Source organism: Podarcis pityusensis (assembly GCF_964106645.2).
Source record: "Podarcis pityusensis genome assembly, chromosome: 8".
In the NCBI taxonomy this organism is placed as follows: domain Eukaryota; kingdom Metazoa; phylum Chordata; class Lepidosauria; order Squamata; family Lacertidae; genus Podarcis; species Podarcis pityusensis.
The window spans coordinates 77966065-78104073 of NC_138033.1; the positions used below are offsets into that span (position 1 = coordinate 77966065).

At 46.5% G+C, this 138009-nt stretch overlaps 3 protein-coding genes, 1 long non-coding RNA gene and 1 pseudogene across 6 annotated transcripts in view; 1 reads left to right on the plus strand and 4 right to left on the minus strand.

The window, feature by feature from the left end:
* Nucleotides 1–24989: 24989 nt before the first annotated feature.
* Nucleotides 24990–37668, minus strand: LOC308483753 (taste receptor type 1 member 2-like). Its single transcript, XM_081017936.1, has 5 exons — nucleotides 37398–37668; nucleotides 35213–35989; nucleotides 33203–33415; nucleotides 28907–29027; nucleotides 24990–26490 (listed from the first exon to the last, which is right to left on the minus strand). Exons 1-5 carry the CDS (start codon nucleotides 37656–37658, stop codon nucleotides 25562–25564), a joined length of 2301 nt encoding a protein of 766 aa, XP_080874062.1. The 5' UTR covers nucleotides 37659–37668; the 3' UTR covers nucleotides 24990–25561.
* A 9441-nt stretch (nucleotides 37669–47109) lies between these two features.
* Nucleotides 47110–78768, minus strand: ALDH4A1 (aldehyde dehydrogenase 4 family member A1). The gene is made up of 15 exons (XM_081017963.1): nucleotides 78610–78768; nucleotides 75166–75259; nucleotides 73433–73525; nucleotides 72414–72461; nucleotides 70983–71138; nucleotides 69315–69464; nucleotides 68024–68098; nucleotides 66258–66445; nucleotides 63649–63722; nucleotides 61937–62133; nucleotides 59855–59899; nucleotides 52006–52158; nucleotides 50325–50446; nucleotides 49759–49877; nucleotides 47110–48228 (listed from the first exon to the last, which is right to left on the minus strand). The coding sequence occupies exons 1-15, from the start codon at nucleotides 78648–78650 to the stop codon at nucleotides 48116–48118; spliced, it is 1668 nt and encodes a 555-aa protein (XP_080874089.1). The 5' UTR covers nucleotides 78651–78768; the 3' UTR covers nucleotides 47110–48115.
* Nucleotides 78769–85397: 6629 nt separating this feature from the next.
* LOC308483765 (intermediate filament family orphan 2) lies at nucleotides 85398–130400 on the minus strand. Of its 2 annotated transcripts, none has more exons than XM_081017970.1 (9): nucleotides 129627–130400; nucleotides 105500–105560; nucleotides 104304–104399; nucleotides 101895–102035; nucleotides 100423–100565; nucleotides 96696–96816; nucleotides 93826–93918; nucleotides 93008–93138; nucleotides 85398–92508 (listed from the first exon to the last, which is right to left on the minus strand). In XM_081017970.1, exons 1-9 carry the CDS (start codon nucleotides 130358–130360, stop codon nucleotides 92400–92402), a joined length of 1629 nt encoding a protein of 542 aa, XP_080874096.1. In that variant the 5' UTR covers nucleotides 130361–130400; the 3' UTR covers nucleotides 85398–92399. The 2 variants fall into 2 exon arrangements, with proteins under 2 accessions (XP_080874096.1, XP_080874097.1); XM_081017971.1 differs by having other exon boundaries at nucleotides 85398–92505; nucleotides 129627–130393.
* LOC308483815 overlaps nucleotides 85398–138009 on the minus strand; it is a 191322-nt gene continuing 138710 nt past the window's right edge. Inside the window, exon 2 of the long non-coding RNA XR_013989806.1 lies at nucleotides 85398–91038. This is a non-coding gene — a long non-coding RNA (uncharacterized lncRNA). The remainder of the gene's footprint in view (nucleotides 91039–138009) is intronic.
* Nucleotides 109261–113517, plus strand: LOC308482416 (ras-related protein Rab-34 pseudogene; annotated as a pseudogene). The gene has a single exon. The product of its transcript is annotated as a ras-related protein Rab-34 pseudogene (transcript).

A 138009-nucleotide genomic window follows, 5' to 3' on the forward strand; every position in this document is an offset into this window, starting at 1 on the left:
AGAGGGAAAGCGGGAGGGGGATTTCTTTGGGGCCAGGGTGGCATCGTCAAGGATCCCACCCATGTGGGATCTGTTCCTTTCCATCATGCCCCAGTTGAAGGAGATTCAGATGAAAGTGAGGGAACTGTATCAAATAAGGGTGAAAATCTGGACCTCTTGTGTTCTGGACGTTCTGCCTTTCTTCCAAAACACCCTTCCAACTTCAAAGTGAATTAATGTGGGATCTAACACACACCACCAACAGTAAGCATCTTTATTAACTTATCTGCCCAGGCTCCAGAATCTGGGAAGGCCTTTTTCTTGGTCCTGCAGTGGGGACGGAGGACAGGGCCTTCTTGGTGGTGGCTGCTCCCAGGTGACTTTGGAACTCCCTTCCTAGAGAGGCTAGACTGGCTCCCTCCTTGTTTTCCTTCTACTGGCAGGCAAAAACTGTCTCATTCCAATAGGGAACTGAATGTTTTTTTTAAGGAAAGAGTGCTATGCTGCTTTTATTATCTGTAGTTTAATCAATTTGGGGGGGTTAGTCCTAATTCTATTTGAGTTTGGTTATTTTTAACAGTTATCCTTCATATGTTTACAGCTGTTTGGATTTTATCTGTGTTGTTTAAATTTGAGTAGCCCTCCTTGAGCTGGGGGAAAGGCGGCATAGAAATAGAAATAATAATGAAAATAATAAATAATGATAAAATGCCAGAGAAGAATCCCCTTCAATACACGCCAAAGAAGTGCTTGACAGGATTGCCCGGTGTAAGTCCCTGGTCCCACAGAGCTTACAGTTTAGATCCTGGGGAAAGAGATCATAGCACCCTTGGAAGGAGAAGGAAACCCACTTATGTGTGTGACCCACATGTAGGTGGGACCACTGAGCTTCTTGGGCTTGCTAATCAGAAGGTCGGCGGTTCGAATCCCCATGACGGGGTGAGCTCCCGTTGCTCTGTCCCAGCTCCTGCCAACCTAGCAGTTCGAAAGCACGCCAGTGCAAGTAGATAAATAGGTACCACTATGGCAGAAAGGTAAACAGCATTTTCATGCACTCTGGTTTCCGTCACGGTGTCCCGTTGTGCCAGAAGCGGTTTAGTCCTGCTGGCCGCATGACCCAGAAAGCTGTTTGTGGGCAAACTCTGGCTCCCTCTGCCTGAAAGCGAGATGAGCGCCACAGCTGGACTTAACAGTCCAGGGTTCCTTTACCTTTATCTTTAGCTGATTGCAGGGTAGAAAGAGTCAACTGTAAGGGAGGCAAAGAAAACATTTCAGACCAACTCTGTGCACAGGGCCTTTGAAAGGCCCCCCTGCTAGGAAAAAGGGGAGGGCCATTTACAACAGTTGGAAAAGGTGAGAGAGAGAGAGAGAGAGAGAGAGAGAGGGAATGCATAAGAATGTGTGAGTGAGTGTGTATGTGAGAAACAACAGACTTTCCAAGTGTCCCTATTTTCCAAGGACAGTCCCAGATTTACAGAAGCCACCCTGGTTTCGGATTGGATCCTGGAATGTCCCTATTTCGATCAACCTTTAGAAGACACCTGAAGGCAGCCCTGTATATGGAAGTTTTTTTAAAAAATTATGTTTAATGTTTTATTATGCTTTTTATTCGTTGGAAGCCACCCAAAGTAGCTTGGGGCAGGGTATAAATAATTAGTAGATGATGATGATAATGGAATAGGACGCCCCTATTTTCATCAGAGAAATGTTGAAACGCATGAAAGAAGTGTGTGTTTGTGTAAGAGAGTGCATCAGAGATTGCATGCGTGAGGGAAATAAATGTGTGTTTGTATGAGAGAGTGTGTGTGGAAGAAAGGACTGCGTGAGAAAGAATTGTGTAAAGTTGTGTGTGAGAGAAAGACAGAGAGGTGCAAAAGTGTGTGTACATGTGTGTGTGTGTGAGAAGAGAGAGAGAGAGAGAGAGAGAGAGAGAGAGAGAGAGAGAGAGAGAGAGAAATGTGTGCTTGTGGGAGAAAGAGGGAGAAGATTGCTGGCCACTCAGATTTCAGGATCTCAGGGAAAAAATGCAAGCTGCCGAGTATTTTCCCAGGCCGGGCAAAGGCTTCCCAGCTGCCTGCCGCCCCCACCGGGGTGAAGGCGTAGAAGCCTGAAGTCTTGCCAAAGCTCCCCCCCTTCCCATGTTTTGCAATGAAAGTGAGGAGGTGGAGGTTACAGAGTTTGGGGAGGAGGGGAGTTGAGAGGTTAGCAAAGGATTCGCCCAGCCTGGGTGAGAAAGTTGGAGACCTCTCTCCTAACTCCCCCCCCCCCCCAGCGCTCTGCACAGCTGCTGAGCCATGCTGGCAACTGGAGGCAGGAAAGCAGAAGGGGGGGAAATCATAGCCCCCCAAAAACACAGAGAGAGAGAGAGCCAGAGCGCTGGGAATTTAGAGCAGCAGCAGCAGAGAGACAGAGAGACAGAAAGGGCTCCTGGGTGAGCTTTCTGCACAGGTGCCGCAAAGGAATTATCACCAGCCCCCAGGCATGAATCAAAGGAGGCAGGAATTCCCCATGGCCTGGAAAGAATGTTCTAGAAGGAAGGGAAGGTGTCTGCCCTAGGGCAAAAGTCACAACAAGTCAAGTGGCTGGGCTCAGCTTCGCACACATGTAAACACACGCAGGCCTTTGCAGAAGTTGTGCCTTGTGCATCAGGCAAAACATACCGTAGATATATATGTATGATTGCTTTTCCATACACCTATAGAAACAACAATGAGAGCAGAACTGGAGTGCGGTCTATCATCGCACAAAGTGAAGGCAGTATTTCACATCAGGGCTAACACATCAAGAAAACCATCTGTCTCCGTAAGGCATTTATTTGCTTATTCCCATTTACGAATCGCTTCCTTTCAGGAATCTCAGAGAGATTTTCATGGAGACACACACACACACAGGCATATATATATATAAAAACAAGTTAAAACAGGTGCATCATTTTTTAAAAAAATCAGTTTAAAACAAAACGTGCTTTTTTCTTTATTTCATAAAATGTATATAGCAGTTGATTCTACAAAAGAAAACCTCAAAGCAGTTTACAAAAAGATACAACGATAAAACCAAGGGGAGGAAACGTGATACTTTAAAACATACAGAAAGTTAAAATTCTAAAACAGATTAAAGGCGAAAGAAAGGATTGTCTTTAGCTCTTATGTTCCTAGTTTTTCCTTCGTATCTGAGCGATTTATTTTTTATTCTCCTCACGCTGCGTGCATGCTAATGGTTTGGGGGAACGGACTCAGACGAGAGATGGGAAATGTTTTTGTAGACTGAGGGCCGTCTTTGCCTTCTGAGTGACATTCGAGGGGCCACTTACAGATAGGTAGCCGTGTTGGTCTGCCATAGTCAAAATAAAAAAAATCCTACCAGTAGCACCTTTAAGACCAACTAAGTTAGTTCTTGGTATGAGCTTTCGTGTGCAAGCACACTTCTTCAGATACACTGGAAGGTGCTACTGGTAGGATTTTTTTTATTTCGAGGGGCCACGTGGCTGTGATGGGCAATGGCCAGAGGCAAATTGTGACAGGGATTCCCCCTCGGTCCTTCATCCACTGCAAGCAAGAGACATTATCGGAGTTTATGGATGCCTCCCAGCCAGGCAAAAAAACATTTGAGGCGTATGCAAAGCAGGGTCAGCAAGAGGAGCAGCTTGGGGAAAGTCCCAAGGGCCAAAATAAGATGTGTGGGGGCCACATCCCACCCCTAGACCCAGAGTTCCATTAAGGTTCCCACCTGGATTTTGCCCCTGGACAACCTACGGCAGAAGGAGCAACTTATCTGCCTTACTGTATTTTTTGCTCTATAAGACTCACTTTTTCTCTCCTAAAAAGTAAGGGGAAATGTGTGTGCGTCTTATGGAGCGAATGCAGGCTGCGCAGCTATCCCAGAAGCCAGAACAGCAAGAGGGATTGCTGCTTTCACTGCGCAGCGATCCCTCTTGATGTTCTGGCTTCTGAGATTCAGAATATCTTTTTTCTTGTTGTCCTCCTCCAAAAACTAGGTGCGTCTTGTGGTCTGGTGCGTCTTATAGAGCGAAAAATACGGTATTTTCAATGCCCATGACCTTCAAATAGACAGGTAGGAGGTTGTAGATGGCCCAGGGGAAACCCTACAGAGGTCGTGAGAAGGGAGCGCTTCCTTTCCCGTATACTGATTTCATCAGCCAGCTCCTATCTTCCGATAGCCCCGGCGACGTTCCCAACTCATTTCCGTGCTGCGCATTCAATTTATTCCCCTCGCGGATTTATTATTCATCCCTAATCCACCGATGGCTTGCAAATGCCACCGATCGAGGGGCCGGCAGAAGCAAGCGAAACGATGGAGAATGTAGATAGATATATCTAAAGTCAATGTTATCCAGCACACAAGTAGATCGGGAAGGGGGGACGACGACCAGCGATTCCTCTTATAGTGTCCTTATATTAGACCAGTCCATGCAAGAGGGGGCTATTGATGGCTTCTAGCCACAGTCAGAGGCAGCAATGCTTATGACTGACAGCTGCCGTGAGCCACAGGAGGGGAGAGGGCTCTTGAGTTCAAATCCTCCTTGTGGGTTTGTCAGCCACTGTGAGAACAGAATGGTGGTTTAGGTAGGCCCCCCTGGCCTGATCCAGCAGCGTCCTTATAATATTCTTATCTTCTCTTTGTTGCTAAGTCTAAGGGCAAACAGGATTGCCATTCTTCCGAAAGCCAGCCAGTTTGAGAGTCGGATGTGTTTTGGAAATGCAATCAATAGTAGTAGTAGTAGTACAGTGGTACCTCGGGTTACATATGCTTCAGGTTACATACGCTTCAGGTTCCAGACTCCGCTAACCCAGAAATAGTACCTTGGGTTAAGAACTTTGCTTCAGGATGAGAACAGAAATCGTGCTCTGGCGGTGCGGCGGCAGCAGGAGGCCCCATTAACTAAAGTGGTGCTTCAGGTTAAGAACAGTTTCAGGTTAAGAACGGACCTCCAGAACGAATTAAGTACTTAACCCGAGGTACCACTGTAGTAGTTATTGATTGCATGTCCAAAACACATCTAACTCTCAAGCTGGCTAGCTTTTGGAATAATGGCTATTATTATTATTATTATTATTAATTATTATTTACATCCCACATACATGCATCTCTCCTCCTGATTTAATCCTCACAATAACTTTGTGAGGTTGGATAGGCTGAGAGGCAGGGGTTGGCCCAAGGTCACCCCCTGAGCTTCATGGCTTGAGCAGGGATTCGAATTCGGGCCTCCTAGGCCCTAATCTGACACTCTGGGCAAATCCAAGCAAGGGGTATATGGTTTCAAAAACCTATGAAGCTGTTTGACTGGGGGGACGACACATGCACACGCACCCACAAATGTCAATAAACACACTAATAATAATAATAATAATATTTAAATAATAAAATTTTATTTATATCCCGCCCTCCACAGCCGAAGCCGGGCTCAGAGTGGCTAACAGCAGTAAAAGTAACTCAGTTTACATAAAACCGTAATCAATTAATTGATTCTAAAATCAATTCATTCAAAAATCAATTCAGAATCAAATTAATGGCAACCACTGGGCTAGAGTTCTGTGAGGATTACCGAAGGAGGGGGTCAGACTATGCCTTGGCTAAAGATCTGGTGGAACAGCTCTGTCTTGCAGGCCCTGTGGAAAGATGTCAAGTCCCGCAGGGCCCTAGTCTCTTGTGACAGAGCGTTCAACCAAGGCACAGGTTGCAGACTTGTAGTCCTGCAACTGTTGTTGGTCTCCTGTGGGGAGTATTGGGGTTGCAGTCTGCCATCTGGAGGGCCACATCATAGGGTTCGCCATCCTTACAATAGGGGCATGAACTCTTGTGAGCTGAGCTGTGTGGCAAGGTGCCCATCAGCCCACAAGTGGATCTGAGCTGTGTAGCCAAATGAGATCCAGCAAATCGCAGGATTGTGTGTGTGTCATCACCCCTTGGCTGATGAACTGCTTGGAATCAGAAGACCTCCACTCATCCCCTGGGGGCCTCTAGCTCCTAGGAAACAACACCTTTTAAAAACCCCAGTGGATGTCTGAGTGGAGGGAAGAAAAAACAGCCTTCTGACCACAAGAACATGGTGAGGGGATGTTGCAATGGGAAAGGAGGGCCTGAGCCAAGAAGGGATGAGAGGGATTTCTGACCCAGTTGCTCACCTCCTGAGCTGAAGGAGTTGGCCGAAAACAAACCCGGCATCCTTGAAGTACAAATGAAGCCTAGTTTCGCCCCTGCCCACTGCATACTGGCAAAATAAGTCACGCCAAGGTCTAAGATGGGAGACACATAAGCTGGTGGCAGTGAGAGCCCACAGGGAGGGGAAAGAAGGCAAGGGGTGTGCGGAAACAGAGTTCAGGGTGTGTTTGTAGAAACAGTCATGAAATAATAATAATAATAATAATAATAATAATAATAATAATAATAATTTATTTATACCCCACCCATCTGGCTGGGTTTCCCCAGCCACTCTGGGCAGCTTCCAACAGAACACCAAAATACCTGTTAAACATTAAAAGCTTCCCTAAACAGGGCTGCCTTCAGATGTCTTCTAAAAGTCTGGTAGTTGTTTTTCTCTTTGACACTTGGTGGGAGGGCATTCCACAGGGCGGGTGCCACTACCGAGAAGGCCCTCTGCCTGGTTCCCTGTAACTTGGCTTCTCGCAGGAAGGGAACCGCCAGAAGGCCCTCAGAGTTGGACCTCAGTGTCCGGGCAGAACGATGGGGGTGGAGACGCTCCTTCAGGTATACTGGACCGAGGTCGTTTAGGGCTTTAAAGGTCAGCACCAATACTTTGAATTGTGCTCAGAAACGTACTGGGCCTGTTGGACCTGGTCACTGCTTGAGGGTTTCCCATTGCGGCATAGATCACAGAACCAGGGACATCTACTTCCGGGTTAGTGGAGCTGATTACCCGAAGCATTCATAAGGAGGATGGTACGTAACCCGAGGTTCCACTGTATCTTATTTTTGCTGATATACGCATCTCCATGCATGCTTTACGATGCGATAATATTTATTGTCATTGTCTCATACAGAACAACAAAATTGAAAAAATCTACATCAGACATTCAAAAACCAACAAGCCTACTATCCCAACTATCCCGGCCTGGTTAGCCCCTAAAAACTCTGAAACCCCATAACTGAATACAATATACTCACATAGAGACTACCTTACACTGTGTTTAAAACCAAAATCGCGTTTGGGTAGAAACTGTTTCTCAGGCGGCTAGTCCTAGTCTTTATAACCCTGTACCTTCTTCCAGAAGGCAGAAGCTGAAAGAGATTATTTCTGGGGTGCGCACTATCCTGCACTATCTCTGCAGCTTTCTTATGGTACCTGGAAGCATAGATTTGATCCAAGGTGGAAAGAGTGTGCCCAATTACTCTTTCCGCAGTCTTTACAACCTTGCACAGCATTGTTTTTTCCCTGACCATGCAGCTCCCAAACCACACACAGAGACCATAAGTTAATACACTCTCCACAGTACAATGGTACCGGGTTTTTAATGTGTTTTTTATACACATTACTTGAAGAGAGACCTCCATTGCAAAATTCAGAGAGGAGTGCGAATTTCAAAGGACAGCAGTGCCACAGTTCGTCAATTGGATCTAATTTCTCCTGCATCACGTAAAAACATAAGGAGAGCCTGGCTGCTGGATCAGGCCGACGGACGATCTAGTCCAGCATCTTGTTCTCACAGTGGACGACCAAACCATGCCTCTTTTGGGAAACCTGAAAGCAGGACCTTAGTGTGAAACAGCATTCTCCCCTCCTGTAGTTTCCAGAAACTGGCCTTAGGAAGCACTGCTGCCTCCAAACTTTTCAAAAAGCCATTCAAGATGGTGATCACGGCTTCCTCCTGTGGCAGTGAGTTCCATAGTTTACAAGGGTTACCATATTTCAGAAAGTAATAACCTTTTGGAAATTCCCAATCCCACCTATGAAAACCCAGTAACATCCAGGGAAACCCGGACGTTGGCAGCCCTAATTGACTCTGTGTTGTGTAAAGGATGTCCCTTTCTTTATGCCAGCTTCATCTTATCTGTACTTACCCCTCCATCCAAACTGGGTAGGTTCTGGGGCTAACAATGGCATCTTCCATTTCCATTACTAATGCCCCATCTCCAGTGCTATTTTATATATATATATATATATATATATATATATATATATATATATAGAAAAGAGGTGCCAGAATTCATCATGAACGCCTCTGTTGTTCTCTGAGAATGGATGCCGCCAGAGAGGTGCCAGAACTGAGTTCTGGAGAGTGTCCAGCTAATAAAAGCCATAATAACAACAACAACAACAAAACCCACCCACTATAAAAGAGAGATAGGTATTAATAGATAGGAGAGAGAGAAAGAGAGCATAATAGGTAGGTAGGTATCGATGGATGATGCTTGCCATAGCTTGTTCCTGGAATTCATAGCTGGCCTGTGAAGTCAGGGGGTGATCGGAAGTCAAACAGCTGTCTCCAGACGGTTCATTACCGCCATGGGATTATGGCCCGCAAGCAGGGGGGGGGGGATGTCGAATACATTCTTTGGCAACATACGTCAGTTCGGCACCATCGCCTTCCCTCTTAGGAAATGCTCCACCACTTTTAGTCCATTGTTATTTTCCCTCTCGCTAAGACAGAGCTATTCCAGCCTAAACGATCCTTGCCCCATTCCTCACGAACTGGTTACCAAGTCTTTGAAACTTGGAAGCGAGCTAGGGTTCGACTTCATCCGTGGCTTTCTGTCAGATGGAATAAGACACCCCCCCCCAAAAAAAATGTCAGGGGGGTGGGAGTGGGCAATAAGAAAACAGCTGGCAAGAAAAAATGTTTATTAATTGAATGCTGGCTATTAACACCAAATGCACACATTTTGTTGCTGAAGGCAGTAGGCTGGGTCTTCTGTGAGGCAGTATGGTGTAGTGGTTAGAGTGTCGGTCTAGGATTAGGGAGACCAAGGTGCGAATCCCCACCTGGGCATGGAGTTCACTGGGCGACCAGGGTGGGGGGCAGTCACTGTTGTCACCCAGCCTAACCTACCTCACAGGGTGGTTGCGGAGATTAAATTGGGGAAACCATGAGCTTCTTGCAGGAGAGGTGAGATATGCATGCAAATATAATAATAATTCTGAATATCCAGTGCTCAGTCCAGTATATCTGAAGGAGCGTCTCCACCCCCATCGTTCTACCCGGACACTGAGGTCCAGCGCTGAGGGCCTTCTGGCAGTTCCCTCACTGCGAGAAGCCAAGTTACAGGGAACCAGGCAGAGGGCCTTCTCGGTAGTGGCACCCGCCCTGTGGAACGCCCTCCCACCAGATGTCAAAGAGAACAACTACTACCAGACTTTTAGAAGACATCAGCCCTGTTTGGGGAAGCTTTTAATGTTTGATGCATTAGTGTATTTTAATATTTTGTTGGAAGCCGCCCAGAATGGCTGGGGAAGCCCAGCCAGATGGCTGGGTATATTATTATTATTATTATTATCATCATCATCATCATCATCATCATCATCATCATGTTTTACCTGAAAGAGCACCTCTGCCTGGCTCATCAAAAGCCACACCTGCAGATTCCAGTGGCTCACCTGGATAAGATAGTTAGAGCTGGAGCTGAGAAAGTCCAGGAGCTGATAAAAATTCTTGCACTGCAGGGGGTTAGACTAGATGATCCTCACAGCACCTTCCAACTCCACAATTCTATGATTCCTTTACGATCTAGTCCAGTACCATCAACAATAGCAATAGTCTGGCCAACGACAGAGAACCTGCTCTGCATGCTGAATGCCCCAGTTTCAGTTCACAGTGAAATTTCCAGGTAGGGAAAAGACTCCTTGCCTGAATCCTGGAAAGCTGCTACCAGTCAGCGTAGACCAGGCTTCCTCAACCTCGGCCCTCCAGATGTTTTGAGACTACAATTCCCATCATCCCTGACCACTAGTCCTGCTAGCTAGGGATCCTGGGAGTTGTAGGCCAAAAAAACCTGGAGGGCCGAGGTTGAGGAAGCCTGGCGTAGACAATATTGTCGGATGGACCAATGGCCTGATTTAGTAGAACAGAAAAGGGACGCAGGTGGCGCTGTGGGTTAAACCACAGAGCCTAGGGCTTGCCGATCAGAAGGTCGGGTGTTCGAATCCCCGCAATGGGGTGAGCACCCGTTGCTTGGTCCCTGCTCCTGCCAACCTAGCAGTTCAAAAGCATGTCAAAGTGCAAGTAGATAAATAGGTCCGGCTCCAGCAGGAAGGTAAATGTCGTTTCCGTTTGCTGCTCTGGTTCGCCAGAAGCGGCTTAGTCATGCTGGCCACATGACTGTACGCCGGCTCCCTCGGCCAATAAAGCAAGATGAGCGCCACAACCCCAGAGTCGGCCACGACTGGACCTAATGGTCAGGGGTCCCTTTACCTTTATGTATCGTAAGCGAATGGCAGCAGCGCTGTGATAAAGGTTCAGAAGGTCCCAGACTCAGTCCCCAACCTGGAGGGACCTATTATCCGGCTTGGTCTCAAAATATTCCCTGTGCTTCTGTTGAAATCAGCCCTTCATTCAGAATCATGAGGACTAGGCTCTTAAACTGCAGGTGGGAAAGACCAAAGCTCAACAAAAGAGCACATGGGTTAGATGGACCTAATGGTCTGAACTCAGGATAAAGCAGCTTTCTCTGTTCCTAAATCTTTAATGCAAGGCAAATCATTCTTGCTATAATCTTAGCAAAACCTGGTGGGTGGGTGTGTGTGCGTGCGTGGGTGTGTATTTTCTCAACTCTTGCTCCCACCACCCACCCTTCCTCATCTCGCTGGTTGTTCTTCTCATTTTGTGCCAGATCATTCATGCTTTTGAAAAAAAAATCTCACACCGCTGTGTTTATCATGTTTTCCCCGTTTGCGTTTACACAGCCTCCTTTAATGGGCAATAATGAATGAACAAAACCAATTAAGATTTTATCGCGGCTGAAGTGGACCTGTTAAATTCTCTCCTTCCTCTCTGTCTCCCCACCGCGGTCCCTGAGAGCTCAGAAAACTCTCGCGGGTGGCACTGGTAAAACGCCACCAGGATATTAAGACAGCTTTCAGTAACTTATACCCCCATCTTCTTCACCACCACCACAATACCATAAAATGAACAGGATGAGTTTGGGCTGTGAGTGAGAGGAATGCTACTCTGGATATGCTCAGAGGTCAGGAATGCAGGGAGGGTTAGAAAAAAAAAATCCCTTGGCAGGCTGCTCCCTTCTAATTGCAGGCTCGAGCCAGTAGGTGGCGCTGCAGCAACTGTGTCGCTAATTTGCATGGCGCTTGTCTCCTAGGCAGGTGATTGGTCCTTGGTCACCAGCTAACCAGCTCAGATTGCTGATTGGCTGGGAAGCATTTATAACTCGCGGAAATAACTTAAGACCATTTGGTGAGTTTGGCTCAGGATAGACTCCTTAAAATTGCTGAGAATGGCCTATTTAACAGTGCGGGACCTCAGGCCAAGAGGTCTAAGGGGTTTAAAACAAGCAGTGTATAAAGTGTTACATACATACTTCCCAAAGACAGTTCTCCAAAATCAACAGTGAAGCAGTGGATCTCTTTGAAGATGAAAAAGCAGACATTTCTGATATTTTTGCATCACTGAATTGTATTAATTGTTTGACAGATTGGTTTTGAAATGGTTGCAGTAATGTTCGCGATGTGTTCTAATTCCTAACACTGTCATTATCATGAGCTCAGCATTGTCACTGCGAAAGCCGAATGTAGATATTAAATGAAATCAAAATAAGCTCACCGAAAGAGCTACCCGTCAAAATTCACACTTCACCAAATTTCACAATGAAGTTCTCCAGCCAAGTTATGCCTGTGGTGGGGGGGGAAACGCATATACTGGGGTGTGCATACATTTGCATGTAGTAGGAAAAATACAATGGTGCAAAAATGGCATTAAATGCATGCAGAATGCATTATGTTGGAGCAGCTGCTTTGCAAAAAGGTGTGTTTTAGAGAAAACCACATACAAAAAAAATAGAGAATCACAGCATCATGGAACTGCAGAGTTGGAAGGCACCCAAGGGCCATCTAGTCCAGCCCCCTGAAAAGCAGGGATCACAGCTGACGAATCCCTGACAGATGGCCACCCAACCTCTGCTTAAAAACCTCCAAAGATCTTCACCATCTTCCGAGGGAGTCAATTCCACTGTCAAATTGCTCTTACTGCCAGATATTTCTTTCTGATGTTCAGTCAGAATCTGCTTTCCTGTACAGTGGTACCTCGGGTTACAGACGCTTCAGGTTACAGACGCTTCAGGTTACAGATGCTTCAGGTTACAGACTCCGCTAACCCAGAAATAGTACCTCGGGTTAAGAACTTTGCTTCAGGATGAGAACAGAAATCGTGCAGTGGCAAAGAGGCAGTGGGAGGCCCCATTAGCTAAAGTGGTACTTCAGGTTAAGAACAGTTTCAGGTTAAGAACGGACTTCCAGAACGAATTAAGTTCTTAATCTGAGGTACCACTGTAATTTGAATGTTGATTAGGAGAAATTCACACTAAAATGCTGACAAATTTTTGTGGCGTTTTTTTCTCTCTTTTTAAACACAATTTGTTGTGGGAAGACGAAATTTAAGATTGAAAAAACAAGGAACTTGGTGAAACCAAATCGCCACGTATGCACATCCCCATAGGGATCTCTGGCTATTGCCCCCATTCTCTCAGCCCTCTGGAGTTGAGAAAAATGAAATCAACACACACACACACACACACACGTTGCCAAAACTTGTGGAGCAGAAATGATTCAGGTGGGGGGGAAACCATCTTAGAGTTTTGTTGGCCTGGATTTTGAAACAGGAATGGGGAGCTGATCTCGCATCAATCAAGTGGTTAGGTGGCCCTGAGGTAAAACTGAAAGCAAGTGGATTGTGGGGTTGATGTCGCCCAGTTGGCCCCAGAAGGCAGGCACCCAAATGTCATCTTTGTGATCTTAAACCACAACGCTGTGAAAAAATAACTAAGGGTGGTGGCGGGGGCGGGGGGAGAGAAAGAAGATTCGGCCACGCTGCGGATGCGTGGAAGCAGCTGGTTCAAAACTCTGATTATATTAATATCGGATATCAAAAAGAAGGGGGACAGAATGCGAATGTTTTGCAAAATAACTTTCCAGAAGCTTTCCACACACATACAGAGAGATGTCTTATCTCTCCGGGTAATGGAAGTAACAGAGATGAAACTTCAGATACATTTTAAATACTCATATATGAACAGGGTGAGGAGGGGAGGGGAATTGAAGCAATCTTGGGTAAAAGCTGCTCTCTTTTTTTCCCCCCTCCTCGATGTAAAACCGTGAGCTGCAAAACTGGGCAAGATTCTGCAGGCTATGGGCCAGGGATGGGCATGACCACAGGCCAAAGTGAGTGTGGGGTAAGATACGTGACTCATGCTTTTTGTGCAGGATGAACCTCCTGGCCACATAAGAGCCGAAGTTTTGTATTCCCCACACGCTCATTTCTCTATCTGCCGCCTGGGTAAGCAAGGTGTGTTTTCGCAGTTCAAGGACAGATCGCAGCCTGGAGGAGCAGGAGCAGTGAGTGGGGAGTGGGTGTAGACTGGGAAGAAGGGGCACGGCCCAAGGGCCAGATCAACATGTCTTGAGGGCCACATCTGGCCCACAGACCTGATGCATATAATGGTGTTAAGTATTAAACTGCTGGGGGGAGAGAGAGAAAGAGAGGGAGGGAGAGAGAGAGAGAGAATGAGATATTTTTCCATGGAAAGAGATGCTGGAACTCACCATATTCTCTTGTAATGACAATGGCATTAGAGGTGCAGGAAGTGAGTTTTGATGATTTCCAGCTGAAAACAAAGCCATAGATGATGATGATGATGATGATAGATAGATAGATAGATAGATGATAGATAGATAGATAGATAGATAGATAGATAGGCAGATAGATAGATAGATAGATAGATAGATAGATAGATGATAGGCAGGCAGACATCAAGACGAATCATGCCCAAATTGGCCAGGACTGCATCCTCAGAAGCCAGTGTTCTGGGATTTTTCACACAACGGCCCTTTAGTCCTGTTTCTTGGGATGGGGAAGGGGACATTGAGTGAACTAAACACAAATTGTGTGGTTAGAGCAGCGGTTTTTGTAGCGGTTAGACTGCAGGGGTCAGCAAACTTTTTCAGCAGGGGGCCGGTCCACTGTCCCTCAGTGGATGAACGAATTCCTATGCCCCACAAATAACCCAGAGATGCATTTTAAATAAAAGGACACATTCTACTCATGTAAAAACACACCGATTCCTGGACCATCCGTGGGCCGGATTGAGAATGCGATTGGGCCAGATCTGGCCCCCAGGCCTTAGTTTGCCTACCCACAGGTTAGAGTGCCAGACTATAGGACCTAGGAGAGAGCGGCGTTCAAATCTCCCGCTCAGCCCCAAAGCTCACCAGGAAACTTTGGGCCAGCCCCCAACTCTCAGCCAAATCTACCTCACACGGTTGTTGTGAAGATAACATGGAGGGGAGAGGGAGCTTCCCGTACACCAGCTTTAGCTCCTTTGAATAATACGGGATGTTAAAATAATAATAATAATAATAATAATAATAATAATAATAATCCCTCAAAAGACTCTCCTGTATTCTGCGCAGGGGTGCCAACTTGAATTACCATATTTTTCGCTCTATAAGACGCACCAGACCACAAGACGCACCTAGTTTTTGGAGGAGGAAAACAAGAAAAAAAAATATTCTGAATCTCAGAAGCCGGAACAGCAAGAGGGATCGCTGCGCAGTGAAAGCAGCAATCCCTCTTGCTGTTCTGGCTTCTGGGATAGCTGCACAGCCTGCATTCACTCCATAAGACGCACACACATTTCCCCTTACTTTTTAGGAAGGAAAAAGTGAGCCTTAAAGAGCAAAAAATACGGTAAATATCAGAGGGGCCCAGGTGAGTCCTGCCCCACAAACTCTATCACATGATGTCCTGCATGCACACCATTTGAATGGCAATGCGCATAAACTTCTTGGGGGGAGCTCACCCTTTCAAATGTTTTCCTGGGGGGCCAAAGCCCCCTCGGCCCCTAGGAGTTGGCTCCTATGATTCTAGGCCATCGTTTGGAGAGATGTGTCCCTGAGTTGAGGTCCCCCTCTTTCCATGGAAGGGGGTCGTCCCTTGGTCACCCCGAGAATGCAACGTCCTTGCTCAGAGGCAAAGGCCTGGGGGCACAGCTTCCTCCTTTAAGTAGCATTGGCACTGGCAGCGTTCGAGGAAGATGTATCATCCGAACCACACAAGGAGCCTCTAAAATCCAGTTCCCCACCGACGGGGGGGAGGGAGGAACCGTGCAGCTGGCATGGCAGAAAACATTCAGAGAGGGAACCACAGAGGCTTGCCCAACATGGCATTTCCTTCTTAAATCCCAAGCAACCCCGAGCCAACTTTCCTGCGGTTGGTTTGGCTGTCAAAACGCCTCCTCTCCTCCCTCCTCCCTCCTTTTTAAAAAGAAAAAAAAAGAAAAATTATATATATATATATATTCTGCCATGTGAACCAACCTTGCTGGCTTCAGACACTCGCAAATAATTTATCTCTTGGGGGCTTTCCCTAGAGACCAATAAGAGGCGCGATCTCAGCCATGGAATCCAGGGGCGAATGGCGCCAGTTCCCTTCACCTGTTGCGGTTCTCAAATTTTCCTGGCTCCAAATCACGAGCTTTCAGACAAGTCCTCCCTGGAGTACCCTGAGAAATGTGGGGGTAGGTGCATTCCCTCTTCTCCACCCCCCCTCCCCACCATCACCACAAAACACACACTCCTCACAGCCACCAACTGAGATTTCTCCACACACACACACACACACACACCCCCAAAAAACCCAACCTCCATGCTAGCAGATGAGAGAAGCTTCAGATCGCCCTTCTGGTGGGAGACACAGGGCTGGCATCATCGCCAGTCTCCTTTGCCCACCCGGCGGGCCGTTTCAGAGCCGCAAATCCCAAAAGGCCACAAATGGGCCACCCATGGGCCCGTTTTGTGTAGGCAAACGTATTTCAACGTGCACTGTTTCTCCTGCAAACAGGCATGCCCGGCCCACAAACTTCATTCCGCACGAAGGCGGACTTGTTTGTTTTCAGGAATTTGGGGGACCTATTCCTAGATTGGATGAATGGTGAGGGAGTGAGGGTGGAGACGGTTTCAATCCCATCAGCAATTGTGCTACATCTTCTGAGTTGACAGCAAGGGAAGCCCCACACAGAACACATTGCAGCAATCTAGTGCATGAATTGGGGGACGGGGGACGGGTATTGTTTTGCCCGTTTTGTTTTACTTCTTGTTTTTGCTTTACTTATTTACTTGTTTTCATCCTGCATTGCATTCTGCGAATCGGCATGAGATCCTACGATGAAGGGCAGTATATAAATCAAATGAATAATAAACAAAACAAAACAAAATAGTAAAATAAAAATAAAAATCAAATAAAATAAAAATAAAAAACTGTTGTGACCAGGCTTTCCTGATCCAAGAATGGTCATAGCTGTCAAACCAATTGCACTTTAAAAAAAATTAAAATAAGAATTGAGACTCTTTCCCCCTGCCCTTCCCAAAACAGTTGGAGAATTTAGTCTTTTTCTGAGAATATCGGGTGGAATTGCCCAATTAGTCAGCCTGCAAATGGAGGGGAGTTTTTTGTGTGTGTTTTTTACACTGAATTCAGCACATGAACTCATTTGTGGTGTCTAACCACGCGATTCTCTCTCTCTCGCCTGCAAAACAAGAATAACGGCAGTGTCCTACACTGCAGGACTGTTGTAATGGTTGCCAGAAGGATCCCTGTTATGAATAATCTAATAATACCTAAGTGTCACTAAGGGTGGTGCTTTTCAGCTGGAGTTCATCTGAGCTCAGCTCCAGCGCCTCTCAGGTGGGCGCCGTTGCCATTCTAGGAGAGCAAGGGGAAAATTCTCTAGCACCTCTTGCTCTAGGAAAATAGCACTGAGTGTTGCTCTATAGCCAGAGTCAGAGAGAGGGGAGAATTTTTTTTATCTGACCTCCTCTCCTCTGCTTTGAGCAATGTGGCACTCCTCATCATATGGCTGTTGGGGCTTTTCTTTGCAGAGGAGCCCCAAAACATCCTTTGTCCCTGTAGTCACCGCAACGGAGCCTCTCTAACACAAGTGAAGATTTAGAAACCAACCTGGAGGAGGAAGAGGAGGAGTGGAAAGAGCACCATCTACTGTCAGATGGCCGTAATTACACATTGCATCCAAAACAATATTCCATTCCAGGGTATTCCCCCCCCCCCCACCTGGAGCAAAGGGGAAAGATTGCGGCTGGGGGGGGGTGTTCAAAGCAAGCACATTCCAGGGTCTGCTTGAGGGGGCGGGGCATGTCTGATATTTCACAGAATATTAAAGTCCTCAGTGGAGGCAACTAATTTAAAAAAACCAAACCAGAAGTTAAAAACACAGTAAGACAAATCTAAAAGCCCATTGAACTACAGTGGTACCTCGGGTTACATACGCCTCAGGTTACATATGCTTCAGGTTACATATGCTTCAGGTTACAGACTCCGCTAACCCAGAAATATTGCTTCAGGTTCAGAACTTTGCTTCAGGATGAGAACAGAAATTGTGCTCCGGCGGCGCATCAGCAGCAGGAGGCCCCATTAGCTAAAGTGGTGCTTCAGGTTAAGAACAGTTTCAGGTTAAGTACGGACCTCCGGAACGAATTAAGTACTTAACCCGAGGTACCACTGTATGTACTGTATGAATAATTGCAGCAGACTATTTATTAGATGATTGAGGGGGGGGCTCCTGCCATTTGAGGATGGCGCATTGTCTCAATGCTGGTGGGGGGAGCAGGTTTTGAGAGAGCACTTTTTCACCTTATATACGCAGTAGGTCTCTGGGTTCTGCAGGAGAATAAGAACCTAAGAACAGCTTGCAGGATCAGATCATCAGCCCCAGCCATCCAGCCCAGCACCCCATTCTCATAGTGGCCACCAAGGCGGCTATGGGGATGTAGCGCTCATCTCGCTTTCAGGCCGAGGGAACCGGCGTTTGTCCACAGACAGCTTTCTGGGTCATGTGGCCAGCAGGACTAAACCGCTTCTGGCGCAAGGAGACACCGTGACGGAAACCAGTGCGCACAGAAACGCCGTTTACCTTCCCACCGCAGAGCTACCTATTTATCTACTTGCACTGGTGTGCTTTCGAACTGCTAGGTTGGCAGGGGCTGGGACAGAGCAACGGGAGCTCACCCCGTCACAGGGATTCGAACCGCCAACCTTCTGATCAGCAACCTCAACAGGTTCAGTGGTTTAGATGGCCTTGCCCTCCGTGAATTTCTCGAATCCTTTCTGAAGCTGTCCAAGTTGGTGGCCCATCTCAGCCTCTCTGCAGAAGTGAGTTCCATCGCTTAACTATGTGCTCTGTGAAGATGTCCTTTCTTTTTTCTGTTCTTTAAAAAAATATATAAAAAAGATTTCCTTGAATTACAAAAGAACGTGCAATCTCTCTCTCTCTTTTAGATCATAGAGTCTCTTAGTGATGTTCAATGTAAGACAATGTTGTATCTAGCATAGGGGTTGAAGGGGAAGAGAAGTTGGAGGAGAGAGAGCTGGGAGAGGGTGAGTGTTAAAGTTGCAAATTATTTTTCCTTTTCTCAGAATGGATATATGTGTGAGTTTTTTTGTGACAGCGTGACTTGGGCAGGTCCTCTTTTTATTCATTTCTTGGATAGCCACAGGTTCTCGTATTATTCATCTCTCCTTGATGCCCCCCAAAATATCTGAAGCCCCTGCTCCCCAGAAACTTGGATCAGGGCCTTCAGTGTGGTGGCCCCAGAAACAGCATCCCAGTTGAGATATGACAGGCACATGCTATCTGCACTTTGGGGGGGGGGGTATTGTTCTTCAAAACTATTTTTTAAAAAGTTTAACAGTGTTTGCGGCAAGTCTGCAGATTACCTTGAGATGTATATGTATATGGTGATTCATAATTTACTCGTTTTGTTGTTGTTGTTTAGTTGTTTAATCGTGTCCGATTCTTCGTGACCCCATGGACCAGAGCACGCCAGGCACTCCTGTCTTCCACTGCCTCCCGCAGTTTGGTCAAACTCATGTTGATAGCTTTGAGAACACTGTCCAACCATCTCGTCCTCTGTTGTCCCCTTCTCCTTGTGCCCTCCATCTTTCCCAACATCAGGGTCTTTTCCAGGGAGTCTTCTCTTCTCATGAGGTGGCCAAAGTATTAGAGCTTCAGCTTCACGATCTTTCCTTCCAGAGAGCACTCAGGGCTCATTTCCTTCAGAATGGAGAGGTTTGATCTTCTTGCAGTCCATGGGACTCTCAAGAGTCTCCTTCAGCACCGTAATTCAAAAGCATCAATTCTTCGGCAATCAGCCTTCTTTATGGTCCAGCTCTCACCTCCATACATCACTACTAGTTTTACTCATTTTAACTATATATAAATATAACTTTATTTATATCCCACTTGATTGTAAACAGAACTTCTGAGCAGTATACCAAAAATAGCAGCGAAATTGTCAATAAAGAGGTTTAAGCACCCTAGGTTGTAGCCAATGATAGCCATACTCAAAGCATACCCATTGAAATGACTAAATTAGGTCCATTCATCTCAATGGACATGCCCTGAGTAAGTTGGATAAAAAATCAAATACGTCAACAGTTCAGATAAAAAGCAGGTTAAAGCATCTGTCAGCGTCTACATGTCTGGATAGTTTTGCCTATTATTAGCAACATTGATATTAAGGAGGAGGAAAATGGCAAGGGGAGACAATGTTGTGCAATGCTTAGAGCGTCAGACCAAGACCTGGGAGTCCAGGGTTCAAATTCCCCACTTGGCCACAAAACTCAGTTGATGACCTTGGTCCAGTCACTGCCTCCCTAACCTACCTCGCAGGGTTGTTGTGGTGATTAAATGAGGAGGGGGGGAGAATAGTGTATGCTACCTCGAGCTTCGTGGAGAAAAGGTAGGTGGTGCTGTGGGTTAAACCACAGAGCCTAGGACTTGCTGATCAGAAGGTTGGCGGTTCGAATCCCCACGACGGGGTGAGCTCCCATTGCTCGGTCCCTGCTCCTGCCAACCTACCAGTTCGAAAGCACATCACAGTGCAAGTAGATAAATAGGTACCGCTCCGGCGGGAAGGTAAGTGGCATTTCCATGTGCTGCTCTGGTTCGCCAAAAGCGGCCACATGCTCAGCCAATGAAGCGAGATGAGCGCCGCAACCCCTGAGTCATTTGCGACTGGATGTAATGGTCAGGGGTCCCTTTACCTTTACTCAAGAGTAGACCCACCGAAGTTAATTATCCCGACTGAGGGCCGTTGATTTCAATGAGATTCCCCTGAGCAGGATTTGGGAAGGGGAGACAGGAAAGTGGAATGGGCAACTTTGTCCATCTCAGCTTCAGACCACCTGTAAAAAGCCTGCGTGGTGTCAAACGCATGACAGGAGCGCCGGCTGTGAACCCTGAGCGCTTCAAGGTGCTTTGACGCACACTGGCACCATGGACACCCACCCGCTGATCCATCCACTTTCTCCGGCAGGCATCCCATGTGGTTTGAGTTACCACCTTGAGCAACACAGACAGGAGAGCGGAAGGTTGGTGGGAGTGGAGGGGCGAGGAGAAGTAGAAACCCCAACTTTGGGTTCCGTCCAAGAAGTGTCACACATCATCATCCGGCCTGTAATAATAACTACTTATCTAACAAGGGGGGACGTCAGACAGTTTGATTTGCCAATTAGCCTCACACTGAGCTGCTAACCAAAAGCAGATGGACTGATACGTTATCTCAGTGTTTCCCCGACAAAAAGGGAGAGGGAGAGAGAGGCAAGAAGCTTTTGCCTGGGCTGAAACAGGAGGCACACTCTGTTCTTAACACCCAAAAATTAAAGGGGGACTGCTAGAGCTGGGCAAAGGGTCCTCCCTCGTTTGTCTGTGCGAGTCGCCGTTCTCAGCAACTCATCCAGAGATGTGACAGGCACCCTCCTTCACCTGTTACAGCTGGGGTGTTCTGGTGGGACCCAGAAGCAACGGGATGATGCTTCCAGGTAAGGCTGCCATCTGGAGCAAGGGTCAAACCTCTCAAAGATGATTAAAACAGATGAGCTTCCGCAACCAGCCCAAATGTCCTGTTCACCATGGCCGAGGTGGAAGTAGATTGGGGGAATAATAGGGCTGCCGTACATCCAGATTTCCCCAGACATTACAAAGGCAGAATTGATGTCCAGGGGGAGGGTTTCTGAAAGGCAGCGCTTTGTCCTGGATCTTAGGCAAGTCAATAAAAAAAAATCACATTTTTGTAAATTTTAAAGTTTTATATATGATTTATTTATGATGGCCAATACTTTAAAAAAAGCTCAAATTTTTGGGGGGTGTCCTGGTACCTTATGGGGGTATAGGAGATAAGAAGAGATTAGGTGAGAGGAATGATGTGTCTCTGTCTGAAATACGACTTGTCCCGGACCTCCCACTTTTATTTGCCACTTTTATTTTCCTTTGAACACCACCCAGTCCAAACGGGCAGCTTGCATCGATCAGAGGGAAGTGGGGTGCAAAACAGTTGTCTTCCAAAACAACCCCTCAAGGATGCTTAAACACAGATGTGGGGAACCAGTGGCCTGCCAGATGTGGCCTAACTACAGCTCCCATCATCCCAAGCCATTGCTTGCTGGGGTTCATGGGAGAGGTAATTCCCCACCCTCTGGGGGAGCCAAAGGTTCTCCTCACCTGCTCTAACCCATCCCATACAAATGAAAATATTTAGGAACCAATCTGGATCTGCCACAAATATTGGGGTGGGAGATGGGTTGCAATAGGAAAAACAGTATCCCGTCCCCCAGCCCCATTACATTATTCCAGAAAATCAGCTGAATGATGACGAACATGTGTGGAAGCATGCAAAAAAATAATCCAGCAACTATAGTACAGTGGTACCTTGGGTTACATACGCTTCAGGTTACAGACTCTGCTAACCCTGAAATAGTACCTCATGTTAAGAACTTTGCTTCAGGATGAGAACAGAAATCGTGCTCCGGCGCCGCGGCGGCAGTGGGAAGCCCCATTAACTAAAGTGGTGCTTCAGGTTAAGAACAGTTTCAGGTTAAGAATGGACCTGCGGAACGAATTAAGTACTTAACCCGAGGTACCACTGTACTATAAACAGCAACTATAGTACTATAAAAGCTTGGCACAGAAAGGACCCCAGAATAGGGTTACCAGACGTCCCCGGTTTCCGGGGACAGTCCCCGGATTTGCAAGTCTGTCCCCGGGAAATGTGGCAGTGGCAGCCTCAGCAGCCCGGAGCCAGCCTGGTAGCACAGATGGCTCTGGCTGGCTTCAGGAGCTGCTCACTGACCGCTGCCACGGTGCCCGCCATTTTTCCTGCGCCACGGCAGCAAGCAGCTCCTGAAGCCAGCCAGAGCCAACTGCACTACCAGGCCGGCCCCTCCTGGGCAACGGCCACCCGCCTGTGACGCCCGGGCCTCCCCTGATCTGTCAAAACAAAGGGTGAGGAGATCGGGGAAGGCTCAGGAGTCATGGGCAGGCAGCACGCCGTTGTCCAGTTTTTAAACAGGGTGCGAAAGAAGGGCTTTGCACCTTTATACAATATGCATGTGTGCTTGGGCCCAGGGTCTTTTGCCTCACCATCCCCACCACCGTGGTACCTCGGGTTACATACACTTCAGGTTACAGACGCTTCAGGTTACAGACTCCGCTAACCCAGAAATAGTACCTCGGGTTAAGAACTTTGCTTCAGGATGAGAACAGTAATTGTGCTCCGGCAGCGCGTTAGCAGCAGGAGGCTCCATCAGCTAAAGTGGTGCTTCAGGTTAAGAACGGTTTCAAGTTAAGAACAGACCTCCAGAACGAATTAAGTTCTTAACCCAAGGTACCACCGTGCAGAATCCGTTCCGGAGCCCCATTCGCAACATGAGCAGAACGCAACCCGTGTCTGCGCGTCTGCGGGTCGTGATTCACCGCTTCTGAGCATGCGCGTGACATCATTTTGAGCGTTTGCGCATGCACGAGTGGCAAAACCCAGAAGTAAACCTTTCCGGTACTTCCGGGTCACCGCAGGACGCAACCTGAAAAGATTTAACCTGAAGCAAACGTAACAAGAGGTATGACTGTACTGACTCCCTGTTGCTTGTTGTTTAGTCGTTTAGTCGTGTCCGACTCTTCGTGACCCCATGGACCAGAGCACGCCAGGCACTCCTGTCTTCCACTGCCTCCTGCAGTTTGAACAAACTCATGCTGGTAGCTTCGAGAACACTGTCCAACCATCTCGTCCTCTGTCGTCATCTCCTCCTTTTGTTTCCCAAAATCAGGGGAACATCCATGAAGGGGTCCCTGTTGCTACTCAGCTTAAAAAAAAATAAGTGTCCCCAGATTCATTGAAAAAAATCTGGTAACCATACCCCAGAAGGATCCCAAATTTTTTGTGTGAGTCGTTTTACTGAGTGGGGTCCTGGTCTTCTTGCCTGAAAGACCAGCTCTGGTGGTCCTACTGTCCTGAACAAGACAAATTGAAACAGGTGGACAAGAGAGTTGAAAGCTTGCCAGTGTGCTAGCAGGGAACACTCAAAATCCCTTTTCTCTCTTCTCTTCTCTCCCGCTAACTTCCCCCTCCAACTTTCACACACTCAGAGTTGCGTTTATCATCTTCAAAAAAAAAGAGAGGTGTTTCAATAGCATTAAAGAGCTGATTTGAAGGTACTGAAGCCATGAAAATTCAGAGTTCGGGCTGAGAGAGAGAGGGAGGGGGGAAATCCTCTTGAAGCTTTGCCCCAACTTACAGAAAGAGCATCTGAGAACGTTTGCTATGGGCCTCTCTGTCTCTGAGCTGGTTGGCTTAGACTGGTCTGGAGATAGAGGAGACCAGGAGAGGAAGGAGTTGGCAGAAAAAAGAGGGGAAAATCAGAGCTTTTCAAGAGAATCAAACAGTAAGTAGGCCGGCTTTATAAAAGACTCAGATTCCACATAGGGATTGGACTTTATTCGCCGTGAACATTGGTAATAAAGCAGTATGTGGGGGTGTTTTCACAATTCTAAAGCCTGGCAGAACGTGGTGCTGTGGTTAGGGAGAGGAGAAGAAACTGGATACTGGATCAGGCCAATGGCCCATCCGGTCCAGCATCCTGCTTTCACAGGAGCCAAACATACCCTCCAACTTTTCTATGATGAAAATAGGGACATCCTATTCCATATTAAGAATAAGAATATTTTTTTTATCTACATCCCATCCATCTGACTGTTTTGTCCCAGCCACCCTGAGAGTCTTCCAACGCATATAAAAACATAATGAAACATTTAAAGCAGCAGTTCTCAACCTGTGGGTTCCCAGATGTTGTTGGACTACAACTCCCATCATCCCTGAGCTCTGGCCTTGCTAGCTATGGGTGATGGGAGTTGTAGTTCAACAACATCTGGGGACCCATAGGTTGAGAAAGGCTGATTTAAAGGATTCCATCTACAGCAGGCATCCCCAAACTTGCCCTCCAGATGTTTTGGGACTACAACTCCCATCATCCCTAGCTAACAGGACCAGTGGTCAGGGATGATGGGAATTGTAGTCCCAAAACATCTGGAGGGCCAAGTTTGGGGACTAGACAACCCTTGGGGTCCCTACAATTCCATGGTTCTATTATTCTATAACCCCGAGTTGATGGCCGCATCTTACAGCAGTGAGTTCCGTGGGTTTAACTCTACTCTGTGTCAAGAAGTCCTTTCCATTTGCTCATCCGGAATCAGCTTCACCAAAGAACCCCAGTGACAAGGAAGGAAGAGGGAGGGAAAGCCACTTCCGCCCTGCAGATTGCAGGCGTCACAGCCCCAGCCCCCACGCGATTGGGAGAATCCCCAGCCGCATCACCCCCTGGCCAGCCAATCAGCCGGCTCTGGGGGCGTGGCCTGCCCTATTTAACGCAGGCGCAGCCAGGGATCTCCCTCCTTTCCCGCCTATCAGCTGTTCCTGTTTCCCACCCTCCCACCCTTTAAGGTTTTCGTTCCTTGACCATGCTATGGACCTTGGTTGGTCGCCGTTGAGGGGCCTGGTAGGAATTTTTCCACTTGTCAAATTGGCACCAGCCACTTGGTTTTCGCCTACCTCGTAGCAAATCATCACAACTTTCTGGGTATTTGCGGTTAGGCATTGGTATAGTTCTATAGATGGAAGAGGAGAGGTAACGCCATCACCTGCCCCGTATATTGAAGGATAGTCCGATAAAGGATTCCGGGGGGCGTGGTCCTGTCCGAAGCCTATGGAGGTGAGGGCCTAAGGCACGCCCCCGAACAGTGACCCCGGGGGAGTTCCTAGTTGATGTGCATCAGCAGGACTCCCCCTACTGGTGGTTAACCCTTCCCGGACTTCAAGCAGACAGGCTGAAGCCAGATAGTCGGTTAGGACCAATGCCTAAGCCAATACTGCTCATCACCTGTAACCAATAAAGTTGTGGCCTTATTTAGCCCATTAACCTTAATAATTGTGTCATGTGTCTTTATTTCCACTGGGGGGGGCGGGAACTCGCCACACAACCTTCTCTCCGAGCAGCAATGTACAAATCAACAGGTGTCCATTTCATCCCACAAGGCTCTGGAATTACTCCTGCCTCATGGTGTAGCTTTGAATGGCATCCTGGAAGAAGGCGGTCGTATTGCGCTCCGGGTGAAAGAAAAGGATGTAACATTTGGGGCCAAAGTAGCCCACGCAGATACTGAACAAGTTGGACAGGACGGTGGCCGCTTCAAAGACAATCACCACGAACCCTTCGAAAATGGACATGACAAGGAAGAGGGCCACCCAGGAGCCAAAATAGCCCGTCATGCACAAGGTGATGTATTTGGCTTCGTTGTAGCTCTTCGGCAAGGCCTTCCCCATGTAGGCAAAGCAAAAGCAAAGGAAACACAAACTCATGTCAAAGGCATTGTTGAAGACCGTGGTGGCGCGGTAGTCCTGGTTGCACATCAAGATGAGTACGGCCGGGTGGTTGCTCACCCGGGTTCGGAAGGGTACCGGCTTGTTGAAGTAGATATTGAGCGCTACGATGAAGACCTTGATGACCAAGACGACGGCGACAAAGACCCTCTGCCCGTTGTACTTCCGCCAGGCGTCGTAGGCCCGAGGCAACTGGGCGGCCATCTTGAAGACGCAGATGATCTGGAAGGAGCGGACAGTGATGCAGGCAATGCAGGTGGTGAAGCAGAGGCTGAAGACCGTTTGGCGGCAGAAGCAAACCAGCTCCGTCGGACGGCCCACGAAGAAGAGGGCACTGCAGAAACCAGCGGCCAGGGAGGCGATCATCAGGAAGCAGAGGCGGCCCCCGGCAGACTTCACCACTGGCGTGGCAGAGTGGCGGGTGAAGAGGGCCAAGGTCCACAAGGTCGCCAGGAGGCCAAGGGTCGAGAGAGAAAGGAGGACGATGGAGATGGCGCCGCCCCAGTGGATGTAGAGCAGCTGTTTCATGAAGCACTCTTCTTTGCCGGGTTCCGACCACATGTCCAGCGGACACTCCTGGCAGGTGAAACTGTCTGCCGACCAAAAAGGACACACACCACAGACACACATAATTAGTCAAAGTTAAGTTGTCACTATATCAGGGGCTGGAAATTTAATTGGTTTGCTTTGTCCAACAAAAAGGTTGGTTGATGGATGGGTGGTGACTGGGAAAAGTGAACTGACAATCTTTGGCCCAACTATAAACCATTTTAAAAGGTAGAATTTATCTAGCTGACCTTCCTTCGCAATATTTCACTCTGTGGCTTTGGGAGGATATTCTGTTTAGTTGTTTGCAATGAATTTTCCTCTCAGTCTTGAAGCAGATTTATGTTGTGTCATGTTTGTTTCAATACTAAAGAGGATGCTCTCTGAACGCAGAAATTCCCTGATTATTATTATTATTCTGCATTTGCATTTGTTTGTTAAGACAGGGGTAGGCAACCTAAGGCCCATGAGCCGGATGCGGCCCAATCACCTTCTCAATCTGGCCCGTGGACGGTCCGGGAATCAGCATGTTTTTACATGCATAGAATGTGTCCTTTTATTTAAAATCCATCTCTGGGTTATTTGTGGGGCCTGCCTGCTGTTTTTACATGAGTAGAATGTGTGCTTTTATTTAAAATGCAGCTCTCGGTTATTTGTGGGGCATAGGAATTTGTTCATTTCTCCCCCAAAAAATATAGTCCGGCCCACCACATGGTCTGAGGGACAGTGGACCGGCCCCCTGCTGAAAAAGTTTGCTGACCCCTGTTTAAGAAGCTTTAGCTTCCGTTGTAGACCCTCTGGCTGGGTCTGGTTTTTCCATTAGGCATGCTAAATGTTTAGAGCTCCACCAGCAGAGATCTTCTTACTTGCTCACAGAGCTGAAAAGCCATGGGTCTCCTTCTCTCACAACTGCAACTGGGCAGGTTGTAGCAGAATTCTCGTGTACTTGGATCTATGACTATGGTGCCTATAAAATGTACATATTTATCTGTAGATCTAATATTGGAAGGATGGGCAGGGGGCGTTACGATTATAAGAGTGCCAATGGTCTACAAAGACTTTAATGCAGCCCTAGACCCTATAATCCCTAAGAGAAAAGCTTCAGGGTTGCTGTTGTTTTGTATTATCATTTAAACATCTTTTTTATCTCACCATATATCATTTCCCAAAATGCCCTCGGTTTCTTATGAGTCACAGTTTTGAGTGTCATAGGCGCCAACCCCCTGGGGTCCTGGGTGCCTGAGCACCCACAATATTCCCCACAGTCGGGGGGCCAAGTTGGAACTCCTGTCTAGTGTTATGAGAGAGGGAGGAAAACTATTTTTTCCATTTGCTTTCCCCAGGCCATGCATCATTTTATAGACCGCTAACATCACTGACTTGCCTTTTCTCTAAGCTAAAAGCAGAGTGGGTGGCAGGCTTTTCCCCATACCCACCACCTACACAAACTCTGATGGTAGACATAAGATTATAAGAAGAGCCCTCCTGGATCAGACCAGATGAAGATGACCTGCACTACAACTAATCCAGAATGCGGCAGCTAGACTGGTAAGTGGAAGCAGCCACTGAGACCACATAACGCCAGTCCTGAAAGACCTACATTGGCTCCCAGTACGTTTCCAAGCACAATTCAAAGTGTTGGTGCTGACCTTTAAAGCCCTAAACAGCCGCGGCCCAGTATAGCTGAAGGAGCATCTCCACCCCCATCGTTCAGCCCAGACACTGAGGCCCAGCCAGGGGCGGGGCGAACCGCTTGGCGGCGCACGTGCAACGTCCATACGGACTGCGCACGTGCGGCAGCACATACGGTCGTCATGTGAGCAGCAGCCCGTACGGATACCCATATCGACAGCGCACGAGAGTGGCAGTCCATACGGACGCCGTGCGAGCAGCGCCCATACTAACTGCGTGCACGCCCTTGGCCGCTCTACAGCTGGGGGGGCAGCGGGCCATCTTGTCACACATACCCCTGAGTGGTGCCCAGGATGACCCCCCCTTCGTACACTCCTGGGTCGAGCGCCAAGGGCCTTCTAGCAGTCCCCTCACTGGGAGAAGCGAAGTTACAGGGAACCAGGCAGAGGGCCTTCTTGGTAGTGGCGCCTGCCCTGTGGAACGCCCTCCCACCAGATGTCAAGGAAATGAACAACAATCTGACTTTTAGAAGACATCTGAAGGCAGCCCTGTTTGGGGAAGCCTTTAATATTTGATAAATTATTGTATTTTAATATTTTTCTGGAAGCTGCCCAGAGTGGCTGAGGAAACCCAGCCAGATGGGCGGGGTACAAATAATAAATTATTATTATTGTTATTGTTATTATTAGATGGGGACTCGTACACTCTAGCATCCTGTTCTCACAGCAGCCACCCGGATGCGCCTCCAAAAGGAAACCTGCAAATAGGACCTGAGCACAACAGCAGCTCTTCCTTCCTGTGGTTTCCAGCAAGTGGTATTCAGAAACTTACTGCTGCTGTTGAGAAAGGTCCCGGCCTCACACTGCACACACTCAAAACAGCAGGTGAGCACCCCGATCAATTTCTTCTTATGTCCCGCCTCACATTGCTCTGAGCAGATGGACTGAGGCGCCTGCAAATGAGAGAGCATGAAAAGAATTATACTTGATGTGCTCACCACTTATATACCGGTACATACACACACTGTGTGTGTGTGTGTGTGTGTGTGCGTGCGCACGCGCGCGTGCAAATTTTTTTTGACGTTTTAACATTATGAGGAAAGTGAGGATTTACAGAAGGAAAGTAAGAAAGAAAGAAAGGAAGGAGAGAGAAAATAGAAGAAGGACGTTGTGCAACCTGCTTGCAAAAGGAAACACTGCAGTGTGTGTGGTGAAATAAACAAAAACGAAACAAACCAAAATGTTAATCTTAATTCCCTTGCTTTCTTATCATGTGCACACCATATGACTACGGATACAATTATAGCAATAAAATAAAATAAAATTCTTAAGTGTTATATATTAATTTGTATTTTGTATCTGTATTTTTGTTTCTTTGTCTTATAAGGCTGATTAATATTTTACAGCATTTTAAATGCGTTTTTGGAAGGGGGGGTTATTGTGTGTTTTTTGTTTTTGTTTTAACTATTGACTTGTGTTTTTTATCTTGTCTGTTTATCCTGTGAACAGCCCTGAGATCAGGTGACAAAAGGCGGTATATAAATCTGATAAATATATAAAATTCTTGGGTGTGTTGTATCTTAACTATTGTATGTTCTTCTAAACCATACTAGAGCATAAATAGGAGAAACTGTTTATATGCCACCTTATTCATAAACAAAGTGTACTGCCCAAAAAACCAAAAACCTGTCTTTTTTGCTAGACACTCCAAAGCCTTTCCGTTTTTGTGGCCAAGGGGGTGGGATTTCTAACAAGGCTAATGCCAAGACCTTTGAATGTCAATCGCCCAAATTAGCCAGCTCAAACTTTTGCTCCCCTTTTGTTGTTCATCCCCCCCCCCCCCCCCACACACACACACAATTTTTATTATTTATTTTATCATGGTGATAAATCGGAATCTTCCTTCCTACAGGAAGGCCCTCTAACATCTTCCAGAGCAGAGGGTCTTCTGTTTGTAAGCCCGTCCATGATGCCAAGGGTTGTCACCAGGAAAATTGTCAATTTCGGTCAGTTACATTTATTTGTTGAGTTCCTTGGAATTTCATTCCCAGTGATGTGTTTAAGACACGGCTCCAGAAGTGCAGGATCTTAACGGCATCTCCAGGTGAGACACAGATAGTTTAAAGGTAAAGGTAAAGGGACCCCTGACATTAGGTCCAGTCATGGCCGACTCTGGGGTTGCGGCGCTCATCTCGCTTTATTGGCCGAGGAAGCCGGCGTACAGCTTCCGGGTCATGTGGCCAGCATGACTAAGCCGCTTCTGGCGAAGCAGAGCAGCGCACGGAAACACCGTTTACCTTCCTGCCGGAGCGGTACCTATTTATCTATTTGCACTTTGACGTGCTTTCAAACTGCTAGGTTGGCAGGAGCAGAGACCGAGCAACGGGATAACTGCCTCTCTGGCAGTGATCCTGGAGTAGCTTAGCTGTGCACTTTCCTTTGTATAGTGTCAGATTGCTGCGGTTCAAAACCCCGTGATTGTAAAACAAAAAAACAAAACAAAACAACCACCCTTAAAACAGTTTAAAGGTAAAGGTAAAGGGATCCCTGATCATTAGGTCCAGTCGTGGCCGACTCTGGGGTTGCGGCGCTCATCTCGCTTTATTGGCCGAGGGAGCCGGCGTACAGCTTCCGGGTCATGTGGCCAGCATGACTAAGCCGCTTCTGGCAAACCAGTGCAGCGCACGGAAACGCTGTTTACCTTCCCGCCATACTTTGCACTGTGACGTGCTTTCGAACTGCTAGCTTGACAGAAGCAGGGACCAAGCAATGGGAGCTCACCCCGTCACGGGGATTCAAACCACCGACCTTCTGATCGGCAAGTTCTAGGCTCTGTGGTTTAACCCACAGCGCCACTCGCGTTCCATTAAAACAGTTTACAACGAGTTAAAAACAGCAAAAAAAACCCCACAACTCTTGGATATAATCAAAAGATAGAAATCAGCAACAAAACAAAAACAGATGCGGATGGCGCTGTGGTCTAAACCACCGAGCCTCTTGGGCTTACTGATCAGAAGGTTGGCGGTTCGAATCCCCGTGATGGGGTGAGCTCCCGTTGCTCTGTCCCAGCTCCTGCCAACCTAGCAGTTTGAAAGCAGACCAGTGCAAGTAGATAAATAGGTACCTCTGTGGCGGGAAGGTAAACGGCGTTTCCGTGCACTATGGCTTCCATCAAGGTGTTCTGTTGTGCCAGAAGCGGTTAAGTCATGCTCGCATCATGACCCGGAAAGCTGTCTTTGGACAAATTCCAGCTCCCTCAGCCTGAAAGCACTGCAACCCCATAGTCACCTTTAACTGGACAACCGTCCAGGGGTCCTTTACCTTTACCTAATGTTTGGAACATCACATTAGGCCTGGCAATCTTCCACTGGCTTCCAGTTCATCTCCAGGTCCAATCCAAGGTGTTTCTTCACTTACAACGCTCTGTGGGGATTCGGACATCAGTACCTAACAGAACATGTCCACCTGTTTGTAAGGACCCTTTTCCCAATAGCTCAGCAGGTAAAGCATAAGACTCTTAATCTCAGGGTTGTGAGTTCAAGTCCCACGTTGGGTAAAAGATTCCTGTATTGCAGGGAGTTGGACTAGATGGTCCTAGATGGCCCTTCCAAATCTACAATTCTATGTCTTGAAACAGCCTTCATCCACCTGGTACCCTCAAAATACCTGCGACTACAGCTCTCATCAGCCCTGGCATCCTTCATCAGCTCTGTGCCCAATTTCATCCCCTTTACATGCACTGTAGACATTTTCAAAATGACCAAAAAAAAAGCAGCGGTGATTATTATATCTGTCTTTCAAAGACAAAGCTCTATACAGGGACGCCTCAAGGAGTTAACCTCCAAACAGGCACAAGGTGGCAGTCTTGAGCCAATGTAAACAAGTTGTGGGACCCGCCTGGTGCAGATATCTATCAGAAGGGGGGAACTGAGATTTCTATGGACTTGTTTGCATTCACCCTAAAGCATATTGGTAAATTATAGGGAAGGACAGGAGCTGAGTTGCAGAGCTCCTGCCTTGCATGCAGAAAGCCTGCAGTTCAATCGCTGGCACTTCCAGGTAGGGCCGGGAAGGACTCCCTGCCTGGAACCCAGGTGAACTCTGCCGGTCAGTGCAGGAAGTATTGAGCTGAGTGGAGCAATGATCTTCAGGCAGCTTCCTCAGGGTTTTGGGTCGGAGACAATTCCGATGGCTCTGTTGGGGGTTGAGCCTCAGATCTCCAAGCAGGTATCGAGCTGTGGACCTTCCTCAGAAAGTGACGGTCAATATTGTCCACATCTCCAGAATTTCCCTGACATAGCCAGTCAGAAATACTATCCAGGCAGAAATTGCTGTAATGTCCGGGAAAACCCGGACGCACGTCAACCCATGTCGGAAGGGTAGATTTTTGCAAACGTCCTTTAAAAAAAGCTCAAAAAGCTCAATTTTTTTGAAAATTTGAAATATGGCAACCCTAGTCCATGGTAATTTGTGGCCTGGACCCTTCCAGATTAGACTGTTGCAATTTGGGGGGTCAGGGGTCGGTGGGTGCAGTCCTTGAAAACTGTCCACAAGCTTCAGTTAGAACAAAACCTCCGCTAGCTCACCTAAACTCCCTGAAATCCCCATTTTTGACATTTGTAGTTCTCAATCAGAGGTGGGTGGAACCTGTGGTCCTCCAAAGATTGTTCAACCACAGCTCCCAGCATCATCCCTGACTACTGGCCATCCACACTGGACTGATGGGAGTTGTAGTCCAAGGACGTCTGAAGGACCACAAGGTGCCCATCTCTTAATTAGGCAATCACTTGTCCTTATTGCCCTAGGCTACCTCCACCACAACTCTGCCTGTTGCTGCCTCCCTCCCATGGGTTGCTGGACTCTAGGTCCCATCATCTTCCCTGACCATAGGTCATGCTGGCTGGGACTGATGGGAGTTGGAGCCCAACAACACCTGGCCTTAGATGTCCCACCCCCCAACCTTGAGATACAACGCCAGGTCTCAATGGAAGTTCCCACCACCACTAAGAAGACCCTTGTATCTAGTAAGTACCCAATGGGTTCATTCCACAACAGGAGAAAGACCTCGGAGGTGGAATGGGCTGTCTGGCACAGGGCAGCCATGGGAGTCCCTTGAGACGCTACTCACTGTGTTGTTTGCGGTGTGCCAGGTGATGATGTTTTCATTGACGTCGAGCCTTCCCTGCAACGAATTATAGGAAGCAATCTTCTTGAAAGGCTCGCCGGGAACGTTCCATTGCCACTGTATGACCTCGAAACCGTTCGGTGGGTCTCCTTTCTGGTCAAAGTTGATCACGGTCCTCAGCAGGGTGAAGTTCACCTTGTGCATCTCCTTCAGCAGCTACGACACGAGGAGAGAGGTACTGTTTGTGCGGCAACGCCAAGCCATTTTGAGCTCAGGCCTCAAAACCACACTACAACCACCACCGCTCTCCCTGAATCTACTCTTGCAGGTGCAGCAAGTGAGTGACCCCCATAGAAACACCCTATGTCATTTTTTGCTTACCTCAAGGGCGCCCTCTGTGCTGCAGTACCAGGGGCCCACTTTAGCATTCTGTCAGCTGACCCCAAAGAGCCAATCCCTGCCCAGGCTCTATCTCTCCCTCTAGTTTCAATGTTCAGCATTCAGCTGTTGTTTAGGTACCCAAAACAGCACCACCCACATGGGGTCATTCCAGCAGTTGACCCAACAGATTGTGCCCAGTGGCCCTGGAATGATGGCAGACTGTTGGAAAGGGGTTTTTTTTTTTTTTGTAGCTGGAAGGCTGCATTTCCTCCTGGGTCTCCTTACTGGGGTCATTGGTAGGGCTGGGCGATATATCGTCCAAAACTAGTTTCAAGTCCATTATCATGATATCGGCTTTGTAATTTTTTACCTGGGAATATATTGTAAATCACAGTGTGTGTTAGGACTGGGCAAGGTATATCGTCCAAAATTGTTTCAACTCCATATCACGATACCAGTTTTGTAATCTTTAACCTGGGAATATATTGTGAATCATGATGCGTCTTTGTGTTTGTGTACAAAAAATCACAGCGTGGGGGGAAACCGTGAAGCCAGCCGATGCCTCTACAGTACATAGCTCCATCCTTATTTCAGACACCGTGATATATTGGTTATGTCGCAATGTTTACCTGGTGACATATTGCATTGTTGAAAACCAGATAATCGCCCAGCCCTAGTCACTTGCGGAACCAGAGGCAAAATTTGGTTCAAAATTTTCTTTGGTAGGCAAATTTCTACACTCGCGTTCATCATCCCTCTCTATCCTCCGTCCACTGGGTAAGTCAGGGCCAGTGAGGGGGTAGGGCCCTGGGGCGGGGGTGTGGTTTTGGGACGGGGCACAGCCTGTAAGGACCCCCAGAGGCCAGATAAAGAGGTCTGGATGGCCTCAGCTGGCTCCCTGGCCTCATTTTCTCCATCCAACCCTAAACAACCGTGTCTTGCAGCCTCCCGCCTTTGGTCAGGCCTCCATGAATACCGTATTTTTCGCTCTATAAGACGCACCAGACCATAAGACACACCTAGGTTTTGGAGGAGGAAAACAGGGGAAAAAATATTCTGAATCTCAGAAGCCAGAACAGCAAGAGGGGTCTCTGCGCAGTGAAAGCAGCAATCCCTCTTGCTGTTCTGGCTTCTGGGATAGCTACGCAGCCTGCATTCGCTCCATAAGACGCACACACATTTCCCCTTACTTTTTAAGGTACCCCTGCCCATACGGGCCAGTCGTGTCCGACTCTAGGGTTGTGCGCTCATCTCACTTAAGAGGCCGGGAGCCAGCACTGTTCGAAGACACTTCCAGGTCACGTGGCCAGCGTGACGAAGCTGCTCTGGCGAGCCAGCACCAGTGCAGCACACGGAAACGCCGTTTACCTTCCCGCTATAAAGCGGTACCTATTTATCTACTTGCACTTAGGGGTGCTTTCGAACTGCTAGGTGGGCAGGAGCTGGGACCAAAAGACGGGAGCTCACCCCGCCGCGGGGATTCGAACCGCCGACCATACGATTGGCAAGTCCTAGGCACTGAGGTTTTACCCACAGCGCCACCCGCGTCCCTTCCTTACTTTTTAGGAGGGAGCAAAAAATACGGTACATTCCCTCCCTCCCCAGCCATGTGGCAGTGATGCGGGAGTTCACCTCCCACGGATAAATCTCCCGCCGGTCGCATCTCGTGGCGCTGCATCTTAGCAGCTGGTGCAAGGCATGCGCGACCACGTAAACGGCCGAGTAGACGTTGAAGTTGATGCGGTCCCCTGTGCCCCGGAGGCTCTTGTCGTAGGAGCAAGCCTCCGCCAGACAGTCGTCGCATTCCTGGTTGCACGTTGCCGCGCCGGAGGCGTCCTGGCCTTCGCCACCTTCCCCCGGGTGGGACGGACCCCTGATGCGGAAGTCGTCCATCCCAGGGACGGGCACTTCCCTCACGGCCACACCAAAGATGGTGCCCACACTCGAGATGTTGGCGACGTCGTGGGTGGTCGGGTCGATGGACCAGGCCTCTGCGGCGATCCACACGACGTCCGTCATCTCCTGGCGGATGACTTCTCTGAAGAACGTGGGGAGAGGCAGTTCCAGGCTGAGGATGATCACCACTTTGGCCGTGCTCCTGCTGATCTTGGTCACAATACTGCTGATCCACTCCTCTGTGCTGTTGCCCGAATCGTGAGGATCCTTTCCCTGGACTGGGATGGTCTCCTGGAAGGCAATGCAGCCTCGGGTGGCCTGGGCTCGCAACAGCTGCAGGTTTTGTTGGCCATAGTCGTCGTCGCTGGAGAGGACAATGAACCAGTTCCACTTGAAGTGCTGCAGGAGCTGGAGCATAACAGCGATCTGCTGCTCGGCGCTTGGGATGGTGCGGAAAGCCACCGGGAAGACCTTAGGGTTGCCCAGGAACTCGGTGGTGGCGCTGTAGGTGATCTGGAGTGGAAGGAGAGCATAGCTGTCAACTTACGGATTTGAAGGGACCAGCAGCCTTGAAAATAAGAGATCAGCAGCCAAAATAAGGGATTTTAGTCAACCAGCAGCCAAACAAAGCCTCAAGCGGTGGTTCCCACAGCGCAGCAACCCGGGAAAGGGGATGCAACAAGGGAAACCACCGTAACCTCTCCGCTGGGAAGCGCTGAGCAAAGGCAAGTCCCCAGACAACGCGGCCGATTTGATTGACACAAGGCATGCAAGCTCCACCCCCCAGTCGTTCTTAGACTCCTTATTAGGTGAGCAACGCAGCCAAGCAACACAGTTGGAGCCTCCCTCCTCCCTGGCCGGCAAGGAGGGAGGGAGATGAGCTGCTTCCTTGGAAACCCAGGAAATTTAAGGGACATCATCAATAAGGGACAGCAATAAGGGACTTTCCCACCAAATAAGGGACGGTTGACAGCTATGAAGGAGAGCCGAGTCACCCTCAGGGCGACCAAAGAAGAGAACCTCATAGGAGGGCATAGCACCAGCAAGGCAGGACTAGCAGATGAAACTGATGGAATATGTAGAAACCGCTAGCTTAAACTAGCAGAATCAGAGATTAGGAAGAAAGAGTTTTTAAAGAAGAGTGGGGGGGGATTGCGGAATACTTGAAAAATTATTGTAAACAACTTAAAACGTTAGCAGGGTGGGAATAAATTGAGCAGTTGGACTACACGTGGAGGGGAAAACTGGAAAAGAAAGAATAAGAAATACCGTATTTTTCGCTCTATAAGACGCACCAGACCATAGGACGCACCTAGTTTTTGGAGGAGGAAAACAAGAAAAAAAATATTCTGAATCTCAGAAGCCAGAACAAGAGGGATCGCTGCGCAGCGAAAGCAGCAATCCCTCTTGCTGTTCTGGCTTCTGGGATAGCTGCACAGCCTGCATTCGCTCCATAAGACGCACACACATTTCCCCTTACTTTTTAGGAGGGAAAAAGTGAGTCTTATAGAGCAAAAAATACGGTAGCTAGAATATGCAGCGGTAAAGGAAAAATGAAATGAACCATAGAAGGGGGGGAGGGAAGTCAAAGCTAAGTAAGCTGGTAATATGTGCAAATTAGAGTGGCTGGGGAAACCCAGTCACATGGGTGGGTATTATTATTATTATTATTATTATTATTATTATTATTATTAAACAGGACATCCCTATTTTCATCAGTGAACTTTTGGAGGATATACATAATGCCAGCTAGGCGAAAATACTGAGAGAATGACTCCAGGCCGGCCAGAGGCATGGCTTGTGGAGAGGAGGTGTGGCCTTGGGAGGCTTCCAAGGGCCAGACGTTGAGGTGTGAGGGGCCGCATTCCACCCCTGGGGCCCGCAGTTCTCTGCTCCTGCCGAGGAGGGCCACCAACTTTACCTGTGGGACGAGGAACTGGCTCAAGAGGAAAGCGGCTGTCACCGCTGCCTGAGACGAGTCTGGCCCGATGACGGCTACCACCCTCGGGCGGTACTGCGTGTAGTTGGTCTCGATATCCAGCAGGGAGCGGTTGTTGGAGAGGAAGTATAAGATCGGATGGATGGTGTTGGTGAGGTAGCAGACGTCCACCATCTCGTAGCCCAGCCGCACCCCTGGCAGGAGGGCGCTGGCTTTGTTGATCTCTTCTACCGCGTAGCGCATGGCCTGGAGGTAGCTGTAGCTCACGACTTTCAGATTGTACCTGGGAGAGGGGTGAGAGGCGATGCACTGAGGGCCAGCTCTGGACCGGGAAGGCCGGGCAAAGCTCCGGTTGAGTCGCCTGCTCTTCTTTAAAAGGATTCCAGCAAGCATCGTTAAAAAATGTGAAACACAAGAACATCAGAAGCATAGCTGTCAAGTGTCCCTTATTTGGCGGGACAGTCCCTTATCCCAGGGCCATGTCCCACTGCTGTCCCTTATTGATGATGTCCCTTAAATAAGCTACTGAAGGTAATGGGGCCCTTTCTATGTCCAGCTGTGCTTTGTCAACAACAAATTTTTGCTGTTTTTTTGTGTTGAATATATGCTATATGGTAATTTATAGGACCTAATAGGTATCTAAAGCCATTTGCACGCAACAAAATATGTATTTTATCAAAGTAATTGTTGATCCCTTATTTTGGCTGCTGATCCCTTATTTCTGAGGCCGCTGGTCCCTTATTTTCAAATCTATAAGTTGACAGCTATGATCAGAAGCCATCAGACCCATGGTCTAGCTGCCTGCACTGACTGGCAGCAGCTCTCCTGGCCTTCAGGCAAGCCTGTCCAGATGCATATTCCACACCTGGAGTCCTGTGTCCAGTTCTGGGCACCACAATTTAAGAAGGAATTTGACGAGCTGGAACGTGTGCAGAGGAGAGTGGCCAGTATGATCAAGGGAAGCCAAGCCTGATGAGGAACGGTCAAAGGAGCTGGGTATGTTTAGCATGGGAAAGAGGAAGCTGAGAGGAGATATCTTCAAATATCTAAAGGATAAGCCGCATGGAAGATGGAGCAAGCCTGTTTCCTCCTGCTCTGGAGAGCAGGGCCCGAACCAACAGCTTCACAAGGAAGGAGATTCCAACAAAAGACCAGGAAGAAAAATATATGGTAGAAAGAGCTGTTCCATTAATTTGAATTTGAATTGATTTTAAATGAATTGATTTTAGAATGCTGTGTTACTTTTATTGTTGTTAGCCACTCTGAGCCCAGCTTTGGCTGGGGTGGGCAGGATATAAATAAAATTATTATTATTATTATTATTATTATTATTATTATTATTATTATTATTCCAACAGTGGAATGGACTCCCTTGGAAGGTGGTGGACTCTTTTTCACCAGTGGTTTTAAAGCAGAGATTGGATAGCCACCTGCCAGAGATTGTTTAGCTATGGATCCTGAACTGCAGGGGTTTGAACTATATAACTCTTGGGTGTACCCCAGACACTTCTATGAATCCACACCCGAAATCTCATTTCATTCCTAAAATGACCTGCCCTCCCCAGTGCCGGATTTACATATAAGCTAAACAAGCTATAGCTTAGGGCCCTACTCTCTTGATGGGGGGGGGGGGATTAAAGGGAAAAAACCTGGATGTACATTTCCAAAATATAAGATAAAAAATAAATAAAGCCTACATACAGCAAGTGTTTTCTGTTATGTAGGCTCCTATGATGTAAGTAATGGGCCCCGCCTGCTAGCCTGCTCCCTCAAATATCACGGGTTTGCTCATTTCTATATATAAGGTGCCTACATGGAGTGGTTGCATGACCACATGTGCAAATGGCTTGAGATACCTATTTGGTCCATTAATAATAATAATAATAATAATAATAATAATAATAATTTATTTATACTCCGCCCATCTGGCTGGGTTTCCCCAGCCACTCTGGGCAGCTTTCAACAAGACACTAAAATACAATAACCTATTAAACATTAAAAGCTTCCCTAAACGGGGCTGCCTTCAGATGTCTTCTAAAAGTTTGGTAGTTGTTTTTCTCTTTGACATCTGATGGGAGGGCGTTCCACAGGGCGGGTGCCACTACTGAGAAGGCCCTCTGCCTGGTTCCCTGTAACCTGGCTTCTCGCAGCGAGGGAACCGCCAGAAGGCCCTCAGCTCTGGACCTCATTGTCCCGGCAGAACGATGGAGGTGGAGACGCTTCTTCAGGTATACTGGACTGAGCACTGGATATTCAGAATTATTATTATATTTGCATGCATATCTCACCTCTTCTGCAAGAAGCTCATGGTTTCCCCAATTTAATCTCCACAACCACCCTGCGAGGTTGGTTAGGCTGGGTGATGACAGTGACTGCCCCCCGCCCTGGTCGCCCAGTGAACTCCATGCCCAGGTGGGGAGTCTCACCCTGGTCTCCCTGATCCTAGACCGACACTCTAACCACCACACCACACTTTCATATTCATAAATTCAACACAAAAAAACAGCAACCATTTGTTGTTGACAAAGGACAGCTGGACATATAAAGGACCCCATTACCTTCACTAGCTTTGGGCCTCATCAGACCTAAATCCGGCCCTGGCCCTCCCCCATTTCTGATACCCGGTACATACTTTTTGCAGATGGGGACCTCCTGCGCGGGGCTGAGCTGGGGCCTGCCCACAGCTTCTGCGTGCAAGGAGAAGAGGCCCCCTAGGATGTAATCTCCTGCCAGGTGGAAATGGGAAGCGGGTGTGGTTACTGAGGCCGCAGCAGCCACCAAGGCACCAACGCAGGCTGCCACCAGTCCGGTGAAGCGCATGGTGGGGCACTTTTTTTATGGCACCCTCATATCGGCAGCTGTCCAGCCAGAAGATGGATGAGATGTCTCTGACCTTCCCCTTGCCACCTGCCAGAGCCTTTCGCTAGCTCCTTTGCATAGGAGGCAGGTAAGGACCAGCTCATTTGCATGCATTTATCCATGGGGTGGGCCGGACGCGGGTGGTGCTGTGGTCTAAACCACAGAGCCTAGGGCTTGCCGATCAGAAGGTTGGCGGTTCGAATCCCCGCGACGGGGTGAGTTCCCGTTGCTCTGTCCCTGCTCCTGCCAACCTAGCAGTTCGAAAGCACGTCAAAGTGCAAGTAGATAAATAGGTACCACTCCGGCGGGAAGGTAAACGGCGTTTCCGTGTGCTGCTCTGGTTCGCCAGAAGCGGCTTAGTCATGCTGGCCACATGACCCTGAAGTTGTACGCCAGCTCCCTCGGCCAGTAAAGCAAGATGAGCGCCACAACCCTAGAGTCGTCCGCGACTGGACCTAACGGTCAGGAGTCCCTTTACCATTATACATGGTGTGGGGAACCATGACCTGGGCATTGGACTCAATGGCTCAAGTGAAAACATAGGCCTCAGTCGTTTTGCTGCAATGTGCTGACCGCTTTATATTTTTCAGGTTTGGCCAACGTGGCCCCCTGCAGATGTTAAAGGTAAAGGGACCCCTGACCATTAGGTCCAGTCGTGACCGACTCTGGGGTTGCGGCGCTCATCTCTCTTCATTGGCCGAGGGAGCCAGCGTACAGCTTCCAGGTCATGTGGCCAGCATGACTAAGCCGCTTCTGGTAAACCAGAGCAGCACACGGAAGCGCCGTTTACCTTCCCGCCGGAGCAGTACCTGTTTATCTACTTGCACTTTGATGTGTTTTCGAACTGCTAGGCTGGCAGGAGCAGGGACAGAGCAACGGGAGTTCACCCCGTCACGGGGATTCGAACCACGGACCTTCTGATCGGCAAGTCCTAGGTTCTGTGGTTTAACCCACAGTGCCACCTGCAGATGTTACTGGACTCCAATTCCCATCAGCCCCTGGCAGCTCAACCAATGGTCCAGGATGATGGGAGTCAGAGTCCTTTGACAGCAGGAGGGCTAGAGTTTCCCCAGCCCTGCCTTAAAAGCTAGGGACAGTGAAGGCAAGAGATGGTCCGGTTCAGGACTTAGCCGAGATGGCGAAATGACATGTTTAACCAGAGAAAAGTCAGTGTTCACATTTTTTGACGACTGGAAGTCTCCCGTAGACTTTGAATGGAAAAGAAAAATAATGACTTTGGATTTGAAGACTGAACATGTTTTTTGTAGAAAGTGGCTTTGTTAGGTATTGAGTGAATGAAGTGAATGTTGTTTGCATATGGCAAACGAAGAATTCAAAGTCTTACCTTCTGAATTTTATTTCTCTCTCTCCTTTAACCATTATATTTCCTTATTTCTCTCGCGCTCTTTCTTGATTCCTCCCCCCCTTTATGTTTTTATTGTATTTAGATCAAAGTCTTAGTTTGGACAAAAAAAGGAGGGGAAGATATTCAGTATTAAGTTTTGTATTTTTCTCTATAAGCACTAATATTTTTTTTAAGACTATAGAGAGCCTTTATTCTCAGTAATAAAGGAACACACAGGTGGAGAATACTTTTATTTCTTTATTATTTGTAAGCGGAATCTTTGTACGAGTTAATACTTCATGATCCCTTTGGAGCTTTGCTGTATCTTCGCATTTTTGCCCTTCCGGGATGTCCTTCTTTGTGGTTTAAATATCAGATTCTTTGTTTTCTTCCTCTTTGTCGTCTGTACTTTGGAGGGGATGGGGCTTAACAAATCAATAAAATTAAAAGAAAGAAAGAAATGGACTTCTGTTCACATTTAAAGACAAGGCTGCCTAAAAAATGGTTTATGTCAGGGGATCATAAACCAAAAAAAACCCCTCAGCCCTCTTACCTCCCAGATTTGCACCATGCTAGAAAACTCCTCTCCCCCTTTTCCATGCAAAGCTCAGGGTTCGCTCAGGCAAATAACCCTGTGCTTTGGATTTGCATAAGTAGCCTGTTTGCATTTAACCTTACAAGAACAGGCCAACTGCTCTGTCAAAGCTGTGGGGGGTTGCATTTTGAGAGCATGACACCAATCTTGATCCGGAGACCCCGGTGTTCTTTGGAGGACGAGGGCAAGGGCAACTTTCTGCTGTTGTGGTGGTGGTGGTGGTTGTTAATTTATTTATTTATTCATACCCCGCCCATCTGGCTGGGTTTCCTCAGCCACTCTGGGCGGCTTCCAATATTAAAAACATAATACAGCATCATAATTAAACATTAAAAACTTCCCTAAACAGGGCTGCCTTCAGATGTCTTCTAAAAGTATGATAGTTGCATATTTCCTTGACATCTGATGGGAGGGGGTGCCACTACCAAGAAGGCCCTCTGCCTGGTTCCCTGTAACTACACTTCTAGCTACAAGGGAACCACCAGAAGGCCCTTGGCGCTGGACCTCAGTGTCTGGGCTGGATGATGGGGGTGGAGATGCTCCTTCAGGTATACTGGGCCAAGGCCGTTTAGGGCTTTCAAGGTCAGCACCAACACTTTGAGTTGTGCTGGGAAACGTACTGGGAGCCAATGTAGGTCTTTCAGGATAATAATAATAATAATAATAGCCATTATTCCAAAAGCTAGCCAGCTTGAGAGTTGGATGTGTTTTGGACATGCAATCAATAACTACTACAGTGGTACCTTGGGTTAAGTACTTAATTCGTTCCGGAGGACCGTTCTTAACCTGAAACTGTTCTTAACCTGAAGCACCACTTTAGCTAATGGGGCCTCCTGCTGCTGCCGCGCCACCAGAGCATGATTTCTGTTCTCATCCTGAAGCAAAGTTCTTAACCTGAGGTATTATTTCTGGGTTAGCGGAGTCTGTAACCTGAAGCGTATGTAACCTGAGGTACCACTGTATATGGTCTCGGCGGTCGCTCCCAGTCACCAGTCTTGCTGCCGCATTCTGGATTAATTGCAGTTTCTGAGTCACCTGAGCGCATTGCAGTAGTCCAAGCGAGAGACTGTCCAGATCATCATAAGAACATAAGAAGAGTCTGCTGGATCAGGCCAATGGCCCATCTAGTCCAGCACTGTCCTTTCACAGTGGCTGCCCAGATGCCTCCCAATGGACAGTCTGCAAGCAGGATTCAAGCAGAAGACCACCCCGTCTCCTGAGGTTTCCAGCAACTGGTATTCAGAAGTATCGCTGCCTCCAACCCTGGACACTAGATTTCTGCCACATCACTGCTTCTTGGCGTAACCTACCTCGCAGGGTTGTCGTGGGATGAAATGAGGGGGGAGCAAAAGCCACCTCGAGTTCCTTGAGAGCCAGTGTGGTGTAGTGGTTAAGAGCGGTGGACTCGTAATCTGGTGAACCGGGTTTGATTCCCCGCTCCTCCACATGCAGCTGCTGGGTGACCTTGAGCTACTCACACTTCTCTGAAGTCTCTCAGCCCCACTCACCTCACAGAGTGTTTGTTGTGGGGGAGGAAGGGAAAGGAGATTGTTAGCCGCTTTGAGACTCCTTAGGGTAGTGATAAAGCAGGATATCAAATCCAAATTCAAACTCCTTGGAGGAAGAAAGGTGGGACAGAAATGCAAGTTCTACAGCAGGGATTAGGAGGCAGTGATTGGCTTTAAAAGAGAGGATTGGGACAAATTCATGAAGGAAAGAGCTATTTGTGGCTACAATCCTCAATTGCTATGTGTTATGGTGTATTGTCATAAAACTGTAGAGTGGGAATGGCCATCTAGCCCAGGGATTCCCCAACTGAGGTCTCCAGCTGTTGTGGACTACAACTCCCATCATCCCTAGCTAGCAAGACCAGTGGTCAGGGATGATGGGAATTGTAGTCCCAAAACAGCTGGAGGCCAAGGTTTGGGAAACCATGCTCTACAGAGACTCATCAACCTTTTTGTCCAAGACTGCAGGGAGTTTGGCCTTTCACCAGCCTGGCGAAATAGAAATACTGTATTTTTTGCTCTATAAGACTCACTTTTTCCCTCCTAAAAAGTAAGGGGAAATGTGTGTGCGTCCTATGGAGCGAATGCAGGCTGCACAGCTATCCCAGAAGCCAGAACAGCAAGAGGGATTGCTGCTTTCGCTGTGCAGCGATCCCTCTTGCTGTTCCGGCTTCTGAGATTCAGAATATTTTTGTTGTTGTTTTCCTCCTCCAAAAACTAGGTGTGTTTTATGGTCTGCTGCGTCTTATAGAGCGAAAAATACAGTAATCTAGATGACCACCCCCCCTCGCCCGGAATCTTGCTTACAGAACATGAACACCTGATTTTCCCAGCATCCCAATTACGATTCAGTCTACCGTCCTCTGGGGGCAGGAAGGACACTTGATGAAAAGTCATGCTGAATAAGATGGGTCAGTTGGTGGCTATTTCCATCTGATGTTACAGAGGGCTCAGCAATCTGGCTGGTTTGCATACATTTCCCTGCCCTGAAGTATCTGGCCTCAAACCTGGAACAGAGGAGTCCAAAAGCTGCAGCCGACAGACACACCTAAGGCAGAAACCCCTCCCAGGCATTGCCTGGTGAAAAGAATCTCGGGATGCAGGGTTTGGGGAGAGCTGCTGCCAGTCAGAGTAGGCAGTACAGAGTTACTGTACTGGGCTGTAGCTCAGTGGTAAATCAAACAGTTTGTTTCAGTCTGAACCCCTAAAAAGTTGTTACCAGTCAGTACAGGCTAATTTTTATCATTTACAGGGGTACCTCGGGTTACGAACTTAATTCGTTCCGGAGGTCCGTTCTTAACCTGAAACCGTTCTTAACCTGAGGTACCGCTTTAGCTAATGGGGCCTCCCGCTGCTGCTGCTGCTGCTGCTGCTGCTGCCGCCGCCGTCGCGCGATTTCTGTTCTCATCCTGAGGTAAAGTTCTTAACCCGAGGTACTACTTCCAGGTTAGCAGAGTTTGTAACCTGAAGCATCTGTAACCCGAGGTGTTTGTAACCCGAGGTACCACTGTATTATTATTATTATTATTATTATTATTATTATTTGCATTCTTCAGTCTTGTTTTGTCTCATGAAAAGTAAACTCAAAGCAGCTTGCTACACATCTTCGCAACTGAGTAGTTACCAGCTGGATTTCCAGGACACAAACTGGACTAGAACCTTAGGGTCCTGTGGCAGAGCGTGCCCAAGCAAGGTAATGCTGCTGTTGCAATTTATGGGAAATTAATTTTAAGCATAAGGGATGTGCGCCTTGTCTGAAGACGAAGAAGCCTATTTACACCATTAATCAACGGGATGCCTGTAGAATTCATTAAGTGGTTCCGGTTGCGTTTTCAAGGCTTTAGTGGAACAAAATGGTGTACCGGTGGCAGGATCACAGCCCGTGGCAAATGCACTTAGCTCACCTCTGCAGCTGCTGACATCACACAAGAGTCCACAAAGTCACACGGCATTTTGTATTGTTGCAGGAACCCCACCCATCATTCAGTTTGTACAAACATCACACACACACACACACACACACACACACACACACACGACATACGTGACGTTTCTGTTATAAATTTATAGTAAATCAACCATACATCGGATTTACACCGGTCCACTTTTATTTTGGAGGGACGCGGGTGGCGCTGTGGGTTAAACCACAGAGCCAGGACTTGCTGATCAGAAGGTAAGTGGTTTGAATCCCCTCGACAGGGTGAGCTCCCGTTGCTCAGTCCCAGCTCCTGCCAACCTAGCAGTTCGAAAGCACCTCAAAGTGTAAGTAGATAAATAGGTACTGCTCCGGTGGGAAGGTAAACAGCGTTTCTGTGTGCTGCTCTGGTTCGCCAGAAGTGGCTTAGTCATGCTGGCCACATGACCCGGAAGCTGTACGCCGGCTCCCTCGGCCAATAAAGCGAGATGAGCGCCGCGACCCCAGAGTCGACCACGACTGGACCTAACAGTCAGGGGTCCCTTTACCTTTACCTTACTTTTATTTTACTCCATGAAGGAAGAACTATCACAGGGGGATGGTTTGATACAGGATGGCCATAATCCCTTAACCATACCAGCACATACACAGGAGCCCTACCCAGTTGGCATGACAACCTTGATGGTCCCAGACAAGACCATCAAGGTCACAAAGGACTTGCAAATGGAAGTGGATTGAACATGGACTGGAACAAAGGACAATGGTCAGATCTTCCCTCTGGGGGCAGGAAACTGCCAACTCCCTTTTGTCCTCTGGAAATGACTCATGGGGAGGGGGAGAGGAGGAGCCAGCCAGGTGACAAGATACTCAGGTTACCTCCACAACTCCTCCCTCAACCCCTCCTTTTTGTGATGTAGTTGTGATGTAGTCTTAGGGGTGTAGTTTGGGGGATTAGTAACTAATAAAAGTTGGGGTCTTCTATTGTTCTGGACTTCCATTTTGCTTCATCTTGTTGCAGGTGGGAGTCCTGTCGCGACAGTATTCAATAAAGGCCAAGACTACAGGCTGCCGTTTTGCTCCAAGTTATCCTGGTTGGTGTCTTTGTTTTTGTCCAAAGGAGCCCTCGGATTTTTCCGCTAACAGTATGACACGTGGCCTCATTCAACCCAACGCTAAAAGGTTTTCACCCACAGATTCCCACTTGTGGGATCCCCAAGAGCTGGGTTCCTACACCGGAGGAAAGTTGCCTCTAACCCCCTGATCCAGCTAACCTGAGCAAACTCAAGCGTGTGCATGTCACATGAATTGAAATCCTCAAGCCCAATGGCAGGATGTGGCCCTCCAGACCTCTGTATCTGGCTCTCAGGATCTCAAACCACAAAACTTCCCATCAAGCAACTCAGCGGTGCCCTGACTTCCCCACCCCTTCCCTAAGTAAGCGTATTTTAATAAGCCAAGTCCAAAAACGCATAAAATCTTAATCAGATTTACTAAGCTCTCTTTGTTCCAAAGGCACATACAAATATACACCCTATTACATTATTATTAACACTGAATTTAACAGCCGTGTTGAGCTGTTAAACATATTGCATGTTAGCCGCCCACAAATCAATCATTCCATTTTAACTTTCCCCTCCAAAGAATCCTTCTTTTATTTTATTTGGAAAGTTGATGCCGGAATCTGGATAAAAATATCTGGGCTGCAAAAATAGGCATCCTTAAAAAAAAAGAAAATCACCTTTGCCTAGCCCCACTTGAGTGATCAAATCTACAGCAGGTGAGGTTTATAAAGAAAGAGGCATTGTTGTCCAAATAATATTGGCCAATGGGAACTTGGGTTTTGGAGATTCTATCCAAAAAACCCCACAAAACCCCACAGGGGTTGGAAGGAACAGGTCACACAGGTCAGAAAGATTGCAGTGCTCACTGCTGATACGATCCATGCTCAGTCTGAAACCAGAGGTCTTTTGGGGGATGCAACCCTCTTTTTCCAATCCACAACTCTGAGTGCAAAGGCTTCAGGGTCAGCTCAGACAAGCAAATGCCCCTATGAACCAACATTTTAACGAAGCTGCGCTTGGCAGAGAAACTGTATTCCTCTGCCCAGGCGGGAGCAGGGCACAGTTTAAGGTGGAAAAATAGAATGATGCAAACTTTTTAGAGACCTGGATCAAGAGGGCTTAGCTCAGCATATCTGGAATCCTGCCAAGGTTTAAAATGTGTTGAAATTAAGAGAGCTTTTTAAAGATTAAAATAATATTAATAATTAAAGGTTATTCCAAAGGCTAACATTGCACTGAGCCTCAATGTTTCCTCCAAAACAGGAAATAAGGTTCCCCAAGGGATTTGGGGCGGGGGCATCAGTTCCTAAATACACCTGTGCATTACGAGAGATTGCCTCTACTTTAGCAGATCCACAGTGCGGTGGGTCAGTAACCCAACTGCGGCTCCAAGATAAAGGCACCATCAAGAGCTGCATCACTGCATGTACGGATACTTCCAGTCCCCCAGGGGTGCGTGGGTTTCTTTGACGGCTTGGGGGGACGTCCAGCGCAGGATGTAGTGGGGGCTCCCGGGCTTGTCGTTTGTTCCTGTTTCCAAAGGAGAGAAATGCAAACGGCAATCTGAGAACAACGATTTCCATTTTTTCCCCTCCAAAACACAAAACAAGCAAAGCAAGCTGCTAGACCTCATTGCGCCTCCGGCTACTTATTTCACGTTAGGGATTTTCTATTGCTAACACCGTTTTCTTCTTCTTTCGCCTGCCTTTTCATTGGTCTTTACCTCTTTGCATTTTTAACTTTTTCTATGGTTTTCTTCCACGGTTCTGTTTTTATTGCTGTAAACTGCTTTGACGTACATTTTTGAAATGCTAATTTTTTTAAAAAAACAACAAGATATTCAATAAATAAATCTTGGGATTTGGAAGTATGCACTATTACAAGGAAATGTAATATTACATTTCCTCTCGGCACTCCCTGTTAATTCCTTTTGGGCAGCCAACATGGTGTAGAGCAGGGATGTCCAACAGGTCGATCGCGATCTACTGGTAGATCCCTGCGAGGTCTTGGTCGATCGCTGTTTGATCTCTGGCTACCTTTCCTCAGCGTTGTTGAAACTGACTCCTGCCCTGCCCTTCATTGTTGTCTGATAAGTGGAAGGGAAGACAGAGCTTTCCCTCTGTGGCTGTTATCATTCAAAGCGATATTATTGTGAGTGACTTTTTCCCTTTGACCCTTGCCTCTAACACCCCCCAAAAAACGGAAAAAGCTCCCTAAGAAAAGTTCAACAACTTTGACCTGAACCCCCCAAAAGTGGGGGATAGATCACTGCCAGATTTTAATTCTGAAAGTAGATTGCAGTCGCTCGGGAGTTGGCCACCCCTGGTGTAGAGTGTCAGACCTGGGAGGAGAGACCAGGGTTCAAATCACCCCATTTGGCCCCAAGAAGCGCCCCCCCCCGGGGAGACCTTGGGGACAGCCTCTGTCCCTCAGCCTAGCCTACCCCACAGGGTCGTTGTGAGGATAAAATGAGGGGGAGCACTAGGCATGCCACTTTGAGCTCCTTGTAGGAAAGAAGATGGTCGTAGAATTGCAAGGGATTCCAAAGGCTCACCTAGGCCAATTCCATGACAGATAGCCATCCAACCTCTGCTTAAATTCTATTATTATTATTATTATTATTATTATTATTTATACCCTGCCCATCTGGCTGGGTTTCCCCAGCCACTCTGGGCGGCTTCCAACAGAATATTAAAATACAATAACCTATTAAACAGTAAAAGCTTCCCTAAACAGGGCTGCCTTCAGATGTCTTCTAAAAGTCTGGTAGTTGTTCTTCTCTTTGACATCTGGTGGGAGGGCGTTCCACAGGGCAGGCGCCACTACCAAGAAGGCCCTCTGCCTGGTTCCCTGTAACTTGGCTTCTCGCAGCGAGGGAACCGCCAGAAGGCCCTCGGCGCTGAACCTCAGTGCCCAGGCAGAACGATGGGGGTGGAGACGCTCCTTCAGGTATACTGGGTCGAGGTCATTTAGGGCTTTAAAGGTGACTAAAACAGAGGAAGAAGGTTCTGCGCTGCCCCACCCAGTGCAAAACCCCACCCAACTTTCGCTCTCGCACACCTGAGGCCCGGGATCCTCCGAACGGCTGCTGCGCCACGACGGAGCCAGTTGACTTGTCGTTGATGTAGAAGTTGCCGGCTGCGTTCCTCAGGACCTTTGACGCTTCGTCAATGACGGCTCTGTAAGAGACATAGAAACGGGGGTGGGGGGAGGAAATCATGTTAAGACAGCACGAGGCCACACCTGCGCGACAGGTCACACAGACAACCCAGAAGACCAGGGATGGAATCACTGGATGTGCCGGGGGGGGCAGTCAGTGCCTCTCTCAGCCTAACCTACCTCGCAAGGTCATTGTGGGGATGAAATGAGCACGGACAGAACCATGCACACCGCACTGAGCTCTTCTCGGAGGGGAAAAAGTGGGGTACCAACCCAATGAAATAATAAGGAACAATAATAAAAGTGGGTCCTTGTCTTGGAAAGACGGCCCAGAATCAAAACCCATACCTATATAAAATTAGTTCCTCCTCTCTTGACTTGCTCGCAGCACCTGATTTGTACTATGCTGGCAAATGTGGTCAGGATGAGACCCTGTGGGGGGTGGGGGGGTGGACTCCAGTGCTTACTTATCTTGGGCAAACACTGCCCCCGTGAGGCCATACGGAGAAGTGTTGTCAATCAGCTGAAGGATGTCTTTGTACTGACTCTCCGGGTAAACATACACAGTCAGGATGGGCCCGAAAATTTCCTGAATATTGGGGGGGGGGGGAGGAGATAGGGGGCAAAAGATAAGAGATAAGAGATTCATCTCTGAGAACAGCATTGGTGTGAGTGTCTAAATCTGCAGATCTTCAGGATCTGTCCCAAACCTTCCAACATTCAGCTTAGATAACACCTAGAGTCGAACTTAGCTGGATGCCACATAATGGGTCTACTCTGAGTAGGATTCCAACTCCCAGCGTTGTCCCAGACCACTGGCCAAGCCTGGCTAAAGCTGATGGGAGCTGGAGCCTCAACAACTCTTTGTGTTGCAAGTTCCCAATCCCTGAACCAGGCTGTCACTTTTGCCTTTACTGTCCCTAGATGCCTCCATCGCTTGCCTTCACTGCCCCCCGGCTACCTCCATCACATCATATAGTGCAGAGATGGGCGATCTATTGATCTCTGGATGCTGCTGGACTACAGCTCCCATCATCCCTGACCATTGTCCCTACTGGATGAAGCTAATGGGACCTGGAGTCCAACAACCTCTGGGTTTTTTCCCGGAGTAGAACGTGAGATCCAACATAAAATGTTTCTGCCTCCAGTCTTAACAGATCAAAGGCTTTTTTCTTTCTAAGGTAAAGGGACTCCTGACTGTTAGGTCCAGTCGCAGACAACTCTGGGGTTGCAGCGCTCATCTCGCTTTACTGGCCGAGGGAGCCGGCATACAGCATCCGGGTCATGTGGCCAGCATGACTAAGCCGCTTCTGGCGAACCAGAGCAGCGCACGGAAACACCGTTTACCTTCCCCGCCAGAGTGGTACCTATTTATCTACTTGCACTTTGATGTGCTTTCGAACTGCTAGGTTGGCAGGAGCAGGGACCGAGCAACGGGTGCTCACCCTGTCGCAGGGATTCGAACCGCCAGCCTTCTGATCAGCAAGCCCTAGGCTCTGTGGTTTAACCCACAGTGCCATCCGCGTCCCTTTTCCTTTCTAGAGTAGGGTAAATGCCTTCATCCATGGTACCCACCTTGGAAGCTGTGTTTGTGGGGGGGGGGACACAAATACTGTTGGCAATTTTTGCTTTAGCAGCCAGCTGGATCAGGCCAATGCCTCATCTAGTCCAGCGTCCTGTTCTCTCAGTGGCCAGCCTGATTGTAACCCACAAGCGAGACCTGAACCCAATCCCCAATCCCTTCTTGCAATTTCCAGCAACCAGTATTCAGGAACATTGCTGCTTCTGACTGTGGAGGCAGAGCACAGCCATAAATAAATAATAAATAATAAAATTTTATTATTATTTGATTTGAACTGATTTTATAATGAAATGATTTTAGAATGTTGTATTATTTTATTGTTGTTAGCCACAGCTTCAGCTGGGGAGGGCGGGATATAAATAAAATTTTATTATTTATTATGCAAACACACACACACACAGACCCCGAATTTTTCCAATCCCCTTTCAAAGCCATCCAAGTTGGATCTTGTGACTTCCTAGCTACACCTGGCCTCGCTTTCCGGCTTCACACGAAATGTATATGTGAGCCACAGAGGACGGTCAACGTTCCCCTGGCAAGAAACGCTGCCCCCTTCGAAGACACACCTCTTGCATGATGGGGTCTTTCGGGTCCTTCGTCTCAATAATACACGGCTGGACAAAATACCCAACCTTATCGTCGCACCTGCCTCCGGCCAGGATGCTGAGGTTCGACGACGTCTCAGCGTGGCCAAGCCACTTCTTGATGCGCTCAAAAGACTGGAAGAGAAGGACATAAGAACATACAGAGAAGCTTCCGGATCAGGCCAACGACCCATCAAGTCCACCATCTCACGGTGGCAGAACAGGAAACCAGCAAGCAGGATCTGGTCACAAGAGCCCTCTTCCCCTTCAGAGAGCTAGTGTGGTGTAGTGGTTAAGAGCGGTAGTCTCGTAATCTGGGGAACCGGGTTCGCGTCTCCGCTCCTCCACATGCAGCTGCTGGGTGACCTTGGGCCAGTAACACTTCTCTGAAGTCTCTCAGCCCCACTCACCTCACAGAGTGTTTGTTGTGGGGGAGGAAGGGAAAGGAGAATGTTAGCCACTTTGAGACCCCTTCAGGTAGTGATAAAGCGGGATATCAAATCCAAACTCTTCAAACTCTTCCCACTGTTTCCAGAAACTAGCATTCAGAAGCATGGCTGCCTGTGGCTAGCAGCCATCAATAGTCTTCTCCTCCTCCATGAATCTGTCCAATCATCTTTTAAAGCCACACAAGCTGGTGGCCATCACTGCCTCCTGTGGCAGGGAGTTCCGTAGTTTAACAATGTGCTGCACATAAAGAAGTTCTTTTATCCGTCCTGAATTACCGTATCCCACGTTCAGCTTCATCGGATGCCTAACGAGTTCTAGTGTTATTTTGAGAGGGAGAAAAAAAACCTTTCTCTATCCACTTTCTCCGTGCCACCCATAAATTTATAAGCTTCTATCGGGTCGCCTCTTACTCACCATTTCTCTAAACCAGTTGGGCCTCCAGCTGTTTTGGACTACAACTCCCATCATCCCTAGTTAGCAGGACCAGCAGTCATGGATGATGGGAACTGTAGTTCAAAAACAGTCGGAGACCCAAGTTTGGGAAAACACCACTCTAAATCAAAAAGTCCCAAACATTGCAACCTTTCTTCATAGGGGTCACTCCACACACGCACCCCCCTTTGATTATTTTGCTGGTCCTTTTCTGAATCTTTTCCAACTCTATAATATCCCTTTTGAAGGGAGGCAACCAGAACGACACACAGTATTCCAGATGCAGTCGCACCACAGGTTTGTATAATGGCATTATGGCACGGGCAGTTTCCATCCCCGCCCTACAAAATTTGGGTGCAACCACCGGAATGGAGGGTTTGTGATGGAAGGCCCAAGTCCTGCACCCACCCAGATTGCATTCGCACAACCGCCGGCATTTGGGTGATTGGTACAAACACCCCGACAGCACTCTACTGTGTCGACTGAAAATCAAGCATCACCAAGGAGGTTAACATTACTTAGACTCCACAAGGCATTACTAGCATATACAGTGGTACCTCGGGTTACATACGCTTCAGGTTACATACGCTTCAGGTTACACACTCCGCTAACCCAGAAATAGTGCTTCAGGTTAAGAACTTTGCTTCAGGATAAGAACAGAAAACGGGCTCCGGCTGCGCAGAAGCAGCAGGAGACCCCATTAGCTAAAGTGGTGCTTCAGGTTAAGAACAGTTTCAGGTTAAGAACGGACCTCCAGAACGAATTAAGTACTTAACCTGAGGTACCACTGTAAAGCCCTTAATAGCCTGGGACCAGTTTGCTTGCAGGGTTGCCTTAATAGACACCCACACGACTGCTAAATTCTGCAAAACTGCCACTGTTACAGGTGCCTGTTGTACACTATGCAAAAGATCTTTTTCATGAAGGCGGCACCTACACTTTGGAACTCCTGGCCTTTTGAAGTCCAGAACGTGCCAAAACTCACGGCGCCCTTTTCGGCGCCCACCAGAAACTTTTTTTTTTGCCTATCCACGCATTCTTCGGCTGACCGCCGGTTTTAATTCTTTCGGAAGTTTTCGGATACTAGCCAATTTCATCATTTTGTTTGTTTCCGTAAAGCGCTCAGAGGTTACACAGTGGTACTTCTGGTTGAGAACTTAATTCGTTCTGGAGGTCCGTTCTTAACCTGAAACTGTTCTTAACCTGAGGTACCACTTTAGCTAATGGGGCCTCCCGCTGCTGTTGTGCCGCCGCCGTGTATTTTCTGTTCTCATCCTGAGGTAAAGTTCTTAACCCGAGGCACTACTTCCGGGTTAGCAGAGTCTGTAACCTGAAGCGTCTGTAACCTGAAGCATCTGTAACCCGAGGTACCACTGTACAGTAGTACCTTGGGCTACATACGCTTCAGGTTACAGACGCTTCAGATTACAGACTCCGCTAACCCAGAAATAGTACCTCGGGTTAAGAACTTTGCTTCAGGATGAGAACAGAAATCGTGCTCTGGCGGCGCGGCGGCAGCGGGAGGCCCCATTAGCTAAAGTGGTGCTTCAGGTTAAGAACAGTTTCAGGTTAAGAATGGACGTCCGGAACGAATTAAGTACTTAACCTGAGGTACCACTGTAATGCCCTCAAGCGGCGGCTCCACTCCCTTGGCCAAGGTGGGCTGGCTCATCTGGGGGGGGGGGGGGTTGAGCTAGATGGAAGGGACGGTGGCCGCCCCTGACCTTCTTAGGAGGGCCAAGCAAAGGAAAGAAGAGGAGGATTCTGGGAAACGAGAAACTTGCCCCAAAGATAGATCCCCGTGGTCAGTGGCGCCTCTTCCCAACCCCTTTGGGTGTGACGAGAGATTAGCCCGATTCAACAGGAGAAGCAAAGGACTTCAAAGGGAAAGTCTTCGGCTACGGGAAGGGGGAAATGTGCCTAGACGGAGCGAAGCAGGGGAACGTGAGGGCGGGGAGCGAAGAGGAGGAGGAGGAGGAGGCGATGGCAGCGGTGGGGTTATCATTATTGACAGATGCCTGCTCCTAAGCTGTGAAAATACGTCTTTAAAGAAAGCATTTGCCGGCTCAGCCATAATCTCAGCAGGGATTCGCTCAGCAGAAAAGGCAGGAATGGAGGAAGCTCAGCTCCTGGGAGGTGGAGATAGCAGAGCAAGGGGGGGGGCGAGGAAGGAACCGAGGTGGGGGTAATGCCACGCAGGACCCAGAGACTGGGGAAGGGGTGGGACAGGGAGCCATCGAAAGCGGGACAGGGAAGGGCAGGTGGCTGTGGGATCGTTGGCTGTGGGTCCGAGAAGGATGGGGAGGCCAGACCTATATCCCTAGGTGAAGGAGGAAACGGGTTTGCTAATTTGGGCCTTTTTTGGTTCCTTTTTATCCCACCTTTTTCTCCCAAGGAGCTCAAAGCACCCGACGTCATTCTCCTCCTCTAATCCCCACAACAAACCTGCGAGGTAGTTTAGGCTGCCCCAAGACCACCAAGCGAGTTTCATGGCCAAGTGGGGGGTGGGTGAATTCGAACCCTGGTCTCTCGGGTCCTAGCCCAACGCCATAACCGCTACACCACACTGCCTTCAATGCAACTGATGCACTCCGGAGTTTTGTTGAGGATTATCCTGGGAGACGTTCGGCTGAAGGGCAACTCACAGAGATATGATGCAGAACAAATAGTGTTGCGTCAGGAGGTGGCCAAAGAGAGGGAGGACCCCGATTTGGCTGCAGTTGGAGGGAGTCAAGAGGGTGGGGGCTTTGTGAGTTTCATTAAGGGCCCTGCTTCCTTCAGGAACATAAGAACCCCCCACTGGATCAGGCCAATGGCCCATCTAGTCCAGCGTCCTGTTCTCGCAGTGGCTGACCAGAGGCCTCAAAGGGAAACCCACAAGCAGTGTCTGAGCACAAGGACATTGTCCCCTCTGGTGGTTTCCAGCAACTGATGTCCACAGAAGCATCACTGCCTCCAACTGTGGAAGGCAGAGCAGAGTCGCTGTGGCTAGTAGCCATCAAGAACCCTCTCCTCTATGAATTTGTCCAGTCCTCAGTGATGGCCATCACTGTATGCAGTGGGAGGGAGTTCCACAGCCTAACCACACACTGCACAAAAGAAGACTTCCTTCCTTCCTCAATGTTCCAACATTCAGCTTCAGTGGAGGTTCACAAGTTTAGGAGGAAGAAAAACGTTTCTCTGTCCACTTTCGCCGTGCAGAAATTTATAAACTTCTGCCAGGTCTCCTCTAACTTGCCTTTTACCTAAACTAAAAAGTCCCAAGGACTGCAACATTTCTTCATAACAGAGTCATTCCATTTCCACTTTGATCATTTCGGTTTCCCCTTTCTACACGTTTCCCAACTCAACATATCCTTTTTGTGGGGAAGCGACCAGAATTGGACGCAGAACATTCATAGATTTCTAGAGTTGGAAGGAACCCTGACGGTCATCTAGACCAACCCCCTGCAATGCAGGAATATGCAGCTGTCCCATTAGGGGATCGAACCTGCAACCTTGCCATTATCAGCACCATGCTTTGCATTCCAAAAGTGCCCAGACCAAAGATTTCAATAATGGCATCCTGATACTGGCAATTTCGTTTTCAATTCCTTCCTTCGCCTTAAGATTGATCACTCTTTATGCCAGAGAAAACTGAGGCCAGGTTTTCCTCGCCTTCTCAGGGAAAGTGCACAGGTAAAGACTGGTGGGGAGGAAAAGAGAGCAATGTCTAGGGTTAAAATAACAGGCTGGAAGGAACACATCCCAAACTGGTCTGTCTATCTCAGTTTTGTGCGCACACATGGACACACATCGGGGGGAAAGCTGTTGGTCCATCAAGCTTGGTATTGTCTACACTGACTGGCAGCAATTGCTTTCAAGGGTTTCAGAGCAGGTGCCCTACTCATTGAGCCTGCTCACTCCTTCCAGCTGGGACCCTGCAATTTTTAGGGGCTGGTTTACGTGAACCGACACCACCCAAAGAACACTACAAAACGAAACAAAAAGGTTCTATATGTGGGACCGTAGAAATGCTGAAAGCCTGGCTAGTTGCTGTGGGAATTAAGCCATGAATCCATGCTCATGTGTGAACTAGTTTTCCGCCAAGTTTTCCAGGACTAAGCAGCAACCTGCATTGCAGAAGGGCAAAAATCTGCCATAGCCATGAACGTCTTTTGAACCCCTGTCTGGACAGGGATAGACTAACCTCTGTAGTCTATGCTCTGGTAACCTCTAGGTTGTTGTTGTTCAGTTGTTTAGTCGTGTCCGACTCTTCGTGACCCCATGGACCAGAGCACGCCAGGCACTCCTGTCTTCCACTGCCTCCCTCATTTTGGTCAAACTCATGCTGGTAGCTTCGAGAACACTGTCCAACCATCTCCTCCTCTGTCGTCCCCTTCTCCTTGTGCCCTCCATCTTTCCCTACATCAGGGTCTTTTCCAGGGAGTCTTCTCTTCTCATGAGGTGGCCAAAGTATTGGAGCCTCAGCTTCAGGATCTGTCCTTCCAGGGAGCACTCAGGGCTGATTTCCTTCAGAATGAATAGGTTTGATCTTCTTGCAGTCCATGGGACTCTCAAGAGTCTCCTCCAGCACCATAATTCAAAAGCATTAATTCTTCGGCGATCAGCCTTCTTTATGGTCCAGCTTTCACTTCCATACTTCACTACTGGGAAAACCATAGCTTTAACTATATGGACCTTTGTCGACAAGGTGATGTCTCTGCTTTTTAAGATGCTGTCTAGGTTTGTCATTGCTTTTCTCCCAAGAAGCAGGCGTCTTTTAATTTTGTCACTGCCCCTTCATGGATCACTGCCTTGCCGTGGCAAAGGAGCTTGAATAACTCAGAGAAGCTAAGAGCTATGCCATGCAGGGCCACCCAAGATGGACAGGTCATAGTGGAGAGTTTTGACCAAACGTGATCCACCTGGAGCAGGAACTGGCAAGCCATTCCAGTATCCCTGCCAAGAAAACTCCATGGACAAAATAAAAAAATTCCTTCCTGTAGCACCTTAAAGACCAACTAAGTTAGTTCTTGGTATAAGCTTTCGTGTGCATGCACACTTCTTCAGATACACATGTGTATCTGAAGAAGTGTGCATGCACACGAAAGCTTATACCAAGAACTAACTTAGTTGGTCTTTAAGGTGCTACAGGAAGGAATTTTTTTATTTCGACTATGGCAGACCAACACGGCTACCCATCTGTAACTGGATCCATGGACAAAGACCTCTAGGTTAGATTACTGCAATTGCATTATACATAGGGTGGCCCCTGAGGATGGTTTGGAGGCTTCAAGCTGGTCCAGAATTTGGCGGCCAGGTTGCTCACCAGAGCAAGACGGCGTGAGCATATTGCACCGATCCTGGCCTGGCTGCGCTGCTTGCCAATTTGTTTCTGGGCCCAATTCGAAGTGCTGCTTTTGATGTATAAAGCCTTAAACGGATCAGGACCGCAATACCTCAAGGAGAGACTCTCCCCATAAAAGCGACCTGGACCCTGGACCCTTCTTCACGTGCCTCTTCTGTGAGAAGTCCGGAGGGTGGCAACACAAGAACGGGGCCTTTTCTGCAGTGGCTCCTCGTAGAGGCTCGCCTGGCACCTTCATTATACACCTTTAGGCACCAGGCAAAAACACTACTCTTCAACCAGGCCTTCCACCTCTATCTGTGCCGTCTGAGAAGTGGGTGAGACGCATTTCCCCATCCCCACCTTGATTTTAATGCATCTATGTTGCAGGGGTGTAGTTGTAAGTTGCTCTGGGTTGCCTTGGGCAAGATAAAGCAACTAGCCAGGTTAATTAGTAAATAAATGGGGGTCTCAGGCCCAGGGGTTGATTTGAGGTCCTCTAAGCCTCTCTGTCTAGCCCCTAAGACTCTCGCCAGGCCACCCCCCTCCTCTGAGGCCACACCCCTCACTGGTCCTGCTTTGCACCCCACTAGAGTCTTTTAGCCTGGCTGGGAAGTGCTTCCCTTGAACTCTGAAAATGCCTCTTCCTTCCTTGGGTGGGGACATAAAGAAGGACATGCGACTGTTTTATTAAAGTACCCAGTGCCGGATTTACGTATAAGCTAAACAAGCTATAGCTTAGGGCCCCACTCTCTTGGGGGCCCCAAAAAAATTTAAAGGGGGGAAAAACTGGATGTACATTTCCAAAATATAAGATATAAAATAAAATAAAACCTACATACAGCAACAGTTGTGTAGGTCCATAAATTACCATATAGCATATATTCAACACAAAAAAGTGACAATTTGTTGTTGACAGCAGGACATATAAAAGGCCCCATTACCTTCAGTAGCTTAGGGCTTCATCAAACCTAAATCCGGCCCTGAAAGAACCCTATTGCACAAAGGCAAAATTTACCTTTGTTGCCCCTCCTACTTTTGCCTCTGCCCCCACCCACCATGACACGTGGCCCCCGAAAGCCTGCCTAGAAGGGAATGTGGCCCTCGGTCTGCAAAAGGCTGGGCAAGCAGTGGCCAAAGGATAAGGAGTGTGCACATGTGTTGTTGTTGCTGCTAAATTTGTTGCATCCCAATCTTTCTCAAAAAAAGCCCTGGGGTGGCGGCTACCAGCAGCTAAGACACAAAATGGATTTTACAGAAACCATAATCTAGAATCCGGTATGATGCTCAAAATAAGCAAGAATCCCAGCTTGGCCATACAATTCTCCATTAGTGATGGCGGTTGGCGCCCACTGGGCCCAGTAGGGCAGAAGGCAGGGAGCCAAACAGCAGGTGGCGCTAGAGCAAAAGACAGGCGGGAATCACTAGCTTAGGACAGAGTCTACTGAGCCAATGAGATCAACCCTACAGCACCCTAAAAGCCTGCAAGGATAAATGAACAAAACCAGCGTAGGGGGCAGTCAGAGGTGCACAGAGACGGAATTTCCATAGAGAAATCCCGATTTCACCGTACAGAAATACTGGAGTGACCGGAAAAGAGATACGAATGAAGCCCGTTACCTTGTGGTCGATGACAGCAGAGAAGAACGTCTCGAAATCTGTCGGCTGGGGAGAAAACCAAACGAGGGAGAAAAAATGTGAGATGCCTCTTGGTTTCTGTTCTGCCCATCTCCCACCAAAGTGAGGGCTGCATTCATGTCTTACGTTGAAGGTACTGTGATACCATTTCAACACCGCTTTGGCTTCCTCTGAAGGATTCTGGGAACTGTAGTTTGTTAAAGGTGCTGAGGGTGGTCTGAGATCCCTCTTCCCCTCCCAAGTTATTCCCTGGGAAGATGGATTGATTGCTAAACTGCTTTGGAAATTGTAACTCTGGGAGGGGAAGGGGGGAACCTCCTAACAACTCTCAGCAGCCTTAACAAACTACAGTTCCCAGAATCCTTTGGAGGAAGCCATGAATGTTTAAAGTGACATGATAATGCTTCAAATTTTCAGTGCAGATGGGTTTTTTTGTTGCGATCAGCGCTGTTTCCGTCGCACTACAGTTCCGAGTCCCACTAAAAACTATTAATCTCGCTATCTGCAATGGTCAAAACTAATGTAATTAATTGCCAAATGAAGTTCAGTGTCTTTAGGTACAGAAGCTACTATCATCAATGCTTTCCCCAAAGAATTCAGGGAGCTGTAGTCTGTTATGGGTGCTGAGAGTTGTTCTTTCCCACTCGGAGCTACAATTCCCCAGAGTTCCTCAGGAAAAAGGACGGATTGTTAAAGCACTCTGTGAATGTGCTCAATGAAGACACGAATCACAGAGCACGAGATTTGGATGGGGAAGGGAGCTAGGTTCAACCCTCGCCATCTAGGGCTGGAAGGGGAGCCACCACATGTTTTGGGGACCCCTCCTGTTTTTGTGACTGCGACTGCTTGCAATATTGTGCTCTGATGTTGCAATCCACCCTGCGGCTTTGACCCAGGCCAATGGCCCAAGTAGCCCAGAATCGCAGTGCCCAGTAAGTAGCACAGCTGCCCCAAAGGGGAAACCTGCAAGTGGGGTCTAGGAGCAAGCGCCCTCTCTCTCATCCTGTGGTTTCCAGAAACTGGGACTCGGAAGCATTTCTGCCTCTGACTGTGGAGCCAGAGAACTGCCACCATGGCTAGTAAGGTAAAGGGACCCCTGACCATTAGGTCCAGTCGTGGCCGACTCTGGGGTTGCGGCGTTCATCTCGCTTTATTGGCCGAGGGAGCTGGTGTACAACTACCTGGGTCATGTGGCCAGCATGACTAAGCTGCTTCTGGCGAAAACAGAGCAGCGCACGGAAACACTGTTTACCTTCCCCACCAGAGTGGTACCTATTTATCTACTTGCACTTTGATGTGCTTTCGAACTGCTAGGTGGGCAGGAGCAGGGACCGAGCAACGGGAGCTCACCCCGTCGCGGGGATTCGAACCGCTGACCTTCTGATCGGCAAGTGCTAGGCTCTGTGGTTTAACCCACAGCGCCACCTGCGTCCTGCCACCATGGCTAGTAGCCATCAATAGCTTTAAGAAGAAAAAGGGAGGGATGGCAAAAGGCAGCGGTTGTTGTTTTTTTAAATTAGTCTGTTCTGTGCAACCAATCCCTGCCTGTGTAGGCAACAAGTCAATTCCTAATTGCCAGAGAGAGAGAGAGAGAGAGAGAAAGAGTACAGTGGTACCTCGGCTTAAGTACTTAATTCGTTCCAGAGGTCCGTTCTTAACCTGAAACTGTTCTTAACCTGAAGCACCACTTTAGCTAATGGGGCCTCCCGCTGCCTCCGCGCTGCTGGAGCACAATTTCTGTTCTCATCCTGAAGCAAAGTACTTAACCCGAGGTACTATTTCTGGGTTAGCGGAGTCTGTAACCTGAAGTGTATGTAACCTGAAGCGTATGTAACCCGAGGTACCACTGTACTAAGGACGAAGGAGAGAGTTCTGTAGGGAAAGGGGGTGTCAGGCATTGCGGGGGGGGGGCAGGGATGGTCCCGAAAGCGGGGAGGGGGAAAGCAGGGGATAAAGAGGTGCCTTCAATGGGAATTAGCAGCCAGCCAAGTGCAGCCTCTAATCCCATCAGCCACCCGCTGAGCCGCAAAGCCCCTTCAGCGGGAGAGGAGTCTTCCCACTCACATCGCCCACTTTGATCTTCCGGTGCTCTTCCAGGAGCGCGGCTTTGATGCGGGGCCACAGAGAGTCGGGGGCGTAGAGGCGGGAGCAGGCCGAGCACTTCTGCCCGCCGTACTCGAAGGCCGAGCGCAGGGTCCCGCTCACCACGCTGGGCACGTCCGCCGAGGAGTGGACAAAGTGGAAGTTCTTGCCGCCGCACTCTGCGCAGAGGGGGAGAGAGAAGGGAGACTTTGGCACAGGAGTTGAGCGGCAGAATGGCGTTGACTTCCGTGCTTTGTGAGAACGTCGGAAGAGCCCTGTGGCTGGATCAGGACCCTGGCCCAGCGTCCTCTTCTCAGAGTGGCCAGCCTGGTACCCTGAGCACGACCCGAGTCTAGCGGTGACACTCCTGCAGTTTCTGGGAGTCGAAATCCTCACACAAACATCCCCCCCCCATCAAACATTGAATTGTTGCTTGTTTTTTATATAATTTATGTTGCGGTCGTGACGCTCTGCTATGTTATTACCGTATGCAAAACCGCTTTGCGGCTCAAGCGAGTGAAAAGCAGCACTGAAATACAGTCGTACCTTGGAAGTCGAATGGAATCCGTTCCGGAAGTCCATTCGACTTTCAAAACGTTCGAAAACCAAAGCACGGTTTCCGATTGGCTGCAGGAAGCCCCTGCAGCCAATCAGAAGCCCAGCCGGATGTTCGGCTTCCAAAAATAGTTCACAAACCGGAACAGTCACTTCTGGTTTTGCAGCATTCGGGAGCCAAAACGTTCAAGAACTAAGCTGTTCGAAAACCAAGGTACAGTCATACCTCGGGTTACAGACGCTTCAGGTTGCCTTTTTTTGGGTTACAGGCTGCCGAAACCCAGAAGTACCGGAACGGGTGACTTCCGGGTTTCGGCGGTCACGCATGCGTAGAAGTGCTAAATCGTGCTTTGCGCATGCGCAGAAGCGCCGAATCGCAACCCACGTGTGCACAGACGTGCCGCTGCGGGTTGCAAAACTGCATCCCGCACGGATCATGTTTGCAAGCCGAGCATCCACTGTACAGTTCTATAATGAATGAATGAAACATGGCAGAAGGCAACTCGGAGTCTCCGTGAAAACCATCACCTGAATTTCAGCCTTCCAATCCACATGCCTCCCGGAGGAATATAAGAAGCCCCCAGCTGGATCAAGCCATCTAGCTTAGCATCCTGTACTCACAGCGGCCAAACAGATGCCCATTACAGGAAGCCCACAAGCAAAGCTCAAGCACAAGGGTGCTCTCTCCTAAGAGCCTTGAGGGGTGGGGAGAGTTGCTGTTCTGCTCAGGTCCTGCAGCAGGGAGTTCCAAAGGTTCGCTGCACATCGCACAGCGCAGATCGGTTTATTTCCATCCTTCCTGAGCAGTTCATGCATTCACTGAGTGACTAACAACCACAATGGCTACAGCTGGAGGCAGCTATGCTTCTGAATATCAGTTGCTGAACGTGGCAGGATGGGGAGAGGGCTCTGGGGTTCAGATCCTGCTTGTGGGCTTCCCACTGAGGCATCAAGCTTGGCCACTGTGAGGACAGGATTCTGGGCTGGATGAGCCATGTGTCCTGATCTAGCAGGCTGTTGTTATGTTCTTAGTTCCTTGGAAGAAAGGAGTAAATAACAGCAACTCATGCAAGGAACAACTCAAGTCTTTCCAGCCTCCGTGGAGAATTGGGGCAGCATCACCCACATCAGACGCTTACCCCCAGCAAGCCGTGGGAAGGTGCGGTACCGATCCAGGTTCTCGGAGACCTGCTTCCAGAGGCGCTTGAAGGTTCTGGAAAGGAGGGGAGGAAAAAGAAGAAGAAGAAGAGTTTGGATTTGATATCCCACTTTATCACTACGCGAAGGAGTCTCAAAGCGGCTAACATTCTCCTTTCCCTTCCTCCCCCACAACAAACACTCTGTGAGGTGAGTGGGGCTGAGAGACTTCAGAGAAGTGTGACTAGCCCAAGGTCACCCAGCAGCTGCATGTGGAGGAGCGGAGACACGAACCCGGTTCCCCAGATTACGAATCTACCACTCTTAACCGCTACACCACACTGGCTCTCATGATGCAGAATTTCAGAACCCAGGCTCTTTCGATGTTCGTATGAACAGTGATGTTACACACACACATAATCTCTGTTTCGATCTGTCAAGCCTGCCCCTAAACATATTGTATGTGATCCTGGGTTCAATCTCTAGGGGGCTGGACTAGATGTCCCTGTGGAGTCCCTTCCATCTCTAACAATTCTACAATTCTCAGGGCACCAAATTCTTGGTTTGCCACCAGCCAGCCGCTTAATTTCTGGCAGAGGCTGCATCAGCAGATTCTCTCTCTCCCTCCCATTACAATTTGCTGTTTTCTGGGGCGAGCGGGAGTTGCCATTTCCACCCAGGCCTGACCCCCCTCTCCTGCAATCTCTGGCTCTCAGAAGACTGCGAGGCTATTAAAAGCGCCAGCCTCCTCTAAACCTCTGAACGAGCGCCACGCTCGGATGCGCCCCTGCTCCTTAAAAGGTGGGGAGCTCATAAATTAGCGCCGGAGTGTGGGACTCCTGGTGTGAGAGCATTAGCATTTTTATTGTTTTGAAAAGCAAGAGTTTGGTCACACTTGAAATCAAAAAGAAGAAAAAAAGAGGGGGGAGAGAGAGAGAACAAAATGAAGTACTTCTGGCTTTGCCTCTCCTGCACTCTGCCACGGACAGGAAGTGTCAACCTATAAACAGGAAGTTGAGCAACCCGTAAACACACTTTCCAGGAAGTATCAGCCAATAAACAGGAAGTTGAGAAACTTGCAAATACAACTTCCAGGAAGTGTCAGTGTGTAAGCAGGAAGCTGTTTACACGTAAACAACTCTTCCAGGAAGTGGTACCTATAAACAGGAAGTCAAGCATGCTGCAAATTCATCTTGCAGGAAGTATCAGTCTATAAACAGGAAGCTGAGAAGCTTGCAAATACAACTTCCAGGAAGTGTCAGTGTGTAAACAGGAAGCTGTTTACACGTAAACAACTCTTCCAGGAAGTGGTACCTATAAACAGGAAGTCAAGCATGCTGCAAATTCATCTTGCAGGAAGTATCAGTCTATAAACAGGAAGCTGAGAAGCTTGCAAATACAACTTCCAGGAAGTGTCAGTGTGTAAGCAGGAAGCTGTTTACACGTAAACAACTCTTCCAGGAAGTGGTACCTATAAACAGGAAGTCAAGCATGCTGCAAATTCATCTTGCAGGAAGTATCAGTCTATAAACAGGAAGCTGAGAAGCTTGCAAATACAACTTCCAGGAAGTGTCAGTGTGTAAACAGGAAGCTGTTTACACGTAAACAACTCTTCCAGGAAGTGGTACCTATAAACAGGAAGTCAAGCATGCTGCAAATTCATCTTGCAGGAAGTATCAGTCTATAAACAGGAAGCTGAGAAACTTGCAAATACAACTTCCAGGAAGTGTCAGTGTGTAAGCAGGAAGCTGTTTACACGTAAACAACTCTTCCAGGAAGTGGTACCTATAAACAGGAAGTCAAGCATGCTGCAAATTCATCTTGCAGGAAGTATCAGTCTATAAACAGGAAGCTGAGAAGCTTGCAAATACAACTTCCAGGAAGTGTCAGTGTGTAAACAGGAAGCTGTTTACACGTAAACAACTCTTCCAGGAAGTGGTACCTATAAACAGGAAGTCAAGCATGCTGCAAATTCATCTTGCAGGAAGTATCAGTCTATAAACAGGAAGCTGAGAAACTTGCAAATACAACTTCCAGGAAGTGTCAGTGTGTAAGCAGGAAGCTGTTTACACGTAAACAACTCTTCCAGGAAGTGGTACCTATAAACAGGAAGTCAAGCATGCTGCAAATTCATCTTGCAGGAAGTATCAGTCTATAAACAGGAAGCTGAGAAACTTGCAAATACAACTTCCAGGAAGTGTCAGTGTGTAAACAGGAAGCTGTTTACACGTAAACATCTCTTCCAGGAAGTGGTACCTATAAACAGGAAGTCAAGCATGCTGCAAATTCATCTTGCAGGAAGTATCAATCTATAAACAGGAAGCTGAGAAACTTGCAAATACAACTTCCAGGAAGTGTCAGTGTGTAAACAGGAAGTTGAGCATCCCGGTAAACAACTCTTCCAGGAAGTGGCAGCCTATAAATAGGAAGCTGAGCTGCCCACAAATATGACCTCCAGGAAGTGGAAGATTGTAAACAGGAAGCTGAGCATCCCGTAAACAGGACTTCCAGGAAGTGGCAGCCTATGAACAGGAAATAGAACAACCTGTAAATACAACTTCAAATCGGTGGCAGCCTACAAACAGGAGGTCTCCCACCCGTCCTAACTCACGGTACACTGCCGGTGAAGTTGAGTCCACAAAAGTGCTCCGAGGCTGTCACTGTATCGCCAAAAACGGGGCCGTCGGCCGGGACGAACTGGATGACGTTGGGCGGGAGCCCCGCTTCCAAAAGGATCTTGTAGACGGCATAGCTGGACAGCATGGCTGTGTCGCTAGGTTTCCAGAGGACCACGTTCCCCTGGGAGAAAGCAAAGGCCACAAAGCAAATCAGATTTGTCACAGAATCATAGAATTGTAGAGCTGGAAGGGATTCTAGTCCACCCGCCTGCAACGCAATTGGTATTTAGTTAGGACAGTTAAATGGAACCTCCAAGTTCAGGGGCCGTGTACCTCAGAATGCCAGCTGCTTTGCAGAAACAAGGGCAGAGGGCTGTTGCCTTCGTGCCCTGATTATGGGCTTCCCAGAGGCGTCTGATCAGCTGGTGTGGGAAGCAGGAGGCTGGCTTGACTTTGGGCCTTTGGGTGTTCTTAAATAGCCACTGTGGCATGGAATGGAGCCTTTGTGTACGGGGGCAGTCTACCTCCAAAATGCCAGTCGCTCGGGGACAAACAGCAGGAGAGACAAGAATAGGTGGGCTCGCTGTGGTCTCACTCAGCAGGCTGAACACTGAACAGGTAGCTGCCTTATCAGACCAATTGGTACATATAGCTCAGTATTGTCTACACTGACTGGCAGCGGCTCCCAGGGCTTCACAAAAAGGACATCTCAAGCCTACCTGGAGATGGCAGGGATGAGCCCTGCAGCTACAAAAGAGTTTCCAAGGTTGAGCCTCACCTCAAAAAGGACACTGTTGAGTTTCAAAAGGTTCAGAACAGGGCAACTAAAGCGATCGAGGGGGAGGAGAGACTCCCCTGCGATGAAAGGTTACATCATTTGGGACTTTTTAGTTTAGAGCAGGGTTTCCCAAACTTGGGTCTCCAGCTGTTTTTGGACTACAACTCCCATCATCCATGTCTAGCAGGACCAGTGGTCATGGATGATGGGAATTGTAGTCCAAAAACAGCTGGAGACCCAAGTTTGGGAAACCCTGCTCTAAAAAGTCCCAAATGATGTAACCTTTCATGGCTTTGAGAAAAAGCAAGGAAGAGGGGGCATGATAGAAGTTTACAAATTTGTGCGTGGCTTGGAGAAAGCGGAGAGAGAAAATATTTCTCCCTCTCTCATAACACTAGAACTCCTCCAACGCAGCCGAACATTGGAAGATAAAAGAAATAACTTCTTCATGCAGTGTATAAACTATGGAACTGCCTGCCACAGGAGGCAGTGATGGCTACCAACCTCTCTTTTGCGGAAAACTGCAGGAGGGGAGAAGGCCCTTGCGCTTGAGGGACTAGTTGGGACAGTGGCCTGACTATTCCTAAATTTTTACGTTCTTGAATTTGAGAGATTTGGATAGGTGCTTTTGTCCCTAACCCACTCTCCTCCCCGTCTCAGGATTGCCTAGCAAACTTTGAGGAAGTATCCTAGTGTTAAAAAAAAGACCTTTTTTTAAAATGTCCAGAGGATGGCGAGGGGAGGGAGGGTGATGTTTAAGAACCGGAACGCTTTCCCCGTGAGATGCTCAGCTCAGCGGGCAGCGGGAGGGACCCCCCCTGGTGTTCAAAAAGCACAGGGCTGGGTGTAGAAATACGTGATGCCCAGAGAGGGGAGGGGGGAGAAACACTTCTCCCCAAAACTCCCCCTGCCACTGGCTGGTGGGGGGAGGACGAAACACCAAAGAGCCACCCAGGGCGCCCCCCCCCCCCGATTACTCACCATCAAAGCGGGAGCTCCTGCCAGGTTCCCTCCGATGGCGGTGAAGTTGAAGGGGGAGACGGCAGCAACGAAACCCTGCAGGAGTAGGGGGGAAAGGATGAATTAGGACCGTGGAATAAGCAGCCACGGAAGAGTTTCTGGGGGGGAAGGGGAAGGCGCAAGCGATCGAGCGAGCGAATGAGCCCGCATAAGCATCTGTAGCATCTTTTTTAAAAAATATGCACAGGGCTGCAGCTCCCTGAGAAACTTCGTTTTCATTTTTAAAAAAACACACAACCCTGCAAAGCTTCTAGCCCTCATTGTGCACAGGCGAGCTTGAAACCATGCAGAAGTCAGAAAAGGTGGGTGGGCGGGACTAATAAGATGGTCAGAAGTTGGGGGGGTGAACGCCATTTAGCAAAGCACATAATAATAATAATAATAATAATAATAATAATAATAATAATAATTTATTATTTATACCCCGCCCATCTGGCTGGGTTTCCCCAGCCACTCTGGGAGGCTTCCAACAAAAGATTAAAATACAGTGGTCTGTTAAACATTAAACGCTTCCCTAAACATGGCTGCCTTCAGATGCCTTCTAAAAGTGAGATAGTTGTTTATTTCCTTGACATCTGATGGGAGGGCATTCCACAGGGCGGGCGCCACTACCGAGAAGGCCCTCTGCCTGGTTCCCTGTAACTTGGCTTCTCGCAGCGAGGGAACCGCCAAAAGGCCCTCGGCACTGGACCTCAGTGTCTGGGCAGAACAATGGAGGTGGAGATGCTTCTTCAGGTATACTGGGCTGAGGCCGTTTAGGGCTTTAAAGGTCAGCACCAACACTTTGAATTGTGCTCGGAAACGTACTAGGAGCCAGTGTAGATCTTTCAGGACCAGTGTTATGTGGTCTCAGCAGCCACTCCCAGTCACCAGTCTAGCTGCCGCATTCTGGATTAGTTGCAGTTTCCAGGTCACCTTCAAAGGTAGCCCCACGTAGAGCGCATAGCAGTAGTCCAAGCGGGAGATAACTAGATCATGCACCACTCTAGCGAGACAGTCTGCGGGCAGGTAGGGTCTCAGCCTGCGTACCAGATGGAGCTGGTAAACAGCTGCCCTGGGCACAGAATTGTCCAGGATTCTGCATGGATTGTTGTCTTTATGATCATAGAATTACAGAGTTGGAAGGAACCCTCAAGGATTTTCTGGTCCAACCCGCCCCCCGCCCCCCCACCCCCGCAGTCACAATGGTCTCTATCCTGACTGTCGCATACAGGGTACCCCACCCCAGGGGGGAACAACCTTTGTGCCCCACCTCCAGCCCCCGATAGATCATGCTGTTGGTACTGGGGGGAACGCTGAGCGGCTGTCGCTCCTCCAGCTCCACGGCGTATTTGGCATTGAAACGGAAGAAGTCGATGAGCTCCGCGGCCGCGTCAATCTCTGCCTGGATGACGGTCTTTGCCTGGTTTAAACAAACAAAACTTTCCAAAGTTGCCATTCTTCCAAGTTCATGTTCGGTCCCTTATCCACACGGGCCTCTGCTTCCCTCCCCTTAACGCAGAGCTACCACATAATACTTGTTCAGCGTTCATAAAAAAAAAAATGAGCAGAACAATGAAATTATTACTTTAAAAAGAAAAGTTAAAATCAAACATTTGAAACACTGGGAAAAAAATAACAAAAATCAACAAGGTGTTGAAAATCGGGTCAAAACCCTCGCAAGCATTCCACGTGCCTGGATCGGCTTTGCCTAATCAAAAACATTTTCAGAAGAAAGTGTATGGTGAAGATGCTTGCCCGGTGTCAAGAGGAAGGGAGTTCCAAAGTCTAGGCGCTAAAAGATTGGGTTTCTTTTCTTTTGCAATCATACAATCCAAGGACTGTAGAGTTGGAAGGGGCTGCCAAGGGTCAGCCCCCTGCAATCAAGCAGTACAGTGGTACCTCAGGTTAAGTACTTAATTCGTTCCGGAGGTCCGTTCTTAACCTGAAACTGTTCTTAACCTGAAGCACCACTTTAGCTAATGGGGCCTCCTGCTGCTGCTGCGCCGCCGGAACACGATTTCTGTTCTCATCCTGAAGCAAAGTTCTTAACTTGAAGTACTATTTCTGGATTAGCGGAGTCTGTACAGTGGTACCTCGGGTTACATACGCTTCAGGTTACAGAAGCTTCAGGTTACAAACTCCGCTAGCCCAGAAATAGTACCTCGGGTTAAGAACTTTGCTTCAGGATGAGAACAGAAATCACGCGGCGGTGGCAGCGGGAGGCCCCATTAGCTAAAGTGGTGCTTCAGGTTAAGAACAGTTTCAGGTTAAGAACGGACCTCCAGAACGAATTAAGTTCTTAATCCAAGGGACTACTGTATACAGGTTCCCCATCTCTGCCCTAAAAATAAACTGAAAATCATTTTTAAGATACAGAAAGGGGCAAATCATGCAGGAGGGGCCACAATCTTCCCTGCGAGGAAAAAAGAGAAAGCATTTGATTTTCGCCTTTAATTTTTTTTAGCAGGAAGGTGACTAAAGGAAAGGATAGATAGATATTACAGAGATTTTCTGCCATCGTGAATAAAGAGAGCTTTTGCCCTCTCTCATAATACAGTGGTACCTTGGGTTACATAGGCTTCAGGTTACAGACTCCGCTAACCCAGAAATAGTGCTTCAGGTTAAGAACTTTGCTTCAGGATGAGAACAGAAATCGTGCTCCGGTGGCGTGGCAGCAGCGGGAGGCCCCATTAGCTAAAGTGGTGCTTCAGGTTAAGAACAGACCTCCAGAACGAATTAAGTACGTAACCAGAGGTACCACTGTATATAATATTTTAGTAAAAATAAACAAACAAATGATATTGCTTCTTCTTTCAGATTTTTGTTTCTAACTCAACACAGCACGCGGGAATGCAGAGGAGGGTCCTAACCACAGAAACATCTCCCATAATCCCTTGCACAGCCTGCTGGGGTTTTAGACCCGCGACACACCACACACCTGTCCCACCATAGTCTTGGCCAGGATTTCCGCTCTCCTGGGACCGCTCAGCAGGTTGGCCGCTTTGAAAAATATCTCTGCACGGTCCTGGACAGGCCGTAGGTCCCATTCCCTTCGGGCAGCCACAGCGGCGTTGATGGCCTTGTTCAGCAAGTCCTGGTTGGCAGAGAAGACGACAGGGGAGGTTTATAAGAATTAATAAATTGAAGACAGAGGTCCTTTGGCTGGGAAGGGACGATATGGGATTGGGGGGGCAACTCCCATCTCTTGCGGGGGCGCAATTAGTGCCAGCACCGTCCGTTAAGAGTTTGGGTGCAATCTTCGACACCTCCCTTTCCATGGAGGAGCAGATTACAGTTATAACAAAGGCGGCATTTTTTCATCTCCGCCAAGCTAAGCAGTTGGCTCCTTACCTCTCTCGCCCTGACCTAGCCACTGTGATCCACGCGACCGTCACCTCCAGACTGGATTATTGTAACTCGCTCTACGTGGGGCTGCCCTTGAGACTGACCCAGAAACTCCAGCGGGTGCAGAATGCCGCGGCGAGACTCCTTACGGGTCCTCGCTGCGAGATCACATTCACCCGGTGCTATACCAACTGCACTGGCTCCCAGTGGAGTACAGGATCAGGTTTAAGGTGATGGTTTTAACCTTCAAAGCCCTATACGGCCTAGGACCCTTGTACCTACGGGACCCTTGTACCTACGGGACCGCCTCTCCTGGTATGTCCCACAGAGGAACTTATGGTCTTCAGACAAAAACATCCTGAGGGTCCCAGGCCACAGAGAAGTAAGGCTGGCCTCAACTAGAGCCAGGGCTTTTTTGGCTGTGGCTCCGATCTGGTGGAACGCTCTGTCACAAGAGACTAGGGCCCAGCGGGACTTGAGATCTTTCCGCAGGGCCTGCAAGACAGAGCTGTTCCACCAGGCCTTTGGTCAGGGCACAGCCTGACTCCCTCCTTTGGCAATCTTCACAGAACTTTAGCCTAATGGTTGCCATCAATTTGAGTTGAATTAATTTTATAATGAAATGATTTTAGAATGTTGTACTATTTTATTGTTGTTAGCAGCCCTGAGCCCGGCTTCGGCTGGGGAGGGCAGGATATAAATAAAATTTATTATTATTATTAAATCCAGTTTGAAGAGAATAGAAAGAGAGAATAACTTCCTCCGCCGTTCGATGCACACAGCACCGGCGACATTCCCTGCCACAGGACAGCAGCATTCATCTGAGTACTGGACGTTGGGGAGTTTTGCACCCTGCTGGTGGGCCAACCAGAGGCATCTGATTGGCCGCCGTGGGAGGTAAGAGAGGGACTGTAGCTCAACAGGTAGAGCATGCAGGAAATCCCATTTCTGCCACCAGGAAATTATCCGTGCCCAAGCAGCACATCTGCCTCTAGACACGGCTTCCGACGCAGGCGCTGCTCACCTTATCTGCGTAGCAGTATTTGGCCACTTTGTGGGAATGGTTGAAAGGCTGAAAAAGAAAAGAAAGGTATTTTTGGAGGTCCTTATAGTAACGTTCTGCCCATCTACTCAGAAACCAGCCCCGTCTCCCAAGGTTCAACAGGATTTACTCCCAGGTAAGTTTATACAGGGACGCGGGTGGCACTGTGGGTTAAACCACAGAGCCTAGGGCTTGCCTATCAGAAGGTTGGCGGTTCAAATCCCCGCAACGGGGTGAGCTCTCGTTGCTCAGTCCCTGCTCCTGCCAACCTAGCAGTTCAAAAGCACATCAAAGTGCAAGTAGATAAATAGGTACCGCTCCGGCGGGAAGGTAAACGGCGTTTCCGTGCGCTGCTCCGGTTTGCCCGAAGCGGCTTAGTCATGCTGGCCACATGACCCAGAAGCTGTGCGCCGGCTCCCTCGGCCAATAAAGCGAGATGAGCGCCGCTACCCCAGAGTCGGCCACGACTGGACCTAATGGTCAGGGGTCCCTTTACTTTTACCTAAATTTATATAGGATAGCAGTAGTCTTAGCTAGGAATAAAGCCCATTGGCATTCCAGAAGATATTTCAAGGAGTATTTCAAGCTCACATCAAGGGCTACCCAGGTAGCAACTAATCCCAACAAGATTTTCTTTCATTAGATTTATATCCCGCCTTTTTCTCCAGGGTGCTCAAGGGGTGTACATAGTTCCTCCCTGCCCTCACTTAAACCCAGCAACAACCCTGCGAGATAGGCAAAAGCAGCAACTGGCCCCCAGGGTCCCCGCAGAGAGCTTTACAGCTGAGTCAGGATTTGAACCCAGGTCTCCCAGGTCCTAGCCTGACACTCAAACAGCTACATCGCCACAGGCTCCAAAGACAGAGAGGTTATCCTTCCCAAACAAAATCTAAAAGCAAAATCTCGGCAGCTTAGTGGTTTTGGGAAGTGGAGGGAAAATTCATCACAGGGCTATGTCAGGCCACTAACAAAATAAGCGGAAGTTTGCCAACGGAACTCACCGAGACTTGATACCTCACATCGGCCGTCCACACCTCCTCTCCTCCGACGACACAAGGGATGGATTCGGTCTTGCCTTTCAAATCATTTAGAGCCTACAGAAAGAGTTAAGAGCCATTTGGTGCCCAGCTTATATATCTGAGATTCTAACAGCGGATGGGAACTGTAGTTAAGCAATATCTGTAAGCCATGGGTTCATTCCCCATCTCTGCATTAAAATTATTATTATTATTACAACTACAATTATTAATTAAATTTCTATACTGCCCTTTATCCAAGGATCACAGAGTAATTTACAACATAAAAACATAAAAATACGTAACGTAGTAACAAACAAAAACAATAACACAGTTTAAAAGGCCATAGATGGTTGAAGTAGCCAAAGGCCTGGAGGGGAAAGAATGTTTCTGGCTGGTGCCTAAAGATATGTAACAAAGACGTCTGTCACTCGGACCCATACATGTATAAGTAAGATTAAGGGTTATGTAACTTCTTCCAAAGGGACGCAGGTGGCACTGTGGTCTAAACCACAGAGCCTAGGGCTTGCCGATCGGAAGGTCGGCAGTTCGAATCCCCGCAACGGGGTGAGCTGCCGTTGCTCGGTCTCTGCTCCTGCCAACCTAGCAGTTCGAAAGCACAAGTGCAAGTAGATAAATAGATACCGCTCCGGCAGGAAGGTAAATGGCATTTCTGTGCGCTGCTCTGGTTCGCCAGAAGCGGCTTAGTCATGCTGGCCACTTGACCCGGAAGCTGTACACCGGCTCCCTCGGCCTATAGAGCGAGATGAGCGTGCAACCCCAGAGTCAGTCACGACTGGACCTAACAGTTACCTTTACCTTTAACTTCTTCCAAAACAGCATGACACTCTAGAAGTTGAATAGGATGCAAAATCTGAGGATGCTTCGAATTAGGGTACCTAAGTTGGCATAACAGTAAAAACGCTTTGGCATGAAAAGCCCCATAACCCAAGGAAGTAGGTATGAAGAAGTAAAAAATGCACAAGAAAAACAGTAGCTGATGGAAGTACCGTATTTTTCCATGTATAGGATGAGGGTTTTTTATTTGAAAATTATGCAAAAAAATGGGGCTCGTCTTATACAAGGATAGTGAAGAGTTGGGACAAGCAATTGTTGGCTGTCGCAAGTAGGAGATTGCCAGCGGCATTTTTGCGTGTTATTGGTGGGTGCGTCAAGGTCCGCTGGCTATTGGCTGCTGCGGCAATTGGGCGGGTGCTTGGCGCTTGCTTTCGGCGAGTGTGCAGATGATTGGTGGCTTTGTGGATGTGTGTGCGATTGGTTGTAGCAGTCCTGTGGGTGAGCAATTTTCAACAAGTCTAGGCAATTCTCCCCGAAAAAGTTCAGCAACTGTGGGCAATCCCCTCCCCAAAAAAGCTCAGCAACTCTGGGCAATCTCCCCCCATTTTCTCAATTTTTAGTCCCGTAAAAGAGAGGGTGTGTTATACACAGGGGCGTGTTATACATGGAAAAATACGGTAGCTGGGGGCAGTAAAGGCAAGTGATGGTCTCGTTTAGGGATGGGGGAACTGTGGGCCTTCCAGATGTTGCTAGACTCCCAATTCTCATCAGCCGTGGCAGCAACATCTGGAGGGCCAAGGCTTCCCCATTCTGGCATTAAAAGAAGGCAGAGTTGTGACGGAGGCAGTGAGGGGCAGTAAAGGCAAGTGATGGTCAAGTTCAAGGATGACCAAAGTGCGTATATCTCCTCTATGCAGTACCTTCTGCAGAGCTGCTCGTTCGGGGCTGCCGGACTTGAATGCCAAAATGGGTTCGTTGGCCACCTCTGCAGTGGCTCGGTGCTGCCATCGCAACCTGGCAGCGGCGCAGGTGGGAGAAGAAAGAAAGAAAAGGGAGAAATGTTAGCTCTCGGGTCCCTTTGCGAATTAGCCCCTATTAAGCTGACAAACCTAGACAACATCTTAAAAAGCAGAGACATCACCTTGCCAACAAAGGTCCATATAGTTAAAGCTATGGTTTTCCCAGTAGTGATGCATGGAAGTGAGAGCTGGACCATAAAGAAGGCTGATCGCCGAAGAATTAATGCTTTTGAATTATGGTGCTGGAGGAGACTCTTGAGAGTCCCATGGACTGCAAGAAGATCAAACCTTTCCATTCTGAAGGAAATCAGCCCTGAGTGCTCACTGGAAGGACAGATCCTGAAGCTGAGACTCCAATACTTTGGCCACCTCATGAGAAGAGAAGACTCCCTGGAAAAGACCCTGGTGTTGGGAAAGATGGAAGGCACAAGGAGAAGGGGACGGCAGAGGACGAGATGTTTGGACAGTGTTCTCGAAGCTACCAGCATGAGTTTGACCAAACTGTGGGAGGCAGTGGAAGACAGGAGTGCCTGGCGTGCTCTGGTCCATGGGGTCACGAAGAGTCGGACACGACTAAACGACTAAACAACAACAAAGCTGCTGGGTTCTTTTACAGAAAGGCCGTGGCGGATGACAGATACAGAATGACATCCACAACAGTACTAGCAAAAAATCTTGTTACAGGGACGCTGCCATTGCCAACGCAGCCTGCCCAATGCTTTGGCCTTCAGTCCAAAGTTCAACAGTTTGCTCAGCAGACTGTAGCTGGACCTGTGCGTCTTGGTGCAAAGTTTGACATTCTTCTCCGCACCGGGCCAGCGAGCCAGCTCGAATTTTCTTTAAGAACTTTAGGGCAAGTGCAGTTGGAGAGACATGGGGAAAGCAGACCGGCTGCCTATGTTTGCTTTCCTAAGATGGTGGCTTTGCCGGTCTGTTATCTCATGCACGCACTGATAAAATCCAAGCCCTCATTAGCTGCGATAAGGAAAGGAAAGGTGCGAGGCAGATAGAGATAACAGGACTGTGGGACTGTTGGAATTACCAGGAGTCTATGTCAACGGGAGGCAAGAGATAGACTTAAGAATTAAGGCCCTCTGGATGTTGCTGAACTACAACTCCCGGCAGACCCAGCAAGCATAGCCAGCAGCGGTGGGAGTTGTAGTTCAGCTGCATCTGAAAGGGGCATAGTAGAAGGTCCCAGATTCAATAACTAGCATCTCTAGCTAGGGCTGGGATTCCCCCTGCCTGAAACCCTGGAGAGCGGCTGCCAGTCAGAGTAGACAGCACTGAACTAAATGGACAAATGATTTGAGTTGGTAAGACCACACCAAAATTGTGATGTTTCCATTTGGCCAAGTCTGCCAAAGCTGAATGGGAACTATCGCCCTGTTGCTATCTTTTTAAATATTTTATTTCATTTTTATTTCAGTCTGAATTTTAAAAAACAACAACACAAGTGCGTCTTTTTAAAAATCACGTGTTGGTTTTACCACCTCAAGGACCTGATCGCCTTAGGGTGAAGGTTGGGTAATTAACAATAATAATGAATTTAGCAGTAAAGCCTGGGATCAGCATTTTAATTTAAAGCCTATAAATAATTCTTTTCCAAATAAAGTTAAGGCAAGCACTCTGAAGGGCAAAAATGCAGAAGTTCTCCTCCTGCAGTTTAATTTTTAAGAGCTAGAATCATCTTTTAACCTCCCACTGAAGTTCTTTTGCTGGTGGGGGGGAGAAAGAAAAAATTCCACTTGCTGACGACAGGCCAGAAAATGTCATCAGAGCAGCCACCCGACCTCTGTCAAAGTTCTTGCCTTGAAGCTCCTTGCAAAATCTTTGACTGCCTAGGGAGAGAGGGAAAGACACCTAAGAACCCCTCCCCCAGGTCTGTTTTTTTCCAGGTTATCTGAATTTGGGGAAATTGCTCTTTTCGGGCATGGTCAAAGTCTCAGAAAGCGAAAGGCTTCTGGAGATAAAAAGAGAGGAAAACGGGTGCCTGTCCCTGGAAAGAAATACTATGGGCTAGTTTTACCCAAATTAGACCTACTGAAATTAATGGTCTCAAGTTTGACAATGTCCATTAAGTTTCTGAGTTTACTCAAAGAAGGGCTAATGAGAGACACAGCTCAACAAATACAGATCTCAGTCCCCTGCTACCATCCACCAATAGAATGTTTACTGACAGTTTGAAACCGCAAATCCTTAAAACAGCACAAGAGAGTAAGATCCAGGAGACAGAAAGAGATCATGGCTGAAATCCTAACTATGTATACATAAATGTCCCATTGAATTGAATGGAGCTTAACTCACAGATTAAGTGAAGTTAGGCTTGCAGGAAGGGGCCCTTACGTTAGGAATCAGTAGAAGGGGGCTATTCATTGAGGAATGAATAGAAAAGTAATTCCTGGGGAAGCTACTAGGAGGTTCCCTAACCCCCCCCCCCAAAAAAAGTAGAAGGGACTGCCCAGGTTTGATCTTTGTTTACTGGAGGGGTACTTTTGCACGCAAGGAAGGAGGTTACTTCAGAGATACCCCTAGAACTAAGGGCTCCAGACTCCCCCCACCATCCCAAAGAGTGATCAGATAGTGGCAAGAAAACCTTCCTTTCAAAATGGGGGTGGGTCACTTTCAGACTTCTATAAGAGGGGCTTTGCAATATCCAATTTAAGCCAGCCAGGAAACTACAACTAATCCAGAATGCGACAGCTAGACTGGTGACTGGGAGCAGCCGCCGAGACCACATAACACCGGTCTTGAAAGACCTACACTGGCTCCCAGTACGTTTCCGAGCACAATTCAAAGTGTTGGTGCTGACCTTTAAAGCCCTAAACGGCCTCGGTCCAGTATACCGGAAGGAGCGTCTCCACCTCCATCGTTCTGCCCAGACACTGAAGTCCAGCGCCGAGGGCCTTCTGGCAGTTCCCTCGCTGCGAGAAGCCAAGTTACAGGGAACCAGGCAGAGGGCCTTCTCAGTAGTGGCACCTGCCCTGTGGAACGCCCTCCCACCAGATGTCAAAGAGAACAACAACTAACAAACTTTTAGAAGACATCTGAAGGCAGCCCTGTTTAGGGAAGCTTTTAATGTTTAATAGGTTATTGTATTTTAGTGTTTTGTTGGAAGCCGCCCAGAGTGACTGGGGAAACCCAGCCAGATTGGCGGGGTATAAATAAACTACTACTACTACTGCTGCTGCTATTATTATTATTATATACAGGAGCACAGTCTGAGATGGGGTGGTTTCAGCCTGACTGCCCCACACTTGGAAAATCGGGATTCAAGACAGGAAAGAGAAGATTTGCCCCCCTCCCCAAATAGTCTCCCCCTCGCCCCCAATTATCCAAACTCACCCCACTCTGGGTAGCGTTCTCTGTAACAGTGGAAGCAACATCCTACGGATACACACTGTATATATCTCTCTCTTTAGAGGCTTTGCAAAAAGGAATCCCAAACTGGGAGCAAAGCACGCATGGAAAGGGGTAACCCCTCCCTGTTCCTTAATTTGGAATGGACCATTCTCTTAGCAATGCGGGGGAGGATATCTGCATAACCCCCACCAGAGAAGAACAACCCATTACGCATTGCTACAGAACATAGCTCCGAAAAGCATTTATTGTTATGTATATTTTCTCAGCAGAGTTCAGCCTCAAATATCCCTAGCTGAAAGTATCTATATTTAGATTCTTCTTTTGCCCCCCCCCCCAAAGAAAGGCAAGTAGGCTAACCCAATGCTCTTCGGAAAACGGGGAGGGAGCCGCGGGAACCAACCAGAAGGCGGCACCGCAGAGTTCCGACCAATCAGACGCCGGCTTCAAGTTGCAACCTTTAAATGAGAGAGGTAAAGGGGAAACGCAGCAAAGGTCTCTTAAAGGGGGAATCAGCTGAGAAAGCGGGTGGGGAAATGTGGGGGGCAAACTAAGGAATCCTGCAGCATTTCCAATGCATTCACAAAGGGTTGGATATCGGCCCCAGACCCAGGCAAGCATTTTCCCTTAGTCTGCGGCAGCTGGACCACAGGCAGAAATGCAACTGGTGCAGCTGTCCGTGCTATGAAGATGCATCTAGAGCAGGGATCAGCAAACCTTTTCAGCAGGGGGCCGGTCCACTGTCCCTCAGATCTTGTGGAGGGCCGGACTATATTGGGGGGGGGCGGAATATGAACGAATTCCTATGCCCCACAAATAACCCAGAGATACATTTCTAATAAAAGCACACATTCTAGAGCCAGTGTGGTGTGGTGGTTAAGAGTGGTAGACTCATAATCTGGGGAACCGGGTTCACGTCTCCACTCCTCCACATGCAGCTGCTGGGTGACCTTGGGCCAGTCACACTTCTCTGAAGTCTCTCAGCCTCACTCACCTCACAGAGTGTTTCTTGTGGGGGAGGAAGGGAAAGGAGAATGTTAGCCGCTTTGAGACTCCTTCGGGTAGTGATAAAGCGGTATATCAAATCCAAACTCTTCTTCTTCTTCTTCTTCTTCTTCTTCTTCTCATGTAAAAACACGCTGATTCCCGGACTGTCCGCGGGCCAGATTTAGAAGGCGATTGGCCCGGATCCGGCCCCCGGGCCTTAGTTTGCCTACTGTAATTGTTAAGTTGTGGGTGAACATATCAGACGACACAGCAATTCTTCAAACAGCTCTTGTTTATTCACAGAACAGAACTGAACTGAAGGGTTCAGCCAGCCTGCTTATATAGAGCTCCACTAGAACACAACAGTAACCATTTTCTGTAACTATCCAATCACTGAACGTCACTTTCAATCCCTTATTTGCATATGTGGACCTGAGTGAAAACTATCTACAGTATCCCCCTGCTGGCCCAGGGTGAGAACTTTAGTACATAACAGTAATAAACGTAAATCTGCCCTTATTCCCTTATGGGGGACACAAGAGCCCTTACAGAGTCCTTTGCAGGTTCTTCATCGGTCGGAGAAAATAACAGAGGCCAACCTGAGAATATTGAGAAGCAAAGCCTGATCTTTATTGAACTGTTGCAACAGGGTGCCCCCTTCACATGCAGGAGAAGGAGGAGGACCCAGAACAAAGGTGTGTCCACCCTTATATAGACATTTTAAATTGCCCGCCTTGGAGTTCAAGACCACCCCCAGAAACATCATGCCTACATCACAGAAGGGGTGTAGCTCAAGACCACCACCCCCAGATACATCATACCTACATCACAGTGTTACGGAAATTACCGGGAGGGGCACATCTTTAAAGTTAAATATTACAAATATTATGCCTGAATGTATCCTTTCAACTTGACAGCTCAGGGAAGTTACCTAGCTTTAAAAATAATATAAAACCTTTCCCAGTTTCCTCCATTCCAAAGCTATTTTCCCCTTGAAAAAGGACTCCAGGAAGTTCCCAGAGGTGACAATTGCTGGGCTCATTGTTAGCCAAAGGAAGCCAAATCTTTTGGGTGGTGGGTACTTAAGACATATTTGTCTATGCTAATCTTATACCTGAGTCTTGCCCTGCCATGTCTGCTTATGCTAATCTTGTACCAAGGACTTGTCTGGACATGTTTGCCAAGGTTAACCCCTCACCTTTTGTGACATGTCAGTGATGTAGTATTGATGTAGCAATGATGCTGTACGAACTGTATTCTGGGATATGGTGGGAAAGTTTTAAAAGTCTTTGTCACTCCATCCTTGGGGTTCAAATTTGCTCTTTGAAACTATTGCGCAATAAACTTTGGTCTATAGCTATTTGCTCCGGTTGGCTGGACTCCTTCCTTTATTCTGCAGGGACCCGTGGGCTCTGCCCGACGAGCTGGGTGACTGAGCAGCCTCACACCTAGATTTTTCCGTAACAACAGAAAGGGTGGTCTACAGCAGAAATCTGAGTGTGTTGTTTACCTCCTGTTTGGCAGGTTACCTGTTAATGCTTACTTGATTGGATACCCTGGGGAGCCTGGCCAGACTTTTGTAATGACAAATACTTAGTTCCTGAGCCAGGTCACAGGCTCACCCTATTCATACACAAACATACCCTTAAGACAGGATTTGTGAACAAAAAGACAATGGGGAGGCTCCCCCACCTCCTCCCTCCTTGCAGAAAACACATTTGAAAATGGTTTCAGGGCGGTCCTCCTGTGCTGCTCCAGACATGTGGTTCACACATCCATGTATGAACTTGGTTGGTACATTTATGAACATTTATTATATATATAATACCTTAATTTTTTTTATTTCACTACCCATGCAGCCTTTCTCAACCTTGAGTCCCCAGATGTTTTTGGCCTACAACTCTCATCATCCCTGACCACTGGTCCTGTGAGCTAGGGATCATGGGAGTTGTAGGCCAAAAACATCTGGGGACCCAAGGTTGAGAACCACTGATAGAGAGAAGAGCTTTCTCTGTGGGATATCTGCCTGGTATTGCTGGAGAACATAAAAAGAGCCCTGCTGGATCAGGCCAAAGGTCCATCCAATCCAGCATCCTGTTCTCACTCTGGCCAACCAGATAGATGCCCAAAGGGAAGTCTGAGAGCAGGATCTGACCACAAGAGCCCTCTCTCCTCCTGTGATCTCCAGCAACTACAGTGCAGTTGGGTCAAGAGCTCTTGAGTCGTCAAGGCATAGCTGTCAACTTACAGATTTGAAAACAAGGGATCAGCAGCCAAAATAAGGGATTTTAGTCAACCAGCTGAAATACAAAGTGAAAAGGGACCAGATAATTTGGGAGAGCAGCGCTGGTTTTTAGCCCTTCGTTTCCAGAGGTTGCTGCTCAAGACACCAGCTGATGAAACACTGCAATTAAATAACTACAAGCAGCAACCACTTTTCGCGCAAAACAAAGTCCAAGCTACAAAGATGCTGCTGCAGTTCTGTATCTTTTCTCTCGTGCTCCATCTGCAGCTCTCAGTTCCATCAGGCGGGGTGGGAGGAAGGGGGGGGGAATAGCACCCGAAGTAAACCCGCAGGTCAGACCATCTATGCTAGTCTACCACTACAAATCTATGGGAGAAGCGCTTGCAGTGCTTCCTCCGCTTTCCCCCTCTATGGTTAGCCCTTGGAACACCTGCCTGCGCCTCCACCTCATCCTCCTCTCTCTGAACTGCTTTCTCTATGGTTGCCCTCGCTCTCCTCTCAAGGCTCCTCAGTAATTCATATGCCGCGCCAGGCTGCCCATCTCATCCGGGTCCTTCAGCAGCGCAGCCGCAGTAGGGTCTAGCGGGAGCGGCGGCAGCGGCAGGCAGAGGGGAGGTCCCAGGCAGAGAAGCTCAGTTCAGCGGCTGTGAGGAGGATGGCGGCGGAAGGGCCCAAGGCTCCCGACAGTCCCGGTGCAGAGGGGCTCCCAGAGGCCGAGGCTGGTGAGAGGAGGCCGGAGGGGGACGGGCCGGGCAGCCAAGCAACACAGTTGGAGCCTCCCCCCTCCCTGGCCGGCAGGGAAGCTGCTTCCTTTGAAATCCGGGAAATTTAAGGGACATCATCAATAAGGGACAGCAGCGGGACACGGCGCTGGGATAAGGGAGTTTCCCGCCAAATAAGGGACGGTTGACAGCTATGCGTCAAGGGCAGGTTCTACCTCCTGTTAAGAACGGTGCCAGGGGCCTTGAAATATTAGTTGCTGGGAATCACAAGCAGGGCTGCTAGTGGTGAGGCGAGGAGCCCAGAACAAAAGCATGTTAAAAATTCCAAACCCTCCAATAGTACCTTCTGGGTCTTTAAAGCCCTAGACCCAGGCTGCAAACACCTAAAAGGCCACCTCCTTCCCTACAGAGCCTTCTAGGTGCTGAAATCAGCAGAGGGGCCTCTCTTGGTAGTTCTCAGAAGCTCAGGGGGGTGGCCAGCCCAGGAGAGGGCATTCTTGGTGGCACCTTCTGAACTGTGGGACTCCCACCCCACAGAGGTCCATCAGGTATTTTCATTGTGCAGCTTTTGTTGTATTCTAAAGACACACTTCTTTGCTCTGGCCTTTTGACACATGAGATGTGTTTTCGGAACGCAGCCCGTTATTTGTTTTAACCATTGTTAATGTTGAATTAGGGACGCGGGTGGCGCTGTGGTCTAAACCACAGAGCCTAGGGCTTGCCAATCTGAAGGTCGGAGGTTCGAATCCCCGTGATGGGGTGAGCTCCCACTGCTCGGTCCCTACTCCTGCCAACCTAGCAGTTTGAAAGCACGTCAAAGTGCAAGTAGATAAATAGGTACCACTCCAGCGGGAAGGTAAACGGCGTTTCCGTGCACTGCTTTGGTTCGCCAGAAGCGGCTTAGTCATGCTGGCCACATGATCCGGAAGCTGTACACTGGCTCCCTCGGCCAATAAAGCGAGATGAGCGCCGCAACCCCAGAGTCGTCCGTGACTGGACCTAACGTTCAGGGGTCCCTTTACCTTTAATGCTGAATTTTAAGGTTGTTCTAGCCTATCCTGGGGACCTGTTGGCAAAGGGCAGGTAATAAATGAAATAATATTTTCAAGAAATGTGCTGTTTTTTTTAAAAAAAACTAATTCTGTTTTAAATGAGGTAGTGGAGGCTGAGCAACTAGGAAAGGTGCTCTCGGCACACAGATCTATCCAGACAGACCATTATCAGCATTACCTTGAAGTGAGCTATTATTAGCCTTCTAAGGCTATAAGTAGAAAACAGGTGTAACAGAACACTGCATGATCAATGGGCCTGCTGGAAGTACCAGGAGAAAGTTATATGCAAGTTTCACTTAAAGAAAAAACAAAGCCTGATGCCACAGTGAGGGACTGAATACAAGAGGCTTGATGCGGGTGGCACTGTGGCCTCTTGGGCTTGCTGATCGGAAGGTCGCAGTTCAAATCCGTGCAACAGGGTGAGCTCCCATTCCTCTGTCCCAGCTTCTGCCAATCTAGCAGTTTGAAAGCACACTAGTGCAAGTAGATAAATAGGTACCGCTGCAGCGGGAAGGTAAATGGCGTTTCCGTGCGCTCTGGCTTCCATCATGGTGTTTCGTGACCCGGAAAGCTGTCTGTGGACAAAAGCCAGCTCCCTTGGCCTGAAAGTGAGATGAGCGCCACAACCCCTTAGTCTCCTTTGGCTGGACTTAACCATCCAGGGGTCCTTTACCTTTTTACCTTACAAGAAGCTTGAGGGAGAATTTTTGCAGGATCCTGAGCTCATAAGGGGCAGGTCTTCACAGGCTTCACTTAAGGTGGAAAGAGTTGGTGCGGATCAGTCACTACCAACCTGGTGTCCTCCAGGTGCTCTGAACTGTAATTCCATCAGCACTGGCAGGGGCTGATGGGAGATTTAGTCCAAAACACTTACAAGGCACCAGGGTTGGTGGAGCCTGGTGTGCAACACAGAGGATTCACTACAGCCTTGTTCTGTAGCAGCAGCATGGGCTTGCTACTACTTGCAGTGTGGAACACTCCATTCCAGGTTCTTGCCAGCCTTACAGTCTTCCAGAACACTCCATTCCATCCCCCAACTTTCTGCTCCCTACTCCCCAAACAGGCACTCAGTGTTCTGTGACCACTGAGCATGCTCAGTCTTCACTGGACTAAATTAAGGGTGGGGAACCTCAGGTCCAGGAGCTGAATGAGATCCAAGCCTCAAGCCTAACCATCCCCCAACTCCAACCCTGCTCTATAGCCACTTCCTTGAGAGCTTTTGGACGCGGGTGGTGCTATGGGTTAAACCACAGAGACTAGGACTTGCCGATCAGAAGGTCGGCAGCTCGAATCCCCGCGACGGGGTGAGCTGCCGTTGCTCGGTCCCTGCTCCTGCCACCCTAGCAGTTCGGAAGCACATCAAAGTGCAAGTAGATAAATAGGTACCACTCCGGCGGGAAGGTAAATGGCGTTTCCGTGTGCTGCTCTGGTTCGCCAGAAGCAGCTTAGTCATGCTGGCCACATGACCCGGAAGCTGTACGCAGGCTCCCTCAGCTAATAAAGCGAGATGAGTGCCGCAACCCCAGAGTTGGCCACGACTGGACCAAATGGTCAGGGGTCCCTTTACCTTTTTACCTTTACCTGAGAGCTTTTGCCTGGAAAAAGGAGGGTGTGTGTATGAGAGGGACATGCAAACCTGATTTCTGCCTGGATGAAATGTAACAAAAGGGGGTAGTCACATCCACTGCCCCACCCATTCTGCTACTGGCTCCGCCCACCATTGCTGTGCTGCCCAGCCCCGCAGAAAAAGATAGACACACACGAAACTTTCAATAACCAGGAAGTTTGGCGTTTATTGTAAGGGTTTTTTTTCCTTTTAAACAAAGAATTACCAGAACCCGTTTTCCCCACCAACAAGCTTCAGGTACATCCCTGATTCACAGAGAAGCCCGTTTGGTATGTGAAAGAAAGGGAAGGGGAGGAGAGAGATTATTCAAAACCAAAACATTTGCTAGAAAGAACTTGAGAAATGAAGGATGAACCATGTTTCAGAGCTCCTCTCCTAGAAGCAGGACCAGCAGCACAGGGCAGTTCAAGCAGAGATGGACGGGATTCGTGGGTGTGCTTCCTTTTCCAAAAGAGGAAAAGTCCCCACAGTGCTTTGGGACATCAGATTGGATGTGTAAGGTGGGAGCTTTTTGGCACTCATGAATGCATGGCAACAATCCGCTTGGAGCATGGAAGTGCCAGGATGCTCACACAATTTTTGGGTGCCCTAACCAAAATGAAAGTTTCTGAACCATCAATAAACACAGGCTCATGTGAGACTGTGCTACAGATGAGGAACAGGGAAATCCCACTTTGATGGGGGCTGGGAGGCATGTGCTTCTGGAGTAAGCTTAAGAAATGGTTAACCCTTGGACCTTTCTCCCAATTAGAGCACAAATACATTACATCTGGTTATCCCCACTCCCTTAAAATGCTAATATACAGAATATAAAGCACAATATGTACAACAACACAGTAAACAGTTTCTTTCCCCATCCCACACTCGTTAAGTAGTCAGGGTTTTTTGCAGTTGGAAAGGAAATACTTCAGCAACTTCAGTCATAAAGAGAAAGGCGGCGGCAGCGGGGTTAATCCAGATTACCCTTTTTGGCCCCAAAATTGAGCCGCCTTAAAAAAATAAAATAAAAAACCACAGGATACCAGCATTTGGAGGACGTTATAAATTTCTTATAGCTTATACATTCCTTATAGCGGAAGTCATAAAACAATGTATGCCCACATTACTACTCACAAACTTCTCTGCTGCATTATTATTTTTTAGGCAACAGTGCAAATTCAGAATTTGCAAGGGGACAGAGGGGCCTTGTGGTCCCTTTGCTGGACGAACATCAGCCATCAGTTGCAAACAAAAAACCAACAAGCAAATCAACAGCAAACAGACAATACCCAAGCCCTTGTACCTAAGTTTCTGCAAGACAGCCAGCCGAGCAGCTATTTTGCACCATGCAATTCCTATGACACCACCTGCCAAGATCAACAGGGCCTCCATTTTAGAACTTACTTTGCCTAATAAAGTGCAGTTTGTGGATTTCTAAAAGCAGCTCTGCAAGATACATTCACAAAAAAGTTACCAGCTTACAGAAGTTTTTAGTAGTCCGCCTGCCTTCTCACAACACATCCCCTATGTCAGTCATTTAGGGGCCTAAGGTGGAAAAAAATAAGGCCTCTGCTTTGGTACAGCTTTTTATCTGCAACTAATTATACACATGACAGGTTACCTACAAGCCTGTTGGAGCTATGAAGGGTGTGAAATGCTAATAAGCTCTTTGAAAATAGCAAAAACACCAACCCAAACTTTTGTGTCTCCACTTCTTCAGAACAGGAGAGGCTATATAACAAAGGATGGCCGAAATCTCCAAACCAGACACAAATGCTGAGAATCGCCATCTTTAAAGCAGGCTGCTTAAAAAGTGGTCTTGCCTTGGCTCTCCTGCCAAGATGGATCAAGGCCCTTCCTTTTCTACATCTCTCACAAAGAGTCAGAGTCAGCAAAGGATGAACGCACAGAGCTTGGCAGACAGAAGCTTGAATTATCTATGAATTATCTGGAAAACTGGTCTGAAAACCTACCAGGAGGGAAAAGTTGAGTTTGTGCTATTGACCATCCGGAGCAGCAAGTTTTATAGAGGCAGGCAAACAGTCTGCAGCAGCATGACTGTGTTTTGAAACCTGCATCCTCTTCTAGTCTGCTTCTGAGAGAGACACAACAATCAAGTGATCTGTTGTGGAAACTCTGGCACCGACACATGACATGAATGTTGCAAAGGCTAGAATGGCTCTCTCAACAATTTATGCTCAATGTGTTTGAAGGGATGGAGGAGCCAATACAAGGCAGAGAGACTCCTGCATACACCAGGAGCATGCCTAGCGCTCTGGAGGGAAATCCATACAATCATTTTTGCAGGTGGAAGCACCTTCCAGAAACTATCTGCTTGTTGCTGCAGATATTGTTGGAAACAAAGGCAGACAACATCTTTGCTATTATTAATCTTCCATGCAGAGTACTGGCTGGGCAAATCAGCTAGTTATATTTTTGCTACTGTGAAAATTTGGGAAATTGAACTTTGCTGTTTTTGACCACCAAGCCAAGCTGCAATAGGTAGCAAAGTGCTAAGTCAGGTACAACCTTCCTAAAACTCTGAATCCTTTTTGTGAGCACCATCGACCTTGGCCAACTCAAAAATGAAGTGGTGAGAGGATAAAGCGCCCCCCCCCAGCCCCCAGGTTCCCATCATTCAGATTCAAATTTGCTCCAACCATCCTTCCCCTTCTGATACATTTTGAGTATGTGAGCTAGCCAGGAATGGTGCTGAGTACAGGAATCCTTTGGGTTGGAGCCAAATCAGTTTTACTCAGAGTAGAAGAAGAAGAAGAAGAAGAAGAAGAAGAGTTTGGATTTGATATCCCGCCTTTCACTCCCTTTAAGGAGTCTCAAAGCGGCTAACATTCTCCTTTCCCTTCCTCCCCCACAACAAACACTCTGTGAGGTGAGTGGGGCTGAGAGACTTCAGAGAAGTGTGACTGGCCCAAGGTCACCCAGCAGCTGCATGTGGAGGAGCGGAGACGCGAACCCGGTTCCCCAGATTACAAGACTACCGCTCTTAACCACTACACCACGCTGGCTCTCAGTAGACCCACTGAAATCAACAGTTCATGTCCATTATCTTCATGCAGAACTAGCATTAGATAAACCCTCTTGAGATTTGAGTGTTACTTCATGTTATGCAGAAAACTGATTTTGACCCATTTCTTTGTGTGTATGTGTGTGTTTGTGTACATTTGTGTACACACACAAATAATTCAGATTGAATAATAATAATAATAATGCCACATCCTTACCTCTATTTCAGTTCCCACATGGGGAAATCTAGAAGGGTTTGTTTCTTGAATAATGCATGTGGAGCGACTGACAGGACAGGAAGTTTGCTCTCTGTTTTCCCTCTAGTGAGAGGCAAAAACCTTGGAGAGTCCTGACTGAAGGATGGTGAGCATGTTTTTCAGCTATTGCAGTTTGTTACATGGCTTCCCCCAAATGCTGCCAAACAACGGTTATGATGTCTGAACTTAACACCTTTAAAAATACAGCATCCCCTTTGAAGAGTACACATTTAAGCTAATTGAATTTCATTAGGGGGTGGTTTTCCTTTTTGTCCTTGGCATTCATCTTCAAAGCAGCTTTGCATACTTGTTCACTGCCTGAGCCAAGATGTAGTAATAAAACACTGGGAATAATTCAACATTATTGTTCTTTGGACATTTTTTCTAAAACAACAACAACATGCATCCATAAAGCAGGCCCAAGGCCCGTCTATTGAATTCACCTTTTCTTTTCTTTTTACAAACCTAGTTTGCTTAGGAATCTTGACAGATCTTCATCCTCTCACTAACAAGTAAAGGAAATTAGCCGGCTTAAAAAATCCCTTAAAAACCCACAAGAAAATAAGATTCCCACCCCCACTCCCACCCAATTGTAATTAATTTTTTAAAAAGTGTCAATATGACACTGCCTCAAGAATAGAAAATAAAGTATTTACAGCTTTACAGAAGGGGGGGGGGCGAAGTCATTACAATTCACGTCCAGCATTTTCACATTTTTTTTCCTGACAAGCTTTAAATCTGGTTGCTACGGACGGACAAGACTAAATGCAAATCTAGAGGTGCCACTGTCTACTAAAGCCAGCAGCACTGGCTGAAAGAAATGCAATATGAAGGAAACTGTACTGTTAAGGGACTGATCCATTCGCGAACTCACCCTGATGCTCCCTCAGATATAATAAAACCTCATATTCAAAATGTGAAGAGAAATTCTTAAATTCAGGTTGCATATGATAAAAAAGATACCAACCACCACCTTAACCACTACTATTCTGTTCTATCGTTATTCTTACACAGGTAATCCCCACCTACCTCTAACACATACAAATAATAATAATTGCTTACTTGAGTACCCACCTAGTCATTACAAAATGAACCATTTTGTTGATGCCCTCCATGTTGACCAGTGAAACCTCATCCCCCTACCCACTTATACAACCATACAAGAACCAGTTCCCCCCGCCCATGCCTACCCACTACACTCTACCTTGAGCATGCCACCCATTAAAAGCAAACACATTGACACATGCTCTTAAAGTTTAAAACACACCCCTCCCCCCAAAGAAGATTAGCAGCAATGAAGTTGGATGGCCTTAAGTAAAAACCGCTCAAATTCTTAGTTTCAGAAATAGTAAATCCTACAATTTCTGGGCAACTGAAGTTTAGCAGGTACACATACAACCTGCACTCAGGAGCTGCCAGATTGGGTAGACGGGTCTCCCAGTGTCTGGAGAAACTGCAGAGCGAAAGAGCCAACATTCAGTGCTGGCTTCAGGACCCTGAGATGCTATTTATGAAAGTGCCAAGGCCCAACCCTTTGGAAAGGACAGGGCTGCTGGTCTCCCCTCCACCCCCCCCCCAAAAGCTGCAAAACTCACAGTCAGAAAAGGGTACAGCTTTGGATAGAAATGGGGTGAAAAGAATAAGGGCTTAGGAATGAGATTCCTTTTCCAAAGCAGAGAGAGAAAGCGATGAAGCGCTTGACCAAAAGTTGCAAAAACAAGCTTTTTAAGGGCCGCTAAGCAATGGGGCATAAAGCTACTAACCAGAAGCAGCAAACTTGAGTTTCAAGCAGCAAATCAGGACGAACACAAAGTGTCCCTTTTTATATTGCATCTCCCACTCCCCCCCTTTTTTTGCATGGATGGGAATATAGTAAAGCTCCCCTTCTGAAGCCAAATACTTCCCCACCCAGGAGTGTCTCTCTCACATGACAGACGTGTTCATCTGCCTAGGCACCAGCCATCACCTTCAGCAACCCAAAGCAGCAGCCAATTGGACAAGAAAGCACTCCGGAGACAGAGGGGGAAGGAGCCCATCAGCCACACAACAGCTTTTACTAGGGGTTGATCTGTAGGCATGAGGGGAGAGGTTTCTTCTTCTAGGCATTTCGTGTCATTAAGAAGCGTTTTGCAGGAGAGATAACTATCTGACACCCACCCACCCACAGCAGCTTTGCCAGAAGGGTGATTGTGCCTCCAAATCTGGGCAGCATAAAATGATACCATGTTGGCAAAGAGCTACTCTTTTGTTCTGGATAACAGCAAGTGATCTGGACCAAGAAGATGCTAATTCATGGCACCGACCCCAGCTGACTATCTGGCAAATAAACATCAGATGTTTGTGTTTAAGCCACCAAAGGATGGAGTGGGGGCTAGTCTCACTTGCTTTTCAGAAAAGCAAAGCATGTGACAGTTATACCTTAGTGCCAGACAATACAATACTGTACTCTTGATTTTTCTTAAAAAAAAAAACACCACATCTTGTAATACTTATTTTCAGTTTACCTGAAATACAGTGGTACCTCAGGATACATATGCTTCAGGTTACAGACTCCGCTAACCCAGAAATAGTACCTCGGGTTAAGAACTTTGCTTCAGGATGAGAACAGAAATCGTGCTGCGGCGGCACGGCGGCAGCAGGAGGCCCCATTAGCTGAAGTGGTGCTTCAGGTTAAGAACAGTTTCAGGTTAAGAACGGACCTCTGGAACGAATTAAGTACTTAACCCGAGGTACCACTGTACAGGTGCAGGACCTGACATGCTTCAAGACATCTAAAGCTGTGTTCCTTGCTGAGGGGTCTTGGGAAAGGTAATGCCACTCACCCTATAATTTAGTTAACACTGATTCTGAGGATGGTGTGGAAAGCTATCACGCTCCAAGCTTCCGAAAGCAGCACAAAAATGCAGTCCTTCCTCAACAGTAACTTTTTGAGAGGAAATCATTTGATGGCTAAAGTACAAATGAAGGGGGAGGGTGAAGAAAAGAGGGAGGGAAGGAAGAAAGTTTGGAACCAAAGGATCACTGGGAGCAGATGCAGCAGTAGGAAGCTCCCTTGGCCAAAACAAGCTCCACAAACAAGTAAAGGTGTGCAAAGTGAATGCTCAGCTTCCTTTCCAACAGGAGACAGAGAAGCCCAGCAGTGACCTAACATTCCATACAAATAAGGCGAACGCTTTGCTTGCTTGTTTTTGCATAGTAATTAAAAAACAGTGTTATTCCCACCCCATCAGACTTTTGCTATTCTTGCCTTGCCACCAAGCTTCTAATAGAGTTCTGGACCTCAGCAGAAAAGGTGTTGTGCAGGTCTCTGAAAGGATTCTCTCAAGCCACAATTCACATCCCTTCTAACTGCATGAGCCAAGAGCAGGTGTCATTAAAGGGCTATGATTGGGAGGGGAGGACACTTTCAATCCACGCAAGACACTTGTCCTCATTGCTGCTCAATGGTGTGATATTTGCTACTTAGTTGCCACGGGGCCTGCTCTGCCAATTTGCCTAGCACTTCAGTTCAGTGCTAAACTTCCATACCAATTCATTCTTCTGCTACCAGAAGCTTATTTAGAATCATCATTTTTATATAAAAAGCACTATGATATTCCAGTGGAGCTCAAAGTGGCTCAGCTTGGGGCAAAGGCACAATTAAAATACCATATTCACATACTTTTTCTTACAGAACTCCACATCTGTCATTTGTAGAACAGTATAAATGTTTTTTACAGCACCAAATCCTTGGATGGGGTGGGAAAAAATACTAGATCAAGTCCTTGGCACCCCCAAGGCTAGGGGCTTTGAAGTCTCTGATCTCTCTGCATTTGTGAAATCTCTTCTTTTTCTGGGTTTTCTTTTTCTTCTCTCCTTGCGCCAGAACGTTCTGGTTATTTATCAGCTGACCATGGGCTCAACGTCTGCTTCTCTGTCAAACTCATCCTGAATTTCATCCGTGTTTCCTGAGTCGCTGCTGGCTACCGAACTGGGAGACGGGGAATTTCTGCTGACAAAGAAAAGGGGAGAGAGAGGAAGAGTGTGGTTAGGTCCATTCTCTTAATAAGCCGTCTTTCCATGTTAAACAGCGGCAAAAGCATGTTCAACTTACATGGATGTAAAGTAGGGAAGTACTGGCTCCCCAGAATGCAAAGGGCAATATGTTTGCTGCATTTCAGGCATCAACAGTTTTATAGCAACATGTAAAACCCTTCGCAGACATTGCAAAAAGTGAGATGACAAATGGAGCAGACAGCACCCTAGTGCTCTGGACCACTGGGTGCCATGAAGTATCTGTCGTACTTAAACAGTATTGCTGTTAAACTGGATTTTCAAGGTAAACAGTTACATCTTGGGGCCTGCTGTGTTTGGTACTTTCAGCGAAACCAGACACCTCAGAACAGCTAGTCTTCAGATTATTGAGTCCCTCCCAATACCTCTGAACGAAAGCTCTCCATCACCATCCCACTTGGGCAAATAAAAGTTATCAGGTGTGGATTCTGTGTTACCTTTCAGCAGAGCCTTTAATGAGCCGCCGGCAAGTCTCCATTTGCACATCCAGGCCCCGTTTCATGCTGCACATTTCCATGTACTCATGGAGGTGGCGATTCATGTCACTCTTGGCCGTGGCAAGCTCAAGCTGCACAGAAGGAGAGGGCCAAGTCAAGTCATGCAAAGAATGAGAACTACCATGTGCCCTCCCTGCCCATTTTGATGGAATGTCAATTTATTACCACTAGCTAACCTAAAGGCTGCTAATGGAAGTGAGCATCACTATTTATAAAGGAGGCAATAAGCTACCTCCTCATTTTTCTTGACAAAGTTCTGAGCTTATGATATACCGGTACATAAATTCCAAAAGATTCAAGGCAAAGAAGTATCTCTTCACCAATAACATACACAAGCCCTCTCAAGCTGCACCCCACGCACATGAAAGCTCATACCAATAACTAACTTAGTTGGTCCCTAAGGTGCTACTGGAAGGAATTTTTTTATTTTGTTTTGACTACAGCAGACCAACACGGCTACCTAACTGTAACTAGAACCTTTATTTCCTATTACCTTCTGTCATTCTGCCCACCCCAGAAAACCTTGCCCACCTTGTTTCTCTTCTCATGTCCAATTCAACCACGCATAGCCCTCATTAGCAAAAAGAGATGGAGAAGGTAACTGCCTTGAAAGTTACCCCTCAGCAATAAGGCAAAAGCCTGACCATTTTGATCCATGACCAGCCTGTGGCTGCTCATCAGATTTAATCATTTGCTGCTCTTAATTAAACACAACTAGGCCACACAGACAAACAATTCTTAGGCTCCTCGTTCCTTACCTCAATCTGTCCTATCGTTTCTTGGTATTCTTTGTCCCTCGTTTTGAAGAAAGATTCTGTTTCATGGATCAAGTTGCCCAAGTTCTCCTCTTGCTATAAAATAAAGAAAATCAGGAAGAGGTGAGCAAGGAATTCTGTCACCCAGAACCAGCCAAAGAGCCAGGCAGTACTGTAGATCTATCAAGCTCAGTATTGTCTACAATGACTTGCAGTGGCTCTCCAAGATTTCAGGCCAGGATCTCTCACAGGCCCTACCTGGAGTTGCTCCAGATTGAACCTAGGACCTTCTCCATGCATTTAGTGTATTATGGTAACATTCAAGATCATCTGTTCTAAGATAGTGTCCACTTGACAGAATTCAGCCTAGCAGAGCTTTACAGACAGAAGCCTGCAGTGCAGAAAAATGGTTCAGTTCTGGCTCCGTCTGGGGAGCTAGAGGCCTGGAGAGAGGGAGTTGCAGCACTCTGTGCTCAGCTCCCTGAGTCAATTAGCCTTTTATTCCCGATCTCGATCTACAAGGCAAATCTACCCTTTCGTTGTGTAATTTTCAGTTAGAAGGGATTTAAGCCTCTTAAAACCTTTAGAGCTGCAGCATGCTAGGCCTGAACTCTGTAATACTCCACTGATAGCTATACTTCTAACACACAGGCACATGGTTATATGCAAATAATCTGTCACTTAATTCCAGCCCATCACTAAAACTGCTTTATCGCCCTGGCAGTTGCAGCTCACTAGAAAGGCGCCTTCACAAACGTATGCCACATTTTGCAACTGTAGCACTTTGGTGTAATCTCTCACCGTTTTGCAGTGCACACCACCACAGTTCACAAAATGGAAAGGAACAACTTAACATGCGCTCCTGGCAGTCAGTATAAGGTGGATTGCTGAGGAGATGTGGCTGCTGCAGTGGCTTTCTAGCCAAGGAGATAAAGCTTCCTACCTCCCACCATCACCACCCTCTATCATGTTACTGAGAAAGGGAGGAATGGAGGTACACTGAGAATCTGACCATGAAAGGTCACAGCTCTCCCAGTGTCAAGGCACTCAAGGCTCAAATGCACCATCAGAAAGGGACATCAGAAAGGTTTCCAAGCAGTACGTCTCCCAGTACGTTTCCGAGCACAATTTAAAGTGTTAAAGCCCTAAACGGCCTCAGTCCAGTATATCTGAAGGAGCGTCTCCACCCCCATCGTTCTACCCGGACACTGAGGTCCAGCACCGAGGGCCTTCTGGCGGTTCCCTCACTGCGAGAAGCTAAGTTATAGGGAACCAGGCAGAGGGCCTTCTTGGTAGTGGCGCCCTCCCTGTGGAACGCCCTCCCACCAGACGTCAAAGAGAACAACTACCAGACTTTTAGAAGACATCTGAAGGCAGCCCTGTTTAGGGAAGCTTTTAATGTTTGATGTATTACAGTATTTTAATATTTTTTTGGAAGCCGCCCAAAGTGGCTGGGGAAGCCCAGCCAGATGGGTGGGGTATAAATAAATTATTATTATTATTATTATTATTATTATTATTACACACCCATTAAACACAGAAACTTTTCCCGACAGACTTTATTGAGCAACAGGAGCAGGATTCTGTTGCTCTACCTAAACAGTTCAGCAAGCACCAATGGAATAAGCAGCTCAAGGCTCTTCTGAACCAGGCATCCTAAAAAGAGAATTTGCAAACCAGCTGACTTGATGCCCTTGGAGAAAGATGTCTAGGCCACTCCATCATTCCCGTCCTCTCATTTTAGCTCAGTGTTTCTGATATATGTCAGTTAAATCAAAGTCCCATTCATTAAAAACTAGTAAGACTTTGTTAACGGTGCCTAGCCTGCTTCCTTTGTGACTCTCTGTTGTTGGCTTAAAAAAATTTGTTAAAATATTATCAGATATACAACAAGCCTATATTTTTAATACCAAAGCTTGACCAGCTTCCTGTGAAGTCCCTTCTCACTTTGCTCCAATGTTTAAGCGGCTTCAGCTTTATTTCTCCAATATGGGACAAATCAAAATCAATTTCTACAGAATCACCAAGTGCCTATCAGTTTAAGAAATTTATGCTACATTCCAGAAGTTGTCAGCCACTTGTAAGTTGTTGATAAAAGGATAATTTAACATAGTAAAATTAAAGATTCTCAAATTCACAACCAGCGCTCTTGAGTCCTATATGATCTCATAGGCCCATGTTACTATAGTTGAAGGGAGATAAGTTAAGAGTTGCTTCCCCTCCTCCCCATTTTCTTGTTTATAAACACCACCATTATCATTTAACAAGACCTTGAGTGCTTGGCAACCAGTCACAAACATCATTTACAAACCGCCACTGCCTGCAGAAGAGCATGTGATGGAAGGTTCAAGCTACCGGATCATGCGGTAACAGCAGGCTCCACATGAAAAAGCACTGCCATGTGACTCCAGAAAATTAATGTATAAAAAACATATGTATGCTAATATTAGACAAAATACGCCATAAGGAATAAGTAATACAGTACATGTGTGTTGAGACGGTGGGGAGCTGAAGGTGAGTGGAGAAAACATAAAAATGTAGCCAATACCATGACAAAGCTTTAAACTCCATGTTGGTTTTTTCCTGCACAATCAAAGGAGCCTCAACAACACAACTTCAGGTGCCGATCAAAAACAATCGCCTGTCAATTATACAGCAGCAAGTAAACCAATCTTTGCAAAAGTGGCCATTTTTATTCTCCAGCAGAGAGGATGTGCCAAATTCTAACACAATGGAGGCTTTTGAAAATTTGGATGTATGTTGTTGATAATAAAAAATCATTACTTTTTAAAACCCTTCCAGAAATCAGTCACAACCTTACTTCTGAAGAAGCTAGAGACCCATCTCACAAAGAGCCCAGATCCAAAACTCACCTCTCCCTGGAGCTCGATTGATGGGTTACAGTTGGTGAAATCTTCCCAGAGGAGCAAAGTATCCTCATTCTCCTCCCACGTCAAACTGTCACAGTCATCATCAAAATCGAAGGTTTCACGCCTGACAGGGAAATATATATACATATATTTTCATTAAAAATCCTTGTAATCCTTCTTCAAAACAAGCTTAGGAGACGGTATTAGCACTAGAACACACACATAAAGGCATAGGATTTTGATGTGGCTATCTCGCCCTCTGCTGAAAAAAGGCTCCACATCTGCCTTTTATTCTGCTGCAGGATAGACAGAATTGAAATTCCAAGCTAATCTTAGTGTGACAGTTCAGCTGTTCCCCTCCAGGTGGTGCTGCACATCAAAACAACAGTCCAGAGCTTTACACAAAGGTTCTAGTGTCCAAATTAAAAGGATTTCTGCCTATCACTAACAAAAGATACGAAATGCCCAGGATGTACACATGTAATTAAAAAGTCATGCTTTAAAGCAGTGAAAGGATGGGCAGTTTCACTAACCACCTATGATCATTGCTCTGTGCTGCTTTAGTTTCATATGCCGTACAACAGGGGTCGGCAACATTTTTTAGCCGCAGGCCGGTCCACTGTCCCTCAGACCTTGTGGAGGACTGGAGAAGTGGCACTGGGGGGGGGGGGGCAAGTAGTCCTCCTCCTCACCCCCCACCTCCACCCACAGCCGCTGCGATTAACTTCCCTGGCCGCAGCTGCTTCTCGTGGGTAGGCAGAGTGAGCTCGTCCGCTCCGCTCTCTGGCCCACAGGAGCACCAGGGCAGTGGCAGCAGCAGAGGGAAGATGAGTGGCGCAAAAGGGCTTGCTCTGGAGATGGGCTGCTTAAAATGGTGCTCAGCCAGCCCCCTTCCTCCTCTAGGCAGGGCGAGGAGAAGCCAGGAGGAGGGAGGGAGGAGGCGCCGCCGCAGTGTGTGTGAGGGAGAGGGGGGGAATGGAATGGCACGGGGGGGGGGATGTTGCAACCCGAACGAACAGAATCCCCACACCGATCCACGGACAGTCCACAGGCCGGATCCTGAAGGCAATTGGGCCTGATCTGGCCTGTGGGCCTTAGTTTGCCAACCCCTGACGTACAACAACCAGAAACAACTAGAAACTGGGGGGCCCTGATGGTTTCATCACTAATCCTGCCCCCTCCCCAGATTCTATGCACCCAATTTTGAAATCTCCAGGGGATAGAGCTGCATGTGGGAGCTGCACAGCAAATAAGGAGTCCCAGAAGCTCATTTAGCTCTGATGTCTAAATTGGAAGTGGTTTTATACACAGTCTGACTGTTGATCCACTTAGAGCAGTATTGTCTGAATAGATGGGTGGCAGGAGTTCTACACCGTACCAAGCACCGTACCCAGTTCTACCTGGGGATGCCAAGAAGTGAATGTAGTGACTTCTGCAGGTAAAGCAGGTACTTTGCAAGGACCTTTGGACTACAGACCTGTAAGCAGTTAAATGCCGTACAAATGAAGTAACGCAACAGCTCTCATCATTAAGTAAGCAAACATTACTAAGGCAGTTCCAGGGAACACCTCACATCAAAACTGATGCCTTTTATGGGACCAATTTGGGCTAGCTGAAGGAACACAATCAAGCTTGAGAAGTTACATCTAGTCAATGTCACAAGGCAGTGATGCCTGAATTTTCAGCTAAAAACTAACAGGATGAAACTTTGAAAAGATTTTACACTAGCTTCTTTTAAAGAATTGCCTGAGAGGGGACTGCTTGATCCCATCCTCCAGGAATCTTGTGGCTACTTTGCTGAGCTCCACAATGGCAGACATTTTTGTCTCCTGAGTTCATTTCCTTCCCAGCAGAGCATATATAAAGCAGGAAGTCGAGGTCAACACTTCATCTTATGATGAATGGATTCAAAACTTGGCAGTGGACTGGAAGAGGCAGCATGGGAGCACATGCCAGCTTCTAAAATCGGCCAAGCCTCCCAGCTTAAAACTACTGCTTGCCTTCAGCTGCATTTATTTTGCAACCATGGCTATTTGTATAATCTGAATAATTTGAACCCTCTTACGAAAAGACACAGCACTAATGCAGTTGTTGTTCCTTAGGGGTTTTAGAAGGGATTTCTTTTCACTTCCAACAATGCAATGGACTGGCCTATTAAGTGTATAGTCAGAACTGTCAACCTTGTCCACAGTGTTTAAACCCAAAAGATTACTTGCAGAGTGTCAAAATAAACTGCAGGATTCCTGGGTGGGCTTGCAGACGCAGGGGTTGTACTCCATCACTGCCGTAGTCCAAGCATGTAGCATTTTAAGAGTAAAGGTGCGCAGCAAAAGGTGATGTTGGCACATGCCATTCAAAATAGGAGCTGGAACAAATCCCATGTCCCGAAAACATGCCATAGGGGTGGGGCTCCTACGTAAGGCGCATGGCATGAATGAGAGCTGCTAACTGCAGATCCTTCTGAGGGAGAGTGCATATGCACAATGGCCTGGAAATTCTGCTTCTTGAAAGAGGCAAAGTGTTTAAAAGCATTGGCTCTATAAAAACAGTCATAAAGACCAGCATTATGATTACTAAGCAAGAGTTTCACTTGGGGACATAATTTCTGAGTGACGAAGACTCTTATCTTTTATTGGCATTTAAGAAGAGGACTGCTGGGTGAAGTCATTATGGATTCCAGTAACGGTATGTATAAGCTAGCCAATCCTGCCTAGCTCATTTTCAGCAAGCTTCCCTCCCACTGGATAAGAAGTGTTGCTTAGACAGCAAGGCATGCAGTGCAATGTAGGCTGTCCCAAAGTGTGTGTTGTGATGCCCCTGCATTAGGGTTGCACTTACAGCAAAAGGCTGCAGGCCCTCTTGTCAGCAAGCCTTGCTCAGGGGATCTATATGCAGAATTTCAGATACCTGTATTTTCAGGTATCTGAAATTCTGCATACAGATCCCCACCCTTTTCATTTTCTTTTTGAAAACCAAGTTGTTTCTGGCCATGATGACTGCAAAGCATACAACTGGAAGTGTGTAGGCAATTACCACCAAGATCTCAAGAGGTGGCAGGGAGTGAAAAGCTACTATTTGCAGCGTACAGGCTTGAGTGCCCTGCACTCCTTGTTACCCTCCCTATGATATGAAGACTCTATCTTAGCTGTATTTAGAACAGAGCTAGGGAACCTGATGCCCTCCAGATGTGGTTGAACTACCACTCCCATCTTTCTATGATGACTGGGGCTGATGGGAGCTGGAGTCCAACATCTGGAAAGCACTTGGTTCCCCATCTGTGCTTTAAAAGATTAGACATATTCATGGAGGATAGGTCTAGCAATAGTTATTAGCTAGGACAGCTATCTGGAACCTCCAGGTTCTGGAAGCAGTGGCCCTCTAGTTACCAGTTCCTGGGGGACAAATTGGCCAAGGATTCCTGGCTTTCAGTATTGCTTGTGGATTTTCCCAAAGGCACCTGGCTAGCCAACAAGAGAAGCAGGATGCTGGAATAGATGGGCACTTGGTCTGCTCTAGCAAGGTTACTCTTATGTTCTTCCAGCAGAAGCAGAATTATGCAAAACAAGCAGATCTATGCGAGTTCTCTGATTTGCATGATTAAAAGCTACAAAATCCTACTTGCCTCAGTGAAGAACAGAAACTACCTCGAAGCCATATTTTGGTGTGTGACCCTTCCAAGGGTCACAGCCAAAAGGATGCCAAGACATTCCCCAGCCTCTGAAATACTCACAGCTGATTAAACATCCTCTTCATTTCATCCGTGATGTTCAGAGAACAACTGACTTCATCGTCCGAAAATCGGGCATTGTCTGGGTCCTGCTCAGAGAGGTCATCATCCGACACGAGTTTCCGCTCTTTCTTCTTGGAAGCCACCTGAATTGGAGAGAAGGGCGGTGACTAGAAGGTTCAGGTGAGCTGCTACGCCAAGAAGCGGCAGAGATAAAGGAGAGGTATGAGGTGGGGAAAAATATTGTGAGCCATCAGCCACCCCCACCCCACTTCCAATGGTTTGAGTGAGCAAGTGACAGCTGACACAGATTCATTAAATCACAAGTGTTACAGGTGGCAGAACACACAGCACAGGGAAGCAGATTGAGACAGCACGCGGCAAAAAAGCAAGCTGCTAGACAGGCCATGCCCCAGTGGCACAGCCATTTGGGCTGCAGTCGGCCATGCGAAGGCTAGGAGGATGACGCACAAGCGGTTGGAGATGCTCAAGGTGACAAGCTGGAGAGCAACAGGCACCCCTTGGCGGTCCCCTGCCTGGCCTCAGCTAACAGTGACAAGGGGGGACTAGGCTGTGCCATACAGCTAGGAAGAAGAACCCCGAGTCCTGCACCATTTTCCACCTAGAAGCAGAGCGAGTCAGGCACCAGGTTTGAAAGGAAAACAGAATGAAATTGGAGGAAGGAGTTTGGAAACACAAAGAAATTTCATTTCAAATATCCATCCACCATAAACAAAAGTGGATCACAGCTATCAAACAGAGTTATAATCGGCAAGCATATATGAGTGAACTGATTCCTTAGTACGACTCTGGGATGGTTTTATGAATTTTGTTTTATTGGTTTAAGGTTGTATGGGACTGTGTGCTTCTTGGGATTTAATAATGGATATCAGAATAATCAGGGGCATAAATACTAAGAGGAGGGGCAGGGTGCCCTGTGGTGATGGCCTGTCTCCTACTCCCTGGACCAAAATCTACTTGTGGATGGAGGTTTTCACAGCTGCCTACACACTTGCAATGTCATGACAGCTAACTGTTTGTTTTCTCCTAGAGTTCTCCCAGGGTCAGAAAAAATTATCTGATTTTTATTTTATAAGGAACATAAAAGCCAAGTGGGACATTGTAATGCATTTTTGTGGTGTCTCAAGAGGACCAGCAGACACACAAGCTTGCTCTTATGATTTATCTGAAGACTTCTAAAGAGATTGAGGTCTTAATGTTGCTGTGTGAGACCCAAGGCCTGGTGACACCTGTGCAGACCTTTGTAGATGCAAGAACACAACTCCCTGCTTCAGTTAGATTATTCCCAACATGGGAACAGAGCACATGAAACTGGGGTGTTCTCTACAGAGGCTTGTCAGCTGGTCCCATGATTTATAGTGGGAATCCTGAACAGCAACTCCAAATCCAAAACACAGCTCCATCTCTCTCTGGCACAGTCATGTTCTCCACAGGACAGGACGGAGCCTAATCACCTGGAATATCTTGGAAACGTCTTCAGAGTTGCGCTGCTGCGCTACATCACACAGTTTGGCTGTGATATCGATTCGTCGGCAGATGTCCATGTCCACCTTCATGGCTTTTTCTTGGATCTTTGTGTCCAGGTCTGTCATAGGCTGCAGGAAGGACAGCAGTGGATTATCTTCCATTAATACAGTTCAGAAGATAAGAAGGAGATGACCTACAGTATCTCCATCAATGCAGATCACGCCAGCCTCCATATTAAATGCTGCCTGGTTTCCAGGCATGCTAAACATCCAAGGGACAGCAGCATTTGGGGTAGGTAGTCAATTCTCTGCAAGTTGAACACTGATTTCTAACCAAGGCAAATGTTCAAGGAAGGTTACGCTTTAAACAAACTCTCAACCCAAAGCCTTACATTTGCAATGCTATTTATTTTATAGAATGTACATGGAAAAACCTATTCCAGAAGTCCCCCACATGATGTGTGGGATGCAGGTTCTGTTTTATGTAGAAAGACAGTACTTCATGTCAGAAAATTCACCTAGCTACTTCACACTAAAAATAGTTTCTCTTACAGGACAATGATATTATTGAATTCCAACATCTTTCAAGAACTTACAAGATGAAACCTGGCACATGATATATGCCTGCAGAAAGTAATGAGCATTTAAAAAAAAATCTACAACCTAAAATATTTAATTAAGGGACCTTCCAAATTTTCTAATCTTGTTCAGATTTTCACTTCCTAGGTTTGTTTGTGTATATATATTGTTTTGCTGCTCATTATTTGCAGTTCTGAGCTCCTTTAGGAGGAAGAGCAGCACAGAAATGTAAGAAATTCAGTGGCTATAAATGGAGGAGCATTTCCCAAATATTCCGTAACTGTGCTTTTTGCACTACATAACCCTTAAAAATCTACACACACATCTTTCTAGAGAAAAGCATCTAGTTTCTTACAAAAAAAAAAATCCAAATCTGACCAAAGCCAAATATTTATTCCACATACAATACTGATAAGGACAACATTTTACACCTCATACCCTTCCATTATGGAAATGTCTCTTAAACAATCATTTCTTATCCAAAAAACCTTGCACTACTCTCTATGAAATTCTGCAGCTTCTGCTATCTACAAAAGATGTACATTTTTCTGTATTCCCTCACCCTTAGTTAGACTGTGCTCTGACTGGGCTGCTGCTCTCTGCACACACTAACGGTATTTATTTTAAACTATTAAGTTTTAACAGTCCATAACTACGCCACCTATAAATTACAAAGATAAAATTATGCCCTGCATGTTTACATCATGAAAGTTACAAGGTATGTAAACTCAACTGAGATCCTGCCAACCTTTTTACAGTTCTGCTGCCCTAGAGCCACACTGACACATCCACACTTGGCCAGAAGAATGGATTTCCCTCATAAAAAGGAGAGTGCAAATACTTGTGTCCATTGACATTTTCTCTGGAGTCTGACTTTCAGAACCACAATATGCACCAACAGGTTCTCTCCACACACCCCCACGGTTTTTATAAGGAGCCCAGGGCAACATGCTTCTGATATGTCCCAGAGCAATGTTTGAAGTTCCCAACTGAAAACAATACTACAGAGGGGGGTGGAGAGAGAGAGAAAAGAGGAGGGCTGGGGTAGCTCTGCTGTTGAGCCCAGAGATAAATGTGAGCAAGGCCTTAAAGTGAAGTGTGTGGAAAATCAGGAGTCGCTTTTCTTCATGTGAACTAGAATCTTTGAGCACTCAAGTTCCCTACATCAGCTAAATAGTTATCACATAAACGAGGTTTGTCATGCTTTCTACCTGTTCTGATTGTCAGGCCACACTATTGACAATTCAAGTTTCCAAAGCAGGAAGCTGCTCCCTGAAACGACTCCCTAAAATAACATTCACAGTTCTAAATATGCACACAGTTTACTCAATATGCTCAAATGGCAGGCTTGAAACTAAGTGACCCAGCAAAGTAGATCTGAACTGGAGTTTCTGAAATCATTTTGGTTAGATGAAACTGAAAGGAGTATTTTTAGCATTTTTCTAACTGATGGCACCTGCATGGTGCTTCTTCAAACCTGCACTTAATGGGAAAACCTAAACCTTTTAAAGAGCATTCTTTCCAGAGGTTGCAGCACTGGAGGGGTAGGGGGAAGTACCCAGCACTGCTAGCTGGTGTGAAGCCATCGGGGAACACTCAGGGTTGTGTGATAAGCAGCAAGTTAAATGCATCTACACAGACCAGACAGGAAGCAGGGAGAGGACAAGGGAATTGGTCTGATGCATTAGATCATACAAGGCAGCCATAATACTAACTGCAAGCAGCACTTACTGAAATCATAACTTTTTCATTAATGAAGCTATGAAGATGACTCCCCCCCTTTAAACCTGGTGCAACTCAGCCTGCCAGGGTACTTACATCACTCATCAGACCCTTGAAGACGACAAGTTCAGCTTTCAGTCTCTCAATCTTCTCATTTAGCTCTTCTTGGAGGGCTTCGGCTTCTTGTGCCTCCTAGAGGACAAATGGTACAAAGAATTGTGGTGCGGAAGGAAGGGCACAAGCTTCAGACACAAAGCTCAAAGAAATAATCAAATACAGATCCGGCAGCTAATTTCAGTTTGCTCCTATCTTGTGGAACAGCCTCACTATCTCACTATCAGGTAAGCCATGGAGTGGGAAACGACATGTGGTCCTCTGGGTCCCCACAGTGCTATCCCAGATGCCTCAAATACTGTAATAAACATTATCTCTGGATGTTGGAAGGTCAACAATGTGAATTAGATTCACATAAGTAGCTGTGACCATCTTAGCTGCTAATGAAAAGCTATGCCATTATGCAACCCACACCTCTGGACTGCCAGCTTTATTGATTTATCAGATTTCCAATGCATCCTTCACCATAACACCCTAGAGTGAGTTACAACAATTGAAAATACAATCAGAAATAGAAATCAAATTATTATAATTATAAAACTGTTCAAAATGCAACAAGACAATACAAATTCAGTGAAAGAGGTGGGTCTCACAAAACAAAATGTCTTAACGATCAAATACTTGGATTATGATATGCATCTTCAGCATATGACAAAAGCTGTACAATTAAGATGCTTAGATGCACCTCTGTGGGGAAGGAGTTCTACAATTTAGGGGCCACCACAGAGAAAGCCCTATCTCAGGCTACAACTGAGGATGGTGGAATTATCAAGAACCCCTGTCACACCACACTGTTATTAACACCTGAGAAGGCTAGTAGAGATGAAGACAGTTTTTCAGATATTTGGAGCCTACATCCTTTAGAACAATGAAGTTGTTCTTCTATGGTGAAGTGCCACTGGATACCAGGAATCAAAGCCCTCTTTATAAAAAAATAAAATCAGAGTTCTTTATTATCCTGTAGTACAATTTACAGAAGAGCAGCTGTGAACCAGTATCCCATTTAGGGTCTGGTTTTTTACAAATGAAGTGATACACACACCTGGTCATTAATCCCAGGCAGTCCCTAACCCCAGGCCACAGGCAGCTCATGAAGCCAGCTGGGCACCAATAAAAATAAGAAATGGCCCCTATCGACCTTTGAAGAAACATACATTTAGGTGCTCTCCGAAACCTACCTCTTGGAGAGTCTCTACCATTGATTCCAGATTCATTCGCTTTGCCAGTTCCTCCTCCCATCTGAAAAAAGAAGAGTTGTGAATTAGAGATAAGAGAGAAGTATGTGACAATGGCACTCTTAAACAGCACAGCCCAAGTTGGAGAGAGCCTTACGAGCTCTGAACCCAATTTCAAATTGAAAGATCTGACAAGCAGTTGTCCTGGCCTTGGATAGTCCTGTATGGGATCCAGTTTTCCTTGCTGGTCACAGATTGTTACATACTGCCTAAAGCCAGCCTTCTCCAACTTGAGGCCCTTTAGATGTTTTGGTCCACAACTTCCATAAACCCTTCCATAAGCCCTAGTCAGAATGGCCATAAGATGCTGGGACTGATGGGAGCTGTGATCCAACCATCTGGAGGGCACAAAGTTGGAGAAGGCTGGCCTAGGTTAGGGCGAATGCATGCCCTACCCCAGAATTAAAATACAGTACTAAACCTCACTTATTGGAAAAACTTGCCAGGAATACTTTGGTTCAGTAAAAACATGTTAACCTCCAAATGATCATATCTCATAATAAAGGACACTCTTTTAACAACTACAACTTCATAGGTGAAGCCAAAGCCTGCCTCCTCCTTCAAGCACAGTGGCAGCCCAAGGCACTAGGAGTTACTGCTGACTCCATCAGATAAAACATTCTGCAGAAAGCTTCCCTTAAGTAAGCCTCAGGAATGCATCAGGTCACGTTTGCAGAGACCTTTCGCTCCACAAATCCCTCAGTAGAAGTGCTGGAAAACTTGAAAGCTTGGTTACGAAACTATGATTGACGACTGCCATTAGACGTCTGGAAAAAAGCATCAACGCAAGGATGATTAAAATACTCCCAACAGTCTAATTAAAAGCACAGTATGAAATTACACTTGTTTACTTATCCAATTGGCTAACATTAACAAGGTTACATTGGTAAAAGAACAGAAAACACAAGATCTACCCACAACACTTCATCAAAACTACAAAAGTTTGAGAACTGTTCCTGTGTCATTTGCTGACAGATTCATACAATGATTTGCCAGCATTCCCATTTCCAAAACAATCTGGTGATGTTTGTGTTTACCATTCAACCACATCCCACTGAACTCTTTCCAAAAGCAGCTTCTGTGCATGAACCAACATTTTACAAGTCGTAACACACACACCCTTAAGGGCTGCATTTAGAACACAGCCACATGCCAAGGGGATCATTTCAGAAGGGGACAACAAAGGCAGCTGTTAGGCTGTCATTTTCCGCACTAATCCTTGACAAACTGCACCTGAACGTGTCGTTTTCCTGAAGCGGGAGGAGGAACTCTTGTGAACCACAAGCATTATGTGCAACCCACAATGGCCATCTTTACTTTTGTGTCTGCAGGGCAGATCTACTGGCATGAGGTGAAGTCTCCCTAATAAGCAACTGCACACTTGAGCAGAAAGATATTTCTAACCTTGCTTTTCAACACCAGCCATTTAAAATATTGGTGCTGGGGTTTGTTTTTAACACGTGTGTTTTTAGACTTCAACTCTAGTGACCCTGCTTGCACACAAGTTACTGGTTACCAGGGTATTTATATACAAGAAGCAATGATGCTTTTCCAAATCTGCATCCATCTTCTGACCTGCAGGAAATATACTTGGAGGTAAAAAAAAAAGTTGCCATTCCAGACAACAGATTTAGAGATAAATAGTTGAGTTATTTTTCCAAATCATTTACACAAGGAATATTGATGAGATCATTACAATTTTACGTGCCAGGTAGGATGTTGTACCTCCAGTACTTAAACTGATAGTATCAGTTGCTGCTCTCAAAGGCTTATCTTCCTTGATTTCAACTTCTTGAACTACAAGGCAGAGCAAGAGACAGACAAACTGGTATTAAAAAATAAAAAGCAAAAGCAAAATGTTAGGTGGGTCCTTCCCCAGTACATGAGTCATTCTAAACAAGTGTCATAAAGTTATGACAAATCACTGTCCTCTCATAGTCTGCAGGGTGTTTGCTAACCACAATCACACAAGTGGAGCTGTGAAAAGTTTCATTATCTTTGTTTAAACCTAGTTAATTTGCTTCATGCGGTGGAAGGACCCAATCCCAGTTTAACTGACTTAACAACATGCTTTCCTGGTGACACAGAGGAACCTCAGGCCCAGGGGCTGGATGCAACCCTCCAGGCCTCTGTCTGGTCCCAAGGCCCCACACCCTCCCAAGCTGCACCCATTGCCAGACTGTCCTTGTACCCTCCTTGAATGTTTCTGCCTGGCTGGAGTATGTCCTTAAACTCTGAAGCTGCCTCTGGCTTGCTTGAATGGAGGATAGAGAGGGAAATGTAAGGGTGAAGAAATACGTTGCCTTTGCCAACCCCTCTCATGTGGCCCCCAAAAAGGTTTTCCAGGAGAGAATGGGCTGAAAAAGGTTCTGCACCCCGGCATACAGTGATGGAGTCATATGCATGCTATGTGAATGTACACATATAAAGAACAATCCAACCCCACCCCACCCCCTGCTTTCAGTTGCAAGGCTAGCTGAGCCAGATAGGCAATTTTTATCTGCCAATGACTCTCTCTGAAGAAGAGCTAGCCGCTACATTTCACTAATGGCACGTAAGGTTTCCCCAATGGAAGTCATAACCAAAATCCCTTTTTGTTCTTGGCTTTGACTGTTTCTCCCATGACACTGATTAATTTCATACCAGCCCTGTGTGAACACATTTAAAAACCAAAGTGTCTCGTCTCCCTGGTGTAAACCAACTCTTGAGTCTGACACAAGAACACAAATTAAAGCAACCCACCAGCCTTGCTCCTTTCAGATTAGTATGTTAAAATAGGCAAGGCTAGAGTCATGACATACAGATCCTATTCACAAACAAATATTGTTAAAAAGGATTCTGAAACAATCCACCACTGTTGCTGCTAGAAGCATCACATCACAAGCAATACAGAGGTAGTGATGGAGGAAATGCTTGCAGCTGACTGCTATGTTCTTTAGCCATTCCTATAAGGCCTCATTCATTGCCAAGAGAGCTTTAAGATGCTGGTGCAGCATGTTTCAGCTGTCCTTAAGATATGCTCAAGCTCTGAAGCAACCTGAGAGGCCAGCATATAAGTGGGGCTGCTCTGAAGTAGCCTAAGGAGATGCTGAGGCAGCCATTCTTGATCACACACGTCACCTTCCCCCTTCCAACAAAGCAGAGGAAAACGCCTGACTGCTTCATTAGCATCCCTCTGGCAGTAAGAACATAGGAGCCTGTCCTTCTATTGGTAGGCCCACTTCCAGCCGGTGAGACTGCAAGGTGTCTGGGAAGGCAGCCCAAAGGACAGCAGTTCTCACACTTATGCTGCAGACAGCTGCTCTTCCTAGGTTCAAAATTTTCTTGGCTCAGACCTCAGTTCCCACAATGTCCAGCTGCAATCAAGGCAGGACATTCAGCGCTGGAGCAAATTTTGCCAGCCAGAATTTACAGACTGCAAAAATGCCATTAGCAGCCACGTCACAGGCTACTGGGATTATTTTTAAATAAGGTATCAATTCCAAAACATTTAAACGCCGAGCATGATCTAAGCTCCTTCCTCCCTCTAAGGGCAGCTGTGTGTTTTGACTACTCTCAACATTCACATGGCTCATTGTTATAGTTACTGGGAAATGATGGACCAGTCAAGCTGAAGCTAGGAATCCAGCCCTCTGTTTCCATAGGCAATAGGGCATTCCTCACTTATTCCATCACTGCAGCCCCAGACCTCAAACTACCTCCAATGTCATATGCTTCTGTGACAGGCTGGGAGGAGGGAAATACTTTCTAGAGGTAGCATAAAAACAGTTACAGTATTACACAGCAAGGCAAACCACACCAAGCTGATGAAAGCAGTGTTGGCTATAGAGAAGAGTCAAGAGTTTAACTACGTACTTCAGCCTTAGAAATATTATTCATGAATTGAACTGACTTCTAAAGAAATATGAACAGTGACAGAAGGAATTTTAAAAGGTGGCCATTATGTAAATGTTTATCTTGTTCGGGAGTTTCCATAAATACTCACTTCCTTTTGCATTAGTTTGAACCATTTGGTTTAACTCTTGCATTACAGAGGGGGATACCAATGCCTACAATGATTCTGGGTCCATGCCTTCCTTTCCTGTTGGGCCCCAGGAAATTTCAATTGCCCTCTACCCTCTGAAAAAAAGGCACCCCTCCCTCCTCCTCTTGTCCCCATCCAGGAGAGGTGTTGAGGTCTGCTGGGATATCTGCTCCCTCCCTGTCTGATGGAGGATTTGAAAAACAAGCTTTGATATTTTGGGAGTAGCTCTGACAGAGCAGCTGCTTTGCATTCAAAAGGCACAAAGTTCAGTCCAGGTGGGAATACTGGAGAGCTCTGCAGTCAAACCTCATGTTCCAATGAGGAACATCCTTGCCCCCATCAGAAGAAACCACATCATTGCTGAACTGCCACGGTGCTTCACCAAAGGGGCTGACCTCCTTCCACTCCAAAGTGGTTGGGATGTGCTAGGCCCAGTGGACAGGGACCGTGGGGTTTAGTTTCCAAGATCATTGTGGTTGGCGACCTCTGTGGGGAAGAACCACTTGATCAATCAGTCTGCAGAGACACTATTGACAATAACTACAAAGTCACCTTTGGGGTGGACTTAGAGATGGAGCATTTTGAGGTGCCTGCAGCTGTGGGACACAGCTGGCCAGGAGTGCTTCAAATGCATCGCCTCCACCTACTACCACGGGGCTCAACCTATAATCATCATCTTCGACCTGAATGACATGGCCTCCCTGCGCCATACCAGGCAGTCACTGGTTGATGCCCTGAAGGAGAAAAACCCTTCCAACATCATTCTCAGGAAGGATCTTAGCTCTCCAGTGAAATACAGCTTCATCAAGAGGGATACCCTCAAGGTGACAAAAGAAATGGAGGTTGAATACTGGACTGTCTCCTCACTCACAGATGAGAACGTGTGGCGAGTTCTTTTTCCTGGTGGCAGAACTGACCTTCAAGGGCAGTGTGGTGGCAGAGCTGGAGAGGAGCAACACACTCAGGACTGGCGATGCCAAGTGGATCCACAGTGACGAGTGAGACCTGTACCTGACTGATAAGTGGTGGAGAGTCAAATGCTGCTAGGGATGCAAACTGTACAGATGGGGAAGAAGTTGCATTGGCCTAAACATTTGCACTGAACTTATTTCTATACTAAAGGAAAGTGTTGTTTTTTAGTGTGTGTGTTTTTTTAAAGAATAGAACAAATAACTCCAGGTTGTCTCATATAGGACCATCACAAGCTGCTTTGTACTAAGTCAAACCATTGGTCCATCTAGTCCAGTACTGTCTACACTGACTGGCAGCAGAGGCTGCCCAGGATTTCAGCTAGAGGATCTTCCCAGCCCCAGTTGGACATGCTGCTGGGGACTGAGCTTGAGATCTTCTTCATGCAAAGAGCAGGTGAGCAATGTGCGATTCCTGCATCGCAGGGGGCTAGACTGGAAGACCCTTGGGGGTCTCTTCCAACAATAAAATTCTTTGATTCTATGAGGGGGGAGGTGTTAAAGAAAATCTCCTCCCCCCCCCCCAAATCCTGCATACCTAGGCAGTATGTGGGGAAACCATGACCTTCCCAGAGAGTGATCCCATTTTGCTGCCAAACCAAACAGACACCAAACCAACAAGCTTGATAGGATGAGGATTATGTCACAGTCACAGACTGAAAATCACCCCTCCCAGGGAGACAAACCATTAAACAATTGTTGGGTACAATTTTAAAATGCCTCTTAACTGCACATGGAGAGCTAAAGAACATTGTGAAGAAAGGAGGACAGGCCATGTTTGCTCCTAATATGAACCAATAGAGAGGTTGGTTCTCAAGCTTCCATGGAAATAATTGTGATTAACAGGTGCATGCTTTAATCAACATACTAGTGGCAGAATTCTACAGTTCCAATGTCAAGTGATAATTTCAAGGGATGATCGAACATACATGCACCCTTAGGTGTTGAAAGGAATTCTTCATTTGGTGAGAGCCAAGGATGAGAGAGTGTAATAACAGATGTCAGCTTTTCATCTGGGCATGAGGGTTACACCTAGTTTGCTCATCTCTTCGATGAGAAGCATCTAAGGTATTCTGTCATGAGCCCCGCCAGCATTAGACAAAAGGATGAAGAACAAAGAACAGCGAGTGCCAGGCCCAGGTAATTGCACCCTGGGTGGTACCCCCTTGCCCCACAGTCACGGGCTTGAGACACGTTTTTCCACTTGCTGCCCCATGGCAACGCTGCTTGTCTTAAATCGCTTCAGATCTCTTGATGGCCATGTTTTCCCAAGGTGCACCTGACTGGCAGGGTGTGCCGTACTGTTTGCTAATGCTGGCGAGAGATTTTATGTTCCTCATGCTCAAACACAACCAGTTTACTTTGAAATTACTCATGTGTGGGTCTGTAGCAACATGCATACTAATCTCTTTCTCCCTATATCCATCTAAAGAGTCATTTCCCAATCACCAGGGCTGGCATTAATGGTTTTTTAGTTGCTGGTTACATCACTGTGGCAACTGCCAAGGATGTCTGATTGGAAATCGTCATTCGAGGGGAGCTACATCTCTCATCCACGTCAATGCCATTAAAAAAAATGTCAAAAGGCAACATTTGATGTACTAGTTCCACGAATTAATACGATGCAAAAATGATGCTTATAACTAAGATAAAACAAAATTGTGGAAAATTAGTACCCTCCATCTAGGTAATTTTTGAAGTTTATACCAGCTTGCCTTGGTGCAGAATTCAACTAATAAAGATGCAGCGTTTTGAGTTAGCTTCTCTTTACTGTATGCCATTAGGTGCTCCTTTAAACCATTAACAGCAGAGACAAGTCTACCACAGACAAGAGCTTTTCAAATCATTGATGATAGTCAGCACTTGGTAGGCGATGCTGAGGAGGGAACAAGAAGATGACAAATAGCTGTAAGTAACCAGAATAACTGCATGCATTTTAGCAAGTCTGTGTTTATATTTCTAGCAAGATGCTTACTGAAATACAAAACTGAATGGATACTGAACAGCTCTGTGAAAAATGTTTTAATTTAATGGGAATATCCAATTCCATTAAAAGCTGGCTAAAGCTGCTCAGGGATTGCAACTTAGAGCATTATTTCCTCAAACGATGAAGTTCAGTATACTAATTTTAACAAAAACAACATTCTATACTGTCAACACTGGCAGGCAGCTGCTCTCCAGGGTTCCCTGTCCTTCCCAGCTCTACTTGGAGAATGATGCTGCCAGTGACAGACCCTCAGACTTTCTGCACAGAATGAACTAATCTACCTGTGAACTACACTGTCTCTTCTCTTAGTTTTTGATATGATGCTACCAAGTACCAAGTTTCTATATGCAGGAGACTTGAGCAAACAGTCCCATCAAGTTGGCTTCTGTACCTGTTCTCATTAATTATGCCCCAAAATGGAAATACTCCTGATGGTGGAAAATGTTAGCAAGAGATTTCATAGGTCTGGTATGCACATGTCAGAACAATGATAATGCCTGGTGAGCTAGTACGTACCTTGTAAGCACTGAACAATTATGCATGGTGATTAAATTCACCTGAAGGGGGGGAAGCAACAACTTGTTGTTGGAGCCACAATAAACACTCTGCACTGTAACAAAGAGCAAAGTTGTATTTGTTCCAAGCTTTGTAATAGCAAAACTCCTCCATGCTTAGGTTTACGAAGAGCTGAGAGGAATGTGTTGGGTTGTGGTTTTGACCGCATTCTTCAAAGTTCTGTCGTTAATTTCAGCAGGGCAACACCTCCTCAAGCAGCTCTTGTGCAGAACTTGCAAATAAATACATTTCAATCTATTGTGGTAAGATCTGTATGCATGCTATGCTCCAGCTACCATTGCAAAGATTTTCTTTGCTTAAAGCAAAGGAACTTCACTGAAATAAGAGCTGGGATATCTCTGTCCTAGCCTGCTCCACGTGCTCAACAGCTCAGAGTCCTTCTAACCAAGCAGCCTGATCACATGCTATTTGCAACACACATTGTAAACTGCAGAATTTAAAATTAGTATTCTGAGTATTAATCAATGCCACAATTTTTCAGCCTTACCTTAATAGAAGGGATTGAGAACTAGTGACACTCTAAATATTTTTGGACCACAGCTCCCATAATCACTGAACACTGACCATGTTGGCTGGGGTTGATGGGAGTCCACTGTCATCAAGAGAACCACAGGGTCCTCATCCCTGCCATACAACTCTGATGGCATGGCATCCATATAATTTAGGTCAGGGGTCAGCAAACTTTTTCAGCAGGGGGCTGGTCCACTGTCCCTCAGACTTTGTGGGGGGCCGGACTATATTTTCTTGGGGGGGGGAATAACTCAGAGATGCATTTTAAATAATAGCACACATTCTACTCATGTAAGAACACCAAGCAGGCCCCACAAATAACCCAGAAATGCATTTTAAATAAAAGGCCACATTCTACTCATGTAAAAACACGCTGATTCCTGGACTGTCCGCGGGCCGGATCCGGCCCCCAGGCCTTAGTTTGCCTATCCATGATTTAGGTGATATATGGAGATTCCCATAACAATTTATTCAACTGTCAGGGATGATGGGAGCTGTGGTTTAGCAACATCTGGGGAGCCAAGGTTGCAGAACATTTCTCTAGGCATCATGAACTATTTGTAGCACTCTCCAGACAAAAAACTGTACTAAAGAGAACCACCTCAAAGGATGCATCAGAAACAACCTTATTTTTAAGGCCATCCTAAAAAATAGGGGAACCCTTCAAAAGAGCTACTCCTTAAAATTACACTGAAACATGCCATGGTAAACAGGACACATGTTTTGTAGGCTTAGTTGAAGCAACAGGAAAGTTAGTAGCTTGAAAAAGGAAAAGTGAATGTAGCAAGTTTTCTACAATACGTTTTCTTCCAAGTTGCCAAGACTGAACAAATGCTTCTGAATCACCTTCCTGACGTTTTCTGAAGGGCAGACTGTAGCAGTTTATAACTGGGATGAAAGCCACAAAGGCCTTTGTATTACTGATCTCCAGATTCAGCAGAAAGGAACCAATTCAGAGAGGAAAATAAAAGACAACAGGGAAACCAGCTCCACAGCAGCTTGGGGAATTATTCAAAACCACATCCTGCAGTACATAGCTGCTGTATTGTAGCAGCTATTCCTAGTCAGTAAAAATCTGAGGGGGTTACCTAGAATCATTATATGGAATAATAGTAAAAAGCCATAAACTGCTCTGCTCACATTTAAAAAGAAATTCATATCACACAGATTTCAACTAGAGATACAGATACATTGTATTTCTTATTTCATTCTTGTTTGTTTTAACTATCATACACTGAAACGTCTTATTGTATATTAAGAGTTCCTCAGTGTCAGGCAATAATGTCCATCTGCTTAAGACACCAGTCACAAGAATGATTCACTTACAACTCAAATATGCTTACAGGGGAGTAAACAAGTTTCTAGAGAAGACTATTCTTGTACATATATCACATTCCTCCCCACTGAACAGTGTGATGCCCATGTCAGCCAGTGTGCCAGCTCTTCTGCAAGAGCCTCCTTCTACAGAGTCAGTCTACCCTACATGGATACGTCGAAAGGAATGCCATTCTCTATCTGACCAAAACTAGTTCAAAAGTTGCAGTAAGCTCTCCTTTCTGCAGACTAATTTATGTGGTAAATTTTTATTCCAAAAATATCCCTTAGCAAACTGAATGTTAACTGCTTTCATATGATCTAAGTCCTACTGGAAAAACAATTAGCAGCAAGGCTTATGAAACATCTGTGGTAAAAAAAAAGAGAAAGTCATTCTTTGCTTTTTGTAGTAACTGCAGTTATTATAACTGGAGGTAAAAACAGAATTCTTTTGGCTCACTTTTGAAAGAGGTAATTATTTTGGCAATCTGAAGAGCAGAGGATTAGCTTGCTGAAAAGAGCTCCAGGGTGCAAGATAATTAAATACAGAACTCATGTTTTGGAGAGCATTTTCTTGCCTAAGCAATATCTATATCGCCACATTGTAAACTACCTGTCAGACTAGCTGCATTACATTAATACTCAAATGTCTACTGAATTTTAAGCAACATTTTACTATGGTGAAAGAAATATGATGAAATTTTTACACACACACACACACACACACACACACACACACAGATCATGAAGGCTAAGAAACAATGTAGGTGTATGCATGGTGAAGGCACATTTAAAAAACTTTTTGATCAACACCAAATGCAACTTGGATATTTGTTTGAACAAAAAGCAAAGTATACTGCATTACCCTTGTAAACATTACAGGATTATTTTTTTAAAAAAAGATTACAGGATATCTTTGCACTAAAACTCCTAATTTTCAGTTTAGGGAAAAAAAAGTCTACTTCCTTTAAATAAAAGTGGCTAGCAACACAAAGAGCTTACAGGCACCTAAAGATTAATGCTGGTGCATTTTGGTTTTTGAACAGCCACAAGCAGAATACTACCCATTTGAGAGATGAATATTGTACATTTTAAGAACTTCAGATTTAGGCTTTTATACTTGGTGGAAGATCCAGTGAGAGTGAAGCTGCACAACTATTACTGGTTTTATACTTGGTGGAAGATCCAGTGAGAGTGAAGCTGCACAACTATTACTGGTGTTTCTTTCATCTTCATTATAGCAACCAATCTGATACTGATACACTGCAATAAGATAACCATATGGCTGTTGTATTTCAAGTAAATGTATTGTTATTCTCCACCACAGAATTTTGCAAGCAAAACTTCAGATAAGAATCAGGACTAGAGTATCACTCTAATTGACACAGCCATGTTTAATGAAATATAGTTTCCTCAAAGAAGAATTTCAGGTGTATCACAATTTGATCAGAAGCTTTACAAACAGCATTGACATACTTGCTTTTGAAAACTGAATGAATTTATTTTGGTACATCAAGGAAGTGCCAGGGTACCAATGTCATAAGCTTTTATGGGAGAAGATGGTTGCAATCTGGTTTCCAGGATGCTGGGAGTTCACCTCCCTAAGTGGCACAGGCTCAAAAACCTTTATCTACTCAAATAAACTTTCCTACACTGGATTTCCCTCCAAGCAGGATGACTGGATGTGCATGGTCTTGAGCACTCTCTTCAAGTTATTACTGATAGATTTGTCCTAACATAAAAGCAGTTCTTTCATATTCCTGCCCCAATATATTGGACAAGGATTAGAAGGATTTGAACATATGAACCACCAATGGGGAGGCAGTTGAAGTGGGACCCACACTAAGGCTAAGACTCCTCCTCTCCCATACATATAGCACAATCCTATATATGTTTGTTCAGTGGAGCTAACTCTCAGGTAAGTAGGTGCAGTATTACAACCTTATTCTCTGTATCAGTTCCACTGTTGGTGGCTTTATGTCAGCCAGTGCAGTAGCTATTTAGTAATCTCTGCAAGTGCATGGAGTTGCAAGACTTATAGCATTGGAAGTATTATAGCCCCAACAATGTTCACTTTAATAAAAAGAACAGGCTGCATGGAACACACTGGCAGATGCTATAACTTCATTATTCACTCCTCAATAGAGCAATGTGCAATTACTAGAGTGCTAGACTGGGTGGGTCATGTGCTTGCATCCTCTTTAAATCACATGCAAGGCAAAGTCAACAGGAAGTAAAGCAATCAAGAGAAGTTATAAATCTATCCAGCCTCCTAAAGCATCTATGCAATACGAAGTTGAGAGCAGATGGAAAGCACACTGGAAATAAAGCCAGTTGATACACCTGAAACCAGCAATGTGCGTGAGAGAACTGCAGTAGCAAGTGGCAATTCAGATTTTCAAACAGCCAATTTCACAAATTTATTTCTACACTGATAAAGGTTTTTATTTTTATTTTTTAGAAAAAGTCTAACCAGCCCCACATGCTGCAGGTAAACAAAAAGCCTTCACAAAATATTATAAAAAGAGCATTTGTGGTGCACAACAGTTATTCCAGCCTATCATTTGCAGCATCTATATAACAATATACCCACTCCAATGTCTCCCTCTAAGCCTACATCTAAATTCATCTACGTGTGCAGTCCTAGTAGCTAATAATTTTTCTGCCCCTCATGACAATTATTGAACACATATAAATTATTATTTCGTTCACACAGTTTTAGACATTAAATAAACTTACAGCACAGCCCTATACATTGATGTTCATTTCCAACGAACCATAGACTTCCAATATGGAGGCAAGAGGAATATTATATCAACATTATATCTCTGAGCTTTGCTCCTGAACTGTGGTAGCTGATTCTGAGCGACTTTTCAAAGGAAAAAATACTAAGAAACATTCAAGATAAGATTACATTTCTATCACTAGTGTGGGTTAATATTGTATTCCAAGTAATTATGGCTGGATAAAGCAGACTATGTGAATCCTGGCAGGATTACAGCAGCCAGTGAATGAATATTTGCCACATGAGTGCAGATTACCCTTTGCCAGACATGCCCATACTTAAAATGCACCATCTATGATTCAGTTTCACACAATAACACAACCAGAGTGCAGATCTGTGTTATTAACAAGCAAAGCACATCATTAATGGAGACAGAATACCATTCTCTCTGCTGCTCTAACGTTCTTGTTTGCAAAGGAGATTTAGGGATGGGGCTGATGTAATAGGCTGTAGATGAAACAACTCTACATCAATGGCATAGAATTATTCTTCTCCTCTGAGATTAAAATGGAAGTCTTCTCACATACTTTAAAATGAAGAAAAACAGTCAAGTGAGGGACTATGGAGGATAAAGCTTGCCAGTTGCTGGATTTTGCTGAGCATTTTGTGGTCAGGATCCAAAGAAATGTGCTTAAGGTGCCACAAGGCTGCAAGAGACTGAAAAATCTACCCATTCACCCATCAAAACATGTGGAATTGGGACTTCACATCTTTATTTCATTTCAGCAGTTCCAATACCAGAGACAAGCTGCTGTAAGGTTTGAGTGACTGGTCACTCGGTCCTTGGAACCTGCACAGCAACACCTGAACTCCATAGCATTGACTGGTTGTATGTGCTATTCTCTCCAGAGCATGCACATATCCCTCTTCTGGATCACCATCACTTTAGACAGAAGAAACGATATATATTTACATCCCCACACCTCAATATTTACAGTGCAATCACACATTTGCTTACTCAGAATCAAATCCTACTGTGTTGAATAGGACTTACTTCCAGGTAATCGTGTATAAGATTGCAGCCTTTGATATCTAAATTATTTTGTGCTCAATGAGGATCAAGGAAATAAAGATATGAATCATAATAAAGAAACACTTCTATATTTCTTCCAGGTTGGTGGTACAGCTCGTAGATCTTCTGACAGGGGAAAAAGCCTCTAGAAGCCAGCATCCATCTGCCACTAACAGAACCTAAGAAACAGTCGGTACATTACTATGCTGCAGATCTACCTGCACACACATTTCAAACACTGAAAGAGAGGTTGAAAAACAGCAATGGAAACTAGGCTAGTGGAAACAGCACTCAGCAGGACTTTAGTAAGGCAACTGAAGACAAAAGAAAGCTGAAACCTGTTATAGCCAGAGTTTTATTTAAGCACTGAAGCATAACATTGAGCTCTACTGGTTGTGTGGCCAATGAGTCAAACCTTTCAAGAGCATTAAAATATTCTTGATTTTATTTACTGGCTGGGCAGCTATCCACACTAGAAAAATGTTTGATGGAGCACTCTACACTAGATCCTATGGAAAAATACAAAAATATTGATCATTTTTCAAAAAGTCTTGCATTCAGATTTTAAGCAATGGCAACAGCCATCTTCATTCCTTTTCACAGATCTGTAGCTTTGCCATATATTAAACACAATCCAAATTACAAATCTTCACATTCTCAACTTTTAAAAGCACAGCCCTAAGATTAGTCAACAGCCCTGGGGAAAAATAAAAGCTGCACAGGAGTCAAAAGGCAAAATCCTGGCAGTGTCCCCACAAAGCCTGAACTGCAGTTTTTTAAAAAAGCAGCTGCTGAGCTTTACATCAGCCTCATTCTTACTTTAGCTACAGACAGTCCAGCACTTGGACTGCTTTCTACAGCCATTTAAGCCTATGATTACACATAATGAAGAGCTAGAAATATCTTGTGTCTAGGTTTCTATTTTCACCCAAGTCGTCCCTGCTCATGTCTTCAGATACTATTTGAACTGGATTTAAGAGGCTGGTGCTGCAGAGCTACTTAAAAGAAAAGGAAATATAAAGTAGAACTTCCTAGAAGATTAGTGGTCAAAACACTCAAATGGCAAGATACACCAGACACTTCAAGAATGTAAAGGCTCCATGAAAGCTTAAACTACTAACTAGTATGTATTATGAGGATTTTGTATGGGGGAGAAAAACCAAGCTTTTTATTTAGCTAAATTCTGCAGCAGCGCAACCAGATGCCTTAATCTGCAACAAAACATGTCTCTCCCGCATCAGTTTCTACAGACACAGCAGGCACTGCGACCCTCCAACACAGGCTTCCTCAACCTCGGCCCTCCAGATGTTTTGAGACTACAATTCCCATCATCCATGACCACTGGTCCTGCTAGCTAGGGATCATGGGAGTTGTAGGCCAAAAAACATCTGGAAGGCCGAGGTTGAGGAAGCCTGCTCCAACAGTTCCAATTCCACTCCATTGTCTCCCAAAACAGACGGATGCCAACAACAAAGTCAGAGAAGACTCACTGAAATCAGTGGGAATGTCCATTATTTTCCATGAATCTACTCAGAGTATGGTGAATTCTGGATACAACCCCAAATCTTATCTACATGGTTAAGCGGCACGGTTTTTTTCATAACCCTTAGAGAGTCTTGCTTAGCCTTCTCCAAACTAATTCCCTCCAGATGTTTTGAACTACAACCCCCATCAACTCTAACCACTGGCCATGCTGGTTAGAACTGATGTGAGCTGTAGTTCAAAACACCAGGAGAGCAACAGGCTGAGGAAAGCTGGCCTTGGTGATCACCTCAACACACTTTCACATAATTAACAGCAATACGTTTGTGACTTCTGATTACAACCCTAGCAGAGATAAGCACAAGAATGTTAGATAAGGAGAAATTAGACTGACTCAGTGAAAACAGCCAAAGAATTATCAGAAGCAGTTTTACGGCATGAGATTTATTGCCCATTTATTCTCAATTCTATTGATTCAGCATCAGTATTTAAGCCTTAGCCTATGGCTCACAAGGCAGCAGCTCACCTAGCATTGATTGTGATGGAAATACCACAACCAAATGAGAAGAAAGAGCTACCTCATTTTAAAGGCCCGTATTCACTGCATTTGCTCCCCCTTCCCATCTCTAAATCAGGATGAATCTTAAATATAAAAATGCTATGGGTAACAGCCAACAATATTCCCACTGAAATTAAGTCCATTGATTTCAATGGGTCTACTTTGATTACTTGCACTGGATATCACCTTAATAATTCAAAGTTTCTTGAAAGATAGAATCGTGTGTATACCAGCAAAATGGCTGGCACACACGTGTGCGGAGATTCCCAGTGAAAAAAACAAAATGCATCCAAGATTGTGGTATTTATAGCTCTACTGTTAGGAAACTTGCACTTAAAACTTTAGAATTGGCTCTGCCCTGCATTTAAAAACTGACACAAATCAGTTGGCAATACCAACTTTCTGCATCAAAGCTATTCATTGGTACAAACTCCTAATGAAAAAGAAAACAAAAAAGAACTCTTGGAAACTATAGTGATTAGACATTTTCTCATTAAGAAAAACCCACACCAAAAAACATCAGAAATGCAATAAAGCCATAGCAAGGTAGCACAAGGAACATGGTCAGAAGAGAATTATAATTTCACTGGAATTCCTTCCCATATCAAAAATCATTTGTTTTTGATTGGCCTTTGCTAGTATAACATTTGCATCTTGTTACAGTGATATTTTAACTTAAAAGTTGATTTAGACATTCCTCACAGATTGCTTTTAATAAAAATGTGCTTAAGTTCCTTAGATTTGGAAAACAAAAGTTTGTTAGTTTTGTCACGCTTTCCCTTTGGCAATGATAACCTTTCCCCTCCCCAGCTGCAGAAAATTTGGAATAATCCCTATCCTCAACTGGACTTTATTAATCTGCCAAATCAAAGTGCAACCTGAGGAAAAGCAATTATTTCCAGCTCAACCAATATTAACAAGTTAGTTTTCTCTCCACAGTCACAAGAGGACCCAACTGCCTGATAAACACTCAATGTCTGGACCAATTAAAGACAATTTTGGAACCATAATATACAAATCCATTCAAGTGCTGGAACTAAAGTTCCAGACAGACTGATCAATAGGCTTTCTGCAAAGAAAAGACCTCTTCAGAAATGAGAATACTGAAGACTCTATGAGGGATTTTCACTAACTAGGCAGTCTTTAGCTGGCCACACAGAGTTATTAATTCAAACCACACACCAAGATCTTATTGCAATATTTATCAACATATACTGCACCACCAGAGATAAAAATCTAAGCATCTTTAAACAGACACACCCTAAACATTTCAGACCAAATGCCACGATAGAAACAAGAAGTCTGAGCGAAGACTGACTTTTGTAATGCAAAAAATAAATATCAGATTTTAGAGCAAGTATGGACCTTTGTCATAAGCATCAAAAAGAAAGAAAACAAGTCGTGAGATGATAGTAATATGGGGGGAGTGTGGGTTTTTTATTTTTACTATTAGACCTCACAGAGCATTACTCTGAACCAAAAACATGAAAGTTTAAGCTAACTACCTGGTCCAAGAAATGTCTTATTTGCCTTTTGTTCAAAGCACATGGTATTCCTAACACCATACAGTCACTACAATCTTTATGATATGAAGCCGATGAAAAACAGATCAGCTAATGGTTCTTCTACAAGTTAGTAGATACCACAGCAAAAAACCTAATGTGGACCAAGAGCTGCAATCCTAAGCAAATTTCAACTGGCTTACTTATGAATAAACATGCATACACCAGCTGACAACCAAGTGTGATTACAGGACTGGTTCCCTGGATCAGTTGCACATGTGTATGGATTGGGATGCCAGTTTTCCTTCAAACCACTTGCAAAGACTGTAATGTCTTTATTTCTCCTTTTTCAGTTGAGAACTGCAGTCACATAGATTCTTAATCCACCATAGCCTCATTTACAAATTTCATGTATCAGTGTGCCACTCATGGATTTATTTGTGGAGGATACTATTTTGCAGGAACAAGAAAATGGGAGGATACAAGTTACAATAATAACTTGTATTCTCATTTGTCAACTTCTGCTTAAAAAACCAACAACTATGAACCTGAACTCATACCTTCTCTTTGAGATTTCAGTGGTTTTTCACTTAAAACAACTGAAGTCTTAGATTAGAGTGGGATGTCAGACTTCCCACAGAAATAAATTATTGTAATATCCATGTATTTGTTCTGGGCCTTGAGTTACAATGAGTTTATTGCTCTCCTATCCCCTAATACCATGCCAGCCATGTTTCCTTATGCCCAAACGCACACAGGCAGCCAGCAATGCAAAGTGAGTCCACAAAAACTGTGTATCCTGTGGACACCCACATACACACTGAAGAAGGGAGGGAAGAGAAGGAATTATTTCTCTAGCACATTTTTAAAAATTCAGTGTCTGATGATCATTCTTACCCACCACTGAGGGGTAGCCTAGGGGTAGCCTTACCCACCACTGGAGTAGCCTAGGGCAACCCAGTCAGTCGGGCAGGGTGGTACTACTACTACTACTACTACTACTACTAATAATAATAATAATAATAGTGTTGACCCATAATTCAGCCTCCACTCAGGCATGAAACTCACCATCTCTTAGCCTAGCCTAGTCCACAGGGTTGCTGCGAACAAAAGTGCCCTTAGTGCCATGGAGAAAGAACACAATAAAAATGTAATTAAAATGTTTTAAGAGAAGTGATCGGTAACAAACCTCTGTGAATTTGCTACTTAAAAGAGGGACCATATACAGCTTATAGAATTACACACCAGGGGGAGGGGAGCGCCAGCAATTGTATCTACAGTTGAATCCTCCAATTGACGACAGAGGAAATTCAGGACTTTTCACTTTTTGGGTTGTATCCAGTAAGTTCTACTCAGAGAAGATCCACTGAAACTAATGGAGCTTAGTAGGACATTTCTATCAACTTCAATGGGTTTACTCAGAGTAGGACCAGCTTCAGAAACAGTCCTATGTTAGATTATTTGTTCTGCTGTAAACAGACAGCCAATATATGCTGTACCGCCTTATGACATTTCCATGGGCTCTTACCCACAACAGCACCATTAGGATCACTTATGTGTTGCAATACCTTTTAAAACATCCACAGTAAGCTACCAAAACCATGAATAAATAACATACATTTACAATGCCATCTGCTTTGCATAATAACAGTAAAGAGTTTAAACACCCAAACAAGACTTGGGTAAGCAACTTCAAAATAAAGAGTCAGAGCATAAAGAGCAAGGACAGTTTCTTTAAAAGTAGAAAAAACTATCAGCGTTATTTTTAAAAATAGTGCTGGAGACTGAGCCCTTAAAATAACGAAAAACAGAAAAGATTGTTATGTTCTTTTTAATTATTTTGTTATCATCTATAAATAAAAGCCTTAATAATGACAAAAATGTTTTTATTGCTGTTTACAAACCCAAAGGTCAACATCTTCAAATATTCATTCTTTTCTAAACTCAGCATTAATGTATCTTAAAAGTATTTGATAGAGTTAAGAGTTCCAGCCAACTTTTAAAGGTAATGTATGCCACAATTACTCCACATTATAGAGTAAATTTCATATGAAATATACAGAACAGGGACCAAGAGGAAGCCTGTTTGCTGACTGTACCTAGAAACAATACAGTGTGGAAGTGGGAGCCAAGACTGACCATAACATTTCCTTCTCAATTTTTAAAGTCATGATTACATTATATCTACAGAATACTTCAAAAGTATTATGAGGAAAATTCCAGTCCAACATGAAGTATGACGATAAGGACAGGCAGAATAGCCGGGCCCTAAAAAAGAGTGGGTGTCTACCAATTAAAAAGAGAATGCTTACGCCCAGTTTATAAAGGCAACAGAAGGTCTAGCTTAAGGAAGGTTGCATCCTGCAGCTTTCTCAAGGCAGTTACCTATTCAAATAGCCATCTTCCTACATTCCTATTTACACCTACACAACACACATACCATATAACAGGGGAGAAAGTCAGCATACTAAAGAGGCAACTCAATATGCTCAAATCTACTTTGAGTTTATAGGAAATGAGACTGCACAGGTGCTTTTTTCTTTTTTTTAAGGCAAGCATTATATTCAAACAGCTTTGTTTGGATGCAATCCCTTCCTCTGCAGTGTTCTCAGTCTAAATACTGCACCACTGAGCTCATTCACAGGAGCCAAAAAGCAGGCTCATCAAGGAGAAATCCCCAACCAGCTTTTGCTACCAAATTGTAAACACAGAGCAAAAAAGCAGATGTCTCTATAATGTCCTTGCCAGAGGTATCTTCCTAATCAGGCAGGAACCCACCCACAACCCTGACTACCAGAGTTCAAAGAAATACTCGATTTGCTCGATTTCATCTTTTCCCTTGAGTAGATTAGGCAGAGAGTCTTTTGTATATATTTCCTTTTCTACAACCCAAACCCTAATTCTATGGTGTGTCATCTTACAAATAATTTTAACCCCTTCTTTCTTTGACATGAGGACACAGGTACGCATTATCCAATTTTTATTGAGGTGACATTGCAGCCACTCAGCTCAACAGGCAGGGCATCACCTTTACCCTCTATCCCATAACCTAAAGCACTCATTTCATCTCCTGCTGCAGTTCTCTCTCTCTCTCTCTCTCTCTCTCCACCCTCCCACCTTTTTCTACAGTGACAGTCAGAAAACCAGTACTGCACAGAGAGATTCCCTAACCATTCATGCTGCCATCTTGTACCGAACATAGGCCTTTTCCAGTGCCCTAATTGAAACATCATGCAAAGTACCCACCTTATGAAAATTACTCCTCTGTCAAGGGTCATAAACTCAATTCCCACTCTGCACTAGAGCATGCAGTATCACAGTATTTAAATTTGACAACTGTATCCTGCTCTGCACAGTACCACCATATGCTCCCCATGAAGCCACCTCACAATCCCTTTCACTCCTCTTCATCCTCCATCAGTCTCAGACTTTATACTGAAGGAGGAAAGTGTAAGACACAAACCACTGTTTATTTCTTCCACAACTAGGGAGCCCACTGAACTAATCAGCCAACTGTTTTGCCTTATTCATGTGAAATACAGCACCTCATCCCACCACTTATCATCATGAAGTCTACCCCAGGGCCCATCTGTCACCACTGTCTATTGTCCTAAACGAAAGTAAAAATTGTATTCCAACAACCACTTCCTTTTTTATCTCACTTTATTCAAAACTCACACCCTCCCTCTCCAGTTCCCCCAAGAACTCACTTCCTGCTCTATCGGCATGTGCGTGGGTAGAATCGGAAGTGCTGTTCCCACCCATGTACATCATCTCCCCCTTTAGATCCCCTTCCCCCACCTGATGTGCTGCCCCCACTTCCTACTGGGTTGGGAAGGAGTTGAGATTTACATACCAAAATCCTGGCTGCCATCTGTCATCTCAGAGGCCCTCATTCTATGTCTGTATCAAACCCCCTCCCCTCCAGCCCATTATCAACTCTCCCCATACCCCTCAACTCTACCAAGATAAGCTAAGAAACACAAAGCCCTGACAAGGATAAGTCTTTAAGCACTGCATTATAAATATGACTTTCTGCCAGAAGGACCAGGATTCCCCCCTTCACTGTTATCTATGGTAAACAGTGAATCTTTGCCTAACTCTTTGAGCTCTGGAGAGTAAGAACTGATGTACTATTTATTACTTATATCCTGCTCTCTCTTACTCCTGCCCCCATCCCAAATTTTGTAATTGCCTGATAGTGGCATATCTTCCCCTCCCCCTTATTTATCCTCTTCCCCAATTGCAGATTCCCTCATCTCTCTCTCTCTCTCTCCCCAGAAATCCTCCTTATTTATTAATTTGAATATCCAATTCCTACTCTGCAAACATTCTTCTGAATATCAGGTACTGGGATAGACAATGGGTTGAAGTTATCCAGAAGCATCTGGTGGCTCAGTCTTAAGACAGAAATAGACTAAGTGAACTTCTGGCAATCTTTGTGACTGTACCTTTATTTCAATGTCCTTTTCTTTCTTTACCACCCCCTCTCTTTCTGCTCCATTCCAAGCTGGCCTCCCTACTCTATTTGTGTACTCCTTTCCAGCATATTTCAGTCCTCTCCCTTCCCCCATGCATTCCTAACAGTCTCTATTCCCTCCCCCCTTTTCATTCATTCCCATGCCCCTACTGCCCTGCTCTCCACCCCCCACTTCTTCTCTCCTACACTACAATCTTTCACCCCTGACTTATTTCTCTCTCTTCCCCAATTCCCACTATCCTTCCAGTATCTTCACTTCCTCTGTCATCCTCCATCCATTTTCTCCTCCCCTTCTTACTCAGTGTTTCCCTTTCTTCACTTCCTCTTCTCCACATGCCTCTACTCCCATTCTTATTCACCCCTTCAGTTTCATTCATTCCATTCCCCAGCTGTATATTTCTATCCCTCTTCCTTCCATCCATCTCTCCTCTTCTCTCATTTCTCCTCCACTGCATTTCACCTTGAGCCCTTCTCCCCCTGCAAAAAAGCTTCCAAATGTCTGGGACAGATGGGGGCAGGGGAAAAGGAAGGTTAATATTCTTACATCATTATCCCCACCACCACCTAAACGCATCCAATGCTAATTTGCTAAACAGTCTTGGGCCTATCAGAGGAAAGGCAGAGTAGGAAGCTAAGTAAAGAAAGAAATCTACTATCCAAACCCCCTCCAAAGACTCCAGAGAGCTAGATCCATTGATGGGGGGGGGGGTGGCAAGAGGCCCTCTACTACTTTCACTATAAATATACCAAAGCAAAGGTTGACTATATCAAAGCCCCAATCCTATGCACTTACCCAAGAATAAGCCCCAACATACAGCAGGACTTAGTTCTGAGTAAACGTGCATAGAATTGTGCTTCTAATAATACAGATGAAATTAACCTTCCGGATGAACTACAATTGTTTAGAAAGGCCAAAGGAGCCGTTTCTTCCTAAACTCCATCCATCCAGCTGACATTATACTAGAACTGCAAACAAACATCCCTTTAAAAAGAACCTTTGAGAGTTAAAACCCCATTTACTTTATGTGGCCTTCTCTTTAACAAGAGAGAGAGCTACTTTAAGATGGATAGGTTTTCTATGAGTACAGGAACTTTATGATACTGCTTTAGGTGGCCTATATTTTTAAATGATTGTTAATGTTGCTGCTTTATGTTTTTGAAGTTCTGTTGAGTTTTCCTACTACAGAAAATGCCTTAAGTGGAGCTTATGAGTGATGTGGAACCCGTGTGGTCCTCTAGATGCTGTTGGATTCCAACTTCCATCAGTCCCAGCCAACATGGCCAGAGTTTAGGCACGACTATGGGAGCTGAAATTCCACCACATCTGGAAGGGCATAGATTTTCCACCTCTGATCTACTGGAAATGTACCCATGCAATCAATTCCAATCATACAAAAAGTAAATGAGTGAGCCAATAGACATAAAAGGGAAATGAATTTTTTTTCTAATACAAAGTGTAACTAAATCATAAGATGGAAATGTTTTTAAAGGATGGATATTAGCCAACCTTCTGCCCTCCAGATGTTGCTGGACTCCACCTCCCAGCAGCCAGCAAGCCTAATAGTCAGGGATCATGATAGCTGTGGTCTAGCAACATCTGAAGGGCTACAAATTACCCATCTCTCTGTCAGAAATACAGTAAAAGATTGTATGCAGCACTGGTCATACCCATAGCAGAATCATTGAAATTAATGGACATGATTAACTAGCATCCATAAAGCAACAACCAACAGCTGCTTCAGATGTCTTGTGAAGACTTGCCAGAGCTTTCCAATGAAACTGGCCCCTGTTTTGGGTGTCTAGTTTTGTTTCTGATTAAATGATGAAAAGTAGTGGGGGTTTTAGAGACTGTTATGCCACTTAATTTTATTTTATTTTCAAATTCTAGGCAGTTTCTAAATTCTTCTAAATCCATTAATCTTAGGTGGGTCTACCCTTAGATCCATTAATCTTGGTGGGTCTACCCTTAGATCCATTAATCTTGGTGGGTCTACCCTTAAGACTTAGCTGGGATATAGCCCAAATATCTCCACTAACACCACCACTCTCTCTCCCGTATGTGCCCAGTTTCCTCAGGTGCCACAAGTGCTCCCCATAGGAAAGACTGCTTAGGACACTCTCCCCCACCCCAAATCATGAGTCCTATTCCAACCAACTTCCCACAATCCTCATGTCCCAACCATCTCCCATAGTCCACGTGTCATCCCCCCTCTCACACACATAACACTTACAGATTCAGGTGGATAGCCCTGTTGATTTGTCATTGCCATAATAACAAGATGAAAAATGAAAAAAAATCTTATTTATTAATTCCAGTGGCACCTTAAAGATCAACTAAATATAAGATTTCAAGGTATGAGCTTTCATGTGTAAATTCTGACGAAGTGTGTATTACACACGAAAGCTCATACCTTGAAAGCTTATATTTAGTTGATCTTTAAGGTGCCACTGGAATTATTAAAAAAGATTTTTTTCATCTTTCATCTTTTTATTGTAATACTTACAGGTCATCCCCCACAGCCCAACCACATACATGTTCCACTGATTGAATAATCCACTCCGACACAAGCACAGACCATTCCCACACATATCATTCCCATACATAGACACAATTAACGTGTTATCCCCCCCACAAACCACTAACATGTCCCACTCACCCCATAATCCACGCGTCATTTCTATACCCACAAACAGACCATTCACGTGCCGCAGCTACCCCATGATTCACGTGTCAATCCCATACACACAAAGATTGCCAATTCGCGAGTCGGGGTCCTCTCCGCCCCCGCCCCACCCCCCAAATATCCACGTGTCACTCTCCCCCCCCCGCCCCCCAAGCCGAGCCCATTCCCGCGGCGGCCTTCCACCCACCTCCTCTTGTAGTCGTCCCTCTCCCGCTTGACTTTGGCCAGGACGTTGTAGAGGGCGCGGATCTCGGGCGTGATGGTGTCGATCTGGACGCCGACGCCGTCCGGGTGCACCCAGGAGACGCCGGGCCCTTGCAGGGTCTCCAGGCCGCCTCCGCCCGTCCGCCTCACCTGCGTGTAGCTCCAGATGGTGCCGGGCAAGCGGCTGTAGTGCTGCTGCGAGGAGGAGGAGGAGTGGTGCGACGGCGGGTGCGAGTGCGAGTGAGGCAGCTGCGAGGCGGGAGCCGATGCCGGCGGGAACGAGGAGAATGAAGCCGACGACGGAGGAGGCGGGTGAGGAGGAGGAGGCCCGGCCGCCGCCGCCGCCGCGGACGGCACGTAAGGGGGCATGGAGGGCGGCACGGGGTCCGTCTGCACGGCCTGGTGCCTCGGGAAGCGCTTGTAGTGGAGGCGCCGCTCGCGCTCGCTCAGCTGCTGCGCCTGCAGCTGCTTCTCCAGCAGCCGGTTCCGCCGCTCCAGCTCGTGCACCTTGGCCAGGAAGCAGCGGAAGCGCACGTTGAGCCCCTTCAGGAGGTGGATGTTGGAGCCCAGGTCGTTCCGCAGCGCCGCAGTCACCGGCGGGGCCCCGCCGACGCCGTCGTCCATCTCGCCCCCGACCCCCGACGAGGAGGCCGGCCCCGCCGACGCCGGGAAAGCCCGCGCCGCCATCTCGCCGAACAGCATCGAGTTGAGCATCATTTTAAGCGGCGTCGCCCTCCCTTTATCCTTCACTGAGGTAAAAAAATGCTTCTTCTAAATATCTATATATCTATTCCTCTTACCACACGGGAGGTCGCTTTCCCTGATATTATTTTTAATATGCAAATTTTTAAAAAAAGAACAGAAGTTATTTCATTCTTATCGTTTGAATTATTCGCCGTCGGCCGTTGGGATCCGGCCGTTGGATCGGTAACGGCCGCCGCCGCCGTGGAATTCAAACGCCCGAACGTTCGAAACGGCCATCCTCGCAGCTTCCTCCTCGCGCCGAGGTGAAAATGGACTCGATAGGGGGGAGGGGGGAAGAAGAAGAGGAAGATGCGCCGGCGCCGCCGATGCTGCTGCCGCCTCTGCAGTGCTCGCCGGCTAACTAACCCAAAAGGCGGCCACTGAGCGGCTTGGGGTTGGCTGGTGGGGTGGGGACTGCGCGGAGAAGGACCCGCCCACTCCGCAACGCCTCCTTTTTTTCTCTAGTCCCTTTCCTATAGCTTGAGCACGCCCCTTCTGTCTCTTAGCCACGCCCTCTCCTCCCGTTCTCTTTTCTATACGCCTGTCTTGGCCACGCCTCTCATTCTTTTATGCAGCATCCCTCCCTCTCAGCATCGAGCCGCGCCTCAGACTCCTCCCACTCCCTTCCCTCCGCGTTGCGGTCCTCCGGCGTGCTCCTGCTGGCCACGCCCCCCTCCTTGCGCGGCTTGAGCTCAGGCGTTGCTCCACGTGGGCCACGCCCACGTCGCCGCCGGCGTCGCCCGCTCTAACCACGCCCACGAATCTGCGTGTGTTGGACACGTGCTCCGTGCGGTGGGTTTCTACGTTGAATTAAAAGAGTCAAGGGGGTCAAGTTCGTCCGGGATTCACCTCGTGGCTGCTCAGTGGTGCTGAGGTGTATGAACTCGGAGTATGCTCGGGGACGTTTTTTGTTTTAACTGCGCATGGCCCATTGACTCATTCTTCCCTCCAGTTCAACGTAAGCCAAAATCACATATAGTTAAAACTCATTGGGTTGAATGGCCGGCTGGATTGCCAAGGTCATTTTTCCTGGAACCGTGTCCTCTTTCCTCCCCCATATATATATATATATATTTACCCTGCGCATAAAGCTGAATACACACTAGTTAAATGTGCATAAGTTTCAGGCTTACTGTTCAGCTACACTCAGTGTGGGGAACCTGGGGTCTTCCACATGGTGCTGAACTGCAACTTCCATCATCCCTAGCCATTCATCATGTGGCTGGTGGGTGTTGTAGTCCACCAGCATTCCCCACACTGATCTACACCAGCACACTATATCGGGAGCGAGCGTGACCTTGAAGCTGGGTAAAGTTCTCTCTTTTAATGCAGCAGACTGCTAAGAGAGGTCATGCTGCGAAAGTGGCTTGCAGTCTCAGAATGCTTTGCAGTGTTGGAGGGGGCACTGGGGAGGAGAGGTGGAGCTCTCTTGGGTCACAAGCTGTTCTAGCTGTACCCTGGAATAATAGTAATAAATTTTTATTTATATCCCCCCCTCCCCAGCCGGAGCTGGGCTCAGAGCAGCTAACAACAATAAATTTTTGAACTGAACTAAGAACTAAGAAAAGAACTAAGAACTAAGAGCCTGCTGGATCAGGCCATTGACCCATCTAGTCCAGCATCCTGTTCTCACATTGGCCAACTAGATGCCTTTGGGAAGCCTGCAATCAGGATATGAGCACAACAGCACTCGGCCCACCCGTGATTCCCAGCAACTGATATTTAGAGACATGATGCCTCTTTGGGGCAGGTCCTGTGCTTTAGATGTTAACACTGATACAGGTTAGCTGAGTACTCTCTGAGTCAAATACAGCCACCACGTACGCATTGGGGTATGCTAGATGTTGTGAGAAGCCCCTGTTTTTGCATACCCAAGCATACCCAAGCAGGCAGCAAATCAAGGGTGCATACCCAAGCAGGCAGCAAATCAAGGGTGCTGTTTTCCATTTTATCCCAAGCCCCTGCAAGTCACCAAACATGACCAGGTGACTGTGGGCAGGCTGCGCTTGAAGGCCTGGACTACAGTAAAAAAAAGTCTGCTTTCATCAGAGTGGAGATTCACCACCCAGCCTCCAGGCTGTTCGTTACCACATTCGTTGCCCCCCTCTCCTCTCTCCCTCCAGCTGCACAGAAGGAGCATTGTGTTCAAATGGAGAGGCTGCCTTCTTTGCTGGCTTCACCAAAGCCTCCCGCAGCCGCCACTGCTGACGTACTAGGGAGTTGGACAACTTGGGCATTGTGTTGTTCACACGGGACATTAAGAAGGGGGGCTCTGAAGAAGGCACTTGTTTTGCTTCTGCTTAAAAACACATCAAAGCTTGTATGGTTCACTGCAGAGGCACTGGCAGAGTTTATCTGACCATTAACAGACTTTAATTCTAATTAAAATCCACACGGTTCATTTTTCCTGCAGCAAACACACAAGTATGTTTCCTCACCAACGTTATTTGGTTACAGCTCCTGTCATAATAGCCTCATTTGCCTCAATTTCTATGGAGTTAATAAATGCCAATACAACTCATAAACGAATAGTTTTGGAAAACACCACTGCGATCCTCAGTTCTTAGGGAAGAGGCCATCCCAGCAGCATGAACATGTCAATCAACCCTTTGCTTCTCATCTAGGCACTGTAACAGCCCCTGCGCTATCTGCAGCCATTGGTTGAGTTTGGTGAAGGTGCAACCAATGGCAAGCAGTGTACAAAAGTAAGAAAAGTGGAAGATCAGTTTGAGCAAAAGAAAAGAAAAACGAAGCAGGATCTTGTTTCGGGAAGTTTTCTGTGCTATGGAAAGGCAAAAGAGCTTGGGGAAGTGGCAGGAGCTATTGGTCAGGAAGCCAAGAGAAATTGAAGCACAGGTGACTTTCATGCTGGGCCCCATTTCCACATTCCTTTCAGGGCTCGCCATCTCACACTACGAAGTCTGTGATCTTCCACTTGAACTTGGGGCCTTATTTTGGTCATCTGGTTTGAAGAAGCAAAGCATGAATTGTCTGGGAGGCATTTGGGGTTTGGCTACTTTAAGGCGTAGCACTTTCTTTCAGGTGGAGAGGCAGTGTGTGCCTTGTGCGTTCTCAGCATACCTCAGGCAAGGAAGCTTCCATCATTGTTGTTCTGTCTGCTTACTGAAATAATTGCACTGAGTGGGTGTGTTAATCCAGATGAGAGAAAGAGGTATTACATAGAGGCGTACGTTCTTCCTGTATGGAGAAATTAGGGTGCCCTGTTTGCTCCAGCAATGCCGTGTTTTGTGATTTGACAGTAGGCTGGGGGCCAGGGTGGGGGCAGTATCCTTCTTGTGCACTGAACTGCTGGCAGTTAAATGCGAGGATTTAACATGTGACCTTCCATCCTAGAGTTGCCTTTAGAGAACTTCTGAAAAGTGTTAAAGAATTAAAAGTTCTTGGGAAACCCAAATCACCCGCCCAGAGAACAGGCCACCAGTTGCATCTCTGCATGATGCCTCAATTCATTCAGCCACTGTGGAAGGAGATAGTTTTGACCACGTATCTGTGTTGGGTGCAATTGTTTTATCCAGACTAGAGTCATCTGCCCTCAAAGGAGGCTGCCTGCTACATCTCGGCATGAGGAAAGTTAATCCCAGACAATGACAAGAGAAGCAAATGCATAGGCTGCCAAAATCCTGGAACTGCAAACAGGTTTGGATGCTGAGGCCTGGCTTTTTTGTCTCCATCTCCCATCTATGAGTCCTTTTTATGTGAAAAAGTACAGAATCCAAATGGATCAAGATTGCCTCAGCCAAGCTCTCAGTTGGTAGGTTCAATTCAAAAGGATGACACAGAGTAGGAGACAATAGAGACCTTTCATCTGGTTAGCATTTTAAGCCACTGCCTAATTGCATTATGGTCTCATTTCATCCCCTGACGAAGTGATTGAATTTCAATTAATAACTCTCGGAAGCAATTCCTTCCACTGAAGTCCGAGTGACTTTGGAGAAACAAAAAGCTTTGTCTTGCGAAAGGATCCATCCGGTCGTAGATCAGATGTGCTGTTGTTGAGCTTATAGAGGTTAGAAGGGACTCTTTCAGTCTTTGACTTCTATGGAGTTGCTGCCTCATGAACTGCCCCCATAATTACTCAGGATGTCCCTAAAGCAATTCCATTATACTTCTGTGGCTGAGAACTGCTGATTCTCACCAATCACAGATAGTAATAATGACGTCCCCCATTGTTATCTTTTCCTTCCTGGTTTTCAAGGACTAAGTAACCCTCAAGTTCAAGCAGTAAACTCTCTAATTAAGAAACAAAACAGGCTGATTCCATTCACTGTGCCCACAAAGACTTGGTAAAATACCATGAGACTGACTTCCAAACTCCAACTGTAGGAGGTATGATCTTTAACATATAATTGATGGGTGTTAATTGCTGCTGGGATGGCCAGTGCAATAAGGACGTTTCAGAAATACATTTGGTAAGTGTACCAAGGTCTGGTAATTAGCGGTGAAAGGTAAGAGTGGAATCTCTGCATTGAGAGGCAGGACACTTCCAGTGACCTAATACTATGTGTGAGTTTTCCTGGGGTACTGGAGAGTGCTGTGCTCAAGGGATTTGTGTGGTTCCCCCACATCATGGCAATTATTGCATCTAACTGTACTATAAAATTTGACGTAAGCTGCAGAGATGTAGCCTGACAGCAGTCACGGGTGAGGTCCATTGTGCGAGAAGCTAGTTCCAGCTGAATGCCACCTCACAAATGACATTTACTGAGCCCATTAGAGGGAGGAGAGGTCTGTCATGCCTGCACACTGGAACATCCATGCATCCAACAACATTTCTGTTGCACTCAAATTATTTGTGTTGGATTTTAATTGTCGTGAAATCAGTTCAGATTGCATAGGAATATCAATAATACGGGAACGCTCTTCCACAAGAAGCAGAGTCAGGGCGTGGGAAATCAGGTTCCAGAACAAGAGGATAATGGATTCATTTCAGCCATTAATTCCAGGCTACACCTCTTGTGTCTAATTTGTCAAAAGCAAACGGTTCAGGGGTTCCTAACGATCCGGGCCCAGCAGCTCCTGTGACCTTACTTGGAGAAAAAAATGTGTGGCAAAGCAGAAAGGAATGCAATGCCCAGACAGGAGCGGTCCAGCATGGGCAATGGACAAGAACTTGCATGTTCTTAGGAAGAGCACCAATATGACTTCATCAGTTGTGGTGACTCAGAGCCCACAGCCTCAAAAGCGGTGACTTTATAACATCAACTCTAAAAGGCGGCGCCTCTTGTGTTCTTCTCAGAGCCTTTTTTCAAACTGTCAAGGTGGGAAGAAGGAAAGGTGGATGAGTCACACAGGTGATCCAGCCTCACCATATAAGGGATAGGGCTTTGGTATTTCCTGGAAGCATCGCCCATAATTCTGGACCAAGAACAAGAGAATTTGCTGGTGGGACTGTACCTGGCTCTTTCGCAGAGGCAGAGATAACAAAAGGGCAAATGACATCACCGGCAGCTTGACTCACGGATAATCTGGCTACCAACACAACAAACAATATGTGAGCAAGCTGCACAGGATTTGGCCAGGACTTGCAGAGATAAGATTTAAGACTCTAGAGAAAGCAAATGCTGAGAGTGATAACCAGGAATGCAGTGCTGAGAGCTGGTTTGTTGGCTAATGGTTTTTAAAATCTTTTCAGCAACTAAAAAAGTCCACCTGATTAACTGGCCTCAGATCGCTTGCATGAAGAACAGTTAAAGCTACTACAGATGGCAAAACATAATCTTGGAAAAGCTTCTACTTCTCTCATAAGGACTTGGGCATAGCCAGGATTTTTTTTGGGGGGGGGACAGACCTTTTGTTGGGGGGGGCAGAACCTTAGTTTGCTATGGATTTTTATTGATGGGGGGCAGCTGTCCCTCCCTGCCCCCTTGGCTATGCCCATGCATAGGCAGTAGAGCAGGATGCCCCTGTGGATGCAGTTAAGATTCCCCATGAGCTCCAGCTGGTCAGAGAGGATGGGAGTTGTAGTCCAGTAACATCTGGAGGGCCAAAGATGTGCTTTATTTCTATAGTGTGCTTTAATTGTTCAAAACATTTATTGCCTACTATGGAAGGTTGGTTATTGAAATTAATGAATTTGGCTGAGATGGCACAGCTGACGTGTTTAGTTAGAGAAAAATCATTGTTGACATTTATTATTGATTGGAAACCCCTTATGGAAAGGAAAATGAGCTTGTGATATCTGGTTTGAAGACTGAAAAGGGTTGGTTTATGGAAAGTAGAAGAGTTGAATGCTATTATGGAGCAAGCGGTTTGCATAAGTCTATAAAGCTGATGGTGAATCAGAAGTATTTTCTTTTTCCTTATTTTCTTCGTTTTAGTTTTTATGTTTAAAATGCTTGGTATTTGATGTTAACATTTCTATATTGCTTTTTCTTTGTTTTTTTCAAGCTTTAATAAAGACAGCTTTCCCCCCCCAAAAGGAAACGGAAACAATATCCAACAATATCCAACTCCCCCAGTTTAAAAGGCCATAGATTGTTTCATTAGCCAAAAGGGGAAGATGAATGTTTTTTGCCTCATTCATTTATTAGACTGGTGCCTAAATGATGGGAATTGGAGTCCAACAGCTCCTAGAGGGCACCAGTATTTTACCCCTAGTGTAGACAATACTGAGCTAGGTATGACATGGTCAAAGGCACCTCCCTATATGCCTATGTTTTGAAGGGGAGAGCCATAGCTCAGTGGTAGAGCATCTGCCTTGCATTCAGAAGGTCCCAGGTTCAATCCCTGGCAGCACCTCCAGGTAGGACTGGGACAGATCACCACTGCCACTCAACACAGACAATACTGAGCTAGGTGGACCAATGAATCTAAATATCAAGCAGTTTCCAGTGCTCATTTTAGGTGGACAGCTGTGGTTGTATGGCAGAGTTGCATGGATGAAGGGGCCGACTCTGTGCAAGCGATACCCGCTCTGCCAGCCGGAGCTAGCAACTTGACCCAAGGCTGTCCAGAAAGCTTCTGGGTCACCTTGGTTCTCTTACATTTCAACTAGGTCTTTATTACATTTGTTTCTTATCCTATCTTTGGAACCCAAGATGATGTACATGTGGTTCAGAGGCAGGTACCCATCCAAGCACTTATCAGACTCCAGACCTCCAGAGTTTTAGCCAGGCAGTGTATAGGGATCTACAAGGTTCCTGGTGCCTAAGTGGTGAGTCATGACCCACTACCAAGTTGTGACCTGATCTAAGCTGGGACACAACAGCAGCAGTACCATACAAATAAATGGTAAAAGAACTAGACGACTCTTCTAGATCCTTAGAAGTAAAGGTAAAGGGACCCCTGACCATTAGGTCCAGTCGTGACCGACTCTGGGGTTGTGGCGCTCATCTCGCTTTATTGGCCGAGGGAGCCGGCGTACAGCTTCCGGGTCATGTGGCCAGCATGACTAAGCCGCTTCTGGCGAACCAGAGCAGCACACGGAAACACGGTTTACCTTCCCACCGGAGCGGTACCTGTTTATCTACTTGCACTTTGACGTGCTTTCAAACTGCTAGGTTGGCAGGAGCAGGGACCGAGCAACGGGAGCTCACCCCGTTGTGGGGATTCGAACCGCCGACCTTAGAAGACTGTGCTCTAATTAGGAATGGGTGAGACAT

Coding starts and splice junctions, on each gene's coding strand:
- LOC308483753 (XM_081017936.1), bottom strand. CDS start 37,658: ATGCGCTACGCGGTAGAAGAGATCAACAAAGCCAGCGCCCTCCTGCCA. Junction 35,990..37,397: donor GCCAGTTCCTCGTCCCACAG/GTAAAGTTGGTG, acceptor CTTCCACTCCAG/ATCACCTACAGCGCCACCAC. Junction 29,028..33,202: donor GGCACACCGCAAACAACACA/GTGAGTAGCGTC, acceptor TCTCATTTGCAG/GCGCCTCAGTCCATCTGCTC.
- ALDH4A1 (XM_081017963.1), bottom strand. CDS start 78,650: ATGTTGCTTCCACTGTTACAGAGAACGCTACCCAGAGTGGG. Junction 75,260..78,609: donor AGAACGCTACCCAGAGTGGG/GTGAGTTTGGAT, acceptor CGCCGCTGCCAG/GTTGCGATGGCAGCACCGAG. Junction 72,462..73,432: donor ATGTGAGGTATCAAGTCTCG/GTGAGTTCCGTT, acceptor TTTCTTTTTCAG/CCTTTCAACCATTCCCACAA.
- LOC308483765 (XM_081017970.1), bottom strand. CDS start 130,360: ATGATGCTCAACTCGATGCTGTTCGGCGAGATGGCGGCGCGGGCTTTC. Junction 96,817..100,422: donor AAGAGGATGTTTAATCAGCT/GTGAGTATTTCA, acceptor TTTCCCTGTCAG/GCGTGAAACCTTCGATTTTG. Junction 92,509..93,007: donor ATTAAAGGCTCTGCTGAAAG/GTAACACAGAAT, acceptor TTTCTTTGTCAG/CAGAAATTCCCCGTCTCCCA.